Source organism: Cibotium barometz, chromosome 36 (assembly GCF_041138505.1).
Source record: "Cibotium barometz isolate CiBa-2024 chromosome 36, ASM4113850v1, whole genome shotgun sequence".
Taxonomy (NCBI): domain Eukaryota; kingdom Viridiplantae; phylum Streptophyta; class Polypodiopsida; order Cyatheales; family Cibotiaceae; genus Cibotium; species Cibotium barometz.
Window position 1 is genome coordinate 10,700,942 of NC_141081.1, and position 144,179 is coordinate 10,845,120.

At 43.0% G+C, this 144,179-nt stretch overlaps 3 protein-coding genes across 7 annotated transcripts; 1 reads left to right on the forward strand and 2 right to left on the reverse strand.

The window, feature by feature from the left end:
- Positions 1–18,856: 18,856 nt before the first annotated feature.
- LOC147617474 (two-component response regulator-like APRR5) lies at positions 18,857–23,839 on the reverse strand. Of its 2 annotated transcripts, XM_086775723.1 has the most exons (7): positions 22,905–23,838; positions 21,815–21,976; positions 21,571–21,704; positions 21,247–21,393; positions 20,705–21,156; positions 19,651–20,626; positions 18,857–19,556 (listed from the first exon to the last, which is right to left on the reverse strand). In XM_086775723.1, the coding sequence occupies exons 1-7, from the start codon at positions 23,593–23,595 to the stop codon at positions 19,467–19,469; spliced, it is 2,652 nt and encodes an 883-aa protein (XP_086631849.1). In that variant the 5' UTR covers positions 23,596–23,838; the 3' UTR covers positions 18,857–19,466. The 2 variants fall into 2 exon arrangements, with proteins under 2 accessions (XP_086631849.1, XP_086631848.1); XM_086775722.1 differs by having other exon boundaries at positions 18,857–20,626; positions 22,905–23,839.
- A 10,420-nt stretch (positions 23,840–34,259) lies between these two features.
- LOC147617475 (uncharacterized) lies at positions 34,260–34,868 on the forward strand. The gene has a single exon (XM_086775445.1). The coding sequence runs from the start codon at positions 34,260–34,262 to the stop codon at positions 34,866–34,868; it is 609 nt and encodes a 202-aa protein (XP_086631571.1).
- A 19,858-nt stretch (positions 34,869–54,726) lies between these two features.
- On the reverse strand, positions 54,727–110,308 carry LOC147617476 (pentatricopeptide repeat-containing protein At5g27110-like). 4 transcript variants are annotated; one of them, XM_086775729.1, is made up of 5 exons: positions 107,203–110,308; positions 107,001–107,045; positions 106,840–106,899; positions 106,594–106,718; positions 57,779–58,400 (listed from the first exon to the last, which is right to left on the reverse strand). In XM_086775729.1, exon 1 carries the CDS (start codon positions 110,247–110,249, stop codon positions 107,328–107,330), a length of 2,922 nt encoding a protein of 973 aa, XP_086631855.1. In that variant the 5' UTR covers positions 110,250–110,308; the 3' UTR covers positions 57,779–58,400; positions 106,594–106,718; positions 106,840–106,899; positions 107,001–107,045; positions 107,203–107,327. The 4 variants fall into 4 exon arrangements, with proteins under 4 accessions (XP_086631854.1, XP_086631855.1, XP_086631852.1 ...); XM_086775728.1 differs by lacking the exon at positions 57,779–58,400 and adding an exon at positions 54,727–54,948 and having other exon boundaries at positions 107,001–110,308; XM_086775726.1 differs by having other exon boundaries at positions 107,001–110,308.
- Positions 110,309–144,179: the final 33,871 nt, after the last annotated feature.

Genomic DNA, 144,179 nt, shown 5'->3' on the forward strand with positions numbered 1-144,179 from the left:
ATAACGATTCACATATCTTGGAGTGTTAAGTTGATTTGATAGATAATTTCAATCAGACCATATGCTCATCCATTAACGGTCATATCAAATATTTATTTATTTTGTTATAATTGGCGAGGCCAATTAAATCCTAGCAAAAATCAACTTTACTTCAGTACACATGGGATTTTAAAATCCCACAAAATGTAATAATTGATATTTTATTTATGCTCATTCAATAATGATCACCCCAAATATTTGTTGTCTTGTAATGATTTTCAGAACAATTAAATCATATCTTCGGTGAAGATAGAAAATCTCAATGTTAGGGCACATTGTTGGCCCACGAAGCAAAAAATCAAAACACCATCAAAACAAGTGCTTGGCTAAAAAAAGGTTATCCAAAAATAGTTAAGCATGCTTTACGGCGAGGGCATCCAACTCCATAGTTTGAATCAACACTTCAAGTGGTGTTCTTGCCTTTTAGTATTGTGTTTTTGGGGCAAACTTGCATCAATATTTTGCACCCTTCCTTCTCTTCATCAATCAAGACACGAAACATAATTTGATAACATAATGTTCACACAATAAAGGTTTCAAAACTATTAAATTTTACATGGTTTCAAATATAGCGAACTTAAAATATGTCGTATTTTCATCTAGTTTGTCTTTTCTCTAAAAATCTCATTTGCCTTTGCCCTATCTTCTTCAACAGGGGGCTGGCTTGCAACTACGAGATTGCCATTGTCATTGCATGAAGCAACCTAGATCCCTATCTCCAATGACGTCGCGAGTGCCATCGCCAATCAAGTGAGTGATGCATCCCCAAGAGCATTGTTCTTTCTTGAATTCCCAAGAGTGATGCATCCCCAAGGTGTCGGGTAAGGATTGTATGCCATCGAGAATATGTGCTTTTAAGTTTTCTTACCGGGTTAGGACTATATGCCACCAAGAAGTGGAAGAGCACTTAAGCTAAAGATATTAGATTGTGGGCAGCAACATGCATTTGCTGAAGTCAAGAACATGTCAAGAATCCGATAAAATTTGGAAGCAGCCGATGTCAATGCGGGCTGCTTCCCATTTTTTTTGGCCATGGATTTTGCCATAACTCGTGAATAGCACAATGATACCATGGATTTTGCCATAACTCGTGTGAATAGTACAATGATACCATGGGTATGAAGATTTGCTTGATCACCTATGAATAGTATATGATACCATGGGTATAAAAATCCGCTTGATCACTTGTGAATAGTATAATGATATGGGTCATGGCCATGAGCTTGGCCATTGTCGGTGTCTAGTCAGGACCTAACACCTATGTGGTTCCAGACCACCTAGTTGGCTCCGGAGGAGACACGATTAATGCAGGTATGCCTAATGCAATAAACCAACACGAGAATGTTGAGCTACCGTCTGCCTAAGCACGGGGAGATTGAGCATGAATGTAGGTAGGTTAGTTCCTATGGCTATCCAGATTCCAGAAAAACTTATCACATCCAGATAGGAATGACTTAACATAAGATTTAACACAACATAGATAGAGATGGATAGATAGAAAGCAACAATGAGATAGGGTCATATCCATTCTTGAATATCACAATAGAATGCCTTAGAACTCTACCCCCATGAACTGCTCTCTCTACTCTCCTATGCCCCTATTCTATCCTATTCCTCTCCTCAAAGCTTGAGTAGACTCAACATGTACCACCCTATCCAGATAGTAATGCTCCCACTTCTATAGTCTCAGCCAGGTAGACTACATCCACACTCACTCATCTATTCCCTTATCCGACTAGTCCCCCTTTTTCCATTACAACCATCAGTACTACTCATTCATCAAGAAACTATTTACAAGTTTGTTACAAAACAAGAAGACCCGGTTTGTTGCACAACGGTCAATCCAACAGCAATTTAGGTGGCGGCCAACGCTTGGCGATCACAGTGGATGTTGCACTAGCAGGCAAAGCCCACAATTGTGGTTCAAAAAAAAAATTGTTCCTGACTTGCAACTTGGTTTGGATCCTCTCGTCTGGATTCCTTAGGGCCTATTCTAGCCGCCTTCTTCTAGTAACCCCTTGTTGCAATGCCCCCTGAGATGAACTTGATAGGGTGATTAGGGGCATACCGTGGCTTGTAAGATCTCTTTTTGCTGCTTACCCAAGCATGCCCAATGCCAATCATTTCATCAGCCTTTCGAAATTGCACTTTGATGGGCCGTGTGTTCGGATGCCTTGCCCTTGCCCTGTGCATTACTTCCACTGCCCCATTCCTGCGCCGCGCGAAGGCATGGGGATCTCTCTGCTTGGGGGTGATAAGGTCTTCCTCAAACACTGTCTGTTCTGGTTCCTTGGGCCTTCTCTTCCCACCCGGACTCCATTTCCACCCATAAGGTGGTGTTCTTGTAGGTTCAAGCTTTGGCGTCTCCCTTTGCCTGTCTACTGTGCTGCTGGTTGACTTTGTTAGTGAGGGGCTTTAGCAGGGTTGCTCTTTGAATGAGCTGTTGCCTCCTCACCTAGGTCTGAGTCATAAGAGACCGCTGCTTTTGCACTCTATTTTGGATTCAGGGGAGGGGCTTTTTCCTTGTCTTGATGCACCTGCTCTTGAGAGCTGCTTTGTCCATGCCTGTTGGTCTTTGGCCCTTCCAACTGGTTCATGAATTTTAAAATCTCCTCCCAGTTGGAAGGCCTCAAGGCGCCTGCCTGCTGGGCTATTTAGATTAAGGTCTACACAGAATTTAGGGCAGTGCCCTTCCAGACACCCATACTCTGTTGGTCTTTGGCCCTTCCAACTGGTTCATGAATTTTAAAATCTCCTCCCAGTTGGAAGGCCTCAAGGCGCCTGCCTGCTGGGCTGTTTAGATTAAGGTCTACACAGAATTTAGGGCAGTGCCCTTCCAGACACCCATACTCTGTTGTCCTAGCTCCTCCTGGACCCTTTTCTACAACTCTTCCATAGCTCCCCTTTCCCTTTTGGCCTAGCCCTAGAAATCTTCTATCATTTTGTCCTTGGCCTTGATTTCCTCAGATGCACTCTCTTGGTAGCATCCATGTGCTCCTGCCTCTTCCTTGTCTCTTCTGCATGCATCCTCCTCATGGTCCTCCTCATGGTATCGAGTTGTTCTTGTCTCTTCTGGAGTCAGCATTTGGGTTGTCGTCAAGGTGATGTTCAGCTCGTTGATGGTGGTCACTTTTCCTCCTTTTCCTCTTGTATTCTTGGTAAGGGTTGTGACTTCTACCTCCTTCTTGAGGGTTTTTATGGTTAACCCATCCTACCTCTATTGCTCTTTAACCTCCTCCACTAGAGCTTCTAGTTCTTCAATCTGTGCCTTAAGTGCAGCTTCGTGATTCTCCTGCTCCTCCAGCTTCTTTGTTGTAGCCCATGCATGCTCCTCTATCACATTGTTGGGGATTAGGTCCATTGATGACCCTTTGTATATTACAAGCTCCTTCCCCTTCCTGTCTGTCTACGTGCAGCCCATGACATAAGCTTATCCACAACATATTCTCTTCATAATCTTATCCACAACACATTCTCTTCTCTACCAATCACACAACCTCTTTATAAGCTTATCCACAAAATATTCTCCCATCTATCGGTGCGGCTACCTTCTTTCTGTCTTCTTTCAGGAGTGTGAATCTATGCTTCCAGACCTTTGCCTCATTTTTTAGGTGCTCAATCTCCTTTGGCAGCTACGTTTCTTTGCTCGCACTTCCCCCATTGGCCCCGGACTCCTTGCCTTCTCAGCTTGGTGCTGCTACTTCTAAGGCTCTGGTTGGTTTTGGGCCTATTAACTATGTTGGGTTTGATTGTCTAGAGCCTCCTTCTGGATTGGTGTCCTGTGATGAGTGGTAAGGGATCATATGTCTACAGGATGGTGCCGGGGCTTACATTACTGCTGCTGACAACTTCTCTAAATAACCCCCCCACACCTCCTTTAGATCTTTGATGGCCTGTTGCTCCATATTTTCAGCTTCAATCTTGTATACCTTTGAAAATTCATCATCCAGGATAGCTTACTTGGCTTTCGCCTTGGCCAGATCAACTTTTCAAAAGCTCTTTTTGAATAAGCTTGATCACGTCCTCTTCTAAACCACACAAGCATCTGAAATGAGATGGATTAGGCTTCTTTCCCCCAAGTTTGCCATTCTCGACATCTTCTATAATCTTCAGCCAAATATAGAAGATGACGTCGGGGCATGTAACTATGTGTGTATGCTTCTGTGCAAAGTAGGCACCCATTGATGATTCGGCACTCGAAGAGAAATTCCGTCATCACAAAAAAACAAACAGCAGATAAACCCCAAGGCCATTCCAATTGTGGTACATCAAAAAATCTATCAAATAAGATTAAAAAACATAAGATACAATGATGTACATCCCAATTTACATGAGAAGGGTGTCCCTTTGGGACTTCAATTGTTGTTGGTCTTGAAGGCTTTTTATAATGCTCGTACTAGCTTCTCAAGTGCTTTAATATGTCACTATAGGGCTACTTTGTGAATAATTCTTGTGCCTCTAGATTTGCCATCTTGGAGATGGCAAATTGTCACTGTTGGAGGTGCATTCACAACAATCCGAGCCTTTCAATACCTATAAACATCTTTCAATTAGAGTAAGCTCGGATCAAGATTATCCTTTGATACAATTGCCTTTGCAGCATATGCTAGCCATCTATGATCCAATATGCATATTTTTTAACATCCTCTGCCCTTAGATCTTCCTTGGCTAGTGGCTCGTGTATCCCTTCAGAAATCAGCTTAACAGGCATTAGGTACGCACATGAACAAGGATTGTTTGCCTTTCTAGCAAACCATCCACAAATTTCCTCTGCTTTGATAATGTCCATGGGACAACATATAGTGTGGTGGCTGGGTGCTACCAAACAATTCTCCACGGGGATTTCGTACTCTCAATATATAGACCCAGAGGAAAATATTGTGCATACTTCTCCATCCCTCGTAAAGGGGAATCCTTCGCCTTTTTTCCTTTCTTAACTAGATCTTTTGGGTTAGAAATGGTTAGATTGGAGCCCCAGTCATTAAAGTTGTGGCCACCTCTTGTACCTTTGATTTTTTTGATCTTTTTGATGATGAGACATTAGCCCGAAAAACCGCATCTTTCTTTGTTATTTCCTTTTATAGTATCATAGTAAAAGCATTGAATAGCATTTCACAAGTAATGTCGGAGACATTCTCTATAGTCAGGTTCCACCCTCTCGAGAACATAGAGTCCTCTTGATCAACCCTCATATGATCCCTCCTATATGCAATGAGAGAGAGTTGGTACGTGAGATCCCCACGGGTCTCAACATCAATGCATTTGATTTCTTGATGCAAATCTACCACATAAACATTGATTGCCTTGACCTGTCCCCTACCCTCAAAAGACTCCTTGCTGTCTTCCGTCTGAATGAAGATATGGATCCGATGTAGCTTTTTGCCTTGAGGTCATAGAGATCAAGGTACCAATCCTTTGAGTCTTCGCTGGCCATGCCAATGCTTGAGGGAAATGAAAGCTTCCTTTTGCTTGACATCTTTTCCTCTGCAAAAGTGATTTTTGTAAGACAATTTAAAAATAGTTCTAACATATTTACAAAAATAAATAAAGCAACAACACACAAGAGCTAAAAAAGATAACTTCATGCATATCACCATAAGGAATGGTCCTAGGTAAATAATAGCATGCCCCAAGGGCATTCTTGAATGCTGCTATGGGACCCTTATTAATTTAAAATTACATGAAAAGAATGGCCATAGAGATATTCTTGGAAGCCTTGGGGTCAATTGTGCATGAAAAGAATGGTTCTTACACCTATTGGGCCATTCTTGGATGCCCCATGGCCATTCCAAAATGACCTTGAGGCTTTTTGTCATTCAAGAATGGGCCATTCTTCCACCTATTGTGCATGAAAAGAATGGCCCTATGGCCATTCTTGGATGCCCCATGGTCATTCCAAAATGACCTTGAGGTCTTGGGGTCATGCAAGAATGGCCCTTGGGCCATTCTTCCAGTTGTGCATGAAAAGAATGGCCCTAGGGCCATTCTTGGATGCCCAATGTCCTTCCCACAATGACCTTGAGGCCTTGGGGTCATGTAAGAATGGCCCTTGGGTCATTCTTCCACCTGTTGTACATGAAAAGAATGGCCCAAGGGCCATTCTTGGAATCTCCATGGCCATTCCAAAATGACCTTGAGGCCAAAGGGTCATACAAGAATGGTCATTACACATGTTGCGCATGGCAAGAATGGTCCTAGGGCATTCTTGGATGCCCCACGGCCATTCCAAAATGACCTCGAGGCCTTGGGATCATGCAAGCATGGTCCTTACTGCATGAAAAGAATGGCCCTAGGGCCATTCTTAGATGCCCCATGGCCATCCCAAAATGACCTTGAGGCCTTGGAGTCATGTAAGGATGGCCCTTCTTCCATTCTTCCACCTGTTGTGCATGAAAAAATGGCCCTAGGGCCATTCTTGGATGCCCCATGGCTATTCCAAAATGACCTTGAGGACTTGGGGTCATGGAAGAATGGTCCGTACACATGTTATGCATGATAAGAATGGTCCTAGGGCCATTCTTCGATGCTCCAAGGACATTCCAAAATGACCTTGAGGCCTTGGGGTCATGCAAGAGTGGCCCTTGGGTCATGCAAGAATGTTCCTTACACATGTGCATGGCAAGAATGGTCCTAGGGCCATTCTTGGATGCTCCATGGCCATTCCAAAATAACCTTGAGGCTTTAGGGTCATGGATGGTCCTTACACCTGTTGTGCATGAAAAGAATGGCCATAGGGCCATTCTTGGATGCCCCATGGCCATCCCAAAATGACCTTGAGGCCTTGGGGTCATGCAAGAATGGCCCTTGGGCCATTTTTTCACCTGTTGTGCATGAAAAGAATGGCCATAGGGTCATTTTTGGATGCACAATTTCCATCCCAAAATGACCTTGAGGCCTTGGGGTCATGTAAGAATGGCCCTTAGGGCATTCTAGCACCTCTTGTACATGGAAAGAATGGCCCAAGGCCATTCTTGGAAGCCCCAAGGCTATGGGGCAATAGGTGTAAGTACCATTCCTGCATGACCTTGAGGCCCAAGGGTCATACAAGAATGGTCCTTACACATGTTGTGCATGGCAAGAATGGTCCTATGGCCATTCTTGAATTCCCCAGGCCATTCAAAAATGACCTTGAGGCCTTGGGGTCATACAAGAATGGTACTTACACCCGTTGTGCATGAAAAGAATGGCCATAGGGCCATTCTTGGATGTCCCATGACCATCCCAAAATGACCTTGAGGCCTTGGAGTCATGCAAGAATGCCCCTTGGACCATTCTTCCACCTATTGTGCATGAAATGGTGGATATTTGAGGCCTTGGGGTCATGCAAGAATGACCTTGAGACCTTGGGGTCATGCAAGAATGGCCTTGGGGCCATTCTTCCTCATGTTGTGCGTGAAAAAGAATGGCCCCATGGCCATTCTTGGATGCCTCCATGGCCATCCCAAAATGACCTTTAGGCCTTGGGGTCATGCAAGAATGGTCCTAGGGCCATTCTTCCACCTATTGTGCATGAAAATAATGGCCATTTGGCCATTCCATGATGTCCCCATGGCCACTATTTCATTCTCTGTGATGCATTTCAAAGTAAAATAGTGGATATTTAAGGCCTTGGGGGCAAGAATGGTCCTTACACCTGTTGTGCATGAAAAGAATGGCCCTTGGGCCATTCTTGGATGCCCCAATGGCCATTCCAAAATGACCTTAAGGCCTTGGGGTCATGCAAGAATGGCCCTAGAGCCATTCTTCCACTTGTTCTGGATGAAAAGAATGTTGAAATATGCAAGTGAATGGGTGTGTGCAGGAACAAGCCCTTCGCAAGAGAATATAAAAGGGATATGTAATTGAGTGGGTAGCAGTGAAAAGGTGAGAGGAATCTACTTATGAGAGAATCAAGGGTATCATGAGTGAATATAGGGGTGTGGAAAGATTCTAGGAAAAGGTGCCCCCCCAAATGTAGGGGAGGTGGCACAAATCAAGGAGAAATCAGTGGGATTAGATTCTTGGCATCTTGTGGATGTACAACCTATAAATTAAGGCATTGGCCTAATGAGAATTTGTTGGTTTTTGAGTATCCATGCCTACATTATCCTATTAGATTAATTGCTTAATAATCTCGTCTAATCATCATCTAATAACTTGCTAATTATGTTGATTCTTGCATTTGATCCAGCATAGCTCATCACATTACTGCAAATTTAACATGGTATCAGAGCCAAGCTTAGGATTCATCCAATTTTTGAGCCTAATTATCTTGCTAATCATCCTACTAATCAAAATTCTGAATTAAATCCCTTTTTCAACTAACCTCTACACCCCCAATTGGTGGAGGATCTCCCTCTCACTCTATCATCAACATTAGCCCTAATTCTCTTAGCCATAGCTAGCCACATGCCCCACGATTTAGCTCAGTGCATCAAATCGTAAAAACGCCGCCAGGAGTAGTCGGGAATCGCCGATTTGCAAGCGCCCTTTTTTGGAGGAAAAACCTAGATCTACACTCCCACACAAGGTGAATCAAGCTAATTCCTCTTAGCCTCAAGGGTTTTCAAGGGTGCTCTACATGTTGGTGATCTCATATTTGAGGAATTCTTCAAGGAGAAGTGGCATCAAGCTTTGCATCAAATCTGCACGTTTTGGTAAAACAGAGATTAAGCATTCAATGTTTGGTCAAATATTTTATTTCTTAGCTTGATCCTCTACTAGACTAACTTCTATTGATGCTGAGTATCCATGCCTACATTATCCTATTAGATTAAATGCTCACTAATCTCATCTTAAATATCATCTAATCACTTGCTAATTATGTTGATTCTTACATTTGATCTATCATAGCTCATCACATTGCTGCAAATTAAACAAAGAATGGTCCTATGGTCATTCTTGGATGCCACCATGGCCATCTCGAAATGACCTTGAGGCCTTGCGGGTCATGTAAGAATGGCCCTAGGGCCATTCTTCCACATGTTGTGCATGAAACGAATGGCCCTATGGTCATTCTTGGATGCCCCCATATCCATCCTCCAAAAACAACCTTGAGGCCTTGGGGTCATGCAAGAATGGCCCTAGGGCCATTCTTCCACCTGTTGTGCATGAAAAGAGGCCATCCTTGGATGCCCCATGGCCATTCCAGACCTTGAGGCCTTGGGGTCATGCAAGAATGGCCTTTGGGGTCATTCTTCCACCTGTTGTGCATGAAAATTCTTGGATGCCCCATGGCCATCCCAACAATGACCTTGAGGCCTTAGGGTCATGCAAGAATGGTCATAGGGCGATTCTTACTCATGTTGTGCATAAAAAGAATGGCCCTAGGGCCGGTCTTGCAAGAATGTCCCTAGGACCATTCTTGGATGCACCCATGGCCCCTTGGGGTCATGCAAGAATGGTCCTTGGGCCATTCTTGGATGCCCCCATGGCCACTATTTCATGCACTGTGATGCATTTTAAAGTAAAATGGTGGATATTTTAGGCCTTGGGGTCATGTAAGAATGGTCCTCACACCTGTTGTGCATGAAAAGAATGGCCCTAGGGACATTCTTGGATGCCCCATGGCCATCCTAAAAATGATCTTAAGGCCTTGGGGTTATGCGCACAAATGACCCTTACACATGCTTTGGGATGCATTTCAAAGTAAAACAGTGGATATTTGAGTCCTTAGGATCATGCAAGAATTGCCCTTACAACTGTTGTGCATGAAAAGAATAGCCCTTGGGTCATTCTTGGATGCCTCAATGGCCATTCCAAAACGACCTTGAAGCCTTGGGGTCATGCAAGAATGGCTGCCATTCTTCCGCTTGTTGTGGATGAAAAGAATGGCCCTATGGCCATTCTGGGATGCCCCCATGGCCATCCCAAAATGACTTTGAGGCCTTGGGGTCATGCAAGAATGGCCCTAGGGCCATTCTTCCACGTGGTATGCATGAAATGAATGGCCCTTGGGCTATTCTTGGATGCCCCCATATCCATCCCAAAATGACCTTGAGGCCTTGGAGTCATGAAAGAATGGCCCTAGGACCACTTTTCCACCAATTGCGCATGTAACCCATGGCCATCCCAAAATGACCTTGAGGCCTTGGGGTCATGCAAGAATGGCCCTAGGGCCGTTCTTCCACATGTAGAATGGCCCTATAGCCATTCTTGGATGCCCCCATATCCATCCCAAAATGACCTTGAGGCCTTGGGGTCATGCAAGAATGGTCCTAGGGCCATTCTTCCACCTGTTGTGCATGAAAAGAGACCATCCTTGGATGCCCCATGGCCAATCCAAAATGACCTTGAGCCCTTGGGGTCATTCTTCCACCTGCTGTGCATGAAAAGAATGGCCCCAGGGACATTATTGGATGCCTTATGGTCATCCCAAAAATGAGCTTAAGGCCTTGGAGTCATGTAAGAATGGCCATTCTTCCTCATGTTATACATGAACAGAATGGCCCTAGGAGCATTCTTGGATTCCCCCACGGCCACTATTTCATGCACTGTGATGCATTTTAAAGTAAAACGTTGGATATTTTAGGCCTTGGGGTCATGTAGGAATGGTCCTTACACCTGTTGTACATGAAAAGAATGGCCCTAGGGCCATTTTATGATGCCCCATGGCCATCCCAAAAATGACCTTGAGGCCTTGGGGTCATGCACGAATGTCGCACGGCCATTCTTCCTCTACTTGTGCATGAAAAAGAATGGCCCTAGGGCCATTCTTGGATGCCCCTAGGGCCATTCTTGGATGCCCCCATGGCTAACCTTGACCTTGAGGCCTTGGGGTCATGCAAGAATGGAACTAGGGCCATTCTTCCACTTGTTGTGCATAAAAATAATGTCCATTTGGCCATTCTTGGATGTCCCCATGGCCACTATTTCACGCTCTCTCGGATGCATTTCAAAGCAAAACAGTGGATATTTGAGGCCTTGGAGTTATGCAAGAATGGCCCTTACACCTGTTGTGCATGAAAAGAAAGGCCCTTGGGCCATTCTTGCATGCCCCAATGGCCATTCCAAAATGACCTTGAGGCCTTGGGGTCATGCAAGAATGGCCCTAGGGCCATTCTTCCACATGTTGTGGTGGATGAAAAGAACGGCCCTATATGGCCATTCTTGGATGCCCCCATGGCCATCCCAAAATGACTTTGAGGCCTTGGGGTATTGCAAGAATGGCCCTAGGACCATTCTTCCACATGGTGTGTATGAAAAGAATGGCCCTATGGCCATTCTTGGATGCCCCCATATCCATCCAAAACAACCTTGAGGCCTTGGGGTCATGCAAACATGGCCCTAGGGCCATTCTTCCACCTGTTGTGCATGAAAAGAGATCATCCTTCGATGCTCCATGGCCATTCCAAAATGACCTTGAGACCTTGGGGTCATGCAAGAATGGCCCTAGGGCCATTCTTCCACTTGTTGTGCATAAAAATAATGGCCATTTGGCCATTCTTGGATGTCCCCATGGTGGCCACTATTTTTTCAGGCTCTCGGATGCATTTCAAAGCAAAACAGTGGATATTTAAAGCCTTGGGGTCATGCAAGCATGGCCCTTACACCTGTTGTGCATGAAAAAAAAGGCCCTTAGGCCATTCTTAGATGCCCCAATGGCCATTCCAAAATGACCTTGAGGCCTTGGGGTCATGCAAGAAGGCCCTAGGGCCATTCTTCCACCTGTTGTTGTGGATGCAAAGAATGAATCTATGGCCATTCTTGGATGCCCCCATGGCCATCCCAAAATGACTTTGAGGCCTTGGGTTATTGCAAAGGATGGCCCTATGGCCAATCTTGGATGCCCCCATATCCATCCCAAAATGACCTTGAGGCCTTGGGGTCATGCAAGCATGGCCCATTCTTCCACATAGTGTGTATGAAACGAATGGCCCTATGGCCATTCTTGGATGCCTTCATATCCATCCCAAAATGACCTTGAGGCCTTGGGGTCATGCAAGCATGGCCATAGGGCCATGTTTTCACTTGTTGTGCATGAAAAGAGGCCATCCTTGGATGCTCCATGGCCATTCCAAAATGACCTTGAGGCCTTGGGGTCATATAAGAATGGCCTTTGGGGTCATTCTTCCACCTGTTGTGTATGAAAAGAATGGCCTATTGTGCATGAACAGAATGGCCCTAGGGCCATTCCTGGATGACCCATTGTGCATGAAAAGAATGGCCCTAGGGCCATTCCTGGATGACCCATGGCCATCCCAAAATGACCTTGAGGCCTTGGGATCATGCAAGAATGGCTCTTAGGCCATTCTTCCACCAGTTGTGTATGAAAAGAATGGCCCTAGGGCCATTCTTGGATGCCCCATAACCATTCCAAAATGACCTTGAGGCCTTTGGGTCATGGAATAATGGCCTTGCATGAAAAGAATGGCCCTATGGCCATTCTTGGATGCCCCCATATCCATCCCAAAATGACCTTGAGGCCTTGGGGTCATGCAAGAATGGCCCTAGGGCAATTCTTCCACCTGTTGTGCATGAAAATAGTGGCCATTTGGCCATTCTTGGATATCCCCATGGCCACTATTTCATTCTCTGTGTGATGCATTTCAAAGTAAAATAGTGGATATTTGAGGCCTTGGGGTCATGCCAGGGCCATTCTTCCACACGTTGTTCATGGAAAAGAATAGCCCTAGGGCCATTCTTGGATGCACCCATGGCCCCTTGGGGTCATGCTAGAATGGCTCTTGGGCCATTCTTCGATGCCCCCATGGCCTTTATTTCATGCATTGTGATGCATTTTAAAGTAAAACGGTGGATATTTGAGGCCTTGGGGTCATGTAGGAATGTTCCTTACACCTATTGTGCATGAAAAGAATGGCCCTAGGGCCATTCCTGGATGACCCATGGCCATCCCAAAATGACCTTGAGGCCTTGGGATCATACAAGAATGGCTCTTAGGCCATTCTTCCACTTGTTCTGGATGAAAAGAATGGCCCTATAGCCATTCTTGGATGCCACCATGGCCATCTCGAAATGACCTTGAGGCCTTGGGGTCATGCATGAATGGCCCTAGGACTATTCTTCCACATGGTGTGATTGAAAAGAATGGCCCTATGGCCATTCTTGGATGCCTCCATATCCATCCCAAAATGACCTTGAGGCCTTGGGGTCATGCAAGCATGGCCCTAGGGCCATTCTTCCACCTCTTGTGCATGAAAAGAGGCCATCCTTGGATGCTTTATGGCCATTCCAAACTTGAGGCCTTCGGGTCATGCAAGAATGGCCTTTGGGGTTATTTTTCCACCTATTGTGCATGAAAAGAATGGCCCTCGGGCCATTCTTGGATGCCCTATGGCCATCCCAAAAATGACCTTGAGGCCTTGGGGTCATGCAAGAATGGCCCTAGGGCCATTCTTCCTCATGTTGTGCATGAAAAAGAATGGCCTTAGGACCATTCTTGGATGTACCCATGGCCTTGGAGTCATGCAAGAATGGCCCTTGGGCCATGCTTGGATGCCCCCATGGCCACTATTTCATGCATTGTGATGGATTTTAAAGTAAAGCGGTGGATATATGAGGCCTTCGAGTCATGCAAGAATGGTCCTTACACCTGTCATGCATGAAAAGAATGGCCTTAGAGACATACTTGGATGCCCCATGGCCATCCCAAAAATGACCTTGAGGCCTTGGAGTCATGCAAGAATGGCCCCAGGGCCATTCTTTCTCATGTTGTGCATGGAAAAGAATGGCCCTAGGGCCATTCTTGGATGCACCCATGGCTCCTTGGGGTCATGCCAAAATGGCCCTTGGGACATTCTTGGATGCCCCCATGGTTACTATTTCATGCACTGTGATGCAATTTAAAGTAAAACGGTGGATATTTGAGGCCTTGGGGTCATGTAGGAATGTTCCTTACACTTGTTGTGCATGAAACGAATGGCCCTAGGTCCAACCCTATATGATCCATGGCAATCCCAAAATGACTTGAGGCCTTAGGGTCATGCAAGAATGGCCCTTAGGCCATTCTTCCACCTGTTGTACATGAGAAGAATGGCCCTAGGGCCATTCTTGGATGCCTCATGACCATTCCAAAATGACCTTGAGGCCTTTGGGTCATAGAATAATGGCCTTGCATGAAAAGAATGGCCCTATGGCCATTCTTGGATGCCCCCATATCCATCCCAAAATGACCTTGAGGCCTTGGGGTCATGCAAGAATGGCGCTAGGACCATTCTTCCGCTTGTTGTGTGCATGAAAATAATGGCCATTTGGCCATTCTTGGATGTCCCCAGGGCCATTATTTCATTCTCTGTGATGCATTTCAAAGTAAAATTGTGGATACTTGAGGCCTTGGGGTCATGCAAGAATGGCCCTTACACCTATTGTGCATGAAAAGAATGGCCCTTGGGCCATTCCAAAATGACCTTAAGGCCTTGGGGTCATATAAAAGTGGCCCTAGGGCCATTTTTTCACCTGTTCTAGATGAAAAGAATGGCCCTATGCTCATTCTTGGATGCCCCCATGGCCATCTCGAAATGACCTTGAGGCCTTGGGGTTATGCAAGAATGGCCCTAGGACCATTCTTCCACATGGTGTGTATGAAAAGAATGGCCCTATGGTCATTCTCGTATGACCCCATATCGATACCAAAACAACCTTGAGGCCTTGGGGTCATGCAAGCATGGCCTTAGGGCCATTCTTCCATCTCTTGTGCATGAAAAGAGGCCATTCTTGGATGCTCCATGGCTATTCCAAAATGACCTTGAGGCCTTGGGGTCATGCTGGCCTTTGGGGTCATTCTTCCACCTATTGTGCATGAAAAGAATGGCCCTAGGGCCATTCTTGGATGGCCCATGGCCATCCCAAAAATGACCTTGAGGCCTTGGGGTTATGCAAGAATGGCCCTAGGGCCATTCTTCCTCACCATGTGCATGAAAAAGAATGGCCTCAGGACCATTCTTGGATGCACCCATGGCCCCTTGGAGTCATGCAAGAATGGCCCTTGGGCCATGCTTAGATGCCCCCATGGCCACTATTTCATGCATTGTGATGCATTTTAAAGTAAAATGGTGGATATATAAGGCCTTGGGGTCATGTAGGAATGGTCCTTACACCTATCGTGCGGCATGAAAAGAATGGCCCTAGGGCCATTCTTGGATGTCCCATAGCCATCCCAAAAATGACCTTGAGGCCTTGGGGTCATGCAAGAATGGCCCCAAGGCCATTCTTCCACATGTTGTGCATGGAAAAGAATGGCCCTAGGGCCATTCTTTGATGCACCCATGGTCCCTTGGTGTCATGCCATAATGGCCCTTGGACCCTTCTTGGATGCCCCCATGGCCACTATTTCATGCATTGTGATGCATTTTAAAGTAAAACAGTGGATATTTGAGGCCTTGGGGTCATGTAGGAATGCTCCTTACACCTATTGTGTATAAAAAGAATGGTCCTAGGGCCATTCCTGGATGATCCATGGCCATCCCAAAATGACCTTGAGGCCTTGGGGTCATGCAAGAATGGCCCTTTGTTGTGCATGAGAAGAATGGCCTTAGGGCCATTCTTGGATGCGCTATGACCATTCCAAAATGACCTTGAGGCCTTTGGGTCATGGAATAATGGCCTTGCATGAAAAGAATGGCCCTATGGCCATTCTTGGATGCCCCCATATCCATCCCAAAATGACCTTGAGGCCTTGGGGTCATACAAAAGAATGTCTCTCGGGCCATTCTTTCACCTGTTTTGCATGAAAAGAGGCCATCCTTGGATGCTCCATGGCCATTCCGAAATGACCTTGAGGCCTTGGGGTCATTCTTCTACCTATTGTGCATGAAAAGAATGGCCCTAGGACCATTCTTGGATGCCCCATGGCTATCCCAAAAATGACCTTGAGGCCTTGGGGTCATGTGCCCTAGGGCCATTCTTCCTCATGTTGTGCATGAAAAAGATTGGCTTACGACCATGCTTGGATGCACCCATGGCCCCTTGGAGTCATGCAAGAATGGCTCTTGGGCCATTCTTGGATGCCCCCATGGTGACTATTTCATGCACTTTGATGCATTTTAAAGTAAAGCGATGGATATATGAGGCCTTGGGGTCATGTAGGAATGGTCCTTATACATGTTGTGCATGAAAAGAATGGCCCTAGGGCCATTCTTCAATGCCCCATGGCCATCCCAAAAATGACCTTAAGGCCTTGGGGTCATGCAAGAATGGCCTTTAGGCCATTCTTTCACCTATGGTGCATGAGAAGAATGGCCCTAGGGCCATTCTTGGATGCGCCATGGCCATTCCTAAATGACCTTGAGGCCTTTGGGTCATGGAATAATGACCTTGCATGAAAAGAATGGTCCTAGGGCCATTCTTGGATGCCCTATGGCCATTCCAAAATGACCTTAACGCCTTGGGGTCATGCAAGAATGGCCTTTGGGCCATTCTTCCACCTATTGTGTATTAAAAGAGTGAAACTCGCAGAAGAGCCACTGGATATAGAAAAACGACCTCGGGCTGAAGATACACGAAGTCCCAGCAAAAGGAGACATTTGGAGGATGAGGAGGTGATACCAGAAACATCCTTCCTCCATAATTTGGATTATGAAAGATTCTTTCACAAACTGTGGAGGGACTGGACGAGCTCTTGAATTTGCCACAAGCTAGACTAGAAGGGGCCGCAACAACAAGTGCTTCCCTTTGGGAGCAAGAACGTGTATGGCTGTGCCATCTCCTCACAATCCACATGCTTCATGATCGCAATGCCACACTATAGAAACAGGTTCAAGAGGCTACCAACCAAGTACAGACATTGCAAGAGCACCTCACATCAGCAGAAGCAACCCATAAGGATGTTATCCTAAAGAGATTAAAGGCGACCAAGGAGCAAGAAGCCAGATACCAAGTGCTAGAAAATAACAATCTGGTTCTAAGCCAAACAATTGTGCAAAAGATTAAAGAGAATACAGATTTGAAAGCGCAGCTGGAGCAAGCCAAAGAGCAACTTCAAAAGGGAGTCACACATAATCAGGAGCAAGCGGCTAACCATGCTCAACAGCTCTACAGGAGCTCAAGCACACCTCCCTAGCCAAGGAAGAAGAGCTACAAGGCCAACTCCATACACTATCCTTAACTTTGAAGGAAGCAGAACACAAAGTGAGCCAACTACGACAAGAAAGAGAGCAAATAAACAAAGCAAATGCTGAGAAGATTAGAGCACTCAATGAGACCATCAGCACCAATCAATGTGATATGCAAAGAATGATGGTTACAAACCAAGAAGCTATGGTGCAAGTCACACAGGAGCTACAAGAAAGTTAAACATTGGCTGGCAAAAAGACTTCAAAGGATTACAGAGAATGAGGGAAGGGAGGCTACCACTAGACGAGCATAAGAAGAAGCAATAAGACGCTTTGAAGAGCTGAATGTTTCCATGATGGCAAGAGAAATAGCAATTTCAAACATTCTCACCACCAAGGACTCATGCATCCAAGAGTTGGAACGCCAGTTGGCCATCCAAGAACGCAGTCAACGACAAGAACCCACAGACGAGATGCAACTACTCCTTGAGCAAGCCTCGAAGATAGGTCAGTTTGCCAGTAAATCCTCGGGCCCTTCCTCAAACTCTAACTCTCTTTTTGTCTACACTAACCCTCTCCTTACTTCAATATGATATAAATCTGCATGAGGACCTAAGCCTAGGCGAACTAACACTCATTAAACAAAACACAGAACGTGATTCTGATCCCACCATCATCATGGGAATTTTTCGGGGAGACTTAGTACTAACTAGTCCTAAAGATATTTACTTTTATCCCTTGCACCCCGTTGTGCTCAACCTTTGTAGTTGGTGTTGGGTGCTACACAACTCCGAAATCCTAGGCAATTGTGTCGATAAATTAGACCTATTTGTTTCAGATGATATTCCTGACACACCGGCCAAGTACGAGGTTGTAGCCCAAAGTTATCAATGGATCATAAGCCATGGGTGGCTAGAGATATATAATACTCACCAGCACTTAAATCTATGTGAGTCCTCTTTATATCATCCTTTTGGCATTTTAAAACTATATCATAATATCTACAAACATCTAGAAGCCATGTTAACCAACGTCCTTTATACTTTTGATAAAACACATTGAGTATCCCAACAATATTTCGGAGGATGCAATTGATCTACAAGACTTCATGAAGCTCCACAAACCCAACCACCCACCCCCAAGTTCAAGACATGGTCAAGAAGAAACATCCAGTTCATCACTTAATCCTACTTACCCCGTATATTATAATGTCACAAGTAAATTACTGAATCCATATCCAAATGCTTCACCTACTGACAAATCTCAAGCGAACTGTATTTTTTCTACTCTTCCTTCTCAACCCTTAGAATTTCCCACTAACACTCTCGCCCCTGAGGAGTTACCCACGGCCAACTCAGGAGGTACGCCACACTCTGCCACAAGACACAATTGAACCATTTACTAATGATTCTATACTTGAGTCCTTGTCTACTACAAAGTACGAAGGTTTCATAAGAGCCGGGAATCCGCTACTCAAACCAAAACTAATGTTCAAGGTGTTAATGCAAATAATCAAAAATCTTGTCTCAAACCGTAAATGCAACTTCTTGATGTGGATGTGCTAACCTGCGTGTCACGTCCTCAATTCATTGCTTGCAATCATCCATACTTAGGTGAGAATAGCACACAAGAATTCAGTATAACAGAGGCAAGAGAAGAGAGGAAGAGCTCACAAGTATTCTATAGTAAGGAAATGAATGTACTACTTAATGTCAAATTTGACCTATATACAGATGACTAGCTTTCACACTAGTCTAGACAAAACTTAAATATAATCAATCGGCACTAGTTCCAATCTTAAGCAACAATGTACATGAGGTTTATCACTTCCCCATAAGCTTGCCGTTTTATAAAGTCCAGCTTTGTCTTGTAAGAATTGGGCTTTTATACATGTGGGTAAGGTGACAAAGCCCCTTATGGTGGAACAAGCAAGGCCACTTTCGTTGACTGAACAAAGTGGCTAATGATCACACCAAATGGCAACTAAAGCAATGAGGCGGGGAGTGTAGTGGGGGAGCACCCAAGGCATCCTGCCCATAGTGTATGTGACATGTACGGAGCCATGCCAATTGCCATACTATCTTCCATTGTTCCGTGGTGGTGTGGGAAAATCCTCTAAGAAAGAAAGGATCAATGTAAATGTTACTGCTGACAACCCCCTCAACCTTCAAGATACCACCCAACACACACAGCTCAACTAACAAAATTAAGGCTCCTCAGAGTCCTAACATCCACGTTTATATGGGAACAAAGCAAGAGAAATCCAACCCACAATGACACGCTGATATCTCCAGTCATGGTAGCAAGACTGCTTGTCAACAAGAAGCAGAGTACAAACTCAACATCAAAAGCGTTTGTCACTGTACATGGTTTGATGGGTGCAAAGTTTTGGTGAGTACATCCTAAGGCCATAACTTTGCCTTGCCTTTGTCTCAACAACTAGTTCTGTGTAACAGCAGCTCGTCTCACAAACTGGCCTCTTACCCTGGGACGCTGTTCTGCCAGCTTCTTTCGGCTTTGGTAGCGGACCTGCAAAACAACCAACCAATACAAAACCAGAGAAATGCCGCAATAGAAAGCACATATACTCAAAACTCTCCTTGTGACGAGCAAACAAGCTAACCTTCTTCTCAAAGCAGCGCTCCTTTCTCTTTTGACGGAACTTGATCAAAGCAGCTTCCCTCCTTACAGAATGGTTCTCATCTGGCCCCAACAACGTTCTATTGCTTCTCAACGCATCTACTGCACACCAAGTACCACCCTCAGCGACTGCAGCACTGGTGCATAGATTGCCACTCCGAACAAGGCTGTTACCATGATTATCACTGCTTGCATTGTTGCTAGCCGTGGCACTTTCATTAAAACTTCCAGACCCATTGAGATTCATTGCACAGCCATTTCCAGCAGCTTGGACATGGTTGCACTCTGTAGTGATGATCATGTTAGACGACTTGCATGTAGGAGTGCTGGATTTTACGTCCACGACTGCTTGTTCTTTCTCACATGGTGCATGCTGAATACGGTAGTCGTGATGATGCTGGAATTGAAGGTGATGGTTGTGGTAAGGAGACTGGTGGTGTACTGGGAGACACATGTCAAAGGGGAGGTCCTGACTTCGTGAATCAATTACTAGCCCACAAAATGCTTCTCTCTCTACAACAGGACATTGTATAGGTTGTTGGGCAGCAGCTGGGTGAGAAGAATGGAACATAGGATCTATGTCGCCATAACTAGGGAACACTGCATCATAAACTAAAGGAGAATATTGAAGAGGCACAGGTAAATGGCAAAATCCAGAAGGGGAAAATTCCCTGGGCAACACAGGGCTCACAGAGAGATCCAAGCCACTACGAACTGGAAGATGTGAACCACAATGCTGGCTTTTGCTAGGGCGACCAGTGGATGTATTAAATAATGAAGTGGAGTTATCATTTGTGACCCTTGAAGAACAACCTTTTACTTCAGGTGTGGCAAGCTGTGTGTGAGTTCTGCCGTTACTTTGAATAAAGGTTGTGTTTTGATCATTTAGATAACCTGCTGGTGTGTGAGACACATCTATTTGAGCCAGTCTGCTTGAAGAGTTGGCACAATTTGGATACCTGCATGATGTACAACTGAGTCTTTCTGCAAAGCTCAGTTTGGAAAACACCAGTATAAACATCAGCACCATCACATACCTGGAGAAGGCAGAAGAAATAGATTGCTTGAGAACTTTGTTGTCTTCAAACTTCATCCCACCTTTGTCTTGTGTTCTCTTCAGAGATAAATCTAGAAAATTCAAATAGCTTTCCTTGCAAGGAACATTGGACGGAGATGGTTGAGCCTTGACACTCATGCGGACAGTGTTATCATGATCTGTTATTTTACTTCTGCCTTCACAAGGAGAAGTGCCAATAAGATCAACAGCTTTTGTTCCAGACCAACCAGCTTCTACCTCTTCTTGGGCCTCATTATCCTCATACTCTCCCCTATCCTCATCTCTTCCTTCAGGCCCCATTTCTGCATGTGTATGCTCTGCTGAAGCTGGTGTATAAATTTTATTTACCTGGTTTACATCTCTTGCCCCTATCTTTTGAGACAGCCCATTAGTGGCTTTCATCACTGTAATGGCTGGCCTAGTCCGCGAGCCCTGAAGGTAAGCCCGTCTCAATTCAGTACAACGCCCATATTTCACGAGAGACATCTCTCAAGGAAGCACATTGAAATTACAAGGACTTACCTGTGTTCCACTTCCATTGTCACTTTCATTCCCTGCATTGACATAACCAGTTTCAATGTCACACTCCTCTACATTGCTGCCGATGCTGCCCAGACGCTGAGGTGCTTTCAAAAACTGGCTCTCTTCCCCACCACCACTGCCACACAACTGAAAGATAACAAAAACAAACACATCTATTGAATGCCTGAAACCAGAGTGAAGTGGCTCATCCTTATTGTAAAAACAAAGAGGGGGCATAAAAGTGCACAGAGGGCCCTTCAGCATGCTTTCATTTCAGTCGAGCATATGGATGATAGAAATTTTTTTAGGATAAAGATATATTACACTGTGATTTCTCCTCCAAACATGCTGCCATATGTTCTTCAGCTCATTCTTTCGGACAGGCTTGACAAGAAAATCAACAGCACCATTGGACAAGCACTTGAATACAACCGCCATTGAGTCATGTGAAGACATCACTATTGCACGTGGTCCCCAAAAAGCAGAGAGATTAACAAAAAAGTAGTTAGTTGCGGACCTTAACATTAGGAATGATTCTTTTAGAAGTTCAAATGATATCATTACTTACTAACGACAGGCACATGCTTGGAAGGGGCTTGGGCAATTATCTTGCACATCAAAGTAATCCCAGAAAGGCAAGGCATAAAAACTTCCGTTAGCACAAGATCGATCTTGCTGGTAGGACCACACAGAAAGTCCCATGCTTCTTCACAATTTGCTACAGAGATCACTGGGACAAACACAAAACATGACAGAATGATCAGACGCCATACATCATCTCATAAACTCAAAACAAACCCCTGCTACTCTTATCAAAGCTCTGTTACAATCTTTGAGTCCTACAGGGTCCTCAACGGCACTTGCAAGGGCTTGCAATTATGCTACTCTTTACGCATCCTCGGCTGTCTGTGTGATCCACGCTTCTCCAGTTAACCAAGGTTTAGGCAAAGAGTAACACCATCTTGACAACACCCTGTCACATAAATTGTACCCCAGCCATGCTTCAGTTCTAAACTGTTCCCCCAATGCTGCTTTAAGGCTTTTATCCTCTAAGATCCTGATTCTTAAGTAAACGTTTCAATACAGAAACAGCGTAACTTAACTAGAGTTTCAAATATCCCTTACGCATCAAGGCTTTTGTGTTTGCATACTAAGCTGACAGTAATTCTAAAAGTCCATCTAGAATGCACTCAGGGGGAAGAGTATACGTTCTGCAGGGATTTTCTGCCTGAGCTGGTGCAACAATGAGGCGGCAGGAAACTTCAGCAACCAATCCACACTCACAGGAATCCTCAAGTTCTTTGCTCCAATAACCAGCACACAGGAAAAATGTAGCCTCAAAGGCTATGTAACAGCAACGTAATTGTTGGTTTTCTCGGAAAGGCCATAACAGAGGTAGGGAATGGCAAGCAGCCTTGTGTTCCTAGATGCGGAATGGGTGAGGGTGGTCCATTCTGAGCAGGAATGCAGGGCTGCCAATGGCTCTTTGTGGAGGTCAACAGAAAGAGTGTTTATCCATGCCACAAAAGTTTTCCTTGTGCAGATAATGAGGGTTTCTGCAAGTAACAGAATGACTAGTACTACTTTTCTAGAGTATTTCAAGAGCCACAAACAAGTAACCAAGTAACATAAACCAACAAATTGGAGAGGAAGACGACCTTCATAACCACATTTACGAAGCAGAGCACTCACGACTTTCCGACTGGAGCCATCGCCCTCGACCAGCAGAATCCTCAGTTTGCAGCGCGGAAGAAATCGGTCCCACCGAGCCATGCGCTTGTGCTTCCACGGCAGAGCTTCTGCTTCTACTACGCTGGCCAGGACCGTTCCCCCCATACCTGCCCCATACTGCTGCTCGAACACCCCATCGGAGGTTTTCTCATCTTGGCCTCCGATCCTCTCTTGGTCACCACGATTCAGAGTTTGCCGTACAGCATCGCCACCCCCGTCAACTACACGGGTTTCTCTTCCTATGGTGAAAGAAGCGATTGCGTTTCTACAGATATTTACCCCATTTGCATCGCCATGGCCTTTTTCGATAATGCCCGAATGAGAAACGCTAGGGTTTCGACGTTCCAAGCACTGCCGAACCCCAACACCTGCAGCGTGATTTCTCCCTTCTATGCCGCCTACACTTCGGACAGAATCGCTAGGAACTCCCTGTCCCAGACTCTCAAAACCTGCAGCATGCTCCCAGCGTTCTCTCCGTTTCCGTGTAATCGCAGAGTTTCTAGGGTTTTCCCGTTCCTTTCTCGGCAAAAACTCTGGACCTGCTTTTTGCGAGCTGGTCCCCTGCGCTTCACTTGCTCTGCAGGCGTCTTGCTTTTGTCGAGGCATCCCGTCGTGCATTTGAGTACGATCCGTTTCGACGACAGCACTCGGGCAGGAAACACAGGATTTCGGCTTGGGTAAGCAGGTTAACCATCGGAAATGAGGCCGGAGAGGGAGCTTCGACGAGGCGTGCGAGAGATGAAGAAGTGGGGGAAAGGTGAATGAAAGTGAGGCGACAACGGAGAAGCTGATGGAGTAGAAGCAGCCATGGCTTTCCGAAGCAAACAAGCAGATAGATAGAGAGAGAGAGAGAGAGAGAGAGAGAGAGAGGGGGGGGGGGGAGAAGAAAAAAGTGAAACAGACGAGAGGAGAGAAAAAGATCTCGCGCCCTGTCAGCCGATATCTATCTATCTATTATCTATTATCTATCTATCTATTATCTATTAACCATGAACAAGTTTCTTGCGAAGTGGCACAAGGAGAGAGGAGAAAAACCAAATCCCTGGATTTCAACCGCTCCACGTGGCTTCAGGAGAGAATTTGAAATTTTGAGGTGTGGAGGTCACACCTGCTTCATTGGCTTCAGTGCCCCAGACTCTAGAGTACGCTTGCTCCATCGACTTCAGTGCAGTCGATGCCTACAGCTCCAATATGCTTGCTCCAGAGTCAAACTGTAGAGTTCTATCGCTTCATCACCTGCACGCGCGGTTGAGCACATGACCTGCATGCGAGAGAAATGGTAGAACTTTCAACTACCTTTGTTTTAAATTAAATATTCTTTGACAGTTCTATCTCTCCACCGTCTGTCCCCGCGGCATTTGTACGTCGCTACCAGGATGTGCCTGCAATCGCATACGTCCATTTCTCTTCTACGACGACGGGCAAAGTCGCCAGCAACGTGATTTCATGTAATGAAAAGGGACCGGCAGACACACTTTGTCGCTTTGGAACTTGAGAAAATGTGTCGAGCTCAACGAGTACGTCATGGTACCTTCCGGCTACAATTTCAGCCTATCAGAGTTTGCATGTGGGGTCGCCAGCCAGATTTGATCTTCATTTGGAGCAGGGCGACGAGAGATGGAAAGCAATGCGGCAACGCTGGAACTCGCACCTTACTTGAGTCCACGAAAAAAAATGATATCACCGGCCAAGCCTACAAATTTTTCACTAGGGCGAAAACTCAATGTTTAGTTTTTTAGGGTGGCTTTTAAGCTCGGGGCTGTATGTTTAGTTTTTTAGGGTGGCTTTTAAGCTTGGGGCTGTACGTTTAGTTTTTCAGGGTGGCTTTTAAGCTCGGAGATGTGCGTTTCCTTGGTATAAATAGCAGTCTCACGAGAAAGCTAGGCCTACTTGGGGCTAGTTATACCCATGGTCGGTGTGTGAATAGTGGTAGCAGAAGCAGCAGTACCAGAATTATTATGTGTAGCGAGAGAGAAACCCAGCCAGTTTGTATTATTATGATGGGGGACGGTGGGGTGTTCAAAGAGGTGTAGTACTTTCTTCTCACTACTACCCACTCTCTCACAGCTCTCTCTAAGCTGCTGCTGTTGTTGGGGCAAGTGAAGGGATTCTTTGGATTTCCATGAAACATGTGAATGTATGAAGAAGGGTATGAACTAAAATAAGAACCTAGGAAATATTATAATGACACTAACCAAACCAACTATCTAATAGCATTCTTGAATACATGTTGTTGACTTGGCTTATCACTCTCTAATATATGTACAGGGTTGGAGAGAGCCTAGAGACACAACCATGGATAAAGAGTAGAAAGTAGATGGGCAAGGGGACAACCGCAAGTCATGCTGCCTCCACATGGACAATGCAAGGCTTCTGAATTATAAATTAAGGCAATAAAAATAGTATGGTTGTAGGTAGAGAGAGAGAAGGGAAAGAGAGAGAGAGAAAGAGGGGGTAGGAGAGAGAGAAAGAGAGAGAGAGAGAGAGTAAATTAGTTTTTTTAATGTTTTTTGTTTTATTTTAAATGGAAAAATGAAAGAGAGAGAGAGAGAGAGAGGGATGCTAAAATATATTAATTTTTTTAGAAATCTAAAATAAAGCTAATATTAAAAATATAAATTATATTTAAATCTATACAAGATAAATGCATGAGAGGTGGCATGCATAACACGAAATGCAAAGGATTATATTTTACTATGTTAAGAAAAATAAGGGTTTTTTTAAGGTTAATAAAAATAATGGTTTTATAAGGTTAAGAAACGACAACAATGAGCATAGAATCTCATAAAAATGTATACTTTGTTGCTTAAGGTACATATTGCAGGATTTTGGTGAGCTTACTTTTTTCCGCGTAGGGTTTTATTTTACTATTGGACTCTCCTTGCCGCGCTGGATTTTATTTTAGTAGTGGACTCTCCTTGCCGCGCTGGATTTTATTTTAGTAGTGGACTCTCCTTGCTTGCTTCAAAGGTAGGCTACAAAAACTTTATTGTTATTTTTATTTCTCCTTATATCTTTCTTTCTCCCTGTTATTCTTGCATACATTTTGGAATTCAAAAATGTGGGGGAGGAGATAAGTAGAATTGATTGGCTACTTTGTTGTTTAAGGTACATATTACAGGATTTTGGTGAGCTTACTTGCCGCGCAGGATTTTATTTTACTATTGGACTCTCCTTGCCGCGCTGGATTTTATTTTAGTATTGGACTCTCCTTGCTTGCTGCAAAGGTAGGCTACGAAAACTTTGCTTCATTGTTATTTTTATTTCTCCTTATATCTTTCTTTCTCCTTGTTATTCGTGCATACATTTTGAAATTAAAAAATATGGGGGAAGAGATAAGTAGAATTGATTGGCTATTTAGATGCAATTTTTTTATTTTAAATAAGAATAGACAGATATGAAAGTATTCATAGGAAGTAGAATTTAAAAGATAGTAAAGAAAGTGGGAGTCTTGAAAGTGGGAATGGTTTAATATACAGCTGCCAAGGTTGCTTTAAAAATAAGAATAGACAGATATGAAAGTATTCATAGGAAGTAGAATTTAAAAGATAGTAAAGAAAGTGGGAGTCTTGAAAGTGGGAATGGTTTAATATAAAGCCACCAAGGTTGCTTTAAAAACTAGCTCAAATTAGCGATGGTAGGACTATGAAGGGTGGTTTAATATGTAGCCAGGATTAGATGGTTTAATATGTAGCCAGGATTAGATGGCCTACCTCATTAGATGATTCCTACGGTGGTATAGCTTTTCACCAACATCTTAGATTAATGCCAAGACTGATAATGAATTTTCCAACAACATGAATTAATGATAATTTAAGATCCTATATATACACATATAGAAAGAAAATAAGCTGTCATGTGATGCTTTAGAAGATTGTTGGATGAATAAAGGATCCACTAACTAAGTTAGAGATGAGAGAATCCAAGACTCACTATAACATCTGGAAGACCAACATGCATCAATATTATTGATAATTTATGAAGTAATGGATTCATGTTTCTACGAGATTATCTCTCTCTCTCTCTCTCTCTCTCTCTCTCTCTCTCTCTCTCTCTCTCTCTCTCTCAGAGAGAGAGCTCTATTAAATTTATATTTGTGGACTGTTTTATTTACTCTTATGTGTATTATAATATTATATATATATTTACACTCTCACCAAGTTAGAGGTGAGAAAATCCAAGACTCACTACAACATCTCCAATATTATTAATAATTTAGTGAGTAATGAATTCATCTCCTAATGTCTTTCTAATTTACTTAGTAATTAATTCATGTTTTTATGAGATTTTCTCTCTCCCTCTCTCTCTGGGGGGGAGAGAGCTCTATTAAATTTGTGTTTGTGTGACTATTTTAAAAGAAATGTTTTTTAAAAGGTTAATAAAAATAAAGTTTACTATGTTTTTTTAAAAAGAAATTTACTATAAAGTTTTTGTAAGGTTAATAAAAATAATGGTTTTATAAGGTTAAGAAATGACAACAATGAGCATAGAATCTCACAAAAATGTATACTTTGTTGCTTAAGGTACATATTACAGGCTTTTGGTGAGCTTACTTGCCGCGCACGATTTTATTTTAGTATTGGACTCTCCCTGCTTGCTTCAGAGGTAGGCTACGAAAACTTTGCTTGTATACATTTTGGAATTCAAAAATGTGGAGGAGGAGATAAGTAGAATTGATTGGCTATTTAGATGCAATTTTTGTATTTTAAATAAGAATAGACAGATTAATAGGAAGTGTTAATAGGAAGTAGAATTTAAAAGATAGTAAAGAAATAATGCATTCACATGCTATTGGCTCGACACACATAAAACTAAACCCAAATTTGTGTTGGTTAGGCTTTGAGATGGCCAACATGCACCAAGATTATTAAGTAATGAATCCATCTCCCATTGTCTTTCTAATTTGCTTAGTAATTAATTCGCTCTCCCTCTCTCTCTCAGAGAGAGAGTGCTCTATTAAATTTGTGTTTGTGATTTTTTTAAAAGAAATATTTTTTGTTTTATATTTATACATTGATTATCTCTCTCTCCCTCTTGAGAGAGATATATGTATACATATATTCCATCTATTAACTGAAGGTTCCAAGTGTTTCTTATATATTAATTAAAATTTAAAAAATGTTTCATTAATATTTCTTGATGTACAGTATGGATAGCGAGGAAGTTATTGTTGTGAGGTGTTCCATGGATATTGAGGATAGAAGCCATCATGCCGAGTATCTAAAACCTCAACAATATGAGGCAAGGGTAGATAATGAGAAGGCCCAACGAATAATGCATTCTTTTAAGCAATTCCAAAGGAAACTAAAAACCTCTACTAGGTGGGTGCGACGTAATGATGGTAAGAAGACTCGAAATGGAAAGAAGATAATAAACTTAGCATCAGAGAAGATACTCCATTTGGTCAATGACACAAACTCTCATGTGTTAAATGTGGAGAGCTTGATTACTGATCTTGGTCAGTGTGTAAGCAATCGTGAAAGTGGGGAAAGCAGCTCAACTTGAGAATCAGTTTCTGCCATTTTAAATGCCAATCACGAGATCAAGGATATTGTCAGAGCTATCTACCTCCGCGTATGTGGTGCTTCTAGAGAAGCACACCTTTGTGATGTTGGCTGTCGAAAGACAATTGATGTTATAAAAGAGCAACAAGATAACTTAAGTGCTCATATTGATAGGCTTGGAATGGAAGTAGCAAGTCTTAAAGTAACATTGAATAGGTTTAGTGCTTTACTTACAAAAATGAGTCGTAGATTACAAACATCTAGAATGTAATTATTCATCTGGTTTGCCGATTGGGAGTTGATCTTATGATCCATTTGTAATGCTTATGACATTATTAGTATTTTGTAACTTTGGGCTCTAAGTACTAGAATGATAATGATGGTCCTTTTTGTCTCTCAGATACTATGTGGAGAGAGAGAGAGAGAGAGAGAGAGATAGGGAGAGAGATAGGGAGAGAGAGAGAGATTTATATATGTGGATATAATCTCTTAGTATTTATCTAGAGATTATAGATAATTTCTCTTTTATATGTAAGTTTAAAGGATTAGGTGTTGAAATATACAAGTGAATAGGGTGTGTGCGGGAACAAGCCCTTGGCTAGAGGCTATAAAAGAGAATCTGTAAATGTGAGAGAACTTGTGAAAAGGTGAGAAGAATCTACTGGGAGAGAATAAAGGGTAGCATGAGAAGATTTAGGAAGTGTGGAGATATTCTGGGAGAGGTGGAGTGAATCAAGCAAAAGAGGTGGAGTGAATTAAGGAGAAATCAGTGGGATTAGATGCTTGGATGTAAACTCTATAAATTGAGGCATTGGCCTAATGAGAATTTGCTGGTTTTTGATTATCCATGCCTACATTAAGCTATTAGTTAATTGCTCACTAATCACGTCTTAATTATCATCTAATCTCTTTATTAATGATGTTGATTCTAGCATTTGATCCACCATAGCTCATCACATTGTTGTAATTTTAACATGGTATCAGAGCCTAGCCTAGAATCCATCAAGTTTATGAGCCCATTATCTAGTTAATTAGGATTAGTAGATAATTAGAAAATAATCAATTTTTTTAGTTATTTTCAAGAAGCCTTCTGTACCCCCAGCCAGTGGAGGGGCTTGATCTCCCTCCAAGAGCCACATTAGCTCAAGCCTCTCTAGCTATACATAGCTACTTCAGTAGTGCTCAAGCCAAGCTAATCAGAAGTGCAAACCGCCAAGAAACGCAGCAGTTCCACGCTGATTTGCAGGCGTCGTTTTTTGGAGAAAATATAAGAGTTCTACTTCATCAAATAAAATTGATCTAATTCCTCTTGGCTCCAGGGGTTTTCAAGCATGCTCTAGAAGCTGGTGAAGTCAGAATTTGATTTGATCAAGTCTACAGTGAGATCCAAGCTCTTTATCAAATCTGCTGGTGACTTTGGTAAAACAGAGATTAAGCATTCAATGTTTGGTCAAATCTTGTGTTTCTTGGCTTAATCCTCTACTAGACTAATTGCTATTGATGGCCTTAAAAGGATTTGAGCTCATTTGAACTAGACTAATTGCTATTGATGGCCTTAAAAGGATTAGCAAATTAATCCTCTAAGGCCTCAGAACTAGGCTCCCCGCATACTCTATTTTCTATACATAAAACAGAGGATTAATTTGCTAATCAATGATTAATTAGTACATATCACTATATTTGGTGCAATTGAGGGTTCAAATTAACCATTAGGTATGTGATACAGATCCCTATAACTTCAGATTGCAATTCGGAGATGGTTTGATACTCCAACCATTCCGTACAAATTGGTTACCCCCTTGATTAAATTATGCTGATAAATTTGTGGTAATCATCATTTTGCATTTAACCCTTGGTTAATGCCTGCAAATCACACTCAAATTCAAGATTATTCATAGCCAGAGTTGCATTTGGGAATGTGCATAAGAATGAATGCTATATGCATTATGTATTGGGCACATTACATCAGTGTAAAAATGGGATCAGACAGACACTGCCCTTGTCCAGAATAAGGCAAGAGGTAAGACCTCCTGCATAGATTTGGGTTTGCATTGCATAATGATACAAGATAAACATCAAAAGCCCAAAAGAACTGTCAACAAAACATTTAAACATGTTGCTCACATGGAGCAAGAACTGACGGACAAGCTCATGGCCCCAGCCATAAAAGAAGAAGAACATCTCTTTCCAAGAGGAGGATCCACACCGAGAAGAAGATCTAGAGGAAGCATTGAAGGAAGACATGGACACGTGAAGAGGCTTAAGCTGCCACAACAAGAAGACTGAAAGAAGAGGAAGACACGGACGCGTGAAGAGAAGCTGCCCCCACGACAAGAAGACTGAAGACAAGAGAAGATGTGAGGCTCCAAAGAGTGAGGAGCCATGTGAAAATCTGAGAGAGAGAGAGAGAGAGAGAGAGAGAGAGAGAGAGAGAGAGAGAGAGAGAGAGAGAGAGAGAGAGAGAGAGAAAGACCCCACAACCCAATGTAACCTGCCCCAACAAAGTAAAACCACCTCTGAGCCACCGCCGATGATGTAGGCCACGTGGTAGATGCATGTGTGAGCACTTTATTCAAGGTCGCGGGCACTTGTAGTAGCCTTGGACACATAGAGAGAGAGAGTGTGTCAAGGACTATGAGTTTAGGGACTTGAGGCACTGGTCGCGGACTATCAAGTAAGAGGGAAACTTGGTATAGGGTCCAAGTGTGCTAAGATTGTTCACTTGAGGGGAGGTGTGCTAGGCACTAGTCGCAGACTATCAAGTAAGAGGGAAACTTGGTATAGGGTCTAGGTGTGCTAGGAGTATTCACTTGAGGGGAGGTGTTGAAATATACAAGTGAATAGGGTGTGTGCGAGAACAAGCCCTTGGCTAGAGGCTGTAAAAGAGAATCTGTAAATGTGAGAGAACTTGTGAAAGGTGAGAAGAATCTACTGGGAGAGAATAAAGGGTAGCATGAGAAGATTTAGGAAGTGTGGAGATATTCTGGGAGAGGTGGAGTGAATCAAGCAAAAGAGGTGGAGTGAATCAAGGAGAAATCAGTGGGATTAGATGCTTGGATGTAAACTCTATAAATTGAGGCATTGGCTTAATGAGAATTTGCTAGTTTTTTATTATCCATGCCTACATTAAGCTATTAGTTAATTACTCACTAATCACATCTTAATTAGTTAATTGCTCACTAATCACATCTTCATTAGTTAATTACTCACTAATCACATCTTAATTAGTTAATTACTCACTAATCACATCTTAATTAGTTAATTGCTACTAATCACATCTTCATTAGTTAATTGCTCACTAATCATATCTTAATTAGTTAATTGCTCACTAATCACATCTTAATTAGTTAATTGCTACTAATCATATCTTAATTAGTTAATTGCTCACTAATTACATCTTAATTATCATCTAATCTCTTTATTAATGATGTTGATTCTAGCATTTGATCCACCATAGCTCATCACATTGCTGTAATTTCAACATTAGGAACCATATATTTTGATAAATGGAAAAATGTGAAATGAAGTTAAGAGGGTGGAAAGAGCTCTCAAACTGTTCTACTTTGTGGATCAATGTAGGTACTTTAGCTTTTCATAGGTTTGGCATTTTGTTCATTCATTTTTGGACTTTGTGATTTTTAACTACGAATAGTTCGTTATAGTTTGATAAGAGCGTAAGGATTTTTATGCTCATGAAAACATGAAACTTGGCAAAGATCAAATAGGTTTATGACATATAGTTACCTACATACGAGCACAATCTTCACATTTTTTAAATTCTGAGTGTTGAAATCATTTGTGAGGGAAATGGCCCATGGTATCTATCCAGGTATGTCCCTGGAGAGTCACTAGAAAGTATCGATGTTTCCTTGCCAGGAATAAAGTCATCGCTAAAGCAAGTGGCTTGCATCCTCAAAGAGTTGCAGTTGATTATGGCTACACATTTGTAGATCATGGTAGACAAAATTCCTATGCTAATGTAGATGTTGAAAACCTTCCACGGTATGTTTTTGATCAAAGTAAGGGAGGTATATTGTCAATTCTCCATGACCTTCCTCCTTTACAAGGGATACGTCCTTCAATGTGGTATCTATTGTATTCGAGTGCTTTGTTACATCTTTTGGGTGCAATGACTTACGAGTGTGTCTTCTGTGGTGCTTATATATGGAAGTGTCTTCTGTGATGCTTATATATGGAAGTGTGAAAGAAAAGAGAGAAGCAATGGACAAGATATTGGGAAGTTTTGTTGTAGACGTGGACGCATTTCTCTTCCTCCATTTCCTCCACCTCATGAGCCCTTGAGTTCTCTTTTGAATGGACAAGATAAAATCAGTAAAAAATTTCGTACCATTATCGTGCCTACAACAATGTTTTGGCTTTTGCATCTTTGGGTGCAAAATTTGATCAATCTTTTGTTGCCAATAGTGGTGTTTATACTTTTAAGGTGCATGGCACTGTGTATCACTAGATTGGATCCTTGCTCCCTGATGAGACATGCAATCGTAGACCTCAATTTGCTCAGTTGTACGTATATGACACCGAGCATGAGTTGCCGAATTGTTCGGGCATAATGAGTTCCTTAGATTCTGGGATACTTGAATCACTTCAACGTATGATGTACGCTTTCAATCCCTTTGCGCAGGCTTTAGAATGTGTAAGTCGAATGTTCAATGAGAACCTGGGTGTGGAATTAAAAATGACAATATGTGAGACCAAGATAACGTCAAGGCAATACTCAACTCCATCAGCAATGGAGGTTGCAGGAATTATGATTGGCCAAGTTGATGATCATAATGTTGGTCATCGTGATATTTTGCTATGTACTAAACAAGGGGGTTGTCAAAGAATATCGAATTTGCATAGATCTTATATGCCGCTATTGTATGTGCTCTTATTTCCCACGGGATATGATGGATGGCATCTCAGAGTTCCTTATGCTGATGTGTCAGAGGATATTCCTGAAAGATCATTGATAAATAGCCAATGTATTACTCAAAGAGAATATTATGCCTATGTATTACAAGTTCACCACCATGACACAAATGCTTGCTTATTACATGGTGGATGACTACTTCAACAGTATATTGTTGATGCATATTGTAGTGTGGAAGAATCTCGATTACACTGGCTTCAAAAAAATCAAAAGAATCTTCGTAGTGAAGTCTACTCTGGCTTGGCTGACATGGTGTATGGTGATGCAATATGATAATATTGTAGGCAGAACTGTGGGCCGTAGAATAGTGTCACCTTCAAGTTTCACTGGAGGTCCGCAACAAATGTACCAGCTTTATCAGGACGCTACAAAAGGTAAGCCAGATCTATTTATTACCTTCACGTGTAATCCGAACTGGCAAGAGGTAACTGATTCTTTACTCCCTGGGACAAACTGCAAATGATCGTCCCGATTTGACATGTAGAGTGTTGTATCATAAGCACAGAGATATGATGAAACAAATCATTCAAGGTGAGCTGTTTGGTAAAGTGATTGGCTATGTCTCAGTTTATTGAGTTTCAAAAGAGAGGCTTGCCTCATTCTCACACGTTACTTATATTACGTTGCTTATATTGGATGACCCTCACAAACCGCAAACAATCCTTCAATATGATAGGTTAGTTTGTGCTGAATTGCCTGATAAGGAAGTGTTTCCAGCTTTGCATCATGTCATCTCTCAATGCAATATCCATGGGCCATGTGGACCATTCAACCCAAAGGCTATTTGTATGCAAGAAGGACGGTGTATAAGAAAGTATCCACGTGGGTTTACACAAGAGACTACTATGGATAGTAGTGGTTACCCTGTGTACATGCGACGAGATGATGGTAATACTGTGACTGTGAAGAAAAATAAAGTTGATAATAGATGGGTTGTGCCGCCTTACAATCCATATTTGTCAATTACTTACAATGCTCACATTAATGTGGAAATATGTTCAACCATATCGGCTGTCAAGTATAGTTACAAGTACATATACAAAGGGCATGATAGAGCAACAATAAGATTTGCAAATGTGCATAATAATGGTGTTGATGCAACTAACCAAGTTATTGATGAAATTGAAACTTACTTGGTTGCACGTTATATCTCTGCCTCTGAGGCATGTTGGAGACTATATGAATTTGATTTGCATGATGAGAAGCCAGATGAACAAAGATTACAGGTACATGTGGATGGTGGTCAAACCATTATATTTAGAGATAGTGATAATATTGCTGATATTATGAACACAGAGAACTCAAGGAAGACAACTTTGACAGAGTGGTTTACATGCAATGCAAAATATCTAGAAGCTAATGATACATTATATTGTGACTTCCCATTGCAATGGAACCAAAGATGTGGACTAAGAGGAAAAACGGGAACACAATTGGCCAAATGTATTTTGTAGCCCCATGTGCTGGTGAACGATTTTATCTTCGACTACTACTACTAACAATTTGTAAAGGGTGCAAGTCCTTTCAAGATTTGCACACATTCAATGGTACTGTTTATCCTACATTTAAAGCTGCTTGCATTGGTAGGGGTATAGTGGAAGATGATTCAGAATGGATTTCATGCTTAGAGGATGCTTCTTCTATAAAAAATGTCGTACAGTTGAGATGCCTTTTTGTCATACTATTACTTTTTTGTGAGCCTTCCAACCCTAGATTACTATGGGAGAGATTTCGTGAGCACATGATAGAAGATTTTGTTTATTCTCTGACTAGAATCATGGGTGAATCATATGCCGACATTGAATTCATGGCTGAATAAGGGTAAATGTTTGGCTGATTTTGAAGGAATGCCTCAGCTTAATGAAAGAGAGCTTCAGGATTTGGGTGGTAACAGACTCCTTTTAGAGGAAAAGGCTTTTGATTCAATTGAACAGACCATCATTTCACACTCCATGGAGTCCTCTTTGACAATTAGTCAATGATATGCCTATGACATTGTGGTACAAGCCGTTATGAATGATGAATGTGGAATTTTCTTCTTGGATGGTCCTGGTGGGTCAGGAAAAACATATTTATATAATTGCTTGCTTGCTCGCATATACGAGCTCAAGGATTTGTTGCCCTTGCCACAGCATCCTTAGGAATAGCTTCCCTTTTGCTACAAATGGACGTACTGCACACAGTAGATTTAAGATACCCCTAGATCTAAACAACACTTCGACGTGCAAAATTCCTGTCCATGGTGATCTTGCTCAACTTTTGAGAGAGTGTAAGCTCATCATTTGGGATGAGGCTCCTATGTGTCACCGTTATGCTTTTGAGGCTTTAGACAGGACTTTACAAGATGTTTTATTTATAGATAAACCATTTGGTGGGAAGGTTGTTCTTTTGGGGGGTGACTTTAGATAGATTCTGCCAGTTATTGTGAAGGGAAGACGTGAGGATATTATAGATGCTACAGTGTGTAGATCTTACCTATGGCAATTTATCAAGGTCTTGAAGTTGGTTGGCAATATGTGAATCACAACAGATCATTCAAGTGAATTTAAGCAATGGGTGATGGATATTGGCAACGGGTTGCATTGTAATGAGGGTAATCCAGTAGAGATACTACCGGCTTACATGGTCATGGAAAGATCTAACTTAATGGACTTGGTGCATTGGGTTTATTTTGATCTGGGTAATACTATGTCATATGGATCATACTTTAGCAATCGTGCTATTCTTGCTCCTAGGAATAGTGAAGTTGATGTGCCTTGAATGCAATGCCAGGTGAACTCAAGGAGTATTTCAGTGCAGATTCAGTTCTTGATACAGAGCAAAGCTCATTCCTTTACTCCACTAAGTTTCTTAATTCTTATTTGGTTAAATGGTTATTCGAATGATATAATGGCACAGCATCGCCCGGGTCCCCCACTTGTTTTCTTGAAGCATGACTCCGTGTGGTAGACGTAATAGATTTCATATCTCCATGCCAGCAGATATTTTCTTGGATTTTTACCTACTCTCGATAAAAAAAAAGTATTTTTCCAAAAAGTGGAAAACCTTTATCTAAAAATTGTGAAATTATTTATAAAAGAAAATCTTATAATATGAAGGTTTCTGTTCTATAACTTCTCAAATTCTCAAGGTATTTGTATCTTCGAGCTTTAAACTTGAAGGTATTTTTCAAAATATGCACGTGCAAACTACACTAAACTCGGGTTTTTTTCAAACACTGAGATTCTGTACATCCAAGTAACCATGGAAGCTAGGCAAGGATCGAACACACAACACACCGTTACACACACACACACCCCCAATCGAACCACTATGCCAACTTCCGTTGGTTAGTACCCCGTTAAATATTCTCATTATAGAAGTGTTCGAAAAAATGGAAAAAAATGTTGCCTTATCAGGTTGAAAAAGTAATTTGTAAGAAATTTGCAGGTTTCCTTCAAAAAATGAGCAATTTTAAAACTACAATTTAATGGTAGTTTTCCATTTTTGAAGTTTACCTGGGTTTTCTTCAAACACTGCATAGAACTCTCGTTTTGCAAGATATGTACAACTCACTTAATCTACTTGCGTATTCACAACGCGAACATTAATTCATACCCCTAAGCTTTTCTAAGCTTATCTTCTCTCATCTCACCCTCTCTTGCACATCTATTGGCAACTTCTTCATGTCAAAAACCCATCTTGTTCGCACTTCCTTCATGCCAAAACCCCTTCCTTTGGTCCTTTTCAGACTGCACAAAGAACTTGAAGTTAGAGAACGAACATTAAACCATTCCCTTTTTGAAGGAGTCTGCAACACAATTGCTTCAAGCACAGCCCAAGCTCCACCCTTCAAAGGAGTCTAGCATGAAAGTTAGTCGGCAGAGAGGTCATCTCCTCTTGAGCCTACCGTCCTCCATGGAGAGAGAGAGAGAGAGAGAGAGAGAGAGAGAGAGAGAGAGAGAGAGAGAGAGAGAGAGAGAGAGAGAGAGAGAGAGAGAGAAATGAAATGTTATATTAACGTCTTCAAAAGGCCATAATGACCTATGAGACCAAAAAGTTACATCATGGTGGATCTGATACAATGTCTGGATTAAAAACCAGAAAATGAAAAATAAAGATGATACTACTGGCACCTAGAAAATGAAACTAGAACTGGAAGGTAAACAGAAACCCTTATAGGCTGTGAATATAGTGAGGGGGGGTATGCTATGGAGGAGGGGAGTGGAGTACAGTGAGGGGATACAATATCATGTGGGACGGGGGGGTACACTATGGAGGTGCCTCCATCTCATAATATGTGCCGCATCGGACGCTGGCGGATCTCCTCAATATCCTCTGTGGTCAGCACCCTGACTGGGTGTCCCGCATGTTTCGCAAGAGAGAGAGAGAGAGAGAGAGAGAGAGAGAGAGAGAGAGAGAGAGAGAGAGAGAGAGAGAGAGAGAGAGAGAGAGAGAGAGAAATGAAATGAAATGATATATTAACGTCTTCAAAAGGCCAAAATGACCTATGAGACCAAAAAGGTTACAACAATTGGTGGATCTGATACAATGTCTGTGTAAGAAAAGCTAAAAACAACTAACTGAAACTGAAATAACTATGAGGAAAATTATGGTACTAGGAGCTCCTAATGGATAATGGATAACCTCTGGGAGAGGGAAACTCCAGCAACAAAGGTAAGCATCATACACATCACCCAAAGATGTCTCTCATCGGTCGATGACGGATATCCTCAATGTCCTCCATGGTGAGTACTCTGACTGGACATCTCCCATGCCGTGCTAGTATGGTCCTGATCCTCTGTTGTAGTCTCCGTCGGTGTCGAGATGGGCCTCTCATCTTGGGGCGCCTGGACTGCCCCAGCTCTATAGCCCGATCAATCAGTGTACCTCTAGTGCGGCTATACTCTGGGGCTAGCTGCAATGCCTGCTGGCCGGACTGCTCAATCTCTGGTCGAAAGAAGTCTGTAATCTGCCTTTGTAGGTGTCTCTCCCTCTCTGATCCCCTCCCTCTCAAGAGACCCTCTCTATGTCTACGAAGCTCTAGCAAGTATAATCCGAGGCATCTCTGATCCTGGTATCTCATGACTCTAGAAAGTGGTCCGAAACCCTCTCTAAACAGGCAGTGAAAACGGCCTCGTATCTCATAATATACTAGACAGTGACATATGTAATGTAACTCTGTCTCTGGCTCCATCTGGCATAGCTGACAAATCTTGGCCTCAGCTGCGGTACTCCTCTGAATCTGCCAGTCTCAATCTCTAGCTGGTGTGAGGATGTGCGCATCTGACCAATAGCACACCGTACCCCATGAGAAAGATGAGTATCCATGTAGCTGGGTCTAATCACAAACCCATCCTGCGTCAGAGCTGGAGAAGATGATCTCTATAGAAAGCCATCTTCATACCAATAGCACACCGTACCCCATGAGAAAGATGAGTATCCATGTAGCTGGGTCTAATCACAAACCCATCCTGCGTCAGCTGGAGAAGATGATCTCTATAGAAAGCCATCTTCATACCAAGCTCCTGTGTTGGCTGTATCCATGTCGTCCTAGTGTCCAGCTGAATCAAGTCGTGCCTGATAAGTCTGGTAATCTCTGCCCGTGTGAGAGAGAGGGAGGGTGCATCCACAGGGAGTACTGAAATGGAGGTAGCCTTTCCATACTAAAGCCATTTAACTGGAACCAAGTTGTCATCTGTGCATACCAACATGATCCGTCTCCCTGTGATGCCAACTGTCATGAAGACTCCAGGGCTAAGCGAGCATATCTGTCTCTAGGGAGAGCCCAAGTGCTATGTATAAAGGAGACTGATCGAGTGAGTGCCTCTACTACCAATGGGGGGGCAGCCATCTCTGCACGGATAATATCATGTGGTACGGAGGCCTTGGCCCTAATCATCCGAGAAATCATAGAAACCAAGGGCCTCTCCATATGTCTCCATCCATCAGTGCTACCAGCTTGGCTGTGGTGATCCAATGAGGGTCCCCATATCTCCACTCCATACAGCATGGCTGAAGTGACCAAAGTGTCAAAGAGCCAGAGCTTTGTTTGAGGTTCCTGAAACTGAACCTGCGAACACATCCTCTCTAGTCTCCCCAATGTTGCATAAGCTCTGGTCAATCTGGTCTCCGCTGCTGCTCTCCTCAAGGAAAATAGTGGGCCACTGAAAACCACATCAAGGTAAGTATATGCAACTATATACTCCACTGTCATATGAAAAGGTGGGTACCGACCTCCTAACCCACTGTGCTGTGGTGTTAAACACCATCACCTTGGTTTTACCAAGGTTAACAGACAATCCACTATCCTGTGCAAATGTGTGCAATGCATCCAAATGACGTTGCATCCCCTCTGGAGAATCTGAGATCAGCACAATATCATCACATACAATAACAGAGGAATCCATGTCCCTGCTAGCTATGCTCCTCTGTCACCCTCTCGCTCTCTACATAGTCTGAAACCTCATCCACGTACATCCCAAAATAAGGTGGGAGAAAGGGGGCAGCCCTGTTTCACCCCAATAGTGGAGTGAACCATCTCAGATATACCCTGAGTAGTACGTACCTGCCCCACAACTGTCCTGTATAAAGCCATGATTCCCCAAATTAGCTCTGTGGTGGGCACTCCCATCTCCTGTAGTCTGCGCATCATCGGTACTGTGTCAAAAGCTTTGCGGAAATTCACAAAGCAACAATAAATCCTCCTGCCATATAATCTGCCCTCCTCAATAATAGCTCTGAGTGTCAAGATATGGTCAAGAGTGGAGAAACCTCTCATGAACCCTGCCTGCCCTGATGCACGTATGCCCTCTCTCTCTGCCCATCTACTCAACTGCTGCTCAAGAATAGATGCATATAATCTAGCCAATGTGACCAATCATGGTGGTACGATAATTCCCAGGAAGCATGGGATCCCCTGACTTGAAGATAGGCACAATCGTGGACATATTCCAAGTCTTAGGAAAACCCTCACACATGGCTCAGTTAAACATCATAGCAATAAGCAATGCAAGCATATCTCTGGCATGAATAAAGTGCTCTGCTACTAAACCATCATGATCATATGCTCTCCCAGTCCTCATCCTGTCAATAGCTTTCCTTACCATCTCAGCAGTAAAGAAAGCACATGTCTTTGGCCGATGGGTCTGGCAGGGGCGGCTGTCCTGCTCTGCTATGTACAGGGATGCTGCATACTCACCCCAAATCTCTGTGGAGATAATGGCTGGTGATGGTGAATGCTCATGGAATAGTCTCCATGCCTCGCCTGAGTCCTGACTCATAAATAACTGATACAAATCCCTCTCTAACTGAGCAAGATAAGCCCTCTTCTTCCGTCGCACTAGGTGCTGGAAGGTAATCCGTGACTGTCTGTGAGTGGTAACACCCATGAGCACCTCTCTCTGTAATCTGATCCATCTCTTTGCACTCCTCATCATACCAACTGTTCTGGGGCATGTTCCCAGATCGTCTCCGTGTAGGCTGCTCTATGGGGATATGCCTCTAATGCTGCAGCAGCATGAAGCGTATCTATCAATATTTGAGTGAGCTCATCTAATGGCCATCGCGGCTCCTCGGCACATAAGCGTCTGTATATCTCATCCGTGTACACGGTGTCAATCTCCCTTGTAAAGGTATAACGAGTGTGTGTGGAGACCTGTCCCAATGGAGCGGTGCTGAACTGAAATGTGAGAGTGAAGGACAAGATAGCATGATCCACTGCTATTCCAACCGGCCTAGTGCCTACCATAAAATCTTGAAAAGAGGGAATGAGACTGGGCTGAGCCATAACATAGTCCACTGTACTAGCACCATGCCTATGTGGAAAGCAAGTGAAACCGCCCGATGTCGGGAATCTCTGTAGGCCATTCAGGATGGCCAATCCATGTGCAGTCCCCATGTCTATCAAATACCGCCCATACACTGTATGTTCCTCATCCTGTGAGAGTCTAGATAGGCCCATATCCCTAACATCAAGCTCCCTCAACATCTCCTCTGAGGTATCATAAAATACTGTCTGGTTATGGGTGGTCCTGGCATTGAAGGATTTCTATGCATAGAAAGATGCATAATGGAATTTTTTTTATTATAAAAGTGTTATTCTTATTAAATTTGATTTTTATGCATAGAAAGATGCATAAAAGAATTTTTTTATTATAAAAGTGTTATTCTTATTAAAATTGATTTCTATGCATAGAAAGATGCATAATGGAATTTTTTTATTATAAAAGTGTTATTCTTATTAAATTCGATTTCAATGCATAGAAAGATGCATAAAGGAAATTTTTTTATTATAAAAGTGTTATTCTTATTAAAATTGATTTCTATGCATAGAAAGATGCATAATGGAATTTTTTTAATTATAAAAGTGTTATTCTTATTAAATTTGATTTCTATGCATAGAAAGATGCATAAAGGAATTTTTTTATTACAAAATTGTTATTCTTATTAAATTTGATTTTTATGCATAGAAAGATGCATAAAGGAATTTTTTTAATGATAAAAGCGTTATTCTTATAAAAATGATTTTTATGCATAAATAGATGCATAAAGAAATTCTTTTTATTTTAAAAGTGTTATTCCTATTAAATTTGATTTTATGCATAAATAGATGCATAAAAGGATTTTTTTTATAAAAGTGTTATTCCCATTGAAGTTGATTTTTATGCATAAATAGATGCATAAAGAATTTTTATCAAAATTAGAATTCTCTTAAATTCCATGTTTAAATTCTATGAGTATTTGATAAATGAATAATTAAATACTCTAAGAGAGAAATTTCTATCGTTTTATATTCACATGGATTGTAAAAAGAAAATTCAAGAAATCTATCGAGATCGAAATATTCAGATAAATGATTAATCTATTCATCATTGGAATTTGTAACTAATTTAGAAATGAGTTAAGTGAATATTCAAAGAAAGAAATTCAGTAAAATAGTAACTAAATTATCAAACCTTTTCAAGAAAGATAGTTCAGGAAAAATCTTATCCGACTCGAACCTTGAATCAGACTATGACCAAGTCCAAACTCTTTCATCAGTTTCGAGGAAAGAAGGTGTGACCGGTTTAGAAAAATACACTCAAAACTCCCGCCAAATCTGAAACTAAGTTTGAGACCCTTCGAATTGATCTGTGGATCAAGGTTATAGAATTCGAGGAATTTTGGTATGAAATTCAGAATTCCGATCAAGAAGTTTTGGGGATACTGATTCAAGAAATACTCCTTGTATTCAAAAGAAAATCAAAATGAAAACTTGCATAGAAACCCTGTTTTCTTAGAGGACTGTCTTACGCCAGAATGCTAGAGGGAGCATTTTGTATATGTTTTTGTAAGGGAAGTTCAGCTCTGTAACAATCAGCTGGCGGGGAGTGTTCAAAGGATGGCCCATGCGGCAAAGCCTGCCGAGGTCTTGACTAGCCTCGGTATGGTTGAAAAATGGTACGCTTCCGATACGATGGGCAAGGGCCGACGAAGCGGTCCCTGAGTGAATAGATGTGATGAGATGTGATGTGAATCAGATAGATGTGAATGAATGGATGAGATGTGATGTGAATCACATAGGTGTGAATGAATGGATGAGATGTGATGTGAATAGATGTGATGAGATGTGAATAGATGTGATGAGATGTGATGTGAATAGATGTGATGAGATATCACGGGAATCAAGATGTAAATGAATGATATGGGATGTGAATGGATGTGAATGTGTATGTGAAGAATGGATGTGAAGAATGGATATGGATGTGTATGTGAAGAATGGATGTGGATGTGTATGTGATGAAAATGGATGTGAATGTGTATGTGAAGAATGGATATGAATATGTATGTGAATGTGTATGTGAAGAATGGATATGGATGTGTATGTGAAGAATGGATGTGAATGTGTATGTGAAGAATGAATGTGGATGTGTATGTGATGAAAATGGATGTGTATGTGAAGAATGGATGTGAATGTGTATGTGAAGAATGGATGTGAATGTGTATGTGAAGATGTCAGAAGTATACATTCAAATTTGATGATATCCGAATCTCAAAACTATCTTACAAAATACACATGCACCATGTAGCTTATCTAACAAATCATCAACACAAGAAATAGGACACCTGTTTTTAATAGTTATCTTATTCAAAGCTCTATAATCAATGTACATGGTGGTAGGTTTTGTTCTTTTTCTAAACTAAGATATTGAGGCACCAAAAGAAGAACTACTAGGTCGTATACGTCTTTTGTCTAAAAACTCTAAGTCCCTGACTGCGCGAGTAGTCTTCTCTAATGCTTTTAATCGACATCACCAAAGTAAACAAGCTAGTAGTATCGCCCACCATAGATAGTAATCAACTCTTGTTTGGTTTCGTCTTGTTGCCGTTATGTATCGTCAATAGTTTCAAGCTTTGAAGTTTCAACCCTTTGTTATTACATTTTCTGTTTAACTTAAAAAATTATATTTATATGATGCTAGTATTTTAGTTAAAGCGTCCATAGAAGCTCTTTTGTGGAGTAATCTCTTGCTTATGAGAGTAGTTAACTTGAGCAATGCCATGCATTAGTCTACTAATATTGTTAACATAATCAATAATTTTACTACATCATCAAAGGAAGCCTAACCTTGTTATGATCATGGCAGAGGGGGTTAGAAAGAGTGAAAGAGAGAGAGAGAGAGAGAGAGAGAGAGAGAGAGAGAGAGAGAGTGTCAGAGAGAGAGAGAGAGAGAGAGAGAGAGAGAGAGAGAGAGTCTAAGTGTGTGTGTGTGTGTGTCAGAGAGAGAGAGAGAGAGAGAGAGAGAGAGAGAGTCTAAGTGTGTTAAAGAGAGTGTTGTGAAAGATTGATATGAACCCAATGAATTAATTAAATACCATGCATAAAAGAGAGTTAGAGAGATAGAAAGAGAGAGAGTGTTTGTGTGTGTGTGAGAGTGAAAGAGAGTTAGAGAGAGAGAGAGAGAGAGAGAGAGAGAGAGAGAGAGAGTGTGTGTGTGTGTGTCAGAGAGAGAGAGAGAGAGAGAGTCTAAGTGTGTTAAAGAGAGTGTTGTGAAAGATTGATATGAATCCAATGAATTGATTAAATACCATGCATAAAATAGAATAAACAATTCCTCAAGACACAAGATTGGATCCAATTTTTCCCCCACATTTGCTTGAAATAACTTGTGGGACTCAAAAATGTATGGATTGACTCGCATACGCATAAAGTAAGCTAAAATATCTTGGATTTAGAAAGGCGTCTCAATCTAAATCCATCTAAGAGAATTCATAAATAATGGGATGGAAATATAAATATTCCATGAATTAACTCCTCATAACATGCTCCAAGGGTGACAAGCAACTATCCTCAGTTGTTGTCACAAAACTACAAATAAACATCATGAGCTGTTTTTACTCCAATTAGCTACTCTAGAGATAGTGTAGGACCTTAAGAAATCTAGAATGGTACTATTAGTTGCTTCAGTTTGGCCATTATTTTTAGGATAAAAAGGAGATGTGAAATCAATTTTAGATCTAAGATTTTAAAAAATCAATCCAAAAAATTGCTGATCTTGGGTCATGATCAAGTAAAATAACTTTAGATAGACCATGGTGTGGAGCTTGTGTAACCAAGCTACCTTACATGCTGTACTCTGCCTCTGTACTCCACAAGGAAACTGTGGGCTACTCCATGTCACAACAGCACTCCCCAATGAAAACATAAATCCACTACTAAATCGTCTGCATAGACTTCATTCTTTGCACATTAACATTCCCAATTCTCTTATGCCAAATGTCTGTATCTGCAACAACTCCTGAACCATTTGCAAACATTGCAGCACTCACTTCAGGCATATTTACATTTAATGTAAACATTCTTCCCACTCTGTTGCCTTTTGCAACCAACCTGCACTTATCTTTGAAGTCTTCTACATAATAGCCATCAGGGTTAAACCAAACCTGTAAACCCTACTCAATCATCTAGCCAATAGAAACCAAATTCTTTGTAATGTTTGGAGCATGAAGTACATCTACAAGGTACTTCACTTTACCATCCTGCATAGACAATGGCACATCTCCAACATGGGCAATCGGATGAGTAGTGTCATCTCATGTTTCAACAAAACCTAGTCTTTCAAGCACATGCCTAGGCTTACCACAATACAAATAGCCTCATGTATCATTATGCTGCCTTTGCCAATTACCACGACCTCGTTGACTCCCCCTGCCTCTAAACTGGCCTCTTCCACTTGTATGTTGTTGTTGTGAATCCTGAGACTATTGCTGCTACTGATCATAATTCTACCTCGTCCTCTACCTACACTTGTGTAGAAGGCCTGCTGCGCTGAACTGTTTCTGTTTGTGAAGACTATTGATCTTCACCCAAGTTCTTCTCTTCAATGATCAGCATTGACACAAAATCTGTAAAGTTGGGAATGTTCTCCCGAGTCTAAATAGACATCTTGAATGCCTTGTATTGTGGCCCAAGACCACGCAGATACACTTCCACCTTATCATCATCATCAACAAAAACACCAACTGATGCAAGGGATTCCACAATGCCCATTATCTTCAAAGCATAATCATTCACAGACATATTCTTATTTTCCACAGTATGAAGCTCATTCTTCAAACTAAATTTTGCATGCCTTGATATTGGTTTCATACAGCTTCACCAAGGTGTCCCATGCCTCCTTAGGTGACTTGGCATCCTATATATTCCCAATCATAGTGTCTTGTATGCTGATAGAAAGCCAATACATGACTTTCCTTGCTCCTTGATTCCAATCCTTGAATTCTTTTATATCTGCAGCAGTTGGATCAATCTCCGGTGAAGATTTGAATGGAGGAAAATTCAAATGGAGAAGAGTGGCTATTGAATTAGGAAAACTTGCCCAATGAAAATCCACCATAACTTCATGAAAACGCACTAGAATGGAACTTAAGCGTGTTTAATTGCGCTGAATAAAAAGAACTTTGCATAATACTAAGTTCACTTTCAAAGATATATTCGAGTTCTTTTAAAAAATGCTCCTATTTCCAATCAACACCTTCTAATTCATGTCAGAAATATCCTCATACTTGTTTTCTTACTTTATAGAGTATTAGCTTTTCACATTTATGATTTTTCACTCGTAGTGGTTGAGGTTACGTAAAATTTAAGAACATTAGAATAAAATAAGCATTGAATCTCTTTAGAAAATATGAAAAAAGACGAATTTAGATTCGAAAAGAAGAGAGAGAAACCCAATCTAATAATATTATTTTGCACTTTTTTGGGATTCGAGGAGGAGAGAGAAAGCCCTTAAAGGGCCCATTTGGAGCCCAAAATTTTCCTAATCCCTAGAAGGCTCAACCTAGATATTATGGATTGTGCTACTATATGAAGACATAAAGCAAACTTGAACACAAGTATTGGGATTATTGTAATGCAAGACAATCAACGTGTGGTGGTAGAGATGGCCATTCGAAGAAATCCACTTGGAATTCGTGTGAAATGTCTTGGGTGGAGGACAGCAGGTCGGAAGTGCAATGAGCCACTTGTCGATTCAAGGAAGGGATGTGTGTCCCCTAGTTTCTTTTGCAAACAAGGAGTATTATGATGGCATGCACACAAAATCATAGGTGATGTGGTTTTGTAATGTGGACTGTACACACATAAAGTTTAAAAAAACATGTTTCTAGTGCCAACCATCCCACAAAGTTGGCCTATTTTGAGAGACACTAATCTCACACAAGAAGAGGTGATGTAACTATTTGGCCTTGCCAACTCTTTTCACATGATGGAACACATGCCCGTACACATGGACAGGTTAATGAAAGCATAGAAACAGGGATCGTGAAGTTGGCTGAGGAAAAAAACACCAATTTTGGACAAAAAGCAAGAAAAAGCAAAAAGTCAAACTAAGTTGACCGAGCCAAGGGCACCATTGGAAAGAGGAGGCTAAGCCGGATCAAAAAGCTAAAAGCCACTTTTCCAAAAAGTAGCTCCAGGGCTTAAAAGGAAGGCCCTGAAGCTAAAAAAGCAATAAATCAAGAACTTTGGCAACGATGAGTAATATTTTATTGTTATTAATATATAAAAGCAAAGTAAAAAGCTTGGCTAGAGCTTTTCTGGGAAAAGCGGGGGTCTCCCCAAGTATAAAAAGGTACCTTGGGCTTCTCTTTTGGCATCAAGTGGGTGGAGAGCAAGGAGATCATCATCAACACCCTTATTGTCATCCTCATCCTCGTCATCCTCTCCATCCATCAGAGCCCAAGGTTGCTCCTCCACGTCGCCCTGTTTTACTCTACAATCCCCAATTTTGCCCTGTCGCCCGCCACCCTCAGCGTTGGCGCATTGTCCCGTGTATTCTTTACCTTTTCGATAAGAGATTCAATTCTAGGTTCACAAATCCGTCATCCAGGTTCAGGATTCCATCGCCAACTTGGAGTTTGCTTTCTTGAGGATTTCCTATAGATTGGATATTGAGTTTACCTGGACGTGGACTTGGATTTCGATATTGGACATTGTACTAGCCCGATGAGAGATTCTTGTGGGTCATCCCCGTAGTGTGCTCGGTATCGGAGATCTTGTGTCTCAACATCGACTTCAACCCAAATTTCTTTATCGATATATTTGTTTGATAATGTATTCATTGATTGTATTGGTCCTGGCTTAGAAAAGCCCGTGAATCATTCCTGAATAAATTCCCGAAATGGGGTGGGGCCCGTTCCCCGCTCAGTGTGGTGTAGTGTGAAAAGTTCCCTAATCTCTTCCCCTCTCTCTATATCTTTATCTCTTAGATACGTAGTTGAGTATGTCACGGCACGCCCTGCTGGGCTTACAGTGGTATCAAAGCAAGGATTTCTCTTGAGGAAATCTTTCTTGGGGTGGAAAAATCATGGCAAGAGTAGAGGGATACTAAGGGCCTAATAAAGGAAACAATTATGAGGCCAATCCAGGACTTCAAGATGGGAACAAAGACCGACAATCTATTTCTCATGAGACAGCAACCATGACACTGACAAAGTATGAAGATTTTCAGCAGTTTAGACAGTTTCTCCAAGATGAAGAATTCTTAGCTTGGAGAGCCAAGAAGGAACAAGCCCAAAGAAGGGATCGGATGTTTGAAGACATCATCAAGGACCAAGCCACCGAATCCGAAGAAGTAGAAGCTGCCAAAGCTTATCTCCGGGCCAAAGGAGTCACTATTACAGAAGGATCGAGAGCTACCCATTCCGCTTCTCGTCGTGGAGGAAATAGGGAGTGCCCACTCTCTCGGATGCAACTTCATCGAGCCAAGTAAGGGAAAAGAGGGTAAAGGAGTCTTCTACAACCGGCAAAGTGGACTTCAAGTCGGGAGAGAGAAGAGCGTAAAGTTTGATGTCTTTTATGGAAAGCGGGACACCCAAAAGGCCTTATCCTTCATGAAACAATTTGATGCCTCTTTTGGAGGCAAGGAATCTCCGAAAATTCCAAGCTTCATATGGTTCATATGCATTTGAAGGTCACCTTGAATTGGTGGCTAAAGGTGGTACAAGATGAGACAATCGAGCCAAAGTCGTGGACCACTCTCAAGACCATGTTCAACAAGAAGTTTCTACTGCAAACTTTGAAGTAGATGTGCAGAAGGAATGGGATGAGGCAAAGCATAAAGTTGGTTAGAATGTGGCATCATACCAAGTAACAACTTTTTAGCAACTTTTAAACAGTTTCTTTGAAGTTTACTTCTTATACTCCTATTCCACCACTAATGGAAATGCGTAAGTTTGTGAATGGATTGCAACGTAAGCTTATGCAAGTAGTATACATGGCTGCTCCAAAGTCTTTGGAGGAATCTCAAGACAAGAAAAAGGCTTGTACATGCCTTGGATGGACGGCAAGACAAAGAATGGCAATCGGGATCCACCTCAAAGGAAGAAGTTTAAAGACCAATCCCCTTCAAGAACAGAGTCTCAAGAGAAGAAGGATGGGGACAAACCTTCACTCTTTCGAAGAAGATTGTCCCTCAAGCAATGTGAGGAATACGCCAAAGGAGGGAAGTGTTTCCAATGTGGAAACAAGGGATATATGGCTGCAAATTGTCCTAACAAGCCAAAGCTAGAAGCCAGATAGATCGGAAGATCATCAAATTGACATCCTGCCAAGAAGTTTATCAAGAGGAGATTGCATTCGAGCTGTCTTGTACCATGAGGGCCATGTTGTGGCCTGTGAAAGTCTTAGATTAAGATTTCAAGGATTGTATTGGAACAAATTGTATAATGGAAATTTTGTGACTTTTCTTGTCATCCAAGAAGATTCTTTTATGAAGTAAACACGTTTATGTGTAGCAAAGGACTTGAAGCCAAAAGTGACTACAACTCAAGCTAAGGAGAAGCTACTACTATTGGCCTAGCAAAAATAACATTAAGTTTTATGTTCAAGAATGTTTGGAGGTCAAGTTTGATCAACAAAAGCTACCATGATTATTGTACCCAAACCATTGAATATAGGAGAGTATTGCTATGGAATTTATCTTTGGATTGCCAAAGCTAGGGAATGATGGTATATGCACCTCTTCTGGATACCAAGAAGATCAACAGTGTATGTTGTCGGTTGGACCTTTCAGATGATTGGAGGATATATAATACCTTCCATGACAGTTTATGGAAACCATGTATAGGAGGGTTACCCCCAAAGCAGCGTGTTTTGAAGGATCCACGAGGGGTGCAAGAGCCGAAACAAATTCTTCTTCATTTTGTGAGAAAAAGAGGTATGACATTGGTCAAAAATTTCATCTTGGAATTCAAGAATTATTCGCTATTATCTAGATATACTTAAGAGTTTATAATACCTTCCATGACAGTTTATGGAAACCATGTACAGGGTTACTCCCAAAGCAGCATGTTTTGAAGGATCCACGAGGGGTGGAAGAGCCGAATAAATTCTTCTTCATTTTGTGAGAAAAAGAGGAAAGACATTGGTCAAAAATTTCATCTTGGAATTCAAGAGTTATTCGCTATTAGATGCGAAATGGATACCAGAAAAGTACTGCAATCCAGATATACTTAAGAGTTTATAAGGAAGTGGTTGGTTCAGATATATTTTAAGTAAAGTATATAGACGTCTTACGATCAAAACAAATTCAAGAGGGAGGGGTTGTACCTCTAGCCCTCTTCATTATATATATATATATATTGGATTGGAATTGATCATTATTCTGCTTATATAATGATTACTTGGGCATGCTCTAGTTTGGGTGTGGCAATGATGCCCGATAGCCCAAGGAGCAAGATTTGTATATGGGAGGCAACAATGCCAAATGACCCATTGGTGGACGGCGACGAATGCCACATATTTGGGTGGTCATTGCTATACCAGATGGCCCAAATGACTGTATTAGATTTCATAGTTGGGCGGTCATTGTGCGATCAGATGGCCCATATGGCTGTATTGGATCTCATAGTCGGGTGATCAATGCGACCAGATGGCCCATATGACTATTGATGAACTCTTGGGTGATCCTAGTGACCAAATGGCCTAAGCGATAGTTTGAGCGATTTTCCTCAAGAGCTAGATAGCTCAGCACGGTTCTCAATGAAACCAGACAGGACAATCCATGAACACGAGGATCATTACTTGTGCATTGCATACTGATGTATGTTTAAATTTCTTTGACTTTGTGTGCTATTTTTTATGTATGGACAATGCTTGGATTTATGGCATGTCATAGTCCACCAGGCTCCAGACTACTTGGCCAGTATCTGGAATACCCAGTAGACACGAATGATGCATACTTGTTTGTTGACTAGCTTCTGTCTAGTTTTTGCAGGAGATAGTATGCATTTATTTTCTTTATTAGAAACATGTGATAGGCCATGAAGACGTACCACCAAGAAGAAAGACATTGGTCAAAGATAAGGCATAGAGATGTTTTGAGATGAGCAGATGACATCACAGATATGGGGAAAGACCATATGCAAAAGCTCGCCCAACAAGGCTAATACTAGGAAATATTTGAAACATATGGATATACTTGATGCACTTGGAACAGATGGATATACATGGAACATATAGATGTGCTTGGAACACTTACAGTCTGCAATTAAGGACAACTCCAATATAAGAGGAAGGAAATGTAACTATTTGGCCCTCCTAGCTCTATTTCACATAATGGAACACATGCTCGGACACATGGACAGGTTGATGAAAGCATGGGAACAGGGATCATGAAGTTGGCTCAAGAAAAGGCACCAGTTTTGGACCAAAATCAAGAAAAAACAAAAAGTCAAACTAAGTTGACCGCGAGCCAAAGGCACCATTGGAAAGAGGAGACTGAGCTGGTTTAAAAAGTTAGAAGCCGCTTTTTCAAAAAGCAGCTCCAGGGCCAAAAGGCAAGGCCCTAAAGCTAGAAAAGCAATAAATCAAGAACTTTGGCAAAAGAAGAGGAATATTTTATAATTATAAAAATATAAAAGCAAAAAGACAAAAGCAAGGCAAAAAGCTTGGCTAGAGATTTTCTAGCAAAAAGCGAGGCTCTCCCCAAGTATAAAAAGGTACCTTGAGCCTCTCTTTTGGCATCAAGTGGGGGGAGAGCAAGGAGATCATCATCAACAACCTTATCATCATCCTTATCCTCATCATCCTTCAAAGCCAAGGGCTCTTCCTCCATCAACAACCTTATCATCATAAGCCAAAGCCTAGGGCTACTCCTTCATCGATGCCACTGTACACCCCCCTATTTTACTCTACGCCACCCAACTCCGCCGCCCACCTCTCTGCTGCTACCACCGCCGCCAGTGTCGCCCTGAGCCACCAATGTTGCCCCGTGTATCCTTGAGCTTTTCGGCAAGGTATTCGATTCTAGGTTCACAAATCTGCAATCTAGGTTGAGGATTCCATCTCCAACTTGGATTTGCTTTCTTGAGGATTTCCTACAGATTGGGTATTGAGTTTACTTGGACGTGGATTTGGATCTGGATATTGGATCTGGTACTAGCCCGGTGAGAGATTCTTGTGGGTCATCCACGTGGTATCGGAGATCTTGTGCCTCGACATCGACTTCAACCCAGATTTCTTCATCAACATGTTTGTTTGATATTGTATTGGTCTTGACTTGGAAAAGCCCATGGATTGTTTGATATTGTATTCATTGATTGTATTGGTCTTGACTTGGAAAAGCCCATGGATTGTTCCTCAATAAATTCATGAAAGGCGATGGGGCCTATTCCCCGCTCAATGTGGTGTACTGTGAAAAGTTACCTAATCTCTTCTCTCTCTCCCCCTCTCTCTATATCTTTATCTCTTGGATACATGGTTCAGTCTGTCTCGGCACGTCCCATTGGGCTTACATGTGAATAATTTGAATTTGCTTGGGTTAAAGTTGGAGACCATCCCACCCCCCACTATGGATATTTCAAGTGTAGCAACTAGTTCAATGGTGGCGGGTACCACATAAGTTCAGTTGCCAAAGCAAAATGTTCCGCGTACCCGTTTATAGGTCAAAGGTGTCCAAGGCAACACAACAAAGAATCAAGCCTACAATGGAGATGGATACAAGTGTCAAAATGGAGAAGCTAATAAATAAAGGCGTGCATGAAAGTTCACACTAAAACTATATGCTTTGGTGCAGAAAGTGGTGGTCAGTATGAGATTTAGATTTGTGGGGGACCAACATGTTCATGTGTAGATTTTGAAAATAGGGTACTTAAAAACCAGCCATATCTTGCATGTAAACATTTATACTTTGTATTCTTTAGGATTTTGGATTGGATGAGCAAGTGCATATGTACATTCACCAACCTATATTGAGACAGTGTGAATTATCTTCTACATTGATAGAGCCTGGGTCCTGTCCTCAAGCTTCTTTGACAACAACCTTTTTGTAACTCCTATATGGCTTCCAGTTATGGTCTTATACAGAGAGCCTTTTTTCCTTCTTGCAAAAATGCTTCAAGTTAGGCTTCTTATACAGAAAGCCCTTTTTGTAACTTTCATAGACATGAATGCACCCTTTTTTATTCAAGTTAGGCTTCCTATACAAAAAGCCCTTTTGGTAACTTCCATAGATTCAAATGCATCCTTCTCAATATAAATTAGGTTTCTTGTACTAAAATCTATTTCGTAATTTCAATCCTTAATTTAAGATGGTCTTAGGAATAAAGTCAATGGTACAGCTACATACTCGTGTATATTTAGAAGTGTGTGGTGTAGAAGCTCGTGTATATTAAAAAGGTATGGTATAGAAGCTTGTGAATATGAGAAAGTTTGCGTTCTAAAAGCTCACCCTTTTTATTGTCGTAGTGTAGAGGCTCACCTATGGTCAAGAGTGCTCGCCTCAATAAGCTCGCCAAGAAACTTCCCCCCTTGCGAAGTACCCCTTGATGCCCATTATGGAGCTGAGGGAAGAAATGGATTCCATAATGAGGGAAGAAATGGATGTATGTGCTCATGTTCAAACCCATAGCAACAAAAGATTCATGTTGGGTCCCAATTACTTTTTATTTAAATCCTTGTGCATGAAAGTGCGGGGAAACCAAATATACGCATGTACCTTCAATGTGATAGTAGTTGACAAGAGCTTATGGTTTGTTTGTGTAGGAAAATTTACTTCAAGATATTGTGGAGATTTGGGACATCTAGGAAATAATTGTTTGTGTAAGAGCACACATCAAAAGTAAGACCTGTACAGCTGGCTTTTTATTGGTGAAATTGATGCTAACTACTAGCAGTACTATCACTACTAGCACTACTATAAATGCCAACTATAAAAACCATTGCTACCTTTAGTGCTAAGTAGATTTGCCATTGCTACTTTTAATGCTAACTAGCACTATAAGTATTACTTTAATTGTCAACTAGCAATACTATTAGCACTTTTAGTGGTTACTAGCAATACTATCACTACTAGTACTACTTTCAATGCTAGTAGCAATACTCACAATACTATTGATGCTTATTAGCAATATTAGTACTAATTTCAGTGCTAATTAGCAGTACCATTACTACTTTTAGTGGTAACTAGATTTACTAATAGTAGTATCAGCATTACTAGCACCACTTACTCTTCTGTTAATTAGCAATAATAGTACTTCTTACTAGCACTACTAGCAATACTAGCACTACTAGCATTGCTTTACTAGAACTTCTTAATATCACTACTAGACCTTCTCAATATCATTGCTAGTAGTGCTTTACTAGCACTACTAGCATTAAGTCAATCATATATATTATTTTATGATTCATTTCTTTAGTTTGATACCATTGCAGGCTGAACTCTTCCAACACTTCAAGACTTTTTTTTTCCAAACCTTAATATTCAACTTTGAGCATTTGAGTCTCTGAAACCATATTTTGTTCAAAACTAAAGGAAAGGTACACCTGTCATTGTATTGTACACATGCAGATGTTCTTTCTCAAGGATTCACTCAATCAAATGTGCCTGCACAGTTTTGACCTCCATGAAGCATTGTGCAAATGCAGCTATCAGATATTTACAAGTATAGATGCAATGTACAGGTGCACATCTTTCTAGCATACATACAAGAGTGTTCTTGCACTTTCGGAATCAATCATATGCCTAAAATTGTTGAAGAGACCTACCACAATTTGAAATGTATTATGGGTACCTGTGATTCGTGTGGTTCAAAGATCTTGGTAGCATGTCCACATGAGCTTAATGACAACACAAAAAGGATCTCTGCAAAACTATTTGAAGATGTGGAGGCAAGCAGTAACAAAAATGGCAACAAAAAAAAGGACCTAACATTCAAGGAGATGCAATGCAGTGAGCTACTTCAGTTGTTGAAGACTTACCTTCAAAAATGCATCGTGCACAACTCTGTCTGTAGATGGCAAGTTGAACAATTCAAAAAGTGCATTCTGAGATTTCCTTAGGATGTGGTGGTACCAATGGTAGACTTCGTTGAAAATTATTCGTTCAAGGAGAAAAATGAGATTCAATCCATGTACTGGTATTCTATCCAAGTCACAATATTTGTCCACGTCACATATTGTCATATGGAAAGCGAGGATTCACTTCTTCATTTTAGATGATAAAATAAATGTGACTCTTTGTACAGCATTGTTTCATGTTGCACCACCAGTGCTTGAGAGATGAAGGCTTCACCCTCAAGAAGCATTGGGTTTGGTCAGATGGGGCTACCTCTCAGATCAAGGCCAGGTGACCCTTCTATTTTATTGCAAGACATGGGATCACACTTGCAGATGACATGGAACTGCTTTGGTTCTACCCATGGCAAAAGTGAGCACGATGGAGTTGGGACAATTGTGAAGAGAGCTTTGGCACATGAGCAGCTAAAGGTTAACGAAGCTACATTACAATGTGCAACAAATGTGGTAGCTTTTCTTAGCGCTAACATTTCTCATGGAGCTCTTGCTTGCTACCCATCCAAGCATAGGGAGATTTCCCATGTCTTCTCGGAGATCAAGGAAGAAGATGTGGATGGGGAGAGAAAATGGGACTGTGAAGCTATCCCCAAGTCTAAGTTGTGTTCATGGGCATTCAACACATGACAACCTTGCACTAGCATCGAGACAACTATAATGCTATTGTAATGCATGTGTGCAAGGGTTGTGGAGAAGATGCATCAATAAAACACATGTGCCAAGTTGGGACTATCACATTTTGGTTCCTATAGATGATGTAAGTAGTGATGAAGAGGGCATAGAAGAGCCCGCATCATCATGATACACTATTTGATGCACTTTGCATAGGAGATAATTTTGCAGTCAATGCCGAGGAAAACAATGTTGAAGGTGCAGACTTCTATCTAATCAAATGCACAACCACCAAAGAGCATTGTGCTATAGCACAAAGGGATGGTTGGAGCAACACTATTGCAATGGGGTCATATGTTATTAAGGGATTTTACTTTGAAAAGGTAGATGATTACTACTACAAACTGCTAGATAGTAAGCTTGTGGTGATATTGTATTCCTATCTTGTCCGATGTATTTAGTTTCTTATGGAGCCTATTTCAGGGATGAGGAAAATGTTTATGATTTCTCCCGACTATCTACAATAGCATGCCATGGATTTGTAGTATGTATGGTTATTGGTTTTCATTTTCTTTAATACATTGGTGCATTCTCAAATGTGATTTTTTAAATGATGTGTAAAGCAACTACAAAGCTAGCACTATTACTAGCAATGCTAGTGAAGAAACCATATGAGTATTAGCAGCAAAGCTAGCTCTACTTGTAAGGAGAAGACAACATAAGAGTATTAGCAACAAAGCTGACACTACTACTAGGAGTACTAGCAACAAAGCTAGCTCTCCTAGTAGTAGTGCTAGTGGAGAAGACATTGCTACTAGCAGTAAAGCTAACACTGCTAATAGAAGTATTAGGAGCAAAGCTAGCTCTTACTCTATTAGTAGCAGCTAGTGGAGAAGACAACATAGGAGTATTAGTACCAAAGCTAGCTCTGATTGTAGGAGTGCTAGTGGAGAAGACATTGCTACTAGCAGCAAAGCTAACACTACTAGGAGTATTAGCATCAAAGCTAGAGTCTGCTAGTAGTACTGCTAATTACGTAATTTGGTACTTTTTTAAACTTTCAAGCCATCACATGTCTCGTACAAACATTGGCATAATGTCCTATGAGAAGACACTATGTTTCAGTCCTAGGAGAAGACACTATGTTTCAGTCCTAGTCCATGTCATTATTGTGCACGTGACAATGCTATACATTGTAAGGATGGTCACCTAGCTTAATGAGGAGAATCTATGAAGCAAATGTCTTCCACACATCGCTGATAGCAATGCTAGCTCTACAAGTAGAAATGCTAGTAGAGTAGCACAAGCTTACAACTAAGCACTTAGTTCCAAGACATGATTTTACAATCGGTTCCTTTTTCTATTACCTAAAGCAAGATTTAAGACACTTATTATTTCAATTGAAAAAATAGTAAGACTGAATATCATGAAGATGTAAATTGCATTGTTGACACTACATTCAGAGTATATAAAACGTGTATAAAGATGCACATAATCTCCATACAAAATGAACAAGTCAAAGCCTTTTAAGCTAATGCTCCTATTTAGACTATTTAGCTTGACGAGTGTCTTCTTCAGACTGGCTAGCTTCTTAAGCCTGGCAAGCGTCTTCTTCAACCTTCTTAGCAGCTTCTTCAGCCCCTCAATGTCTTCATCTGCATCCCTCTTACCTTTGTCTTATGTCTACCCTCTTAGCCTCAATCTCCATAATGCTACATTCCATTACCTCTATGGATTCATTATCCCTGCAAGTCTCAAACTAATGAAGACTCATGTACTAAAGTTGAACTGGATATTGAAGCCAAAACCATAACTAGAGCATTAAAGTGCCAAGGTAGAATGACTCTAGTTCTATATGTGTTTGATCGTCAGTGATCAAGATTGTGCTCGGTGGATTCAACCACACCTTGTATAGTGAGTCATCTAATATCAAATAGTTGATTTCTTTCATCCCCTCATACCACTACCAAATATTGGGGAGGTTTTAGAAAAAAATAGATTTCCCATGTACAAAATAGGGCACCTCCATGTATGACTCTTGGCCAAAGACACCTGAAAGCCTATCATATTAATCTAGAAAGCAACACTGCAATATTCTATATACCTTTTTCAATCGAGAAGTGCTCCCTATAATTATACACATCGAACCATTCCAAGCAAAATTCAAAAAAATGGTGTGCATCCCTACGAATAAGAACACTACGCCCTTATTGCGACCGTTCGTCCCTCTTCATTTGGTTTGCATATTGGCATACGCTAATTATGTCAACAATCCGAACAAGCATACCATTTAGATCCAAAAAAATGGCCCTCCTTTACTCATGTGTCATTGGCAGTATATGTCTTGGTAGAAGGGAGGTAACATTAGCAATTTGCCATGATAATTACTACAATGTTTGAGGAGGGATGTACTATTTGTAGCCTTAACTCTCTTCAACTTGATGAGGTACTTATCAAACCTCCTCATTATTCTTCTCTCAAAACGGAGGTGAAGATTCGGCATCCACCACTTTGATCTATTTCTTGGTGGGATCCTCCATCTGACATAAGATGAGATCATCTGTATAACAGCAATCACACCCAAGGATTTATGATGCAACGGAAGTGGATGAAAAGAGCTTGCAAACATATATAGCACAACATATGGTACAAACAACAGTAGCACATTCTTGTGAAAACCAAAAAACCATTTTCATTTCATTATGTTCTCAAAAGGGAAACCCCTTCTCTAGCATTACAATGGATAGCCTCACAAGACTACCAAAATGATTTCACATTCACTCATTCCATCACTTGAAGATTTTTCACTGCTCGTGCTTGCATTCACGCTTAGGTGGTGACATACTTTGCATAACAAGGTTAATTGCATGTTCAACTTCCTTTCCAAGCTTGGTAGCTTCAGAGCCTTTGTCCGTTGCAGCTCTCTTTGGTGTAGCATCCATAACCACCTACTCATAGGGGGGATCTTCTCAAGGCCGTAAACACCTCAAGTTCGCTTGAGCCACCTACTCATAGGGGGGATCTTCTCAACAGCCTCCACAAGGACTTTACACTTATCAAATCTAATTTCTCATTCCCGCTTCTCAACATTTCTAGGTTCTACTTCTCTGTCCAAGTTTTTTAATGAAAACCCAATTAAGGTTATAAAACATAATTATTTCAATTGCACGATTAGTGTTATCACATTCCTACAAGCATTAATGATGATTTAATTCCCGCTTGGTCTTCCGGCCTGAAGGTGTTATTACTTGTGATGGCAAGGTGGTCACAATACCAACACGGGCCTGCAGAAATTTGCACTTGGAACCTTCCCTCCCCGAATCACAATGGCTATGCAAAAACAAACATTTTTATGTTGTGTTTCTCTTCATGTGAGCCTAGTTGGCCAGCCCACAAACCCACCCTAAGCAAAAATGATCTTACTAATGCTTTGAGAGGGCATTTTCAGCTGCTCGATGGTTTCGATCTTGACATGGACTTTCAAAATGTTGTGTACCAATCTTTTAATAAGATTTTCCTTCACACTATGGGCACCCAAACCTCGGCAGCCAGAAATGGACTGCCCATGCTCTTTCAGCCTTGTCCAGCTGGTGCCTACCATGCGAATTCGTCCCTGCCAACCTGCAATCTGTCCTGTTTGGTCCTGGACTCATCCACTGTGTCGAATGCCCGGCTCTTGGCCTGAAAAGTTATCCATACACTCGTACAATGAAGAAATCACATCTGCAATCTGACTGACTGTCCTAACCTGATGCAACTTGCAACTCATCCCTGGACAAGGGCTCACAATATGCTCAGTGCTCCTGCAAAAGGTAATTGACTATGCAGCATGGCCACCTGGGACCCTAGAGTAGCAGAAGCACATGATGTCCCCTCCTATTTAACTTGATGACGGAATCTGCATTGCTTCTAGAAAAGCAGTCAAACAATGCTAGTCCTTGCTGTAAATTTTCTTGTCCCGTCTTGATGGATCTGCTGCTTTGGGATCAAAAAAAATTATCTTCATCCGAATGAACTATAGCCTGGCTTTACTATTGTTACATACCTAATGCTAATCCTTGGGATTAGTGCCCTAATTTGGCAAGGTTAGGGGAGCCCTGGGATTAGGAGAAAGCAGGCTAATATGGGCGGCTAAGGTTATCCATGTGTACTAGCCATTTATAACAGGATGGTTATTTATAGCATCAGTGGGCACTATACAAGTGAAACATGGGTTATTATTGTCATAACTCTTGGAAATATTGTTCATCCCCAGATGGACTCCCTGCATGCTTGTATCTAGCCCATTTATAAGGCCTTGCACTGCATATTTTTACTGCTATTTTTGCACCGTTTTTTGGAGCTCTTTTTAGCATTTTTTGGCATTTTATGGACTTTTGTCCTAGTTGGCCTATAGGACCCAGCCGACCAGCTCTAGAGGACCTATATAATAGGTGCCTCAGTCCACTTAATGTTTATCTCCCTTTTCAGCCCTGATTTGTACATATCAGCACTCACAGGCTCCCTCATGCTGTACCTTCATCCTAATTCAGGTTCTTGATCATCTGTAGTCTACTGTCTACATATATATGCTCTCACATGGTATCAGAGCCTAGAACTACTGTAGCACTTGTATTTTTCTTCATGAACCTGTTGATTACAGATTTCAACAAATAAAGACCTGCGTTTTCAGATCTGGGAGCTGCGTTTTCATCTGCGAGCTGTGATTTCATCAGAGAACTGCGTTTTTCTCAAAGGTGCTGTGTTTTCTTCAATCAGGCTGCGTTTTTCTTCACTGAGCTGTGTTTTCAGCTTCTATGGTGCCGTTAAACCTTGGAGATCCGTTTCTTTTCTCCTCTTCTGTTTTTTCCCACCCTCCCACACCGTGTTCCTTCTTCTTTATCCTCATACTAACTGTGCTCAGTTTTAGGGGAGGTCTAACTACTTCTAGCCTCCTATTTGAAGAGGAGGATTTTGCATTTGGAGGATATGACTTCTAGAGATCAATATAAGCTCTGGGGCTCTTCTTTCAGCCCTAAACACCACTTAGAACATGCTGATGCAAAAAACGCAGACAGAAGGGAGAGTAGAGAGAGAGAGAGAGCTGGAAATTCAGTCTATTCATATGGTACAAAAAGGTACCCTACATCAACAGCCATGGGCTGCCTTTCATAAAAGGTGGAATACACCAAAACAGTCCTACTCTAAGGACCCACTCCCTAGTGGAGTGAATGATTAACACAATGAGCACATGTGCCTTTTATAAGCTCTTAAACCCCTTGGAGTGCTGGCCGACTGCTGGTCGGCCAGCCAACTGGTCATAAATCCATGAATATGAATGCGCCTGCAACCGCCTTCCTTCTGGTACAACCGACAGCACTTTGGTTCAGCCGCCGACAGACCCCTTTCATGCAGCCGACAGCATCCAAGTCCAACCCTTGCCAATCTGCACCTCATGCTCAAAACTTCCTGGTTCTAATCTGTTTTTCTCGTTGCCCCTTCACGATTAGCTCCAGATAATGTTCATGGCAATACTTGCACATGACATCCCCCTCTGCTAAACTTGATGATGGGATTCCAGCCTGTTCTTGGATGACTGTCATCATCCCATTTTTTTCTCGAAGTCCCTCTGTCATCAATCCATCTCTAGCAACCCTTTTCTCTGAAAACCCGGCCTGGTCTCCAAAACCACTCTGGCTCTGAATAAGAGCTATGCATCTGTTCCATCCAGTCCCCAATCCGTTCCTGCCCTGACTCTGAACACTGTCTTGGTCTTCATTCCTGAGAAATGAGTCTGGCACTCTCACATCACCCCTTGGAGGATAATCCTCCCTTGGGACCGTTGCCCGGAAACCTATCTGGCTCACAGAACTGCCATCCCCTCTGGCTTTGTGGAACACCCCCAACAAACCTCTGGGAGCTCTTCCCGATCTTGTGTAACGTGTTCCTTGCCTTGGGCTTCGTACCCATGCACTTTCATGTACCTTGGACCTATACACCATCATATGGGACTGAATCAGTGTTTAGCTTTGTTGAGCCTGATGCTCTGATACCAATGTAACACGCGGAAGCTCTGGGGGTCTTCTTTCAGCCCTAAACACCACTTAGAACATGCTGATGCAAAAAACGCAGACAGAAGGGAGAGTAGAGTGAGAGAGAGAGCTGGAGATTCAGTATATTCATATGGTACAAAAAGGTACCCTACATCTACAGCGATAGGCTACCTTTCATAAAAGGTGGAATACACCAAAACAGTCCTACTAAGGACCCACTCCCTAGTGGAGTGAATGATTAACACAATGAGCACATGTGCCTTTTATAGGCTCTTAAACCCCTTGGAGTGCTGGCCGACTGCCAGTCAGCTGGCCGACTGGTCATAAATCCATGAATATGGATGCGCCTGCAACCACCTACCTTCTGGTACAACCGACAGCACTTTGGTTCAGCCGACAGACCCCTTTCATGCAACCGACAGCATCCAAGTCCTTCTCCAAGTCCAACCCTTGCCAATCTGCACCTCATGCTCTAAACTTCCTGGTTCTAATCTGTTTTTCTGGTTGCCCCTTCAGGATTAGCTCCAAATAATGTTCATGGCAATACTTGCAGATGATAGACTGTGCAGCGACGGAAGAAAGCAGGAGTTCGCTAGAAGCTGGGCGCTGGGAACTGAGCCTCCAGAGGGCTGCAGCCCAGCTTTGATACCACTTGTTGGGGGACTCTCACACTCACACACAGCAATGCTTCCTGCAGATTAGGGTTAGATGCAAGGAGAAGAAGCTCACATAGAAGAGAGAGAGAGCTAGACACAAAATGTGTGGTGGTCACAAAATGCAAGTCAACCCTTGCATGTGAGTCACATCCATATAATATAGAAGTACAAAAGTTATATGGATAGAGTGTCCTTTCACACTTGATATCCGAGGGAAAAAATCACATGGGAAAAAGTGCCCTTGGTTAAGCGATGTTCACACGTAGCACTACCATAAGTGAGCATATGCCTACAATGGTATCATCAATCTGGGATCTGAGTTTTCTTGTTGCCCCATATTCTGCCCTGTCTACAGCCCTTCTCCTCTGCGTTTTCTTTTTCAGATCTGCAGCTGTCACCAGGAGGTGAAACTTTTTGCAGTTGTTTTCCTTATTTACATTTCTTTATAAATATATATATTTTTCTTTTCTTTCTCTTTGGTTGCTGTTGCTTTCCCCCGGTATCTCTTGGAAGGGCTTGGGCCATTGCAATGTCAGAATGGGTCAGCCAGTGGGACTTTGGACCAGTGGTTGGCTAAGCCTGAGAACTACACTGAAAGATGAAGGACAGTGTCCAGGACATGGGCACTGAAAGATGAAGGACAGTGTCCAGGACATGGCCACTGAATGAGGGTATAGGCCAGTTTACACTAGTAAGTGGCCGCCACCGACATGTGAATGTATCTTGAATTCTAAGCAAATTCTGAAGTGACCATAGTGGTCAAAGATGGTCAGGATACCAAAAGGAATGCAGATGACATCATCCCTAAAATCTAGGAAACTGCTATTTTTAGCAGTGTCGGAATTGAAAAGTGTTCGCGTCAGTTTGTGCGGAATGTCAAGGGGACCAAAAGCTGACAAAGGACTGTTGTGAGAATTGGAACCAATCAGGAGATTTTTAGCCTGGAAGATTGCATGTGGAAAAGGCTTAAAAATGTACCAAGTGTCAAATTTATGGCATTTTTCCACATTAAGAAGAGGGAGGCGTGGGAATTTGGAAAGGAGGAGGCTCATTTGCAGCATTAAGGTGGATTGTTGCAGGAAAACCAGCTATGGTGGTGCACTCCCTTGCCCTACAACTCATGAATTGAGGGTTGAGCTTGCTCCCCACAGCCTCTCTCTCTCTTTCTCTCTCTTGCAGACTATGGAAATGCTTTCATCAGATAAAATCAGGTACAATTGTGTGAATTTCATGCTTTTATGCAAAGGCTAGTTGCCTCCTTGAACAGGAACCGGTGTAGTTAGTTCCTACACCAAAGCAGGGACGGAAGAGGGTAATAACCTCTTCAATACAATGCTGTTTCAGCACTGTTTAGGTGCTGTTTTTGGGCTGTTATGTTGCCCGGTTGATGCCAAAATGCAGTAGGACTTTGCTAAAGTCCTCCAGGACAATACAAAGGTTATTTTGGGTTGAAAACAGAGCTGAAAACAGGTCTGTGCAGAAAATTACAGCAAGCTGAATTGTGATGTTTTGGACTCCATTGGGTAGTCTAATGCCTATGGAAGTGAGCCTGTCAGTTGGGACTCATTCTGAGATGTTATGGAACAGTTTTAGTGCAGTTATGCTGGCAAATTTCTCCCAGAATTTGTAAAATTCAGCTGATGCAAGTAGAGTGCTTTGTTGCACTTGTGCTTTGTAATTTCCAACCTTTTAACAATAAAGAAATACCGCAAGGGGCGCCGGACTTCGGGGCCAATGTGTTGTTGAGCGAGGGAGTGAGGATTCTGTGATTGTGTGTCTGAGTAAGTCCAGGTTATTTGTGAATGAATTACCGCTTTATGTGTCCATAGACCGGTTTTATGGTTCCGTTGCCGGGACAGGGTCGTCTTTTCTGCAAGAGCCCGGACACGGATTGGATTGGGTGAACAAGAGACACACATAGTCAGGTACAACTGATTACAGGTGAGAAAGAGTACGGTCTCTTTCTTTGGATACAGGTTCCCTTAAACTTTCAGTTGACAGTATGACAGACAAAGGGAAAGACAAGCTCCCTGCCGAAGAGAGTTCCTCTTCTACCCGCAGACAGCATATAGAGGTGACAGGTGCCCAGGTGTCAGCCTCTGCTCGGATGGAGCCAGTAGTACAGCCAGCCTTGTTAGAGGAAGAACAAGAACAAGAGGATTTATTTCATGCGCAGCTCCTGAGCATGGTTGGTACCTTTGAACAGTTGGTGAAGAATCCTAGGATGAAGAGGTATTTGCAGTCAAGGACAGGGGATTCCCAGGCTGAATCATCTCAGCATGCAGTTGAGAGGGCACAGGAACAAATGCCAAGGATGCCACAGCATGTAGAGCAGATACCAGCAGTGGCAGTTGATCCAGTGCATCATGTTACACAGGCACAGGTACATGCATTTAATGGCCAGGAAAGTAATGTGCAAAGGGTCATGCCGACCATTCCTCCATTCCTTGCTTCCCAGCCTGGCTATTTTGGTGGTGGGTCTGTTTTCCAGGCCATGGCTAGCCGCCCACAGTTTTGCCAGGATTGATGTCAAGAGGGTCACCAGGAATGATGCCTATGGAAGCTGTGAACCCTCTTTATGCCAATATAGGTGTGCAGCCTGGATTTCAAACTTATTTTAGTCCAGCTTTGGGGCCCGCAGCACCTCTCAGTGTGGCTGAATTTTCTCAACCTAGTGGACAAAGAGCAGTAAGGACTGATGCAGAAAAGATGCAAAAGGATTACAAAGAAGGAGGTCAAGCAGTAAAGTTTGAGACTTTCAGTGGGATGCAAGACAAATTGAAAGCGCTGACTTTCATTCAACAATTTGATGCAGCATACACTGGGGGTAACTTTACAGAGTCTTCTAAGGTGCGGAAGGTTGCTACTTTCTTGAAAGGTAATGCATTGCAGTGGTGGACTTCACTGTTGATGCAAGGACAAGCACCTGCTACATGGGTTCAGTTTAAGCAACAGTTCTCTTTTGCCTGGCTTACAAATACTTTTGAAGTGGATGTTATGACAGCATGGCACAAACTTGATGCAGCCAACTGTGTAAATTTGGAAGAGTATAATAAGAAGTTTTGGGATGCACTCTTGCCAGTAACTTCCTACAGAACAGTGCCATTGTAAGAGCAAATAGAGAAGTATTGCACCATCAGATTAGAATTAGACCCGAGGATGTGCACAAGACCGCATTTCGCACTACATTTGGTCTCTATGAATTCTTAGTCATGCCTTTTGGATTGACAAATGCTCCTGCCACATTTAACAGAATGATGGACAGAATTTTCCGTCCTTACAGAAGCTTTGTGGGCACATTCTTTGATGACATGATAGTCTATTCAAAGAGTGAAGAGGAGCACAGAGACCATCTGACAGCAGTCTTTAATGAGCTGAAACACAACAGATTGCTCATTAATGGCAAGAAGAGTGAATTCTTTCTGGAAGAAATTCACTTCCTTGGGCACATTGTATCAAAGGATGGTGTCACAATGGATCCTGCTAAGATTGAAGCAATCGTTTCATGGCCAGATTTACAGACTGTGCATGATGTTCGCAGTTTTCTTGGCCTATGCTCTTACTACCGCAGATTTGTAAGGCATTTTGCAGAGATTGCTTCACCGTTACATGTGCTTGAAAAGAAGGCCATTAAATGGCAATGGACAGATAAAGAGAAATCAGCATTTAGATGCCTGAAACAGAAAATGACTACAGATCCTGTGTTGACATTGCCAGATTTGTCTAAATCATTTGTTGTGCAGTGTGATGCATGTGGGAACAGCATTGGTGCTGTCTTGATGCAGAATGGCCGAGTCGTGGCATATGAGAGTAGAATACTCTCTGACATTGAGAAGAACTATCAGATTTATGAGAAAGAGCTGCTAGCTGTGATCCATGCACTTACCAGTTGGAAACACTATTTGCTTGGTGCTGATTTTGTTGTGCAAACGGACCATCAGACGCTCAGATACTTTCTCACACAGGCAAAGTTGTCAGAGAAACACATGCGCTGGGCAAATTTTCTGTCAATGTTCCATTTTCAGATAGTGCATGTGGAAGGCAAGAAGAATGTGGTTGCAGATGCATTGTCTCGCAAACCACAAGTGTCAGCTGTTTCTATTTCTTATCACCAGGAATTGGATGATATGAAAGAGTAGTATGCCAGTGATGAAGATTTTTCCAGAATCTATGAGCAGCTAATGAATAATCAACATCATGATCACTATGTTCTGAAAGACGGCTTTCTCATGATGCATGGAAAGCTATGTGTGACTAAGCAGTTAAGGCCGAAAGTAATGCTAGAAAGTCATGCTCCACCGTATGCTGGACATCGAGGTATTGATGCTACAGTGAAAGCGGTTGAGACTTTCTTTTATTGGCCAGCTTTGAGACGTGATCTTGATGCTTATGTCAGATCTTGCCTAGTATGCCAGAAGGTCAAGTTTGATGACAGAAGGCACCTGGGTTATTGCAACCACTGCCTATTCCAGAGAGACCATGGGAAAGTATTGCCATGGACTTTATTTTTGATCTTCCAAGGACAACGACAGGGAATGATGGAATCTGGACTATAATATGTAGATTCAGTAAGCAGGCACACTTCATTCCTGTTAGAAAGAAGATTAAACCAGAACACATGGTCAAGATTTTCATGCAGAATATCTTTAAATACCATGGTATGCCACAGTCTATTGTCAGTGACAGAGACCCAAGGATGACTAGCTTGTTTTGGAAAGCATTGTTTGAGAATATGGGCACGACCTTGAAATTCTCATCTTCTTTTCATCCTCAAACTGATGGGCAGTCTGAAGAGGCTAACTCTACTGTCTTGGATCTGCTGAAATGTTATGTGTCAGAACATAAGGCAGCTTGGGAGCATTATTTGCCATTAGTAGAGTATGCTTACAACAATACAGTGCATTCCTCTACTGGCAAGGCGCCTTTTGAAATTGTTGAAGGTGGCAAGAAAGTACCTCCCATTCTGCAGACAAAGGATAAGATATTTGAAGTAGATCGGTATGTTGAGGGATGGCAAGAAGCGTATAAGAAGGTCAAATATGCCTTGGAAAAGTCACAAGCTAAGCAGAAAAGAGCTGCTCACATGCATCGTCGAGAGCTCTTGTTTAAAGAGAATGACTGGGTCTTATTGCGCTTTGAAAAGGCACGACTGAGAAAAAGAAAGGGTAAGGAACGTCTGTTTCCTAAGCTGAGTATGCGATATTATGGTCCTTTCCAAGTCTCAGAGAAGATAAGTGATGTAGCATACAGGCTGAAATTGCCAGAAACCTGGAAGATACATAATGCATTTCATGTGAGCCTTTTGAGGCCTTTTATTGGCAATGTGCCAGAAGATATGGTGCCAGAGGAACAGCCTGAAGTGGAGGAATTAGATGAAATTCTAGTTCCTGAGCAGATTCTGGCCCATAAAGACAGAAAAGTGAAAGGACAAGTTGCAAGAAGATACTTGGTGAAATTCAGAAATTATTCACCAATGGATGCTAAATGGATGGATGAGGTTGAACTGGCTGATTCACCTCAGTTAATGCAACTTTACAAGGAAGCCTTCCTGTTAGAATCTGCAATGGTTTAATATGCTTTTTGAAGCTGAATTCTGAATGACCTGTACATTTGTATTATATGTTTGGCAATGTACAGTTTTGACATTTGTTGTCAATGACTTAATCAATGAATGAACTTTCAGTGCTTTGAAGTTGTATCTGTTACGCTTCAAATGAATGAATTACATGTTGTGACACTAATAGTACAAGATATATGCTATCGCCCTGTGTTGCATCCGGAAACATGTATTTGAAAGGCTTGAACCTGCGACGATGGCACAAATGGTAGTGGGGAATTCCTATCATCGCCCCGTGTCATCCGTTGGCAGGAGATACATGCGATGACACTAATCACCTTGGGAATCTTGTGATCGTCCTGTGTCATCCGTTTGCATGTGGACTTGCAATCGAGGTCGCTTGCTTCTTTCAAGAGGGGGGTATGTCACCAGGAGGTGAAACTTTTTGCAGTTGTTTTCCTTATTTACATTTCTTTATAAATATATATATTTTTCTTTTCTTTCTCTTTGGTTGCTGTTGCTTTCCCCCGGTATCTCTTGGAAGAGCTTGGGCCATTGCAATGTCAGAATGGGTCAGCCAGTGGGACTTTGGACCAGTGGTTGGCTAAGCCTGAGAACTACGGACTTTGGACCAGTGGTTGGCTAAGGACAGTGTCCAGGACATGGGCACTGAAAGATGAAGGACAGTGTCCAGGACATGGGCACTGAAAGATGAAGGACAGTGTCCAAGACATGGCCACTGAATGAGGGTATAGGCCAGTTTACACTAGTAAGTGGCCGCCACCGACATGTGAATGTATCTTGAATTCTAAGCAAATTCTGAAGTGACCATAGTGGTCAGAGATGGTCAAGAGACCAGAAGGAATGCAGATGACATCATCCCTAAAATCTAGGGAACTGCTATTTTTGGCAGTGTCGGAATTGAAAAGTGTTCGCGTCAGTTTGTGCGGAATGTCAAGGGGACCAAAAGCTGACAAAGGACTGTTGTGAGAATGTGAACCAATCAGGAGATTTTTAGCCTGGAAGATTGCATGTGGAAAAGGCTTAAAAATGTGCCAAGTGTCAAATTTATGGCATTTTTCCACATTAAGAAGAGGGAGGCGTGGGAATTTGGAAAGGAGGAGGCTCATTTGCAGCATTAAGGTGGATTGTTGCAGGAAAACCAGCTATGGTGGTGCACCCCCTTGCCCTACAACTCATGAATTGAGGGTTGAGCTTGCTCCCCACAGCCTCTCTCTCTCTTTCTCTCTCTTGCAGACTATGGAAATGCTTTCATCAGATAAAATCACGTACAATTTTGTGAATTTCATGCTTTTATGCAAAGGCTAGTTGCCTCCTTGAACAGGAACCGGTGTAGTTAGTTCCTACACCAAAGCAGGGACGGAAGAGGGTAATAACCTCTTCAATACAATGCTGTTTCAGCACTGTTTAGGTGCTGTTTTTGGGCTGTTATGTTACCCGGTTGATGCCAAAATGCAGTAGGACTTTGCTAAAGTCCTCCAGGACAATACAAGGGTTATTTTGGGTTGAAAACAGAGCTGAAAACAGGTCTGTGCAGAAAATTACAGCAAGCTGAATTGTGATGTTTTGGACTCCATTGGGTAGTCTAATGCCTATGGAAGTGAGCCTGTCAGTTGGGACTCATTCTGAGATGTTATGGAACAGTTTTAGTGCAGTTATGCTGGCAAATTTCTCCCAGAATTTGTAAAATTCAGCTGATGCAAGTAGAGTGCTTTGTTGCACTTGTGCTTTGTAATTTCCAACCTTTTAACAATAAAGAAATACCGCAAGGGGCGCCGGACTTCGGGGCCAATGTGTTGTTGAGCGAGGGAGTGAGGATTCTGTGATTGTGTGTCTGAGTAAGTCCAGGTTATTTGTGAATGAATTACCGCTTTATGTGTCCATAGACCGGTTTTAGCAGCCCTTTGGCTGCTGCGTTTTCTGGACAGTAACTGCTGGTAGCTCTACCTTCACTTGGGCTTCATCATTTTCAGCCAAAAGTACCTTCTCTTCAGTGTTTTTTCTCATATGAGGTGTGGGAGCTGGTCGGCCTGTATTTTCAGGTTTGCAGCCTCTTTGTTGGCTGTGTTTTCTGCTCCAATCGACACATATCACTTGCGGAGGGGGTCTTGTGTGGATTGTGGCTTTGGTGACAGCTTAGTACTTGAGGACACTGGATTTGCTGATTTGAGTCAGCATTTTTGCTGATTCTTGAGCATCTATACCTGTGTTTTCTTCCTGGCCTACACAATACCCGGTTTCTTCCTGTTCCTTGCCTGCACAATACCCGGTTTCTTCCTGTACTTGAGGACACTGGATTTGCTGATTTGAGTCAGCATTTTTGCTGATTCTTGAGCATCTATACCTGTGTTTTCTTCCTGGCCTACACAATACCCGGTTTCTTCCTGTTCCTTGCCTTCAATTGGCGGTGGAGTGCAGTTTTTTGCTGGACAGCAGTGTTCTTTGACTATGTTTTGCTTCCCAAAGGAGTTTTCTACACTCAGAGGGGGCCCATCGACTGCTACTTCACTTGAGGATCAGTTTCGGGAGCTATTATGTACCTGTGGAGACTTTCTTCTGCGACTAGAGTTTGCAAATTTTGGAGGAGAGTAGTTCTTTCTTGACAAGAGTAGTGATCTTTTCAGAGATCCTGAGCAGAGTTTATTTTGTCCAAGCCTATGTTCTTTGCAGTGTTTGCAGAGACAGAAGGGTGTTTTGCCTATGAGGTGTGATCCTTTCACAAGGATCACTTATTTGTTGCTGATTCTTGGGATTTGATTCTATTTATGGAAGAGTCTTCTGCTATCAGTGATGCTTTTGAGGACTTTGTTACCACCACTGCAATTTATATTCCTTCCTCATTGTGAGGAGTCTACCTCTACCTCTCTTTGTGATGCTTCTAAGGATGTCCCTCTCCCTGCTAGTTTTGCATTTGGTTTGATGTGGCGTGCACGGTTGTTTTGGAGGACGGACTTTCAGACCTAGTGGAATGCTTTGGATTTGTGATTGCTAGCCGTGCCTAGGGCACAATGGTACTTCCAAAGTTTTTTGGATTTGGATCAGAATCAGGTTGGGCTTGTACCAATCCGACAACGTCATTTTTCAGAGGGGGATGTGGAGTCCTTTCATCTAGTGATGCCCACCTTAGTGGAGTGTGCTTGTGTATAGCATTGGCCTACTCATGGTACGGAGTTTGAGCAGATGGACCCCATCTTTTCTACAGAGTCTTTACATATTGCGATGCTGACCTTTCCAATTTGAGCAGATGGACTCAGAGGGTTCCAGTGAGGAGCAGCCTGCTTCTCCTAGCATTGATTATCTACAAGATCTAATCTTGGTTGGTTATGAGGTTTTTCAGACCTTCTCCAGGTTGGAAACACGACATTCGACTTCCGAGAGTGTTTTTACACTTGGGAGTGGAACCATTATCTAGAGTAGCATGAAGCACCCTACATAGTTGTTTTCTTCCAGAGGGGCGGTGTACCTGGCGGCTTGTTCTGATGCTTTTGTAGCTGAGTTGCTGAGGAGATTGTTTGTGGCACTTTCCTGGTACCTGTTTGCTGCACTCTTTCATCTTTGATCAAGGACGGTGTCTCTAGCTTCTTGGAGTTCACTCGGCATCCGATACTGAGAGGGGATGACATCATCATCCCCTTGCTACTGGTTTCTATTTGGTGTCCTATTTGTGCCTCTAGGGCTGACCATGTTAGCATGAGGGGCTGGTCGCCCACCTTTTCCCCCATTTTATGGAGTTGTGGGCATTTAGGTCCAGTCGTGTAGTGCTCATCGGCTGCCCCTTTTTAGGCATATATATAGCCGGGCCTTCCCCCCCTCACACACTGTATTCGCCTCTTGCATGCCTTGTGCCTCTGCATTTTGGCTTGCTGCATGCAGTCCCTCACATACGAGGTGATCTTCCACCTCCTGCTCGGGACTTGTATCAGCATGTGCATCTTGTTTGGTTGATATTGAGAGCAAGTATCCACCTACGTTTTTCTCCCTCTCTCTCTCACTCTCTCTCCTACATTTCCACTTTCCAATCTTCCGCTGTGCATTCCTTCAAATGTCACGTGCACGCCCATGCCATGGCTTAACCTTAAGCATGAACAGCATAATCCCTGACGAATCGAGCAACTACGAGTCACGACAGCATATAGGTGTCATCATCAGCATCATCTTCATCATTAGCATCAGCATCACAGTTGCATAGAAACGCGTTTCATACAGGTTTGAAACGTACGAAACGTTTCGTCCTGTATGAAACGCGTTTCATACATCATGCATATTTTAAAAACCTTAAAAAACGTTTCCTTTCGTGAATCGTACGGCGCAGTTCATTCACGCTTCCCAGTGGCGGCCGCCTGTGAGTTGGCCGATTTGTGTGCCATCCTTCAATTCCTTCCATCGCTTGTGTCGGCCCGCCTGCTCCTTGGTGTCCTTGGGCCTTGTGTGTTGGGGTAAAGGCGTTATGCCCACCCTTATAGTGTGTACAAGCCCATAAGTTATAGTACATAGTACACTTAGTACTTTTAATATACTAAGTGCACTATGTGTACTAGTGCAATATACATGTGTGATAGGGGAGTCACACACTTATGCCTCATGAGTTGACTTATCCCCACAACTCTCTCTCTCTCTCTCTCTCTCTCCCTTGTTCTTCTCTGTGTATGTCTCCCATGAATACTCTAACCTAACCCTAATTTCTTCTCTCCCATCAACTGGTATCAGAGCTGTGGTCACCAGGTTCTCCTCCCTCTTCTGCTCTGCTGGTCGCCTGCTCTTGGGCCCTGCTGATTCCTGGTCGCCCTGCTCCTTACGAGCAGCGATGAGCATCAGGAAGAGCAACTGCATCAACTGGTCGTAAGCGTGGAAGGTCGCAGGCTGGGCGTGAACGAAGGCAGCAAAGCGAGCGAAGATTCGTAGCGTAAGGCGCTAGGCGAATACGTCAGTCGGGCGTTAAGCGAAGGCGCAGCTGGAGGCGAGCTTGTAAGCGTGTGTGTAAAAACATCAGGCGGGTGTGTATACGCAGGCGGAGAAGGCTGCGTACCACAACCGGCGCCACACACAACAGCCGCAGAACTGCAGAACCCTTCCAGGGGGCCCTTTCGCTCGCTGGGGAACTGGCGGCTGACGCCTTCCAATCCATCTCACAGACAGCCACTAGCAATCGGGCTATGGCAGGATTAGCGAAGGGAAGCTCGGGCTGTCTACAGTGAGAGCACCGGATGTTTCAGAAAGACGAAGGCAGCCGATGCTGAATGGACCCTTGTGATGCCGTCCTCGTCTACAGATCACCCCTCACAAGCAGAAGAGAGCAATAGGCAGCGATAGCTTTCTGCAGCAGCATCAGCATCAGCATCAGCATCAACCCCTCTTTTCCTGCAACAGCCTGCAAATTGAGAAAAATCAGAAATTACAAGGTATTTTCCTCAAATTTTTTTTGGTATTTGCAATTGAGCAAGTACAATCAACAATTGAGCACGTACATGTGTCGAATTGCTCAATTTTTGAGCAAAATTGGCAAAATTGGGTGACATTGGTCACAATCAGGATAAATTTGCAAGAAATTGGTCAAATCAGGATCAATTTGCAGGAAATTGGATGTCGAAATTTGGGGCTTTTGATGTAATTGTACAATTAAGCACTCATACATGCTGTATGATGTGAAAAATCGCACATTTGGGCAAAATTGCAGCAAATTGCAGTGCAAATCAAGGGGCTTTTGTGCCGATTTGGTTGATTTGCATGCAGGCGATCGCATTTGATGCTGTGGATAATGTGCTGATGCCTTACAAGCACTCAATGTGCCTGTAAATCAAGGGGCTTTCATTATTTGGATGTATATGTGGCCAGGGGAAAGCATCGTGAACACTTTGGATGCCTTCATGTGCGTCAATGTACCATGTATGATCAGAAATTGATCTTAAATCAAGGGGTTTTTCAAGTTTTTATGCTTGTTGAGCTTGGCAAAGCAGCAGGCAAGACATTTATGCCTTGAATCCTCAAAAATCAGCTTGCAGTCAAGGGGCTTTTGCCCAATTTCTGTTCGGGATTGTTGTATGCAGTGTACAGGACTGTAAAAGTCTGATTTTCACTCATTTGGACAGCCAGAAGAGCATTTATTGCTACTGTACCTGCTGGTACAGATTTGGCACAGCTTTGTGCATGTTTTGGCATGGCTGTACACTGTTTTGAGTGACCAAAAGGTTCAATTTCAGCTGCTGTACTTGCCGGGACAGGTTTGGTACATCATTGGTGAGCACTTGGTATTGCTGTACAGTACTTTGGAAGGGCAAAAGAGCACATTTAAGGTGCTGTCCAAAATCTGCAGCAACCAGATTTTGGTGTTTTCATCACATAAAGTGGGAGAAAAGTTGCATTCTTGCTTCCGCAGTGGGAGATAAACCTTGGGAGAATAACTGTGAGCACTTTGTGTGCTTTTGGTGCAGTGTTTGCACATTTTGCAGGGAGTCAGGCATTGACAGGTTGCATATTGCTATGGCAACCACAGGTGAGAGCTCTTCATTGCTTCACATCAAGAAGCTTGAAGGCTCGCATAATTATGATATTTGGCAAACCCAGTGCTACAATGTGTTGCTCCAGAAAAAGCAGCACAAGCCTATCAAAGAAAGGGGTGTAATGCCCGCTTCTCTTACTGCTGAAGAGTGGGAAGATATGGATGAGCTGGCAAGATCTACTATCATGTTGTCTGTGTCAGACTCATTACTTTTCAGCATTCGTGAAGAGAAGACAGCTTGGGGAATGTGGCAGAGATTGCAGGACTTGTATGCCCAACAAAGTGCCTCAAGCAAAGTGTATTGGTTGAAGAAACTCATAGGCCTTCAGATGAAGGAAGGGGCTTCTATGACAGCCCATCTAAATGAGTTTAATGGTATTGTCAACCAGGTCATTAATCAAAAGTTGGCAATGGACGATGAGTGCAAAGCCACTTTTCTGTTATGCACTTTGCCAGAGAGTTGGGACACATTCAGGACAGCCACTAGCAATTCGCATGCTATGCTGTCATATGCAGATGTTGAGGGTGCTCTTCTTCAAGAAGAGATGAACAGGAAAAACAACTCTGTTGGAAAGTCCAATGCAATGAATGCACGTGGGAGATCCCAGCAAAGGGGTAAAAGCCAAGAACGGGGAAGGAGCAAGTCTCGCTCCAAAAAGGATTTGGAATGCCATTATTGTGGCAAGAAAGGACACATTAAAAAGCAATGCTACAAATGGAAAAATGATCAAAAAGAAAAGGGAAAAGGCAAAGACAAAGAGAAGGATGAAGCCAAAGATGTAGAGCCAAAGGGCAAAAGTGGAGTCAAGATTGAAGAAATCAATGTGTCACATGCAGGTGGCAGTGAGGATGAGGTCCTCTTTACGTCTTCACTTGATGCCCATTCACTTCTTACAGGTGGTCATGGTATGCACTCATGGATCATTGATTCAGGTGCCTCCTTTCATGTCACAGGTTGCAGAGACTTGTTTGTCAGGTATACTGCTGGCAATGAAGGAGTTGTTTATTTGGGTGATAACCATGCATGCAACATTCTTGGCAGAGGTGATGTGAGGCTTGTATTTTCAGATGGCTCACAACTTATGCTCCATGATGTCAGGCATGTGCCTGAGATCAAAAAGAATCTGCTTTCTACTGGACAGCTTGATGATGCTGATTATGTTACGACATTTGGTAGTGGAAAGTGGAAAATTAGTAAGGGCTCACTGGTTGTTGCCAGAGGCTCTAAGGTGGACACTCTTTACTTTATGCATGCAGGTGTTTGTCACCATGCTAATGTAAATGCAACCGAGCTGCCGGAAATTTCTATGTGGCATAGCCGGTTGGGACACATGAGTGTCAAGGGAATGGAGCAATTGTCTCGTTTGGGTTACTTGCCTTCTCTAAAGTTTTCAAGTTTTCAGTTTTGTGAGCATTGTATATATGGTAGGCAACTACAGTGCCCCCACAAGAAAGCTCTTGGACAGAAAGATGCTCAGTTAGAGCTTGTGCATACAGATGTATGTGAGATGCCTCAGCTTTCTTTGGGAGGGGCAAAATATTTTGTGTCTTTTATTGATGATGCCACACGCAAGGTGTGGGTTTATCCTCTTCGTTTGAAGAGTGATACATTCTCAGTGTTTCAGAAGTTTGTTGCTCTTGTTGAGAATCAAACTGGCAAAACACTGAAGGCTTTGCGTTCCGACAATGGTGGAGAGTATATGTCCAAACAGTTTCAGGACTTTTGTGATGCTAAAGGCATCAAGAGGGAGCTCTCTACTCCTTATGATCCTCCACAAAACGGGACAGCAGAGAGGATGAACAGGACCATTCAGGAGAAGGTCCGTTCTATGTTGTCACATGCTGCATTACCTCATGGTTTTTGGGCTGAAGCTGTTATGACAGCCGTTCACCTTATAAACAGGTCACCTAACACGAGGCTTGGTGGGAAAGTGCCAGAAGAAGTATGGACAGGGAAGCCTCCGTCATACAAGCACTTGAGAGTGTTTGGTTGCGTTGCGTACGTGCACATACGCAGGGAAATGCGCACCAAACTTGATCCTAAGTCTCACAAATGCATATTCCTAGGATATGGTGACAGAGGTGAAATGGGGTATAGACTTTGGGATCCCATGAATAGAAAGATCATACGCAGCAATGATGTCATTTTTGATGAAACATGCATGTATAAGGAGCCTGCAAGGCAACAGGAGCCTGGCAGAGTCATCTTTGATGATGATGGACATCATGGACAACAACAAAGGGCTGTAAATCAGCCATTACAACAGGAAAACCAGCCCTTAAATGGTGCTGAAAATGGTCCAAATGGACAGCCAGAGATGGCAGAAGATATCCCTATGGATATACCACAGTTAGAGGATATACCGGGCATGATTTTTCAGCCTTATGGCATGGAACAGGAGCCACCAATGGGTGATATGCAGGCTGGACAGCAACCTGCAAATGATGGTCATTGGGTACGGAGGTCCACTAGACCCTCCAGAGCCCCTGACAGGTTTGTTCCAGGGGTTGACTACTTGATGCTCACTGACTGTGGGGAGCCCTCGTGTTACAAGGAGGCTTTACAGAGGGCAGACAAAGCTCTATGGGAGCGTGCCATGAAGTCAGAGATGGATTCTCTGCATAAAAATGGAACATGGAAGTTGGTGCCTTTGCCTGCAGGCAAGAAGGTTTTGCCATGCAAGTGGGTTTACGGGCTCAAAGTTTCACCTGATGCAAAGCCAAGATACAAAGCCAGGTTAGTGGCTAAGGGCTTCAAGCAGGAATATGGTGTGGACTTTGAGGAGATCTTCTCTCCAGTGGTCAAAATGACCACACTTAGAGCTGTGTTGGCTTTGGTTGCGCATGATGATCTGGACTTGATTCAGATGGATGTGAAGACTGCTTTTCTTCACGGTGATCTCCATGAGGAGATATATATGCAGCAGCCAGAGGGTTATGCAGTAAGTGGAAAGGAGAAGCTTGTATGCAAGCTGAAAAAGAGTCTTTATGGGCTCAAACAGGCACCAAGAGAATGGTATCATAAATTTGATACATTCATGAAATCTCAGAAATTCAGGAGAAGTGACATAGATCACTGCTTATACACCAAGAAAGCTTTGGATGGCAGTCTATTGATTCTCATTTTGTATGTTGATGATATGTTGATTGCCGGGAAATCTCGTAAAGAGATGGATGCCTTGAAGAAGAGGCTGCATGAAACCTTTGATATGAAGGATTTGGGTGATGCAAATCACATCTTGGGTATGCGGATACTTCGGGACAGAAATCAGCATGTGTTGTATTTGTCTCAGAAGGAATACATTGGCAAAGTCTTGCAGAGGTTCAATATGGACGGGGGGAAGAAGACTAGTACTCCTTTGCCTCCATATGTGAAACTCAGTGCTATGGACAGCCCACAGTCAGATAGAGACAAGGCTGATATGGCCAAGATTCCGTATGCTTCAGCATGTGGCAGTCTCATGTATGCCATGGTTGCTACTAGGCCGGACATTGCATTTGCAGTGGGAGTGGTTTCTAGATACATGGCCAACCCTGGCAAGAAGCATTGGGAAGCAGTGAAAGGTGTCATGAGATACCTGAAGGGCACACAGGATTTGTGCATTTGCTTTGGCAAACAGGATGCATTAGTGCATGGTTACACGGATTCGGATTATGCCGGTCATCCAGATAACCGGAAGTCTACTACCGGTTATGTGTTTACATTCACAGGAGGTGCTGTGTCATGGATATCCAGGATGCAGAAGTGCACAGCCTTATCTACTACAGAGGCCGAGTATATTGCAGCCACAGAGGCTTGCAAGGAGGCATTATGGCTATCTCGGTTAGTGGTTGATTTGGGCTATACAGGGGATATTCCATTGTTGCATTGTGATAGTCAGAGTGCCATCCAGTTGGCAAAGAACCCTGTCTTTCATGCAAAGACGAAGCATGTGGATGTGAAGTATCACTTCATCAGAGAGGTGATAGAGAACAAGCAAATTCAGCTTGTTAAGATTCACACGGATGACAACCCGGCTGATCTGTTGACAAAGAGTTTGCCTCCGGAGCGGTTTGCTCATTGCAGACACTTGATGGGCATTGGATGAGGCCAGTTTCAGCCTTGATTTGGCCTTGTATATTATCATGTACATGCTGATTTTTTCTTTTCCTTTACTTAAGGGCACTTTGCCTTTAAGTGGGAGGTTGTTGGGATAAAGGCGTTATGCCCACCCTTATAGTGTGTACAAGCCCATAAGTTATAGTACATAGTACACTTAGTACTTTTAATGTACTAAGTGCACTATGTGTACTAGTGCAATATACATGTGTGATAGGGGAGTCACACACTTATGCCTCATGAGTTGACTTATCCCCACAACTCTCTCTCTCTCTCTCTCCCTTGTTCTTCTCTGTGTATGTCTCCCATGAATACTCTAACCTAACCCTAATTTCTTCTCTCCCATCATTGTGGAGGTCTTCCAAAGGGGTAATGTCATGTTTTGCTTTAAGTTGGTTTTCTCTGCACAACTCACAAAGCAGTACACTTTTTTCTCTTCCATCAATATTTATGGCATATCTTCCACGGTCCACCCTTGCTCTATTGAGATTAGTTTATGTTCTGTGTCGCACTTGCAGGGCCAAAAATCTGCATTTATCCCCGCCTTGTAGGATGCCTCGAACAGGTGATTCTCTTTGGAACAATGTCACCTTCGAGTCTAGATATGGTGGCTCGGGCTCCGGAAAGTGGAAATGCAACTTTTGTGCTGATAAGCACCATGGCAGTGTCACCAGGCTGAAGACACATTTGTCACAAACAAAGGGTTTCGGCATTGGGCCATGTAAGCATGTGCCACAAGAAATCTATGATAGCCTCAAGGCTTGGAAGGCCATGCAGCTAGGTATCCCCCTTGAGGATATCCCCAATCTGGGAGAGCCTGAAGCACGTCAAAGTGTCTCCAAGAGGACTCGCAGTATCAGAGAGGAAGATACCAGTGGTGAGGTTGCAGGTGGTGTTGCAGGTGGTTCTAGCTCGGCACCTCGAGCCAAAAGAACTAGTCTTCCAGTGTTCAAGAAAGGACATGTACAGGCAGGGATGCAAAAGGCTGCCATGAAAGAGGCAACGAGGGAGTTGATGAAGTTGTTTATTCAATGTGGATTATCCTTCCACATTGTCAGGACTCCTCGATGGAAGAAGGCAATGAGAGCTATCTCCCGCATTGGGTGTGAGTGGGATGGCCCCTCCTACAAGACATTGCGCACTACTGAGCTTCGCAAGGAGCAACTGGCTGTGGAGATGGAGATGGAGCCTCTCAAGGCCACTTGGGCAAAGTATGGTTGTACTTTGCTTTGTGATGGATGGACAGATGTGCGGAAGAGAAATGTGTACAACATTCTTGTGTCCTCCTGCAAAGGCACAATGTTCATTCGTGCCATAGATGCATCGGTGCCAGGGATAGTGGTTACAGGGGAGTTCATTATGTCCCACATGCGCCAGGCAATCAATGAAATTGGGCCTGATAACATTGTGCAGGTGATCTCAGTGTATTTAGGCAGTACCTATTTTATGGTATTTTTTCCTCGTAGAGTGAGTCGTGAGCAAGTCGGCCTATTCCAGAGGCAGTCAACCAGGTCACATCCTCACTATATAAGGCTAGTCCTCATATTCACTTTCCCATCCATTCCTTTGCACAAGTTCAACATATCTTGCTAGCTAATTGCCATTGTAAAGCCTATTGCTAATATAAAAGGTGATCTTGTCCACAAGCTCTCTCTACTCTCTCTTGTTCAATTTATGCTTCCGCTTGTGTATTCTCCAACAATTTGCACCTACAACCATGTATACTACCATTCGGATTGTTTAACCCTTGGCTGCTCATTTTGGATGGCCTGTTTTTCAGATGGATGTTAAATCTGCCTTTCTGAACGGAGATTTAGAAGAGAAGGTATATGTTGAGCAACCTCCAGGATTTGAGATTTAGGGACACATAGACCATGTTTATTTATTGTGGAAGGCTCTATATGATCACAAACAGGCACCCCGTGCTTAGTATCAGAAGATTGATGCCTTCTTAATCTCACTTGGCTTTTTTTTTTTCGAGAAAAGATCCTTCTTAAAAACGCCCGTAGGCCTACAAAAGATCCTCTCCTGCTCGTAAGAAAACAGAGCAGAGAACAAAGCAAGGCAGCCAGGGAGACTCTCCCTAGGTGCTGAAAAGTACAAGAATCAGTACAAAGAACTGAGGGGCTATATCATACAATAGGAGGGGGGAAAAGCCAAACAGGTGGCCTGTAGTGCCAACGGGGGGACCCCGCGTGTAGGGTATAGAAGGGGCCGCTGCGCCAAGTGGTGTGAAAGGCCTGGCGCCGCAAGATCGCCTCATCCGTCGCCCCGGATGCGGTCATACTGTCCTCACAGGGTGTGAATCAACTCCTGCCAAATCCCCCGAACAGTCTCTGCTGGTGGCTCCAGTCTCCCCTCAAAGGCCCTGAAACACCGAGCCCTCCAGGTGAACCAGATGGTGAGGCTGCTGAGGAGCTTCCATCGTAAATCCCTCTCCTGTGTCCAGCAGACGGACGAGAAATCCGGTGAAGGGACAAGGCGAGGCTGGCCCCTAATGAATCTAATAGCCTGGCTGTCCTGCTCCGTCTCATAGCCCATAGCAGGCCCTGGCGAAGTCGACCAAGCAGCGGCACCCCACGTATACATACCCTCTGGAGAGAGGGGGGCCAGAATGCGCAACATCCGCAGCCAAATCTACTGCGCCTGAGGGCAGTCCCATAGGCAATGTCTCTGTGTCTCCATAGGGTGGCCGCATCGGACGCAGGCCGCCGGAAGACCGCTGTAGACAAGCCAGTTGCCAACTGCAGCGCCCTTGTGGGCGACCAGCCACTGGAAAGTCGAGATCCTGCGTGCCTGTCGACTAGCCCAGAGCCTGGTCCAAAAATCCTCCAGGAACTCCTGTGAGAGTCCCTGTAACCGCCAGTGCCCCGATGCAGCTGGAGAGACCATCCTCCTCGCCGTCAAAATATGTCGCCCCAACCGAACAGTATACTGGAAAAAGGTGATCTCTGTGACCTCAAGGGATGCACAAGGATCATGCCACTCGTACTCGCCAGGGTCCCACTGGAGCCGGGCCAAGGGGCGTGCTGCATATGCCCATATGCGCCAATCAGAGTCCACATCTGCAGGGTCTGGGTCAATATGCCACTTCCAAGAAGCGGCGGCCACTACCCGTATCCTTTGAAAGATGCACTCTGCAACCAAAGGCGACTCCACCTCCACTCTCTGAAGTCTGCCCTCATCCTGGATCTCATAGTAGAGGCTAATCTCACTTGGCTTTGAGAGAGCTTATCCAGATTCAAACCTTTGTCTTTCTCTCGGATGGTGATATTTGTATCATTGTGCTATATGTGGTGTCACCGATAGAGGACACCACATATAGCACAATGATCTACTTTGCAGTTGGTGTCACCGATAGGGGACTCGGAACAAACAGATAGACCAACACTTCAAATACCAGACAAAGCATGGAAACACAACGGAAGAACCATAAACAATGTAAAAACACCCATTGAGCCGGAACGGCCGGCCCCTCGTAGGAACTTCTTTATTTAGAGAGAAGCTTTTACAATAAACCAAGGTGCGGGTGCATACAGCACCGGATTTTCCACAAAGCATCAGCAAATCTCTTGCCCAGATATCTATCTGGTGCCAAGATTAAAAAACAGCACCAAAAGCCATCCGAAAACTGTCTCAAAACAGTCCCATGAATCAGCTCATAAACAGTCCATGAAACAGCCCGGTACGGAGCCAAAAACAGCCCCAAAACAGAGCCTCAAATCAGCCCGGAAGAGCTCTCAAAAACTGTCCCAAAAACATTCCAAAACAGCCCCAAATCTGTCCCAAAAACAGCCCACAAACCGGCCCTGGTGGTTTCACATGTGTGAGCTGGTACAGCCTCTGTACGGCTGTACGGACAGCCTTCTAACGACGGCTACAATACGGTGGCTGTAATCTCTGACCGGCCAATGAAGAGAGAAGAGAGAAAGTATTCTAAAGCACTGTACGGCCTGCGCAAGGGAGAGAAAGAGAGCTGTACCCTGTACAGCCAGCGCAAGAGGGTGAAGGAGAGAGAGAGAAAGTCGATCAGCTGCTTTTCCCCATGTACACACGAGCATCCTCTCAAAAACAGCCCTCCTTTCTTTTTAATAGAGTCGACCAGGTATAATTGAAGTGCTTTCCTCTTTTTGCCCTGAATAGCTGAGCTTGCCCAAAAATATCAACTTTTTAGCTTTTCTTGGCTTGTACTCCAAGTTTTAGCCCAAAAATGTCAACTTTATGCTTTTTCCCAGGCTTGTAGCCCAAGTTTACTCTAGGCGCCTCTTTCTGTCCACATATACATGCCCAAAAAGTAATAAGTCCAGCCCGTCTTTGATGATGTGTGAACACACCAACTTATAAGTCACTTTATTGATAATCCCATGGTGCTCATGCTGCATAGCCATCCTTCAGGCCAAGCTTTGCCAGCAAATGCTCCGACTTTCTTGTGTGGAAAATCCCCGTTCACACCTTGGTTCCGCTCAATGTATAAAACACTCGTCAAGACTAGTGAAGGGACCAAATGGTGACAATTGGTCACTCATGTTCAGTCTCAGCTTTCACAGCAGTTTGAGATGACTGATCTTGGATTACTTCATTACTTTCTCGGTCTTGAAGTATGGCAACGCGATGATTGCATTTTTATTTCTCAGGAGAAGTATGTGCGAAAATTGCTTTCTCTTTATGGTTTGACAAATTGTACTCCGCTCTCTTGTCCCATGGATCCTAGTTCCAAGATTTCCAAGGAAGATTATTCTCCTTTGTCTAATTCTACGGAGTACCGGCAGTTGGTTGGTTCATTGCTCTACCTTAACATCACTCGTTCGGACATCTCTTATGCCTTGAGTATTCTTAGCCAGTTCTCCTCTGTGGCTCGACGGTCTCACTAGCAAGCTGCTTTGCGGGTTCTTTGGTATCTTCATGGCACATCAAGTTATGGTATCACTTATAACAGTGGTTTTGATTTAGTGGGATTCACGGATGCTAACTGGGCTGGTTGTGTTGATTCTCGGTGATCTACTTTTGGATTTTGTTTTCTGCTTGGATCTGGAATGGTTTCTTGGACGTCTCAGAAACAGAGGACTATTGCTACATCAACTACTGAGGCTGAGTATAAGTCCTACCTTCTCTCCACGACTGAGGCTCTGTGGATTCATCAAACATTTATGTTGTGCATAGGATTCTCCTGTCACAATTTTCTCGAAATCCCAAAGTGCTATGGTATAGAACCCAGTGATTCGTGGTCGATCCAAACATATCAAAGTGCATTATCATTTTGTTGGAGACTGGATCAAACTTGGTCTTCTTTGCTTGGTGTATTGTTCTACCAAGGACAACCTTGCATACCTCTTTACCAAACCACTCCCTCGTGCCTCTTTGGAGGTCTTACTTCAACGTGCCAGCATTAGTCCGCCCATCTAGCGCTGAAGAGGAGGTGTTGGAAATACTATTCATCCCTGGATGGACTCCGTGCATGCTTGTATCTGGCCCATATATAAGGCCCTGCACTGCATATTTTCACTGCTATTTTTGCGCCATTTTTTGGAGCCCTTATTAGCATTTTTTGGCATTTTATGGACTTTTGTCCTGATTAGCCTGTAGGACCTGGCCGACCAGCTCTAGAGGACCTAAATAATAGGTGCCTCAGTCCACTTCATGATTATCTCCCTTTCCAGCCCTGATTTGTGCATACCAGCACTCACGGGCCTCCCTCGTGCTGTACCTTCATCCTTATTCAAGTTCTTGATCATCTGCAGTCTACTATCGACACATACATGATGTTTTATTCTCTGTTTTCAGATTTACAGCAGTAGCACATAAATCTCACAATAACCTCACTATTGGTCAGAGTTTGACCAAGACTCCAGCCACACATGTGACAGAGCATAGATCGGCATGCCGAAGACCTCTAATGTTGCTCCTTTGTGACAGTCAAACGTATCACATGGCAGCTAGCTCGTTACCATAGGTGCCCACGATCTCAATGGTGCTGCCTCACTAAATGGGCTTTCTCATGCCTTTCTAGTCATAGATCGTGCTGCCCATACACTGATGAGTTCATATTGTTGTCTCATTAGGTGTAATCTAACCTTTGTCTGGTGTGTAAAGCCAGGATCCCATACATAGTATTGCCAAAACATGGCTTAGGCCTTTCAAACACATCTTGTGCAATCTAACCTTCGTCTAGTGTGTATTGTTGCTCAAACATGGTTTATTTTCATAAAGGGGGCCTTTCGAACATGAGTTGGCATCTTGAGGGCCTTTCAAACATGAGCTGGAAGATGCCTAGCCCAACTGAGATGGAGGCATCAACTCCTAAGAGATGTTGGTTATTTTACATTTACACCCCCCCAACACCTCCAAAGACTTGCTCTTTTTTAACCACGTAAAACACAACCTTTCACAGGACGCCTTTCACAGGACGATATTTGATGTCGTGGACTATTTATTACCAACAACGCACCACAAGAACGACCAGGACGAGGGATAATCATGTAAGAGGATAAAACATCCGGTGTATACTGAAAGAAAGTGAAGAAAATATAAAACAAAGATGTAGGCCCAGGTACAAGACCTGTAAATGCTGGAAACTGATGTTTATTGCTGAAATCTGAGAACGAGGGAAGCCCGTAGGTGCTGTACAATGATGAGAAGCAGTAGCAGCTGCTAATGACCTCAATTGAATGCTGAAAATGAGATGAATTGAAAGAAAGGGAGCCAGCCCTTATACTCCCTCACCTCAGGGTGCTAGTCGGCTAGCTATAGCAGGCCGACAGCATGGCAGGAGCATAAAATGCTACATAAATTGCCTAAAAATACCCAAAAAAAATGGTAGAAAAATGCCGAATAACCTCTACTAAGATATGCCAATGCAGGACCTCATAAATGGCCAATACAAGCATGAAAAAGATGATGTAGACCCTCTGGAGATGATATAATCCAACGCCTCCTCTTCAGCGCCAGAGGGGCGGTCCAATACCAGCACGCTGAAGTAACACCTCCATAGTAGCTCTCAGAAGTGGTTTAGTGAAGAGATCAGCCACATTGTCCTCGGTAGAACAGTAGGCCAGACAAAGAAGGCCCAACTCGATCCAGTCGCGTACAAAATGATAATGCACTTCAATATGCTTGGATCGTCCCCATATCACAGGATTCTGTGCTAGAGCAATAGCACTCTAAGAATCCAAGAAAATAGTAACCAGGGAAGTGTCGGCACAACACAAATGCTCCAGAATCTGATGAATCCAAAGTGCCTCAGTAGAGGAGAGAAGGTAGGATTTATACTCAGCCTCGGTGGAAGAAGCAAAAACAGTCCTCTGCTTTTGAGAATTCCAAGAAACCAATCCAGAACCAAGCATGAAGCAATATCCAAATGTAGACCTCCGAGTATCAATACAGCCTGCCCAATCAGAATCTGTGAAGCCAACCAAATCAGCACCACAAGAGTAGGTGATGCCATAATCTAAAGTACCTCGAAGATAACGAAGAATCCTCAAAGCTGCCTGCCAATGAGACCTTCGAGCCCGCGGCTGATGAGAACTGGCTGAGGACACTGATAGCATACGAGATGTCTGGACAGGTTGTCACCTGCATCCCGCACTTGGATGTGTTGGGGTAAAGGCATTATGCCCACCCTTATAGTGTGTACAAGCCCATAAGTTATAGTACATAGTACACTTAGTACTTTTAATGTACTAAGTGCACTATGTGTACTAGTGCAATATACATGTGTGATAGGGGAGTCACACACTCATTCCCATGAGTTGACTTATCCCCACAACTCTCTCTCTCTCTCTCCCTTGTTCTCTCTGTGTATGTCTCCCACACATGAATAACTGGATGGCACTCTGACTGTCACAATGCAAGGGAGCATAACAGCTCGACTCTCCAGCAGTTGCTTTGCTGCGTGTGTTGAACTAGTCGCAGGCAGCCAGCAGCTCGACTCTCCAGCAGCTGCTTTGCTGCGTGTGTTGAACTAGTCGCAGGCAGCCAGAAGCTTGCGAGAGAACGGAGGTGGAGAACGGGTGCAACTGGGAAGGGCGAATCCAAGGGGCATCGGCGTGGTACCTGGATTCGACGTTGGGAAGCGTGTAGCGCTACACGGCGCTGGCTACTAGGCGAAGTCGGAGGCCAGCGCGCACAACTCCCGGCGCCCGTCAACTGGCCGCGTAGCGAACAAATAGGCGATACAGGCGAACGGCTAGTTGTGTTGTCGTGGGAGAGTTGGCGTCTCCTCGTTGGCGACTGTCCCGGCTAGTTGGCTACCAGCGCTAGGCAGACGCCTGGCCACAAGGCGTGTAGCCCACACTAGGCGAGGGCTTCTTCCCGACTCGGTTGGGCAGCGCCAACAGCTTGAGAGCTACGCAAGGAAAGCTACGCACCACTGCCAGCCTGCATCACGCCTGAAGAGCCCCCCTTTTTGCATCAGAAATCTGAAGCAGCCTCCACACCTGCATCCGTACCTGCACGGTGACAAAGAAGCATCATCTCTCCCCTTTCCTGCAACAGAAATCAGAAATCAGAGGTATTTTGCTCCAATTTTTGAAATTTACATGTCCAATTATCAATTGAGCAGGTACAATCATCAATTGAACAGAAACAGGTCAAAATTGCTCAGATTTTGAGCAAAATTGGCAAAATTGGGTGACATTGGTCACAATCAGGATCAATTTGCAGGAAATTGGATGTCGAAATTTGGGGCTTTTGATGTAATTGTGCAATTAAGCACTCATACATGCTGTATGATGTGAGAAATCGCACATTTGGGCAAAATTGCAGCAAATTGCAGTGCAAATCAAGGGGCTTTTGTGCCGATTGTATTGATTTGCAAAATTTGCAGCAAATTGCAGTGCAAATCAAGGGGCTTTTGTGCCAATTCGATTGATTTGCATGCAGGCAATCGCATTTGATGTTGTGGATAATGTGTTGATGCCTTACAAGCACTCAATGTGCCTGTAAATCAAGGGGCTTTCATGTATTGGATGTATACGTGGCCAGGGGGAAGCACTGTGAAGACTTTGGATGCCTTCATGTGCGTCAATGTACCATGTATGATCAGAAATTGATCTTAAATCAAGGGGCTTTTCAAGTTCGTATGCTTGTTGAGCTTGGCAAAGCAGCAGGCAAGACATTTATGCCTTGAATCCTCAAAAATCAGCTTGCAGTCAAGGGGCTTTTGCCCAATTTCTGTTCGGGACTGTTGTATGCAGTGTACGGGACTGTCAAAGTCTGATTTTCACTCATTTGGACAGCCAGGAGAGCATGTATTGCTATTGTACCTGCTGGTACAGATTTGCAACAGCTTTGTGCAAGTTTTGGCATGGCTGTACACTGATTTGAGTGAGGAAAAGGTTCAATTTCAGCTGCTGTACTTGTCGGTACAGGTTTGGTACATCATTGGTGAGCACTTGGTACTGTTGTACAGTACTTTGGAAGGGCAACAGAGCACATTTAAGGTGCTGTCCTAAATCTGCAGCAACCAGATTTTGGTGATTTCATCACATAAAGTGGGAGAAAAGTTGCATTTGTGCTTCCGCAGTGGGAGATAAAGCTTGGGAGAACAACTGTGAGCACTTTGTGTGCTTTTGGTGCAGTGTTTGCACATTTTGCAGGGAGTCAGGCATTGACAGGTTGCATATTGCTATGGCAACCACAGGTGAGAGCTCTTCATTGCTTCACATCAAGAAGCTTGAAGGCTCACATAATTATGATATTTGGCAAACCCAGTGCTATAATGTGTTGCTCCAGAAGAAGCAGCACAAGCCTATCAAAGAAAGGGGTGTAATGCCCGCTTCTCTTACTGCTGAAGAGTGGGAAGATATGGATGAGCTGGCAAGATCTACTATCATGTTGTCTGTGTCAGACTCTTTACTTTTCAGCATTCGTGAAGAGAAGACAGCTTGGGGAATGTGGCAGAGATTGCAGGACTTGTATGCCCAGCAAAGTGCCTCAAGCAGAGTGTATTGGTTGAAGAAACTCATAGGTCTTCAGATGAAGTAAGGGGCGTCTATGACAGCCCATCTAAATGAGTTTAATGGTATTGTCAGCCAAGTTATAAATCAAAAGTTGGCAATGGACGATGAGTTCAAAGCCACTTTTCTCTTATGCACTATGCCAGAGAGTTGGGACACATTCAGGATAGCCACTAGCAATTCGCATGCTATGCTGTCATATGCAGATGTTGAGGGTGCTCTTCTTCAAGAAGAGATGAACAGGAAAAACAACTCTGTTGGAAAGTCCAATGCAATGAATGCACGTGGGAGATCCCAACAAAGGGGAAAAAGCCAAGAACGGGGAAGGAGCAAGCCTCGCTCCAAAAAGGATTTGGAATGCCATTATTGTGGCAAGAAGGGACACATTAGAAAGCAATGCTACAAATGGAAAAATGATCAAAAGGAAAAGGGAAAAGGCAAAGACAAAGAGAAAGATGAAGCCAAAGATGTAAAGCCAAAGGGCAAAAGTGGAGTCAAGATTGAAGAAATCAATGTGTCACATGCAGGTGGCAGTGAGGATGAGGTCCTATTTACGTCTTCACTTGATGCCCATTCACTTCTTACAGGTGGTCATGGTATGCACTCATGGATCATTGATTCAGGTGCCTCCTTTCATGTCACAGGTTGCAGAGACTTGTTTGTCAGGTATACTGCTGGCAATGAAGGAGTGGTTTATTTGGGTGATAACCATGCATGCAAGATTCTTGGCAGAGATGATGTGAGGCTTGTGTTTTCAGATGGCTCACAGCTTATGCTCCATGATGTCAGGCATGTGCCTGAGATCAAGAAGAACCTGCTTTCTACTGGACAGCTTGATGATGCTGATTATGTTACCACATTTGGTCGTGGAAAGTGAAAAATTAGTAAGGGCTCACTGGTTGTTGCCAGAGGCTCTAAGGTGGACACTCTTTACTTCATGCATTCTGGTGTTTGTCACCATGCTAATGTAAATGCAACCGAACTGCCGAAAATTTCTATGTGGCATAGCCGGTTGGGACACATGAGTGTCAAAGGAATGGAGCAATTGTCTCGTTTGGGTTACTTGCCTTCTCTAAAGTTTTCAAGTTTTCAGTTTTGTGAGCATTGTATATATGGCAGGCAACTCCAGTGCCCCCACAAGAAAGCTCTTGGACAGAAAGATACTCAGTTAGAGCTTGTGCATACAGATGTATGTGAGATGCCTCAGCTTTCTTTGGGAGGGGCAAAATATTTTGGGTCTTTTATAGATGATGCCACACGCAAGGTGTGGGTTTATCCTCTTCGTTTGAAGAGTGATACATTCTCAGTGTTTCAGAAGTTTGTTGCTCTTGTTGAGAATCAAACTGGCAAAACTCTGAAGGCTTTGCGTTCCGACAATGGTGGAGAGTATATGTCCAAACAGTTTCAGGACTTTTGTGATGCTAAAGGCATCAAGAGGGAGCTCTCTACTCCTTATGATCCTCCACAAAACGGGACAGCAGAGAGGATGAACAGGACCATTCAGGAGAAGGTCCGTTCTATGTTGTCACATGCTGCATTACCTCATGGTTTTTGGGCTGAAGCTGTTATGACAGCCGTTCACCTTATAAACAGGTCACCTAACACGAGGCTTGGTGGGAAAGTGCCAGAAGAAGTATGGACAGGAAAGCCTCCGTCATACAAGCACTTGAGAGTGTTTGGTTGCGTTGTGTACGTGCACATACGCAGGGAAATGCGCACCAAACTTGATCCTAAGTCTCACAAATGCATATTCCTAGGATATGGTGACAGAGGTGAAATGGGGTATAGACTTTGGGATCCCGTGAATAGAAAGATTATACGCAACAATGATGTCATTTTTTATGAAACATGCATGTATAAGGAGCCTGCAAGGCAACAGGAGCCTAGCAGAGTCATCTTTGATGATGATAGACATCATGGACAACAACCAAGGGCTGTAAATCAGCCATTACAGCAGCAAAACCAGCCCTTAAATGGTGCTGAAAATGGTCCAAATGGACAGCCAGACATGGCAGAAGATATCCCTATGGATATACCACAGTTAGAGGAGATACCGAGCATGATTTTTCAGCCTTATGGCATGGAACAGGAGCCACCAATAGGTGATATGCAGGCTGGACAGCAACCTGCAAATGATGGTCATTGGGTACGGAGGTCCACTAGACCCTCCCGAGCCCCTGACAGGTTTGTTCCAGGGTTTGACTACTTGATGCTCACTGACTGTGGGGAGCCCTCATGTTATAAGGAGGCTTTACAGAGGGCAGACAAAGCTCTATGGGAGCGTGCCATGAAGTCAGAGATGGATTCTCTGCACAAAAATGGAACATGGAAGTTGGTGCATTTGCCTACAGGCAAGAAGGTTTTGCCATGCAAGTGGGTATACAGGCTCAAAGTTGCACCAGATGCAAAGCCAAGATACAAAGCCAGGTTAGTGGCTAAGGGCTTCAAGCAGGAATATGGTGTGGACTTTGAGGAGATCTTCTCTCCAGTGGTCAAAATGACCACACTTAGAGCTGTGTTAGCTTTGGTTGCGCATGATGATCTGGACTTGATTCAGATGGATGTGAAGACTGCTTTTCTTCACGGTGATCTCCATGAGGAGATATATATGCAACAGCCAGAGGGTTATGCAGTGAGTGGAAAGGAGAAGCTTGTATGCAAGCTGAAAAAGAGTCTTTATGGGCTCAAACAGGCACCAAGGGAATGGTATCATAAATTTGATACATTCATGAAATCTCAGAGATTCAGGAGAAGTGACATAGATCACTGCTTGTACACCAAGAAAGCTTTGGATGGCAGTCTATTGATCCTCATCTTGTATGTTGATGATATGTTGATTGCCGGGAAATCTCGTAAAGAGATGGATGCCTTGAAGAAGAGGCTGCATGAAACCTTTGATATGAAGGATTTGGGTGATGCAAATCACATTTTGGGTATGCGGATACTTCGGGACAGAAATCAGCATGTGTTGTATTTTTAATGAGACACCAGATGGAGACACAAGAGAGGCTAGCTCGCTTTCATTCAGACTCAGGGTACATGTTCATGCCATTCATAGCCTCAGAATCGGCGATGTATGATATCTTATATCCCTCTTATGGCACTGGATGGAGTTAGACATAGATCTGCATAGCATGCTTGTACTACCCCTTCAGCATATAGAGATGCATCTTGCCTTAGCACTCCATCCACATCCCCACCCCCCTTATATTGTTTGTATATGGGCTCCACCGATCCATGATGATTCACAGTTGTATCCAGACACATGCACACTTTTTCTTTTGTTTCTTTTCTTCCGATGACCGGAAGAACACAGTCGTATTATTTTTTGTCTCATAGGCCGACTTTGGCCTCTCGTAGACGTTAATATATCTTTCTTTTTTCTTTCTTTCTTTCTCTCTCTCTCTCTATTTTCTGCACATCTTCATTCAGTTTTGTGCGTTAATTCCGTCGCGAAAAGTGTGCTTGTTTCTAAGCATTGAAGTTACCGATCTGCCCCGAAGCTTCCGCATGTTACAGTGGTATCAAAGCCTACTTCAAGTGCAAAGATTCAGCAAAGAAACCAGAATTTTTTCTCGCTCGTGTGGTTGGTTTTCAGACGCCGGTGGACTACCCCTTTCGGAGTGACTCCTGTCCCTCGAAGGACGGTTGGTTTTCAGCCTCCGGACGTCTCCCACACACACAGTGGATGGTCAGATTGCGCTCCGGAAAGGAAGTGCGTTTTCCTGCTATGGCGAGCTTCGACAACCAGAGAGACCAAGAACCTTGGGACCAGAGTGCGGACCAGAGAGCACCGGGCAGCCCAGCTAGGGCACCAGGCTTGAGTGTTACAGATATGTTTCAGCAGATGATGCGAGCAATCACAGACCAGACAACCAAGTTGCAAGAGCAGAAGGCGCAGATTTTGGCTCTAGAAGAGCGTACTTGTTCTCCAGCGTCGCGTTTTCCATCTCCTCCTCCCTCTCCTTCCATATCCCAGATTTCAGATCCTCGACACACAAGGACCCTCTCGCAGGGTCACGACCACAACCGAGCTCTTTGCTTGAGTTGCAGATGCGTGCATTGGAGATCCGACAACATCAAGATGAAGCCATGCGACGCGTGGAACACGAGCGTTACCTAGCAGCTTTGGACGCCAGATTGACACCGGCAGCGCCCTCGAATCATTTTCCCAAGAAAATGAACTTCAGTAAGTATAATGGTAAACTCAACCCCACAACTCTCTATTCATGGTTGCATCAGTTTGAAGCTTACTTAGCCGCAGTTAGAAAAACAGATACTGACAGAGTGATCTCAGCTAGTTGGTACTTGGAAGGTGAGGCCATTCCTTGGTGGACTCAGTGGGCTCATGCCCACACCAGATGTCACCGTTTGGCCACCCAATTGGTCCACCCGTGCTTTCTTATCATGTATGTACATTGGACTGGTGTCCATGGCAGTTGTTTATGCCGGGGATTGATGCCACTCATGTGATACTATAGACTTGGCTTTCCATTGGGACTTGTGCCTTCGTGTACATGGCCGGAAATGCTTGGTGGATTGGTGTTCCATTGGGTCTGGTACCTCGTGTACTTGCCTGAAGCACGTCTATTTTGGTATAGTCTCATGAACGGGGATTATCCATACCAATGCTGCATTGCATAGCATCTTTATGTGCTTGCTTGCAATTGAAATTGCATGTTGTTTTCATGCTTGCTTGACCAATGTGTAGTTCCGGGTAAGGAGACACCCGCCCGTGAACCGTGCGTGTGAAACTGTCTGCTGACATGGTTGTGTGGCATGTGAATAGGTGGTAAGTATTACCCAATCTAGGCTCAAATAGCCCTTAGGACTTAGCCAATATTTATTAGTGAGTGCGTTCCCACTTCATTAAAGTTTGGGCACCCAAAAGTCACTTATAAATTATGACCGCTTCCAAGTTCACACTCACTGAAGTCCCGAGGCAGACAAGACTCAATGTCCAGGACCTGATCCTCCCCTTTTATTCATAAATGGGCATCTCCCCATGTCCCTTCACCTGATTAGACCCCAATTCACTTATTAAGAGAAAATTCGTGTTTTCTCTTCATGAAGATTTTTGGAGACTGAAAACTCTGTTTTTCCACCATTTCTCTCCATTTCCAAGCTCTCCATAGCCATACCCAACTTGCTAGGGTGTTTTCCAAGCTTCCAAGAGTGTTTCCAAGTGCTAATCACTCTCCTACTCACTCCCAATGACTAAAATTCAGCAAAACAGCTCTCATTTTTGCTGTAATTTCTGGTCTTTTTGCTGAAAACCCTAATCTCAAGTTGAACCATAGGGGAAGCTTTCCCAAGGTTCCCTTCATCCGCTTGAAGACTTTTGTCGCGAAGAAAGGCAACAAATCAAAGATCTCAACACTCCAAGGACTTCCATCGCGGAGACTTCCGCTGTCATCGACTCTACTTGCTATTGGTAAGCTTTTATGCTTAAATATGGGAGCAAGTAGCAGGAGGGAGGAATCGGATTACAAGATCACATACCCTGTGTAGTGTTCTCTTGTCCTGACTCCTACGTGCTCTCTTGGCAGATTGTTGCTACCATGTGTTGGTGGAACAATAGAGAGCAGATGGTAGGAAACATGGGCACTTGAGAGGGTAGTGTGGGTTGCAAGTCTACATCGACAACCACTTGTTTGCAATACTGTATTCATATGCATTGGTATGGAAATCTGGTTAGAAATGCCCATGACACTATGTACTTGATTCTCCCAAGATCAATATACTTTATTTAAGGGAGGGGTCGGCCGTTCCGGCTCATCAGCAATTTACTTCTTGTATTTGAACAAGTGTCCATCAAAACTTAGTGTATTTAAGTGTATTGATTAGCATTGTGTTCAACCAAGTAAGAGCATAATCCAAGAAAACTACGGATCTCATGCACCGAACTCAATTTGGGCCAATTCCGAATTGCATCAATCTTTGCAGGATCCATCCGCACCCCATCTTTGGACACACTATGCCCAAGATAATGTATCTCTGACAAGAAGAACTCACTCTTCTTTGCATTTATGAAGAGTTTATGCTTATGGAGCTCTTCAAAAACAATAGCCAAATGAGCTTTATGCTCTTCTTCGGTCTTCGAGAAGACTAGGATGTCATCAAAGAAGACACCTGTAAATTTCCTGTACCCACGGAATATGTGATCCATCATTCTATTGAATGTAGCCAGGGCATTTGTAAGACCAAAAGGCATAACAAGATACTCATGAAGCCCAAATGCTGTCCTGAAAGCAGTTTTGTGTACATCTTCAGACACTACACACACTTGATGACTTGAGATCAATTCGGCTAAAGCATGCCGATCCATACAACTTGTCAAGGATGTCGTCTATGCGTGGAATCGGAAACCGATTCTTGATGGTAAGCTTATTCAAAGCTTCATAATCCACACATATACGAAAGGATCCATCCTTCTTTTGAACCAAGAGGACGGGTGAACAATATGGGGAAGAGCTTGACTGAACAAAACCCTTCTCAAGAAGCTCATTCACTTGCTTCACAACTTGCCAAAAATAGGCATGACCTGCACTTCTCTACCAACAAAGGCAGCCCCTGCTTCAATTTGAGGACCCATGTCCTCCACTTCAATACCCAAAGCAGCTGCCATCTGTGTGAATATGAAATTTTCAGATGCACAATCATCAAACATGAACAAAGCGGGCTGATCTTTGAGCTGTCCCCAAGCTTTACATACAACCCTATCTTTGCTATCATGTGAAGTGTTGCTCTGCACATCCAGAACCATATGCACATTAGGCTTTGATGCATTTGCATTATCACGCTTCTTCTTGTTTGGGCATGCCTTTGCAATATGCTCGGTGCTACCACAAGTAAAGCATTTCCCCTCACTCATATATTGCTTTTTCTGTTCCGGAGTGAGACCATAGTCTCTCAGTTTGAAGAAGGGACGCTTCTTGGTAGTGTTATTTTGAGCCTTTGGACCATTTTTATCTTGGTTTTGGTCCTTTTTAGGTGGCTGTCCATCATTTTGCAGGTTTTGGACAGCCCTCTCTTTGCCTTGAAATGAGGGTTTAGCCTTATTGGATCGACTCAATTTGAGTTCCAACTGCTCGGTGGCGATGGCGGTGGCGGTGGCGGTGGCGGCTGCGATTAATTGGTGTAAGGTATGACCAGGATACATTTGTAGTCCCGCTTTGTACACAGGTTGCAATCCCGATTGAAACCTTCTCTTTCTTTCCGCCTCGGTGACATGCATAAATGGAGACACCTCCAAAAGCACTTTCCAAAACTTTTGTACATATGCATTTACCGATTCCCCCTCATTTTGGTTTACCCAATCCCACTTCATTGTTATCTCATTCAATGCATTGGGAGGCAAGAATTGAGCATAGAATCTCTCCTTGAACTCTTCCCTGATCTAACAGGATTCGGTGAGAGCTTCTCCGTGAGCCACCAATGGACAACAGTGCCTTTCAGATATTAACTAAAAAACTCATTTTTAGATTGTTCACCTACTACTGAGATTCTTTTTTTAAAGAGTGGGTTGATGTATAAACATATTATGGTTCGTATGTTACCAAAAAATATGCAAATATACAAAATGTAGGTGCTTATATGCATAATATGATCTACCTGCCCCAACCCTAATTTAAAAATATGAACATGCTTACATGCCCAATCATGGATTTTTGAGTGAAATCCTCATCACTGAAAGCAATATCAAACTGGGCAATAAAAGCAAGTGCCTTTGATGCATCATATTCCCCATGATATGTGTCAAACTTCACAGATTTGTCTCCGGCTTTAAAGTCACGAGACTTTGATGCATGTGTGTGCATCTCAACATGTTTTCCCCCATGTTTGTCCATTGGGACAGCCCCTGTGAGAGTGACTGGCATCATTTTTGGACCAAAAGGTGATGCATAAGGCATAGATACATGTGCCCTGTAAGCATGAGGCATGGCTGGCCCCTCAACATGCATTGATACATTTTCAGCCATAACTTCTCCCTCACGAGCACACTCAAAAGGCATGAGTGGCATGAGAGATACGCGGAATACCTGCACCAACAGAAAGTTGCAGCCCATGATACATGTGTTGTGCATGCACATTTTCAGCCGGCAATGGCATTTGACATACATTTTGACCACTTCCATAAACATTGTATCCTTCACGGGCTACATAAGGTATTCCTGCATGGCGTGAAGTCACTTATTGTTCCTCTCCCATAGCATGGAGATTCATCCTCTTTAGACATAAGTTCTTGTCCGGGCACTTGTGGGGATTCCAAGACATGTGGGATGGTTGCCTTTTCTGCATAGGCATCCTCGGTACAACCCAAGTATGCACATGCTGCATCCCTCGGTTACATGTGCAACTCTTGAGCAATCATTGCCATTGCATGATCCATATAAGATTCAGCTTTCTTGGCCTTCAAATGGTCATGTACCAATGGATCCTCACAGCGGTAGAGATTCAATTCTTCTTGTTGTGCATGGAGAAGAGCCTGCATACGAGTAAGTTCAGCCCTCAAGACTATGGACTCTTCTTCCTTCATCTTCTCTTTGCCACGGAACGGCTGTCCCACATATTCATGTTTCATATTGTGCACCACATGAGTTTGCTCATCCTGTAAAGCATTGAAGGCATGCATTTCATTATCCCTGCCTCTTGTATTAGCATCTCCAACATTCATTATATGGTTGTCCATAATGTTCTAAGTGTAGAGATAGCTAGTGTTCACGGTGATTGTCTCTCACGATAGAAGTGAAAGAGAACCGTATGCTCTGATACCAATGTAACTTGGTTGAACACAATGCTAATCAATACACTTAAATACACTAAGATTTGATGGACACTTGTTCAAATACAAGAAGTAAATTGCTGAATTGACAAGAGACACACAATGAGCCGGAACGGCAGACCCCTCCCTCAAATAAAGTATATTGATCTTGGGAGAATCAAGTACATAGTGTCATGGGCATTTCTGACCAGATTTCCATACCAATGCATATGAATACAGTATTGCAAACAAGTGGTTGTCGATGTAGACTTCCAACCCACACTACCCTCTCAAGTTCCCATGTTTCCTACCATCTGCTCTCTATTGTTCCACCAACACATGGTAGCAACAATCTGCCAAGAGAGCACGTAGGAGTCAGGACAAGAGAACACTACACAGGGTATGTGATCTTGTAATCCGATTCCTCCCTCCTGCTACTTGCTCCCATATTTAAGCATAAAAGCTTACCAATAGCAAGTAGAGTCAATGACAGCGGAAGTCTTCGCGATGGAAGTCCTTGGAGTGTTGAGATCTTTGATTTGTCCCCTTTCTTCGCGACAAAAGTCTTCAAGAGGATGAAGGGAACCTTGGGAAAGCTTCCCCTATGGTTCAACTTGAGAGAGGAAGGCTGAAATTAGGGTTTTCAGCAAAAAGACCAGAAATTACAGCAAAAATGAGAGCTGTTTTGCTGAATTTCAGTCATTGGGAGCGAGTAGGAGAGTGATTAGCACTTGGAAACACTCTTGGAAGCTTGGAAAACACCCTAGCAAGTTGGGTATGGCTATGGAGAGCTTGGAAATGGAGAGAAATGGTGGAAAAATAGAGTTTTCAGCCTCCAAAAATCTTCATGAAGTGAAAACACGAATTTTCTCTTAATAAGTAAGTGAATTGGGGTCCAATCAGGTAAAGGGACATGGGGATATGCTCATTTATGAGTAAAAGGGGAGGATCAGGTCCTGGACATTGAGTCTTGTCCACCTCAAGACTTCAGTGAGTGTGAACTTGGAAGCGGTCATAATTTATAAGTGACTTTTGGGTGCCAAAACTTTAATGAAGTGGGAACGCACTCACTTATAATTATTGGCTAAGTCCTAAGGGCTATTTGAGCCTAGATTGGGTAATACTTACCACCTATTCACATGCCACCCAACCATGTCAGCAGACAGTTTCACACGCACGGTTCACAGGCGGGCGTCCCCTTACCCGGAACTACACATTGGTCAAGCAAGCATGAAAACAGCATGCAATTTCAATCGCAAGCAAACACATAAAGATGTTATGCAATGCAGCATTGGTATGGACAATCCCCATTCATGAGACTATACCAAAATAGATGTGCTCCAGGCAAGTACACGAGGTACCAGACCCAATGGAACACCAATCCACCAAGCATTTCCGAGCATGTACACGGAGGCACAAGTCCCAACGGAAAGCCAAGTCTACAGTAGCACATGAGTGGCATCAATCCCCGGCATAAACAACTGCCATGGACACCAGTCCAATGTACATACATGATAAGAAAGCACGGATGGACCAATTGGGTGGCCAAATGGTGACACCAGATTAGGTATGGCAGCTTATGTGTGGGACAAGTTTGTCCGCGACCTTAAGCAGCGGTTTCTACCGCCCCACTACCTTGAGCGACTCGAAGACGAGTTCAGAGGAGCGCGTCAGAACGCACAACCAGTCCTTCAGTTTGCCAATAGAATTTCGACTTTATGTTTGCAATTAGGCTTATCTCATTCGGACAAGAAAGGGCAATTTTTGTATGGCCTTGACACACAAATCCAGTGGGAGATACGTATGTTTAGGCGAGCCACCTTCAAAGACGCACTCTCACTTGCGCAGTGCAGAAATGAAGCATAATGGTGGCAAGCCCAAGACTTCCCAGCCGGCTACTCCCAAGGCTACCGCCTTGGGGGGAAAAGGCCAGAACCAAACGGGGTCTTCCTCAGGACAGAGCACGAAAGCCTCTGGCTCCAAGAACTCGAACAATGCGTCTAAGCTTACTCCAGACCAGAAAGCGAAGGCAGGCAAGACAGGTAGCAAGTTGAGTGCTGAGGAGCTTTCTCAGTACAAGGAGGAGGGTAGATGTTTCTTTTGTCATACAAAAGGACATACTTCTCGGGAGTGTCCTAAGAAGCCTCCAAAGCCCGCCGCTGTTGCCTCCACAGCTTTCGTGGTGAGCCCAGCTCCCACACAGACCCCAGTGGCTGCTCCTAGTTCTTCAAATCCCGATGCTTCAGTTGGAGCAATTATTAGCTGGGAACTCGAAGATAAGCAGAGGATGCCCATGACTAGGAGTATGAGCGCAATGAATTGCTCAAGTCCTTTGGCTACATAGGTGGCCAGAGAGTCGTTGTCTTGTTTGGCAGCGGCAACACGGAGGATGTGGTCACGGAACAGGCCGCTAGGCGTGCCCATTTCCTCCTGACTTTGGTGGACAAACAGGTTGAGGGTTTTAGCACAGGCATGACAATGAGCGTCAAGTATGAAGCTCTAGGTGCTAAGTTAGTTATTCAAGGCATAGAATTTGTGCGTGATTTTATGGTTGCCCCTCTTGTAGGAGCAGACATAATTTTGGGTATTCAGTGGTTTCACAAGTTCCTTCCGGATGTCAAGTAGGACAAGCACACGTTCCAGATCAATCGGAATGTGTCAAATGCCCCAGTGACCATTAAGTGTGAGCCAGGAATTCCGAACTTTCCGCTCATAAGCCACTTGCAGGCTAAGCGAGAAGTTAGGAAAGGTGCACATTGTGCGATGATATACATCCAAACAGCCCAGACGGTAGCCAGTGCTTCTGAGAAGTACTCGGCTCTCCATGAAAAGTTTCAGAAGCTTTTTCTTCGGGACAGTCTCCCTCCCCAGCTTCCCCCGTCCCGACCGGAGGACCACAAGATTGACCTCCTCCCAGGCTCGGAACCCCCGCGCAAGTTTGCGTATAGCCTTTTCAAGGCAATGGAATCGGAGTTGGACCGCCAACTCCAAGAATTGTTGCAATCTGGCTTCATTCGCCCCAGTGTATCGCCATTTGCAGCACCGATCTTATTTGTCAAGAAGAAAGATGGATCTTCCCCTTTGTGTGTCAATTATCGTGCACTCAATAAGCTGACTATCAAGAGTAGATTCTCAATGCCTCGAATAGATTATATTCTCAAGAGGCTGAATGGAGTAAAGGTGTTCTCGAAACTTGATTTAAAAAGTGGGTACCACCAGGTGAGGATTGTGGAGGGGGACATCCCCAAGATAGCCTTCCGTACGGAACGGGCCCACCATGAATTTGTGGTCATGCCATTTGGCTTGACGAACGCCCCAGCTACATTTAACGGCATGATGATGCGTGTTTTCCGGGATTTGATTGGAAAGTGTGTGTTCATATTTCTGGACGACATACTGGTATTTTCACCTACGGTTGAGCAGCATGACATTGATGTGGAGAAAGTCCTTAAGTTGCTGGAAAGCAATGAGCTCTACGTCAATGAAAAGAAGTCGGAATTTTATCTATTCCAGGTGCATTACTTGGGATACATAATTAGTGCCGAAGGCATTCGACTTAATCCGGCTAAAGTGGCCGAGATTGTCAATTGGAAAATACCTCAAACAGCCTATGACATCAAATCCTTTGTGGATATATGCCAGGCATACTCCACCCACATAGACAAGTTTTCTGACCTCTCGGTAGTTCTCACCAATCTGCTAAAGGGAGTGAAGACAAGAAGGCAACGGATTCGAATGACTCCACGAGCGCTGGAGGCATTCAAGAACCTCAAGGTGGCTTTATCAGAAGCGCCTTGTTTAGCACTTGCCTCGTGGGAGGAGCCATTTCAGGTGATCATCGATGCGAGTAACATCACAATTGGCAGTGTGTTGCAACAGAATAGTCATCCAGTAGCTTACATGTCTCGTAAGTTACTGCCCGCAATAAAAATTACTCAGTCTACGATCGTGAACTCCTAGCAGTTATACAGGCCTTGAAACATTGGAAACATTTTCTGTATGGCCGGGACTTTGAGGTTCGCACTACCATCAGGCATTACGTTGGATTCGGACAATGCTAAGTGCAAAGTTAGTGACCGACAACACCGCTGGAGCCAGATATTCCACCAATTCGGTGGTATGATTGAGTACCTTTCAGGAAGGCCAATCCAGTGGTGGCCGATGCTTTGAGCAGGAAGAGACAAGTGACTTCAATTCAGACCACTAGACTCGACCTTGTTGGTACAGGACTAGATGACATGAAGCACATGTATGCGGATTCCGAGGAATTCGGTACACAGTGAGAACAGGCATTGGATGCCACAGGACCATGCCACTTTCTGATACACGATGGTTGGCTTTTCCACAAAGGCCGACTGTGTGTCATGAAGTCGTTCAAGGCAGCTCTTCTCCATGATGCCCATGACGCCATTACTGGTGGTCATAGAGGCATGAATTCGACTCTGGAGAAATTCTAAGCCATACCGCTTCGTGGGTCCCTCGGTCCGGAAACTTCGTGAGGAACTGTCTTTGCCTTTGGCTTGAGCCATGCTTGAAACGGTGCAAAAGGATTTGTTTTGGAACCATAACTTCTGCTTTATCAATAATATTTGGTTCCGCCTCGTCTTTAACTTTTGAAGGGATCGGACCTGCATATGGCTTTAACCAACTGACATGAAATACATCGTGTATAGTCCAACTCGGAGGTAGCTTTAACTGCATAGACACCTCATTAATCTTCTTCTGGATGGAAAAAGGTCCGAAGCTTCAGAAAGACAACTTTGGGCATCGCTTGTCCACACCTGTTTCAACCTTTGCTTCATAATCCGAAGATAAACCCAATCCCCTTCCGAAAACTTCATATCCCTTCGGTCTTTATTGGCCTGTCGAGTATAGGCCTCTTGTACTTTAGCCAACCTGTCTTTAACTGACTCTAAAATCTCCTAGTAAGACTCCGTCACTTTGTTCGCTTCAGGTATTGAAGACGAGGTCCTGGTTAAAAACGACTGGAAAGGTCTTCCAAATGCTGCCTCATATGGAGTCCTGCCAATAGCTGAAGAAAAAGAATCATTCAAAACAGCTTGAACTAAAGGCAAATCAGATTTCCACTTACCTTGCTGATCGTGGACATAACACTTCAGCACATCAAAGACCAACTAGTTGTATATCTCTGTCTAGCCGTCCGTCTGTGGGTGGAATGCATTGGAAAAATTCAATTTAGTACGAAAATTATCAAACAATGCCCTCCAAAAATGACTGGTAAACTTGGCATCTCGGTTTGACACTATGGTCCTAGGAATCCCGCCAATCGGGTATCAATGCCGAATGAACAACTGGGCAACATCCTCGGCTATCACATTGGCCCTGCAAGGAATAAGCATAACAAATTTGCTAAATCTATCAACAATAGTTAAGCACTGTGTATTACGCTTACTCGGATTGGCAGGCAGATTCATGACAAAGTCCATTGAAATATCTTGGAAAGGACCCTCAGGAATTGGCAAGGGTTGTAATAACCCTATCTTCTTTCCACGAGGAGCTTTCACCTTTTGACAAATATCACAGCATTGTACATATGTAAACACATCTCGCCTCATCTTGGGCCAATAATATTGCCGTTCAGTAAGTCCTCTTCTTAGGCTGTGCACAGCAAGAAGAAAGGGAGGGAGGGTGGGAAACTGAAAGGAGAGGAAGAAGATCTCTCCAAGATGTAGTTCCATGTCCTCAGCACCTAGAAGAGGGCTTCAGCAATCAGAAAAATCAGCAATCTTTGCTGAAAATTCAGAAATACAATAGTCCCAAGTGTTAGATGAAGAAAACGCAGCACTCTTGAGGAAGCCTCGGCTCCCGGAAGAAAACGCAGCACCTTCTACGCTGAAATCTGCAGAAAACGCAGCAAACTGTCGAAGCCTCTGCTCCAAAACAGAAAACGCAACTTTCTTCTGCTCACGGGTCAGCGTTTTTCTCTGATACCATGGAAGAAAGTGAAGCAAATATAAAACACAGATGTAGGCCCAGGTACAAGACCTGTAAATGCTAGAAACTAATGTTTATTGCTGAAATCTGAGCACGAGGGAAGCACGTAGGTGTTGTACAATGATGAGAAGCAGTAGCAGCTGCTAATGACCTCAATTGAATGCTGAAAAATGAGATGAATTGAGGGAAAGGGAGCCAGCCCTTATATACTCCCTCAGGATGCTGGTCGGCCAGCTGTTGCAAGCCAACAGCATGGCAATAGCATAAAATGGTACATAGAATGCCTAAAACTACCAAAAAATGGAAAAAAATGTTGAATAACCTCTGTTAAGATATGCCAATGCAGGGCCTCATAAATGGCCAATACAAGCATGAAAAAGATGATATAGACCCTCTGGAGATGATATAATCCAACATATACAAGAGAGCACTCACAAGAAGTAGGGTCTTTCACAGCACAAAACTTAAAGCTCAAATTGCACAATAACAAAGATAGATAAGAATATTGTATTATTGAAGTGATACAATAGATGGCTAAGCCCCATATACCCGTGTGCTTCTGTGAAGGGAGCTTCGATGACTAATCTAAAACTACTAAAGCGGAGGTTGTACGCTAGTAGAAGCTAGTGAATAAACTCACATTGATGGACTGATGAACTGTGTGGAGAAAAGGGATGGCCTTGTATTTATATGGGCCTATATACGCGGGGTGGCCATGACATGACCGCCGTAATTCCGCGGTCATGGTTGGTGCCACCATCCACGGCGTAGACTCGGCCCATAAAGATGAACTAGAAACTACTACGCAGCTATCCCGATTCCCACCACACGACCATCCTTGGGTCCCACAGTGTCAAGACAAGGTGTCCAAGAGTTAAGTCTACCTACTCCATGTATGGATAGTTATGAGATAACGGTCTAGTGTAGCATGTAGCCTATTTGACATTGTGTCAAATCTAATCCAAGCCGTCTCTAAACCATCTGACCTCCTAGGCCACCTTTTCATTACAAGAGAGGACTCACAAGAAGTAGGATCTTTCCCAACACAAAATTTTAAATTCAAATTACACATTAACAAAGATAGAGAAGAATATTGTATTATTGAAGTAATACAATAGATGGCAAAGCCCCACACCCGTATGCTCCTATGAAGGGAGCTTCGATGACTGATCTAAAATTACTTAGGTGGAGGTTGTATGCTAGTAGAAGCTAGGAAATACACTCACATTGATGACTAATGAACTCTGTGGAGAAAAGGGATGGCTTTGTATCTATATGGGCCTATATACGCAGGGGGCCAGAAATTGCTACACAGCTATCCCACCTCACACGACCATCCTTGGACCCCGTAGTGTCAAGACAAGGTGTCCAAGAGTTAAGTCTATCTACTCCATGTGTGGATAGTTATGAGATAACAGTCTAGTGTAGCATGTAGCCTATTTGGCAGTGTATCAAATCTAATCCAAGTCGCCTCTAAACCATCTGACCTCCTAGGCCACCTTTCTGTGTGAATACGAGGATGCCACACCCAAGCTGATCAACCATGGCTACTTCTTACAATGGGAGCCGCACAAACATGAGCTAGCTGATGCCTGGGCAATACAATATGAGAGCGGAGCATTGATATCCAACACCCTCCCTCAATGTCCACCCGAAGGTGAACGACCTCTATGATCCGATGCTGAGTAAATGAAGATGTCGTTCCATCTGGTCCCTGCTAAGAGCCTTTGAGAAGATGTCTACACAATTCTCTATCCTCAAGGACAGTAGAACATCTCGACCTCCCTAAGCATCCTGAGCTCATGCACAAAGTTATAATGAATCTCAATGTGTTTTGGGCAAACGGGAAACAGACGATCCCAAGCAATGGCCATGCACCTCTGATTGTCACATTTTAGCGTTGTAGTTTGCTTGTGCACCACTCCCATATCATGTAGAATCCTCTTCAGCCACAATGCCTCACACGATGCAAAGCATGCAGTTTTGTACTCGGTCTCTATCAATGAGAGTGCAGTAGTGGGTTGTTTCTTATTGATCCAAGAAATACATCCAAAACCAAGAGAAAAATAATACCATGTTACTAGTGCCCACCCACCCAATCTAATTCACAAAAGCCATTGAGGGTCTTGCCTGCAGCATAGGTGATGCCATACTCCCGGGTACCTTGGATGTATCACACCCACATACTTGATTCTCCTAGGGCTTGTTGGAGAATCTACCCAAAACACCAACAACAAAACTAATGTCTGGTCTAAGAATTAGACAAGAAGATAAGACTACCAACCAGTTTCCGGTATAGCCAAATGTTTTGAGTATCTTTTTGCTGAGAGATAAAAATGTTATCTGGCTTCTGCCAGACCTCAATCTCCAAACAGTAATGCATAAGCCCAAGATCTATCATCTCAAACTCTGCTCTAAGCATCTGTAATGTTTGTGAGATCTTTATAGGGTGATCCCCTATCAAGATGAGGTCATCCACATAGAGAACAATGACCATATACTTTCCTTGCTCACGAAGGCATACAAATTTGCATCTGAAGGGCTGCATAAGAGACCAATACTCACAAAGTAACCATCAATCCTCTGAAGAACTCCACCCATAAAGATGAACTATGCTACACAAATAGCCACCTCCCACGGCCATCCACACTCATCTTCAGCCCTGTTCGAGTCCCGCAATCTCAAGATAGGGTGTCCAAGAGTAAAGTCTACCTCCTCCATGTGTGGACCATTCTGAGATAACAGTCCAATGTAGCATGTAGCCTATTTGGCAATCAGTCAAATCTCATCCAAGCCGTCTCTAAACCATATGGCTTCCTAGACCACCTTCCTGTGTGAATACAGGGATGCCAAGCACCCAGGCTGCTCAACCATGCCTACTCCTCATAATGGGGGCCGTACAAACATGAGCTAGTCAGGCCTGGGCAAAACAATATGAGGGTTGAGCATTGATATCCAACAAATCACCCCCTTGGTTTGCAACGAGAGCAACCTTGGGAGCAAGGCAGGAGGAGAGCAGCTTCAAGCTCGTACATTCATGCATTTAGGCATTGTATTTGCATCCCTTTCATTGTAGGCAACTATCTTTCCAAAATAGTTATTCTATATAATAATAATCTTCCCTTGCACATGTCAAAAGTTAGCATGCAAGCATCTCTGCACAAAACCTGCATGCTGTTGACAGAAACCATAAAGAAGTATTGGAAGTGTATGGCAATACCTAAGTGTGCCTTATTAAGAGGTGACAAGACCACCGCTTTCTCCTCTTTGAACATACATTCCTTGCTTTCCATCCCCATCTTTCAATAACATCACAGATACAAAGCAAAGCATTTGATTGAGCCCCTGCATATAAAGAATTTTTGGATGCTATGTTAGCACTACAGAAATCCAAAGAATAGAAAGAAAAAAGATGTATATTCGGTTGTACCCTCATGCAAAAAATAGTTGTTAGCGTAGTCCTAACCTTCACATGTGAGACCCTTTCATCAGACTGCAAACTCCACTTCAAAACGTTCCCAATAGCCTATACGAAAACAAATCCAATTTATATGCAACATGATTAACAACTTTTTCCATCAAGCTTGACAAATATTTAAATAACAGAGTGATAGAACTAGGGTGCACCTTGTTGTCCTCATTTGCAAGAAGGCGTGCTGCAGAAAGCTTTGACTGCAACAGAACAGGTAGCTTTACACAGTAACTACAGCTGTCGTACCCAAGACATTTTTACTAATATGAAGTTCAAGTTACTTCCCATGCAGGACCAGTAGAGTGTAATCTACTGATAGGAAATTCAAGTTACTTCCCAAGACTTCAGAAGAATTACCTTTGAACTCTCAACTTAAGCTCAGGCTCTAAGCTATAGCATCTGCACTGAAGCAAGAATAGATGCAAGTTCTATGTTTGCAGCCTTCAAGCAGAGGCATGCCCTATTTGTTCCGTTTGGGAGCTTCAAGTCAGCAAATGAGCATACGTCTCTTCCTCTTGGGCATGTGGAAATTCATCTTCACAAAATCCCAGAAGCTGGCCCTTAGCTTCGGCTACATCAAGACCTGGCTGCCATGGAAGATCCCCATGGTTCATATAGTGTATAATAATTGCTGCATCATCTCCACTCCCAGCAGCAGAATATATATTTGATAGCATCACATATGGTGCAGCACTTGTTGGATCCACTCGAAACATCTTTTTTGCATAATGTTCTCCCCGCTCTACATCCCCTTTGTACCTGCATGCTCCAAGAACCGCCATTAATAACTCACCTGTAGGTTGCAATGGCGTGCTGTTTAGCAAGGTCTCTGCTTCATCCAGGCACCCTGCTCTTCCAAAGAGGTCAACCATGCATACATAATGCTCTATAGAGGGAGGAATACCGTACTCCCTGACCATAGCAGTGAAGAAGTGCTGGCCTTCATCAATCAGGCCAGCATGGCTACATGCAGAAAGAATACTGACAAAGGTCAACTCATCTGTATTGATTCCATCCTGCTGCATTTGGTTGAACAGTTTAATCACCTCTTGACATTGGCCATGCTGTGCACAGACTGCAATCATCACCATCCATGAAACTACCCCTTTATCAGGCAGTCTGTCAAACATCCTCCTTGCATCATCCAGGTTTCCACACTTGCCATACAGGTTGATAAGAGCAGTTCCTATAACAGAATCAAACTCAAATCCACACTCCAAATACGAATGAAACACATGCTCACCCTTAGCCAGTGCCGCACAAGAGGTACATGCATCCAAAATGCAAAGGAAGGTGGCCTTATCTGGTCTTATAGCTTCCCTGTGCATAGAGTCATAAAGTACTAAAGCTTCATGTCCCTGCCCATGGTGTGCATAAACTGCCATCATTGAGGTCCATGAAACCACATTACGCCCAGACATTTTGCTGAAGACCATCTGCGCGTGCTGTAGGCTACCGCACTTCCCATACATAATGATTAGAGCATTCCCCACAGCAACATCTAGCTCAAAACTGCTATTCACAATGCATGAATGCACTTGTTTGCCTCTCAGAAAGGCTGCCTGCTTACTACAAGTATCAAAAATGCCAACATAAGTGACCTCATTTGGAATCACACCATTCTGATGCATGTGGTTAAAAATTTTGACAGCTTCCTCCACCTGCCCGTGGTAGGAACAAATTGTAATCATGGCAGTCCATGAAACTACGTTTTGCTCAGGCATTTTGTTAAACAAGTCCCATGAATACTGCAAGCTACCACACTTCCCATACATGTTAATGAGAGACGTCCCGACATCCACATCGTCAATGAGTCCTAATTCCAAGATACAGGTATGCAACTGCATACCATCAGCTAGGGCTCCATAGCTAGCACATGCATCCAGAATGCAAACAAATGTGACCTTGTTTGGCTTGACTCCTTCCTGCTGCATTCTCTTGAAAAGTTGAATGGCCTCTGGTCCTTGCTCTTGCTTAGTGTAAGCTGCGATCATAGCAGTCCATGTAACTATGTCTTGCTCTGGCATTTTGTTGAAAACTTCAACGGCATCCTTCAAGCTGCCACACTTGCCATACATGTTAATAACAGTATTTCCAATCAGTATGTCAGGATCCATGTTGCTGTTTATGATATAGGAATGCAACAGCATACCTTGCATGGGCAAATCATGGTTTGCACATGCCTCGAGAACGGTGACAAAAGTCACCTTATCAGGATTGATCCCTGCTTGCTGCATCTGGAAAAAAAGTTGGACAGCCTCTTTGCCCTTCCCATGGGCAACATACCCTGATATCATGGCGGTCCAGGAAACCACATTGTGATTGGTCATTATCTGAAAGGTCTTCTGTGCATCCTCTAGTGCTCTGGATTTCCCATACATGTTAAGCAAAGCATTGTTGACCACCACCTCTAAGTCAAATTTATTCTCTACGATGCATGCGTGCACCAATCTACCTTTATCTAAGGTAGTCTCGCCACTACATGCGTCGAGAATGCGAATGAAAGTGACCTTGTTTGGCTTTACTCCTTTCTGCTGCATTTGATTGAACAAATGAAGAGCCTCTTTCCCTAGACCATACTGACTGCAGACAGTTATCATCACATTCCACGTAACCACATCCCGCTTGGGCATTCGTTCAAACATCTTCCTTGCATCATCTGGACTGGCACACTTGCCATACATACTGACAAGGGCAGTCCCCACATGAACGTCCGCCTCAAACCCACTCTCGTCGATGTAAGCATGAATCCGTCTGCCATCCTGTAAACCCACTCGGCTACCAAAAGCAGAGAGAACATAAACGAATGTAAATTCATCAGGTGTCACTCCTTCATGTTGCATCTTTTCAAATAGTCTGATAGCCACTTTGCTGTCCTCTTTTCGAACATGTGCTTGGATGATGACATTCCATGATGACACATTCCTCTCATCCAAGGAGGCGAACAAAGCTATTGCCTCTTTCAAAGCCCCACATGTGCAGTACATTTGCACAAGGAGGTCCCCAAGTATGGTACCACCGTGGCTAATGATAAGATGGTGGTGGACAAGTTTACCTTCTTTCAAGGCCATTGCATTGGTACACTGATGCAGAAGGGAAGCAAGGGTTGCAGGGTTTATCTCTGTGTATCGATCCATATGGTGGATAAAATCCCTCCACGACCTCTGGTAAAACTGCTTTAAAGACTTGTCATCAGCATCATCAAGCTTATTCTGGTTTACAGACTTGACTTTGAGGTCATGAGACCTTATCAAAACCTGGAGTTGGGATGGGGAGCCATCTAGAGATATTTTTTTCACAGCATCTGAGAAGCATTCCTGCTGCTTCTCAGACGCTAGCAATGTTAGGTTATTTGAATTGCCGTGAAGGGATTCCTTACGTACCTGTTTAGCAAGCACCCTCATACATACGTAGTCCACCCTCCCTTGACGAGAGTTCAACAATTTATTTTTGTAAATTCAAAAGAAAATTCGTAGCGGTGAAATTTTTTTTATTAAACGACAAAAACATACATATATATGGCATCAAAATGTTTTTTTTTCATTTCCATTCAAGATTTTGAAGAATAAGAGTGTTTGTCTAAGGTTTCATTTTAGTATGGCTTGAAAGAGTCAATGAAATGATGACTCCCATGTCTTTTCTATTTGCATGCATTCACCCATACCCTTTCTATTTAAGGTCTCACAATTCTCTATAAAAGGCCATAAACGGCTTATTTGACGAGTAAAGGGAGGGAGAGAGAGAAGCTGGAGAGAGCGGGGGTGACTGAGGGAACTCATGCCACATCAGTGGCATTTAATTAATGTAGTACAAAAAATTTGTCTGAATATACAGTACAAAAAATTCCCAAAAAAATCTTATGAAAAGAGATTTGTATTAACTCAATATATTTATAATGCCATTGTTGTCAATAATGGGGCATGTCCCAATATCAAGCAAAAGTGTGCATGTTGTAGTTTTGGAAGCTCATCCCCATAGCCCTTTCGCTCGATCCTAGAGACAAATACACCATCACGTGGCAGGAGGAAGGGAAGCGTGATCTTCTGACGTGGCAGGTATGTTCCAACTAGTGCCACACCGATTACAATTGGCATGCATAACAAGGCCCAAAATAGATGAGGTTTAAATGCCAAAATAGGGCAAGAGCAAATGCCTTGTAGTAGTTTGTACAAGAGGGATGGGTTTCTTTAAAAAACAATTCATGACTTACATTTTGGTATGCAAGTTTGTAAGAAAGAGATCTAGTAAGAGAATAGAAGTCATTGATTGGAGTCCTCACAACTAGACTCAATGGTTGGAGTCCACACAGGTTGCTCTTTAGTGTCTAGATGTGAACACACTATCAAAATCCCTAATGATGGGAATCGATACCATCATAGCTACCACATCAACATACATGTGCAAGCGAGTGTCCACCATCAAAGGTAGAAGTGTAAACAAATCCATAAAAGATGGTCAATGCCTAATAATGGCCTAAATTGCACAAACACAGCAAGGATGCCAAGGACTGTGTAATGCCTCCTACAAATGCGTTGAGATATGTTTTATAGAAACCTTCATTTTGTAATTATTTCACACCTTGTCATTATTATAGGTATTTTTTAGACCTTATAACTTATGTATAAATTACATATTTTTTCTTTTTTTCCCTTGTTATTTATCATACACATCACGATGTTCCCCCTACATCTATGTATATATATGTACATTAAGTATTTTCATTTCTATTGTTGGGTGGTTTTATCTAGATTAATAAGTTTCAACCTATTAAGGGGAAATATTTGCATTCATGAATAAATAACTCTTGACAAACCAAGTGTACGCCAATAGGACTAACAAAATGAAGTCAAGAATGGGTGGGAGACATACCTTAGTTATTAGTATGCATTATTATGTAATGAGTGAATAAGTCAATATTTTCCAATATTATAATATTATTAGGAGGTGTATGCATATCTTGCTTAAGATGGATACAAGGGAGTGATGCATGCTCTTACAAGTGGAGACTATTATTCACCAAAATGAGCATGCTTCCTTGCACGAGAGAGAGAGAGAGAGAGAGAGAGAGAGAGAGAAGAGGAGATAAAGAAGACAATGCAAGGGTCGGTTTGGGAACTAGCATTTAGCCAACCCTCATGAGGGTTAACTCCTCAATGTGAGGCAGCTAGGGGCTCACTCCGCCACCACTTATGTCACCCAAGTGGACCTTTCCACAAGCTAGGTGTAGAGTGATCGTGGTGTGGGTGAGGGAGATGGAGAGGGAACATGAGGAGGGGTCGTTATAGAAGGCGAGGGAAAAAGGGATAAGGTGGTGGTTGAAGAGGTGGAAGGAGGGAAACTGGTGCCCGAGAGGATTTTGGTGTGGAGAGTGGGGGTTTCCAAGGAGTGGTGGTGGGCACCAGTGTGGGGAGGGTTGGGTGGGGGTTGAGAGCTAGGGCCGGATTGGGAGTGGGGATGTGGTGGGGGTGGACGTGATGAGGAGGAGAGTGGGAGGCAGGGGGGATTGTTTCCTGTGAGGCGGGTGGCTCATTGGTGTCATCCCCACCATCTTCGTTGTTGTCATCATCCTTGTTGGGGTCACAGGCTGGTCGTTTAGAGAAGAAGAAGTTTCTAGCCTCCCGGGCCTCGTCGATGGAGATGTCGTATGGGAAGGCAATGTGGGAGTCATCGAACTACAATGCCAGTTGTTGTAGCGACTTGCACTATGCGGTGAAGGTCCTCCTCTTCTTTGGCTTTGTGATGGGCTTCTGCCTCCGTGTAAGGATCCGCATGGTGGCGTTTGGATGGTGGAGAGGTTGGGGAGGGCTTGAGGTCCAAGATAGGAGGCAGAATGGAGGTGGTGCTCTATATGCGGATGGGGTACGGTAGTTCCTCTTAGCCCGTAGCATGATGGATTACTTTGGTGAGAAGGCATGACGCCACAAGCTTGCCCTAGGGGCTCAAACAAATGGCATGGAGCTCTTTATGGAGGTATTTAGCCCAATTGACTTGTACTCCCTGCTGGCAGATACGAGCAAGGGTTGAAAGGTTTTACCTATTAAACCTGTTCGACCCGTAGGTGGTAAGCAGATAGTGCATGGGTGGGCATCACGAGCTCCACGCAAGTAATGTTTTGCCATTTGACGTCATCTTGAGTGATAAGCCCTTGGAAAGCATCGCACACATAACACATAGCATGGTTGTACCTGATATAAGGTTGCTCGACTCATGGGAGGTGGAGTGCATCCTGAATGAGATTGTGGCTAAGATGTATTGTATTTATGTAGACCGCCCTCATTATCTAGCACTTGCCCCGTGGCTTGGTTGGCATCATAGGTTTCAAGGAAATATAAGCAATTAAGGAGGTCAGCTCGGGTCCCAGGGCTGCTCTGTGGGCAAGCTGTTGATCCCTATTTTCTATAGGCAAGTGACTATGGCAAGGTTTGAGATGGCCCGATAACAAGGCTCTGTGTAATAGAGCACCTTGTGGGTATTCTTCATGACGCTATGGATTATGTGACCATCCACCTGCTTTATGAGAGCCTCACCCATGTTGGAAAGTTGGGTGGGATGCTTCCCATACTCCTCAAACCAATGGCTGACATGCCTCCTTTTCTTCTATGGGGTATGAGCAATGACTTCATAGGATGAGTCAAAATGCTCGGGTTCAGCCATGAGAGCTGTGGGTGAGCAAGCAGGCAAGAAGCTATGAAGAAATGGGGGGGAAAAACATCAATAGTTTGGCTAGAGGGCAAGAAGTAAAGTGGGTGAAATGAATGGGGATGGGCCCTTTTATAGATTTTGAACGAAACATCTGTGGCTTCTGGAAAGGAATGGGTGTTCCTTTCTGGAGGATCGGTTGTGGCTTCAGAGAGGTACGACCGTAGCTTCGGGAATAATAACTATGGATGGATAAGCGAACGGCCGTGGCTTATAACCAGGGAACGGTCGTGGCTTGTTCTAAAGGGAATGGTCATAGCTCTTGCTGAGGAAACAGCCGTGGCTTTTTGTTGAGGAAACGACTGTGGCTTGTTCTAAAGGGAATGGTCATGGCTCTTGCTGAGGAAACAATCGTGGCTTTTTGTTGAGGAAACAAACGTGGCTTTTTGAAGTTGTGGACCTTGCATTGGCTTTTCTAGTGACCCTAACCTTGACCTATTTTGTGTAATAGTCAGGGGCCGCTATGATGTATCGTGCCAATTTTACAAGATCTCTCTCAACCCTCTAAAATGCCAATTTTGGGTCAGGCATGGATTAATCTTAGGACACATTGTCTCAGAACATGGAATCTCCATAGATGACAGCAAGGTGTAACTCATTCTTGAGCTACCACCCCCGACCAACTTTAAAGGAGACCACAAATGCGCTTCCAACCAAGTAGAGTTGACACAATGGTTGTCCTTGAAGACTTCAAGGAATTTCCGTAGATATTCCTTATAGGCTATGCACATTAGGCATTGGAAGGTGCTTGGGGCATTGGTCAGCCCAAATGGCATGACTTGATACGCATACATGTCCCATTCTGTGGTGGCAAAAGTCATTTTATGTTGATCCTTTGGGTCGGTCAATACTTGGTTATAACCAGAAAATCCGTCAAGGAAATTGTAGGCTTCCTTTCTTGTTGCGACCCACTCGAGCACATGTTCTGTGAAGGGCAATGGATCCACTGTCCTATATTGTGGCGGCATTGACCTTTTTGAGGTCATGCACACTCACACTTTACCATTCTTTTTGGGCACTATCATTATGGGTGAAACCCATTCTCTGTGCTCTATCTCGTAGATGAATCTGACATCTATGATTCGTTCGATTTCGTCCTAGACCATCATGGAGTATTTGGGGTTCATAGGGTAGGCTCTTTGCTTTACTGCTGATCTTTCTCACTCAACCATGGAAATGGTGTGTTTGACCACTTCGGGAGGAACACCCTTCATATCTGTATACTTCCATGCGAAATAATCTTGAAATTTTTGTGAGAAATAAGGTCTTTCTCTTCGTTTGTAGAGAGGTCTTCCCTTATGTAGATGGTTTTGGATCTTCCCCTAGACATGCCCGATTAATTTCCTTAACTTTGGCTGGACCATCATAAGATGTTCCTAGCTTCCCATTGTGGCTTCTTTGGGCCTTCTCGTATTGTACAAAATAGTCTCCAACCTTGTAGTCCCTAAAGTGTTTGGGGACTTTTTTAGTCTTCTCAGTTTTAGCGCTTTCTCCCTCCATTAGCTATTTAGCTTCTTTTTCAGCTAGGGCCAGTTTTTTGGTTCATGCTTTGCACATAGAGTGACAAACCTTTTGGGGTTCAGGCTGGGAATTGGCTGTTTCTTCTAGTTTTGTGGTTACAGTGTTAACTAGAATGGGGAACTCTTCGAGCTCCTTTTACCAAACTTGGCAGAAGTAGGAATGTGTGTTAACAGCTTCAACGTATCTCATTCTTCCAACTCTATTGGGAAGACGTATGCCTCTTTTCCTGGGAAGTCATTGGATTTATGTGTTTTGCAGGGGTGGTTTCCCCGTAATGGTCTTTCCTCTCTGATGCTCACAGGTTCATGGCTTGTAACATCAAGCATGCATGTGGCGTTGAGCATGTAGATGTGAGCATGTAGAGGGATGTGATTTCTTGCCCATCAGTTGGAAAATCTGGTATCGGTGTGTTTTGGAAGTATGTCCAATGTAGCAAAGATATGCATCCAGCTCTCAAAGTCTTCTGGTGCTAAGAGGGGTGCAGATTCCACACTATTCCGTTCCTCATCCAACGTTTTATGGCATGTTTGACACAAGTGGACCATCATGGATCTGGCCGTCATTTTACTGAATCCTCTATGAAGGGTCTTCCACTCACATAGGATGGATCTTCCAAGTGTATAGGTTGACCTTTAGCATTTGGTCTGTCTTTTGAATGTAGATATGATCCGTGTTCTAGTCATGGATCATTTTGGTTTCTCTCATGAAGTTATGGGTAGTGCTACGTTCAGTTCATCTCCTTCAAAGTACTACCCTAGTTTGTTTACTCGGACAATGGGAATGCCGGTGATTCCATTTGGTTTTATGAATCCGAGCTCATTAGTCTCATCAGAACTCCCTAGTTTTATTGGTTCTTCCATTCCTACTCCAAGCCATGCTTCCATCCAATCTTTCAAATCTTTCCATAAACTCGGATTGCCTTGAAGTAATGAGAATGTGGATTTGTGAAGAAAGGAAGGAAAGACTTGCAATGTCTCTTGGAATGGATGTGGGTTCCTGAGTTGGATTATCCCTCTTCGTGAGATTAGGCTTTTTCGGGTGTAGGGTATCAGGATATGAACATATCAGTTCTTCTTGGGTGACCGTCCCTTAGATTTTTTAGATACTCAGCAATAGGGACTAACGGGTGCGGGACTGCCGTGGCTTTTGGTTCTATCTTTTAAGGAAGTTTTTTTGGGAGTGCTTGGTTTTTTGAACCTCTGTCAAGCTCTTGGGTTTCCTCACTTGGTTGAAAGTTCGGCATGGGGGAACCTTCCGCAACATATACTGCTTGAGGTTCCTCCTCAAATTGAGCTTGACACTCGATAACCAACTCCTAAGCGGCCTTTTTCCTTCTCTTTGATGGGGTTTGGATATTTGGCTAACTTTCGAGGTAGCCGATTGGGATCTATTTGCCTGTTGTTTGAGGGGCTGACAGTAGCATATTCTCCTCATTAGATGAGGTAGGAAGATGCCACATTGGTGGTTGTCCCCTCGTTGAACCCGCTCTTTATGATGATGAGTGACCACATGGCTATCCCCTTTGCTGATCTTTGTGGCGATTTTTCTTTTGCTTGCTGAGCGAGTGCCTAGTTGTGCGTGCTTGTTCACGGACTTCTTTAGGGGATAAAATCCTTGCATGTTTCAGGGTTTCCTAATTTTACGTCATAGATGCTTTAGTGATAACGTGAGCTGTGACTCTCCTTCTACTTTGCATTCTGATGACCACATTTAGAGGCACTGTGTGAATGAAGCCATCTTGTACACTCAGTAAGTTAATGCTGGTGCTAGGTTTAGCTTCATTTCCCTTCCCAATTATACCCATTCTCAATGGACAATCCTTGTATATATGGTCTATCCCACATCTTATGAATGAAGGAGTTAAGGTAGAAGTACTCACATGACTACTAGCCATCCCTTTCTTGACCACATCCTGTGCATAAAGGAGTTAAGGTAGAAGTACTCACATTACTACTAGCCATCCCTTTCTTGACCAGACACTTAGCTATTCGATGAGGTCTCGCACAATGATAGCATTGCATAGGTGGTTGTTTAGCTATGTTATTCAAGTCTCGTCCCCACGGGGTTGGGGCTACTAGGTACACATGGTACATTTGTTTACCCTCCATCACATAGTGACTTACGAGGATGGATTGCCTGACTCAATGGGTTGAAGGGTGGTATTGCTAATGGCTTCTCCCTCCTTACCTTCTTCAAAGATCTCTATTAAGGTCAACTACTAGTGACAGTAGAGAGTGGGTCGGGGTCTTAAATGTGGACACTCTATACTAGCATGGTTCATTTGACAAATCGGGCACCATACTAGTTCTCTCTTAGGGTGAAGATGGGGGTTGCCCAACTTGATCACGGCCTTGGCCTATTCTCCAGTGTCGGGTCATTTGTTCCATTAGCGTAGCTGCTAACTGCTTCACTTGTTGTATTGAAGAGGGCTTTTTTCCCTTTCCTTCATATTTTATGCTAGTAGTTTTGAAGGAAGCTTCATAAGTGCCCTTGTATGATTTGTGAGATGAGAATGAGTTCCCTTGAAATTGTCCTCAAAATCCCTGGCACTTCTGTAGCACTACTCAAAGAGAGTGTGGGCTAGAGCATATAGGGAGTTGTGTAGGGCTACATCTTCAAGGTCCTCATTAATCGCCCGATCAATCTTTCTTTAGAGAACTTGTCTCTATCATTTATTAACGAGAATGGAGATATCTTACCCAGTTAACATAGTCTCGGATAGATTCTCCATTTTTCTATTTTACGTTGAGTAACTATTTGATTGGACTCCATCGAGTTCCTTGTCTTGAATATCCCGCTTTGAAATCCTCTTTCAAGGCATCAAAGGTAGCCTTATCTTCCACCTTTAGTGATCGAAACCGCTGTCATGCTTTATGAGGCCAAAGGCACTCACCTTAACTTGTTCGTCCACATGGCCAAATGCCTCACAAATCTGGTTAAACATTTATAGATGAGGTATGGGATCTTCAATCCTATCCAACTTAGTGATAAGTTTATAAATGTGGGCAGGTATATTCCTCTCATGTCTTGGCCCTTGCATCGGTTGAGCAGGTGGTGCAATTCTTAAAGCTACTACCTCCCTATCAATCCAGAACGGAGGAAGGGTTTATAACCATAGAAGAAGAGAGTAACCTGGCTAGCATGGCAGGTGAAGTAGAGGACCAACTCTACACACCAAAAAGGATATTGAGCAGATGATCAAAATAATCCTACATTCCTACAAGACATGGAACTCCTGATTCTACAAAGACGTACGGAGGCGACTAATGGGGAGTCACTCCAAGGTACTATGGCTGGACCATCCCATGGACCCGAAATACCTAGAAGAGTCAATATAGGTAGGGGACGAGGCCTAGGAAGGGGGGGAGCAATTCCCCAAAGGCCTAGGATAGATCCAACCATGGACCTTAATGTAGCCACAAGGGCCAGACCTGCTAAATATGGCGGCAGAGATGGGCCGAGGGATGGTTAGAGAACTAGGCACTACTCTAGAATCCCAACCTTCCCAGATGAAACCCCATATCATTTCAAAACTTTTCCAAAAGTTCTCTAGGGACGGGGATCCTATCCAACATGTAGAGATTTTTGACTCCAACATGTAGAGATTTTTGACTCCACATGTGAAACCTGCCGGACTAGTCAGTGATGTGACAATGATACATGCCTTCTCACTGACCTTGGAGGGAAAAGCTCATCAGTGGTTTTGAACCCTTAAGCTTGAGGATAAGGTTAACTTCATAAGGCTAAAGAATTTTTTTGTGCCTAGTTTTGCTCGGAGTGGTGATAGATGGAGCCTTGTGGCACAATTACATAATATTAAACAAAAGGAAGATGAGTCGATGAGAGACTATATTTCTTGTCTGAAGTACTTAAATTTGGGGTGCAAACTTCAGGAAAGGTTAATTGATGATCAGTTATTGCCTTGTTTCCAGAGGGGGGTTAGAGACCATAAAATGCATGATTACCCTGGTACTAGCCCGACCTTCTATTCTTGATGCATGCTGCAAACTGGCAATCAAATATGAAGATAATTTGTTGGAATTTCCACAACCAGAAGATGTTAATTCTGTTGGAATTGCCACAACCAGAAGATGTTAAAACATCTTCAGCAACAACTATGACTTTGCGTGTCTTGAGCCACTAAGAAATTGGAACCCGAAGTAAGCAAGTCGGAAACATGATGATGGATGAGCTCAGTAATGCCATATTAGAAAAATTGAAAGTCAAGGAGGGAAGAGAAACATTTGGGCATGGGCATAATCACCTTTACCCCCGCAGGGAATTGGTGTGGTGCTATATGTGCAGATTAAATCATACCACCACCGAGTGTCCATAGTTAAGAGCAAGGCCATTACTCTATTGTGCTCACTGTGTAAAATTAGGAAATCATGACACTTCAATGTGTAGATACCCACCAAGGTTTCAAAATGTTACACAGCTACCAGCACTTAGAGCTCCATTGGCTTTACCGGTGCCACATGTACAGATCACTGCTACTGCGGGGCATCCCAACTCTTCCTACTTACCTAGGGGGATGTTCCGGGTACAAGACGCTTCACCCTTGCTGCCACCAGTTCTACCACCACAACCACCATAGACTAAGATCAATCAAGTATTGATTGAGGAGCCGTCAGAAGATGTTGATATGGTGTGGGAAATAGAACTTAGCGGAGAGTACGAGGAAACGACTGAGATTACGCCGGAATACTACGTCCTATAGAATAACATGCCAGTACCTGTGTTTCAAACCACGGTACAATGGAAGGGCAAGGACATGAACTCAAATTTGAGAAGAGGACCGCTACAATGCTTTGGCTACGGCAGGGCCACATCGAGTAGTCGAGTGCCCAAACAAGAATATGAGTCATACGCATCAACCACAACAAGTGGTGGCTTTGCCCAATGACATGCTAGTGCTCACCTGTACTAAATGTGGAATTGATCATTTGATCAAGGATTGTCCATACCAAACAAGTGGCTCTGCTTCTTCTACTGCAAATCAGGCCACTATCCAGACCATTAGTGTACAATTTGGAAAGATCACATCGCTCAATGTCCTAATAAGAGCTCAAGCTCAACTAGGAGACAAGGGAAGAAATCAAGCGGATGCGACTGTTTCCAAAACTGGCCGCACGACAAGAGTGAAAAAAGTAGGTAAGGGTGACACACGGGTCACAATCCAAGATGGATCCGAAGAAGATATAATTGATATCGGATCCACCCAATCGAAGGAAGAGGGGTGTCAAGGGATCAATCATAGAGGATCAGACCAAGGAAAGCAAGGAGAGCAACCAACGACTCCTAAGGGGGTCGGTGAATATCTCAATGCCGACGAAGAAATAAGAAAGCTTGAAGATGCCAAGGCCTTAGTCGAAGAGTACCAACAGCTTCATGAAGCCAACCGAGATAGGGTATTGGATGTGCCAACCCCAATTCTAGAAGGAAGAGAAGAGGAGTCCCAAGCAAACACAATATCCAGAATGTTTGAATAAAATGGGTTAGATGAGTCCATCCATTCCTTCCCTACGGAAGAATACGAGACATCTACATGGGAAGAACCCTCTATCTCCAAAGAACCCAGAGATATAGGAAGTCTCGTGGCTGTGCTATCCACACCTGCCAAATGCCATTGGGGCAACTATTATGCAATTCACCAACCCTATGGACATACGTAAAGGAATGAGTAGAGGGTGGTGTAAAGCCAGCTCTGCTGATACTATAAATGAGACTCTGCCACCCCTGGCAGAAAGAACCTTGAAGCATACAAGGAAAACTTGAGTGGTTAAGATACCAGTTAACCAACTGGGATGCTAATATGAAAGTGACGACACAAATGCTACCATTCCGAGACATCATAATGGGTACTAGGCATTGGCTATCCTGGATGGTTAGCATCATTACAAAACATTGCTGGGAAAACTAGGGGAAACCCGAACTAAAAAAAGCAGATCTGATCGTTAAAATGGCTGATGGAACATCTTCAAGGCCCATTGGGCTTCTGGAAAATGTTAAATTCAGACTTTTTACGTTTTGCTATCATCATACATTCGTGGTCATGGACTTCTTGCACGCCAACCTGACACCTATGACATAATATTGGGGAGATCCTTCATGAGGGAATCCAAATTGGTGCATGATTGGGCCTTGGATCACGTGTATGTACGTAGGCATTCACAAATCTTAAATATTGATCTGAGAACATGGAAACACACCCCATGGAGGGGCAATTGTTTGGTAACAATTCAGTCACAATGGAACGAACCACTTCTATACAGATATGCCAACCCGTGGAGGGAGATTTCAAGGATGAAGAGGAAATGAAAATGTATGCGTCACTACCTCCTCCGGACTTCAGTGAAAACTGGATGCATGTGTTGGCTACCATTGATGTAATGCAGCCCAGGGCAACCCAAATTTAGAATCTGGAACTGTCCCTACAACCTCTATCTGCATGGTTAATTAGCAAATCATGGATGAGGAATCAGGAGGGTAGACATCAAGTATAGAAGGTGCTGTAGCATGAAGCCGTTCCAGTGATCAGCGCCTCAAACGATGGCCAGAAACAGAAATGATATATAGCCCGATGAAATGCCCTATTACAAAGAAAACCTATGGATGCCCAGTGGCTGAGATACCTTGAGGCCACTAAGGCACACGATGAGTTCTCAAAGGATTGGGGCAAGGAGTTGAGTAAAATATCATTGGAGGGAAGGCATAAGGAGAAAATTGTCTTTCAAGAACCAGATACACCCAATCTTACAAAGGCTAGATGCCGAAAATGCAATAAAGCCCTAGCAAAGGCAAAACATGAGGCAAAAAAGATCATGGCTAAAGCCAAAAGTGACAATGAGGACAAGCCTGACTTGCTTTCAGTACCCAACCATTTCAAGAAAGAGGGTGGTCTGACTGACAGCTACTAGGGTGAAAGAGGATGGGCTATCCGCATCATACGATGGCTCGGCAGAAGTCAAGGAGATGGATATTGTGGGACAAGGGGAAGAATCGCGGCTCGTATATCTAACATGTGTGGTGTGCTTCGGGTTAGGGTTTGAGAGTGGATAGTGCTAATCACTTGTTCCCTCTTGCTTCCTCTCTCTCTCTCTCTCTCTCTCTCTCTCTCTCTCTCTCTCTCTCTCTCTCTCTCTCTCTCTCTCGTGATTAGGCTAACCAACACGATTTTCTTCTGTAGAGATCCCACACGATCTTCGCGAGTGAGCTTGTAGCACTCGTAGGATTAGAGCAACCACCTCAGTGTGACGAGTGCTGGAGCACACCGACGGTGATGAGCGGCTACTATGGTAGAGCTCTTGAGCAGCCTTGCTCAAGCTCGGTGGATAAGCAACTTTCCATGACACGTTAGGGTAGAGTTCCCTTAACATATTTGGCGCCGCTACTGGTGGGGAGTGTCAATCCGCTACTTGTCTATGCTATCTTTGATTCGAATCCAATGGAGTCTCCATAGCCTAGTGCTAGGTAGGTTCTTTGGCATGCGGTTTTTTGATTTTTTGATGTATTTTGATGTTTTGCATAGCTTTTGTTGATGTTTTTGTTGTGATTCATGTATAGCTTTGTTTTTAGAGTAGGATTATCACTTGTTTGAGTGAAAAAACTTGAGAATTAGGTGATTAAAGAGCCTAATCAAGAGGATTTTTGCTTAAATCAAGACTCTAAGGTATTTTCTCATAATGAAAAGACACAATCCCCTTTGTGCTATTGACAGCTCTCCCTTTTGTGCTATTGACAGCTCTCCCTTTGTGTCTTGAGAGAGATTGAAGGAGAGAGCATTCTAGCATTGTGCCTCTTTCACGCTTGTGTGAGAGAGTGAGAGAGAAAGAGATTGATTGCCCTATATGCGAAGGTGTGAGCGACTCCATGGTGACAGTGTGGAGGTGGAGCTTGGAGTTTGGAGCTTAACGAGCGAGCTTGGAGGCCTCAAGGGACTTAAGATCGAAGCATTGGTAAGTACCCTACAATAGTTGTGATCTATTGCTCATCCATTAGGTGAATGTGTAGAGTTTCCTCTTGGAGGTGTGGTAGTCCATAACATTTTTGACGCCGTTGCCGGGGAAACACCTTTGTTTCTTCCATCCTCTTGGAGTTTCAGCTCCCATTGCATAGGATTCATTATTGCCCTTACATTCTGGTAGTGCATTATGTGTGTTTGTGGTGGAGTGGTTTTAAGATAAGGCTTCACTGTTTGTTCTTGTTAATTTTGATATTCGCATCATTAAATCACCAACGTGAATGAGCAGGTTGGTGTGTTATTTTCTTTCTTTTACAAAAATTCATAAAAATCAAAAACATAAGGGATCATTGACTGTGCCAAGAACTTGCATTTCATTCCTTAGGAGTGGCACAATCGATTTGGTAATTGGATAAGTATTACGCACCCAAAATCATAAAATTCGACGCGGGAAGTTCCACGTGAAAGTGCAGAAAAGTCGTTCACGCCGCCGTGAACCATTTCCTGTAGTTTCATGTCACGAATTGCTCATGAAATCAGTGCCGTAATTAATGCAAAAAATCATGGGATTGCCTTTCCAAAAATAGAAAACCTTATCCAGACATCTCTGACACCGCACAATCTGCTAAAATTTTTAGGAAAGCGTTCACGATGTGAAACATTCTGAAGCTGTTCATGGCATGAAACCCTTGCTGGTTCACGATGTGAACCCCTTGGAAATCGTTCACGGTGTGAAACTCTTACTGTTTCACGATGTGAAACATTCTCTGTAGATTCATGAGTTGGCCAAATCCAACGATTAGACAGACTAAGGTCACAAGGGTCGGCTAAGGAGAGAGCCCTATACCAAAAAGAGGGAATTTAACCCGAAAGGTAAAATTTTTGGAGCACGTGAAAGCGTAGGATAACGTTCACACCGTGAATCATTTCCTACAGTTTCACGACGTGAAACATTCTCTGTAGTTTCACGACTTCTGAAACAGAGTGATAGAATCAAAAGCAGAATCAAATTGGATTGACAAATAGCTTATCAAATCGTACATACATACACTTAAGATCCAAAAAACTCATCGGAGACTATCTTACGCCCAACGATAGTGCATCGAATCAACCAGGATCTTCCTACTAAAACAAAGAAGTGTGGGATCAGGACATTCCGCAAGCACACACCTAAGTGTTTTAAGAAACTTGACCACCGCTGAAAACTAGCAGCGAAGAGTCCATGGAAGAAGGGCTGAGGTAAACTGGGTTTGGGGAAGAGGAGAAACCACCCTCCCCAACCAAGTCTAGTGGTATCATTGGTATTGTCGAGGGATTTTTCAGTCTCCAAACCAGGCATGATGAAGTAGGCTGTCTCGAGGGTGATTAATCTAGTTCAAGAGGTAAAAGAATTTAGAAAATGTATTAATTGGGGTCCAAATTGATCATCTAAGTAGTTGAAATTAGTGTTTTTGAGTGTTTTGAAAGCATCTATATGCTTCAAAACATCAATTTCTTCATCAATTGGAGAAATTTGACTCTCTTTTGCTTGATTTTGTCTTAAAAGAAGAGACCAAAATTAAGAGTCTAATTAATCTCCTATTTTAGATTAATTTACATATTTGTTAATGCACATAGCTTAGCATTCCCTTGCTCTATCCAATGATGTGCTCAATTGTGTGAATTACTTAAAGATTAATAGTTAATTAGAGTCTTTGATTAGTGTAAAAGAGAGATTAGTGAAAGAATTAATCTTTGATTAAATCTTAATCAGTTTTTTATACAACTCATTAAGGCTAATGAGTAGATGCCCATGAGTTATCAAATTGTCCATTTTAGGGGTCATTTATGGGTGTAAGGGGGTGTCATCAAAAGGTTATCTTTTTTGATTCCCACTTACATTTTCGGGAAAATGCCCATATCTCCTTAATTGAAAATTCAAAAAATATCCCCCCCCCAAACAAAGAAATTCGAATTTCCTCCTAGACTCCAAAAAAAAAGGTTCACACGTGAACCATTTCCTGCACTCTCACGTCCAAAGGGTTCACGCCCCCCTCTCCCCCCCCCAAAAAAAAGAGAAAGAAAGAAAAAATTTAAAAATCGGTTCACGTCTTAAGTAGTTCACAATGTGAACCCTTAAGTGTTTCACGATGTAAAACAATCCCCGCATAAAAAGAAAAAAAATTAAATTTTATTTTTTCATGAAGTCCAATTCTCACGGCGTGAAACCCTAAGCATTTCACGGTGTGAAACACTATCTCACGGCGTGAAACAGTAAAAAAATAAATAAATTTAATTTTCCCGTGAAGTTTGGTTCACGGTGTGAAGCCCTAAGCATTTCACGGTGTATAATACTAAATATCTCATGGCGTGAAACAGTCCCAATAAAAAAAAGGATAAAAGCCATGAAGTCTGCTTCATGCCATGAACTACACCCTGCTAGTTCACGACGTGAAAGGTCTGTCGGTAAAGAAAAAAAACCCATGTTTGGAGGCTTGTATCTTCTAAACTGTGAATCCGATGAAGGCGCTCTAGTGCTCATCGGAAAGCCGACATCGAGCTCTTCAAATTTGGTCTCAGCTGTCCGAAGTCAAAATCAATCGTTTTGGCTTCCGACCAGCGGCCTCAAATTTTGACCTGAAAATCAAGGCGAAAAACAGCCCGAAAAGCACTAAAAATCGCAAAAAACAGCGTGAAAACGACTTCGAACCATATTCGAGCTACTTTTTGAGGGTCTAAAAGAGACAAAGTTGTAGTACTCCAAAAATACTACAACATTCTCATACAGAGTTACTCCAAATTCCTTTTGGAACACCCTCCATGGGAAACACGGAAAACATTTCTATTTTTTTTTCATTTTGAGACAGTGATGGAAAATAGGCTTTAGGACCTCCTTTTCCATCTGGGAAGTTACTAGCATGCACCTTTTCCAAAAAAATATCCCTAGTGTGTAAGCTATTTAGGGCAAATGGACACTTGTTTGACCCAACGAAAAGTACACCAAGCCTCTTCAGATTGTAATGGGCTGTGAGAAAATATAAAAAGCAAAAAAAAAAAAACTCGTGTGCTTGCTCATTAAGGAGAAATTGATAGCATCAAACATGGCAACGATAGAGGGACTACATGGGCCGACACCCTCACTGAACCCAATGGCTGACATCTTCGAGCCATTGAGATCTATGCCCCAACCGCAACTCCCAATACCATTTTCCATGCCAATAACAAGCGTGTCATCGGGTTTTACACCCCCTGTCACTTTAATCCTACCGGGCTTTGGTCCTTTACCTAGCCTTCCCACCAATCTTATAGGTACCAATACTTTCTAATCCCTAAATGCCCACACCTTAGACATGACTAGTCTAGGAAGGGGGGTTGCCCAAGGACTCAGTGAGTCTCTACCAACAAGAGCACTCATATACGGCCTCAGTGACATATAGAAATACGGCCATATAGATTTCCACAATTATGGGCAAATACAACGGAGCAACTGATCCTATTCAATTTATTCAAATGTTTGAACAGCGATGCAAGGCCTTTGGAAATTCCAACTGCTCTACCAAGGTACATGCGTTTAACCTATGCTTAGAGGGAAATGCTAGTTGATGGTTCATCACATTGATGCCGGCAATTAAGACCAACTTTAGAACCTTGAAGTCAGCCTTTATCCATGGCTTTTGCAGACAAGGTGATCGGTGGAGTGCAATGAAAGAACTCTATTCAATTGAACGTAAACCAAATGAAACCATTAGAGACTTTATCCTTCGGATAAAACTCTTAGACTCACGATGCGAGTCATGGGAAAAATTAAATGATTTTGAATTGAAGAGATGTTTCATGATGGGCTTAAAGAATAACAACTTACATAACTTGATCATTGTATCCAACCCAGAAACATTCGATTAATGTTATAAAGAAGTAGTACGTTTAGATGACAATGATCATGCTATGAGATGTTCCTCATTTAAACCAAGTGAAACAATGGCAAAAGAACGATCAATCTCGGAATTGTCATTCCCCAAATTCTATGCAGCCTTGCATAAAAGCCTCTGATAAAGCATCTACTCCTTCAAACCCATCCTCACACGAAGTTCGATGCCAAAACCTCGCAATCAACAACTATTCTTGAAGAAGTTCCCCCTGCACAACCATCTATCTCTAACAAGGAACTAAAAGGAAAAGCCCCGAAGCCTATGCCTCTTCATCGAAAAACCTTAGACAACCGCATGCTCGAAAGCCTTATCGTCGAATGCCACTTTGCAAGAGACTTGGACCTCATCATCAACAACGCCCATGAGTCTCAAACTTGAAACCTCAACGCCAACTAATGTGAAGGAGGGCTCACAACCTCCCACTTCAACAAAAAAGAAAAATCCACCAAGATAACAAAAATCAAGGTATCTTAATGGTATCAAAATGTGGGTGGAGAAGCAGTTACTTGTTGCTCAAGGCTACTACGAAGGTGCCAATCAAATTTGGGTGCCTCGACAGTCAAAGCCTCTTCCTCAAGGCTACTACGAAGGTGCCAATCAAATTTGGGTGCCTCGACAGTCAAAGCCTCTTCCTCAACGCAGCACTCAGAGGCCAAGGAAAAAGAAAAGTACTCCACACAACACCATCCACAAAAGCCTATGCGTGTTCCTTAAAGAACTCCACCAAGTCAACAAGTGTGGTTACTAAAAAGACTACTATAAGCACAAGGGTACTACCAAGGAAATACCAACGCTTGGATTCCCAAGCGCATTAAAAAGGCCCCTCAACCTATTCAAAGAAATAAACCTCAGCACCAAAGGCATCAGCCACCAATTTATAATGTACATTAAAGATGCGTGCCTGTACATGTGCTTCAACAACAAGGATACTATGATGGTAATCTCGTTATATGGTTGCCAAAATCGAACAATGTGAAGAAAGCCTCGTTATTGACTTTAACCCCAATAACTTTGCCTAAAGTTCGACAAGAATGGAGGCCCAAGTAACACCAAGTAAGTCACTCAAACACTCTTGTGCATTCAGCACCTACACAAGAGCTTATGTGTTCAAGCAACCCCAATGGTAACGAACCAGCAGTCTTACCTACCGCCTTGACAGCATTTGAGCCAAAAATTTAAGAATCAATTCCCATGTTTGTAAGGGAGACTTATGAGCGCATCAAAGACAAACTCGCAATGCTCTCTTCACCCCTCTGGATGTGAAGCGCAAGTGCAAAAGCTATGAGACAGACATAAGAACCTATTCTCTCAAAAAAGGAGAGTAGCCACAAGAACTTGTTGCTCTCAAGGTGGTAACAAAAAAGAAAAGAAAAGAGAGTCACGCATATGGCAACTCCCAAGGATCTTCAATAGCCATTATATCTTGTTAAGCTTATCGCTTACTATTCTTTTCGCTATGTTAATGTAGTAGCTACTCCATACTCATGCACTCGAGGACATTTACACCAAAGCCTCACCATCGACAACTTCTAGGTACATCTCTGGGTGAGGGGGGCCATGGTGGGTGAAAGCCTCGTCAAATGGTACAACCCATTGCGTGAAATTTTCCTTCAAATTAAAAACCTCTCCAAATGAAGCTACCATCTTCAAAAATCAGTGATCTCCAATCCTTAGTTAAAGATATCTATATTAGCCTTGCAAGTGGACATAATTCTTTCAATCCTCGCCAACCAATGGCTACTTCAATAAAGAGCAGTTCAATAAGAGTCTATATGACTTACTTCTTATACTTCATGTATATCTGCTTCATAAGAGTACTTAAATATACATAAAAACATAAAAAGCACATGGAATAAGCATGCAGGAACATGTCCTACTCAAAAACATTTGACTAGAATCCTGCCACACAAAGGGACATCGTGGACCAATGTGTGAGGTGGATAGTGGTTGTACATAGGTGCCTTGTGCTGGTTGAAATGTTCTAGGTAGGCTCTTTCCCTTTGATGAGACGAGAGGTCTCTCTCGCGAGAACTAATGGTCTGTCCATGCACTGGGTAGCCAATCCTCCTACTTCTAGGTCAGGGGTAGTGCATCCCATTTTGGGATGCTCTTTTCTTTCACTGGTGCTATCAAGGACTAGCACCATTTGACTCCACTTTGTGTTGACCAAAGGATCAGATCTCACAACTCATTGTGCGTTAGTAGATGGTTTAGCATCATCAAATAGAGGATTTTTTTTGCACCAATTTCTCTGAGCATAGGTGCATGAATCTGTTAACTGACACTGCAGGATCACACTCTGAACACATAATTTTTTGCTCTCTAGAGGCTTAGGTACGATCATTTGCTCATAGTGGAATGGATGTTCCTTAGTTAAGGTATGGCAGTACGTCTGTGAAGGATGTTCCTTAGTTAAGATATGGTCGTACGTCTGTGAAGATACGGGTGTGGCTTAGTGGGAGGTGCAATCGTATGTTAAAGTTGGTACGATCGCGAATTTGGAAGAGAGTGGGTGTACAGTGGTGGAGGTACAAGCATTCACTTGTTGGAAGGATACTCCGTGGATATGCTGAGGAATAGTCGTACGCTTGGAGAAGGTATAGTTGTTCACTTAAAGTTGGTACAGCTATGGATATGGAAGAGAGCGGGTGTATGCTAGTTTAGGTACGGGCATGGACTTCGGGCATGGACTTGGGGAAGGTACGGCCATTCACTTGTAATAAGGAAACGGACATACGTCTGTGTGAAGGTATGAGTGTACGCTTACGGTCATTGGCAAGTATCTTGAATGTGCCAAAACGACGTATCTTTTGATAGTTTCCCTCTGATATTCTCATGACACTCCCTTTATTCCGTTTTCAATGATTGGCATGAATATCTCTGGATATTCATGTCCATGAAAAACTAACATGGTTTTTCATGCCAAAAAGAATATGCTTAATTAACATGATGTCTACTAATTCCATGCTCTTAAAGCTAACTCATTCACCATTAGGCATTCTCAACGACTAACACTCATATTTTTTTGGCGTGAATATCTCTTAATATTCACGGTCATTAAAAACCATACTATTTTTTCACACTACGTAAAGTCTCCTCAAATGGATCAAGAGTGCTTAATCCTTACTTTTTGCATCCATTATTGAAGCATCTTAATAGCATTTTACCAACAATAACTACCACCCATTCACTATGAATATCTTTGGATATTCACAGTCATGAAAAATGAGGTTGTTTTTTCACACCTAATCAAACCCAATCCAAGTTTCTAGAAAGCTACACAACACTAACATATTTACTTTTAAAAGGGTATTCAAGCAACAAGGATCTGCTATACTGAATAGTGAGGCTAACGTAATTAATGTTTAATGTTACAAGTTGGCTTCCCTTGCTAAAGAGACTCTGAAGATTCTTATTATATATCTTTGGATCTAGAGGCCTCAGCATGCACCAATGCTACCCCTACCAACAACAAGGGAAAGAAGAAGGTGTCTTGGGCCCATAATCTCACTCATATTGGGCCGTATTTATGAGATGTGGTGGATACTATCATCAATAGGGAGGTGCCTACACAAAAGAGGAAAGTTATCTTTGTAATGATGGGGAAAAGAAAGAGAGAGGATTGCACTCATAATGGAGTACCACACATGCACTCAAGATGGAGTACCACATGCACTCAAGGGAGTACCACCATAGCCAAGAAGCATGAAGTACGATTTCGTTGATAAAAGTATGTTGGTAAAAGTATGTTCCCCTAGTTACAATATTCACTTATATGCTTGTCCACCATTTCACACTCATTAATGTTGGGCCTCCATACTTGCCCGGCCATACCTATGCCCATGGTCTCTCTTTGAGTCTAATTCCAAGCCCCCTTCATTACAAACCATACCTACCCAAAGGTTTCATCCTCGAAACCATGTATGGAGCAATGTATGGGCTGTTTGGAATCTTCTTAACTTCCCTCATGAATGTGAAAGTACATTTGTTGCATCTCCAAAAGTGCCTCACACAAAAGAACTCCACATAGAGCTGTCCACTTATTTGATGTACATATCGACTACTCTCTATGATATCCATAGGCCCATATAGTCTTTTTGATTGTTGATTTTGATGAGTGAGTGGTGAAGTACACCAATGACCATGGCTATCCATATAGTAAATTTACAACAATGACATCCTTCATATCATCATCCCATTCTATGCATATAGTTGTCCAAAGGCACCATATAGTTGTCCAAAGGCACCATACAGTTGTACTTATTCCATGAAGACTCAAGCATAAGGTAATAGGTGACCCACACCAAGTACCCATCAATAAGGTAATAGGTGACCCACACCAAGTACCCATCAATAAGGTTGACTTCCAAAGATTCCCGATTCAAAAGAAACCCCTTCCGCTTCCAATGGCAATGCATAGTATCCACTCGGGTCAAATGGCAATCCATCCGCTTCAAGTGGCAATGCATGTTGTCCACCCAGATCATATGGAAATGAATCCACATCAAACATCTTTCCATATATACCGAGATCAAATGGGTATGAAACATCATGGTTGGAAGTGTCATCACCAACCAATGATCCGCCATCAAAGTCCACCCATGAATCACTTCCATGAACCAAAGCATTATCATCATCATTACCCAAAGCATTTTCCTCATAAATGTCATCATAAGGATCACAATCAACCACATTATTGCTTTCATCATAAGGATCACAATCAACCACATTATTGCTTTCATCCACACCATCATTTTGTGAATCCACATCATATGTCACATCTTCATGGTCGGCAACCACAAATCCTTCATGTAATGCAACACCATGAAGATCTTCATAAGAGTTGTCTCCCTCATCAAGAAGAGTCTCATTGCATTCATCTTTATCCAGACAATTCTCCCTAAGAAAGGATCCATGCATTTGCTCTTCATCTTTCCCATCAACACTTGCATCTTCATGGCTGCCCACTGGTTCATTTTCAGCCATCCATACATGCATTGAAGCCACTTGACACAAATTGTTAGCATCTCCATCATCACTTGAAGTGTCCCCATATAGCAATGGCTTCCAATAAGAGATGTGGGCTGAAGTAAACTCCTAGTAGAAAATGCATGTATAGACGGGGTAGGCTTGTAGAAGAGCTCCACTAACAACATGATCTCATTAAGAGCAATGTCATTGTCAATATCCATGATGAATTGGACCACTTGCATGAACTCCTTGGCTAATTTTTGCACAAATCCACCTATGATCTCCTTCTCCTCAATGTTAGGCACAAAGAAGGAAAGGTACCAATATTCCTTGGCATACTTGCAATGAATCCACATGTAATAATGGCATGCATTTCTCCCTAAAGCTCCATTGCTCTGAGTAGCCACAAAGTTTTGTACCACTTTATAGGTTAAATTTTCCCAATCCCATTTGTACTCATGCATTACTTGCAACTGTTGGAGTAAAGGCATTATGCCCACCCTTATAGTGTGTACAAGCCCATAAGTTATAGTACATAGTACACTTAGTACTTTTAATGTACTAAGTGCACTATGTGTACTAGTGCAATATACATGTGTGATAGGGGAGTCACACACTCATCTTGATGAGTTGACTTATCCTCACAACTCTCTCTCTCTCTTATTTCTCTGTGTATGTCTCCCACATGAACTCTAACCCTAATTCTCTCTCCCATTCAACTGGTATTAGAGCTTAGGTAGCTATCTTGATCCTCACCCTTTGCCCTAGAGCTTGCAGTTTTCCGGTGCAGCACACTCTGCTCGCGTTCTTTGTGCATCTCTGCTGATGTACAAGCCTAAAGCCTGCGCGTTGCTGTACCTGCGTGACCTGAAGCTCTGCAGCAGCGCAAGGATGTGACTGCTATCAGCTGGCTTAAGCAGTGCTGCCCTCAGATCTCCCAGGTGGCGCAGGTGGAGAAGGAGGTGAAGGCAGGGGTGTCAGCACTGGGCAGCACACGTCCATACATTGGGCGGATAAGCGCATGTGACGCGAAGGCGAGCTAGAGCGACTGGTGGCGTTGAGGTGTTTGGTCGCTAATCGGCTGGCTACAAGGTGTGTAGCGCTACTAGGCGGAGGCAGCAATACGTGAGCATGGAACGAACACGTGTCCCCGTGAAGGTCGATGTGCTGAGCTACCCGTCTGCCTGCATACGCACATCTAGGTTGTCTTTCGTGCGCCTACCTCCAAGCGCCTGCATCTTAGGCGCCTACAGCAGCAGCAGCCACGCTGCCCAACCAGGCAGCGCAGAGGGCTGCCCAGTCAACCAGGCACAGCCAGCGTTTCATAGCAGCAGCAGCCAGCCATCCGTATACGCACAGCAATGAGCAGGCGCATCAGCATCAGACGTGTCCCCCCTTTCTCCTGCAACAACAAATAAATTCAGCCTGCAAATCTCAGAGAAATTCAAAAATTAAGAGGTATTTGCCTTCAATTTTGGGAATTTCTTATCAATTCAATCAATTGAGCAGGTACAGGTATCGAATTGCTCAATTTTTGAGCAAAATTGGCAAAATTGGGTGACATTGGTCACAATCAGAATCAATTTGCAGGAAATTGGATGTCGAAATTTGGGGCTTTTGATGTAATTGTGCAATTAAGCATTCATACATGCTGTATGATGTGAGAAATCGCACATTCGGGCAAAATTACAGCAAATTGCAGTGCAGATCAAAGGGCTTTTGTGCCGATTGGATTGATTTGCATGCAGGCAATCGCATTTGATGCTTTGGGCAATGTGTTGATGCCTGTCAAGCACTCAATGTGCCTGTAAATCAAGGGGCTTTTATGTACTGGATGTATATGTGGCCAGGGGGAAGCATCATGAAGACTCTGGATGCCTCCATGTGCGTCAATGTACCATGTATGATCAGAAATTGATCTTAAATCAAGGGGCTTTTCAAGATTTTATGCTTGTTAAGCTTGGCAAAGCAGCAGGCAAGACTTTTATGCCTTGAATCCTCAGAAATCAGCTTGCAGTCAAGGGGCTTTTGCCCAATTTCTGTTCGGGACTGTTGTATGCAGGGTTCGGGACTGTGAAAGCCTGATTTTCACTCATTTAGACAGCCAGGAGAGCATTTATTGCTACTGTACCTGCTGGTACAGATTTGGTACAGCTTTGTACAAGTTTTGGCATGGCTGCACATTGATTTGAGTGACTAAAAGGTTCAATTTCAGCTGCTCTACTTGCCCGTACAGGTTTGGTACATCATTGGTGAGTACTTAGTACTGCTGTACAGTACTTTGGAAGGGCAACAGAGCACATTTAAGGTGCTGTCCTAAATCTGCAGCAACCAGATTTTGGTGATTTCATCACATACAGTGGGAGTAGAGTTGCATTTGTGCTTCCGCAGTGGGAGATAAACTTTGGGAGAACAACTGTGAGCACTTTGTGTGCTTTTGGTGCAGTGTTTGCACATTTTGCAGGGAGTCAGGCATTGACAGGTTGCATATTGCTATGGCAACCACAGGTGAGAGCTCTTCATTGCTTCATATCAAGAAGCTTGAAGGCTCACATAACTATGATATTTGGCAAACCCAGTGCTATAATGTGTTGCTCCAGAAGAAGCAGCACAAGCCTATCAAAGAAAGGGGTGTAAAGCCCGCTTCTCTTACTGCTGAAGAGTGGGAAGATATGGATGAGCTGGCAAGATCTACTATCATGTTGTCTGTGTCAGACTCTTTACTTTTCAGCATTCGTGAAGAGAAGACAGCTTGGGGAATGTGGCAGAGATTGCAGGACTTGTATGCCCAGCAAAGTGCCTCAAGCAAAGTGTATTGGTTGAAGAAACTCATAGGTCTTCAGATGAAGGAAGGGGCGTCTATGGCAGCCCATCTAAATGAGTTTAATGGTATTGTCAACCAAGTTATAAATCAAAAGTTGGCAATGGACGATGAGTTCAAAGCCACTTTTCTCTTATGCACTTTGCCAGAGAGTTGGGACACATTCAGGACAGCCACTAGCAATTCGAATGCTATGCTGTCATATGCAGATGTTGAGGGTGCTCTTCTTCAAGAAGAGATGAACAGGAAAAACAACTCTGTTGGAAAGTCCAATGCAATGAATGCACGTGGGAGATCCCAGCAAAGGGGTAAAAGCCAAGAACGGGGAAGGAGCAAGTCTCGCTCCAAAAAGGATTTGGAATGCCATTATTGTGGCAAGAAGGGACACATCAAAAAGCAATGCTACAAATGGAAAAATGATCAAAAGGAAAAGGGAAAAGGCAAAGACAAAGACAAAGATGAAGCCAAAGATGTAAAGCCAAAGGGCAAAAGTGGAGTCAAGATTGAAGAAATCAATGTGTCACATGCAGGTGACAGTGAGGATGAGGTCCTATTTACGTCTTCACTTGATGCCCATTCACTTCTTACAGGAGATGGTCATGGTATGCACTCATGGATCATTGATTCAGGTGCCTCCTTTCATGTCACAGGTTGCAGAGACTTGTTTGTCAGGTATACTGCTGGCAATGAAGGAGTAGTTTATTTGGGTGATAACCATGCGTGCAAGATTCTTGGCAGAGGTGATGTGAGGCTTGTGTTTTCAGATGGCTCACAACTTATGCTCCATGATGTCAGGCATGTGCCTGAAGTCAAGAAGAACCTGCTTTCTACTGGACAGCTTGATGATGCTGAATATGTTATACCACATTTGGTCGTGGAAAGTGGAAAATTAGTAAGGGCTCACTGGTTGTTGCCAGAGGCCCTAAGGTGGACACTCTTTACTTCATGCATGCAGGTGTTTGTCACCATGCTAATGTAAATGCAACCGAGCTGTCGGAAATCTCTATGTGGCATAGCCGATTGGGACACATGAGAGAGCAATTATCTCGTTTGGGTTACTTTTCTTTAAAGTTTTCAAGTTTTCAGTTTTGTGAGCAGAGATGCCTCAGCTTTCTTTGGGAGGGGCAAAATACTTTGTGTCTTTTATTGATGATGCCACACGCAAGGTGTGGGTTTATCCTCTTCGTTTGAAGAGTGATACATTTTCAGTGTTTCAGAAGTTTGTTGCTCATGTTAAGAATCAAACTGGCAAAACACTGAAGGCTTTGCGTTTCGACAATGGTGGAGAGTATATGTCCAAACAGTTTCAGGACTTTTGTGATGCTAAAGGTATCAAGAGGGAGCTCTCTACTCCTTATGATCCTCCACAAAATGGGACAGCAGAGAGGATGAACAGGACCATTCAGGAGAAGGTCCGTTCTATGTTGTCACATGCTACGTTACCTCATGGTTTTTGGGCTGAAGCTGTTATGACAGCCGTTCATCTTATAAACATGTCACCTAACACGAGGCTTGGTGGGAAAGTGCCAGAAGAAGTATGGACAGGGAAGCCTTCGTCATACAAGCACTTGAGAGTGTTTGGTTGCGTTGCGTACGTGCACTTACGTAGGGAAATGCGCACCAAACTTGATCCTAAGTCTCACAAATGCATATTCCTAGGATATGGTGACAGAGGTGAAATGGGGTATAGACTTTGGGATCCCGTGAATAGAAAGATTATACGCAACAATGATGTCATTTTTGATGAAACATGCATGTATAAGGAGCCTGCAAGGCAACAAGAGCCTGGCAGAGTCATCTTTGATGATGATGGACATCATGGACAACAACCAAGGGTTGTAAATCAGCCATTACAGCAGCAAAACCAGCCCTTAAATGGTGCTAAAAATGGTTCAAATGGATAGTCAGAGATGGCAGAAGATATCCTTATGGATATACCACAGTTAGAGGAGATATCGGGCATGATTTTTCAACCATATGGCATGGAACAGGAGCCACCAATGGGTGATATGCAGGCTGGACAGCAACCTGCAAATGATGGTCATTGGGTACGGAGGTCCACAAGACCCTCCAGAGCCCCTGACAGGTTTGTTCCAGGGGTTGACTACTTGATGCTCAATCACTGACTGTGGGGAGCCCTCATGTTATAAGGAGGCTTTACAGAGGGCACAGACAAGTCTCTATGGGAGCGTGCTATGAAGTCAGAGATGGATTCTCTGCACAAAAATGGAACATGGAAGTTGGTGCATTTGCCTGCAGGCAAGAAGGTTTTGCCATGCAAGTGGGTTTACAGGCTCAACCAGATGCAAAGCCAAGATACAAAGCTAGGTTAGTGGCTAAGGGCTTCAAGCAGGAATATGGTGTGGACTTTGATGAGATCTTCTCTCCAGTGGTCAAAATGACCACACTTAGAGCTGTATTAGCTTTGGTTGCTCATGATGATCTGGACTTAATTCAGATGGATGTGAAGACTGCTTTTCTTCACGGTGATCTCCATGAGGAGATATATATGCAACAGCCAGAGGGTTATGCAGTGAATGGAAAGGAGAAGCTTGTATGCAAGCTGAAAAAGAGTCTTTATGGGCTCAAACAGGCACCAAGGGAATGGTATCATAAATTTGATACATTCATGAAATCCTAGAAATTCAGGAGAAGTGAGATAGATCACTGCTTATACACCAAGAAAGCTTTGGATGGCAGTCTATTGATACTCATCTTATATGTTGATGATATGTTGATTGCCGGGAAATCTCGTAAAGAGATGGATGCCTTGAAGCAGAGGCTGCATCAAACCTTTGATATGAAGGATTTGGGTGATGCAAATCACATTTTGGGTATGTGGATACTTCGGGACAGAAATCAGCATGTGTTGTATTTGTCTCAGAAGGAATACATTGGCAAAGTCTTGCAGAGGTTCAATATGGACGGGGGGAAGAAGATTAGTACTCCTTTGCCTCCATATGTGAAACTCAGTGCTATGGACAGCCCACAGTCAGATAGTGGCAGGGCTGATATGGCCAAGATTCCGTATGCTTCAGCTTGTGGCAGTCTCATGTATGCCATGGTTGCTACTAGGCCGGACATTGCATTTGCAGTGGGAGTGGTGTCTAGATACATGGCCAACCCTGGCAAGAAGCATTGGGAAGCAGTGAAAAGTGTCATGAGATACCTGAAGGGCACACAGGATATGTGCATATGCTTTGGCAAACAGGATGCATTAGTGCATGGTTACACGGATTCGGATTATGCCGGTCATCCAGATAACCGGAAGTCTACTACCGGTTATGTGTTTACATTCATAGGAGGTGCTGTGTCATGGATATCCAGGATGCAGAAGTGCACAGCCTTATCTACTACAGAGGCCGAGTATATTGCAGCCACAGAGGCTTGCAAGGAGGCATTATGGCTATCTCGGTTAGTGGTTGATTTGGGTTATACAGGGAATATTCCATTGTTGCATTGTGACAGTCAAAGTGCCATCCAGTTGGCAAAGAACCCTGTCTTTCATGCAAAGACGAAGCATGTGGATGTGAAGTATCACTTCATCAGAGAGGTGATAGAGAACAAGCAAATTCAGCTTGTAAAGATTCATACGGATGACAACCCGGCTGATCTGTTGACAAAGAGTTTGCCTCTGGAGCGGTTTGCTCATTGTTGCAGACACTTGGCATTGGTTGATGGGCATTGGATGAGGCCAGTTTCAGCCTTGATATGGCCTTGTATATTATCATGTATATGTTGATTTTTCTTTTCTTTCATTTAAGGACACTTTGCCTTTAAGTGGGAGGTTGTTGGGGTAAAGGCACTATGCCCACCCTTATAGTGTGTACAAGCCCATAAGTTATAGTACATAGTACACTTAGTACTTTTAATGTACTAAGTGCACTATGTGTACTAGTGCAATATACATGTGTGATAGGGGAGTCACACACTCATCTTGATGAGTTGACTTATCCCCACAACTCTCTCTCTCTCTTGTTTCTCTGTGTATGTCTCCCACATGAACTCTAACCCTAATTCTCTCTCCCATTCAGTAGCCACCATTGTCTAGATTTTCCCCCAAATTTGCATGTCACTTGCTTCACTTTGTCTCCCTCATTGCAAAAAATTACACAAAAGTAGGCATCCCAATTGCGAATCGAATCCTTGAGCTGAATACAAGTGACTCCTTCCCCATCAAAAGAGAGCAAAGCTTCTACAAATGATTCACCATGCTTGAACCATAAGCTTCCAATAGAAGTAGAAATCATACAATCCACAAATTCATCCTTTGTCAAGGACTTTGGTAACTTAGAATGTATGACCTCGTCATATAACTGTGCATACCTATCTTTGTTATCTTCATTGGAAATTATGGCTATTTCCTTTTGTTTTGACTCCATCAAATCTTGCCTATCCTTTTCTTCCTTTCCATAGGGTTTTGACAGTGGTGAATCAACATGAAGACAACACTTCTTTTAGGTTCTCTTGAAGTGTTGTCTTCATACCTTGAGTGTACCCATTGGAAGTTCCCACCTTAATTTCAACCTTTCCATGCCGATTAAGCCCACAAAAGATGATGATGGATTTGGAAATGATATTTGTGGTTGTGACCAGCCTCTTTTCATATCAAGGGAAGTGTCAATCTTTTCCACACACCTTTGCACTTCATTTATCCCATCACCAAGCTTCTTGAAGCCCTCATTCTTATAGCATTGGACATTCGCTCCGTGAGAACATTGCTTTGCTGCATATGCTCATTGTTTTTCCTTAAAAGCTCACCGTTTTGGAAGCAAATATCCCTTTGTGCATCCTTCATAGCTTCGGTGATAGTAACCTTTAGCATATCCAAAATAATGTGTTTCAAAGAAACTTGTGCACTTCCACTTGTATGCCCTGACATACGCTCATTCACCATGTGATCATTCATGTCATGTAAAGGCATTCCTTCTTATTCACGGTCACCCATGGTACCAAATGAGGGTTTTTGGTGCTATCGATGTCGAAATTGAAAGATCAAAGGCTTGCCACGTCCGTCTCGATATGAGAAGAACACTTCTATCACCCTGGATCACCACTTCGAACACCCCTATACCTCTCTATTTTGACTTTTAGCTAAAAGTCAACTATGAGAGTTGACCATCCATACGGTCACGGAATTGAAAACTATTTGGCTCATTGGGACGCTCTTGAATAGTTTTCTCAAGCTATGTAAACACCTTCAATTCAATCCGCACCATTTTTTGACTGAATTAGGATTTTCAGCCTGACAAAATTATCCACTTTGTACCCTGAGATGGTGTCCAAATCCACCACTTGATAGCTAGTTGGAACCACCTTAAGATACCCTTTTAAGACTTCCAATGGCCTCTGAGAGATCTTGAGCGATGAGTTGGGACTGAATTGCACTTCTTTGCTCATAATAGAGTGCAGAAAATCACAAAAAGTTTGCCATAGTTTCCTCACAATTTGGCCCAAATCTCAATCAAAATGTAAAAGCAATTGCCCAATATCCACTCATGTGATCTAATTCTCCAAATGATCAACATCAAAAGTGTATGCTTACTCTTGTGACCTTTATGCTTTGATTACTAGCAAACATCCATGGCATATCCAATCAAGTGACCAATGGCTTCCATTAAGGGCCCCATTCCCCACATGCAATACACAATGATGTCGATGTAGAAGTGTTGATGTAGACCGTGTCGATGAAGCACTTTTGCTTGCTGATCTCCCGGCCAAGCCTTCCCGCCCCTTTATCGAGTTCGGGCCTCAAGGCAATGCAACCGGAATCTTATTCTAGGAATTTATTGTGAAAAAGTAGAGAATTAATTCAATCATAAAAACCATTGCTTGTAAGATTCAACTAAATCAAATCAATTGGAATTTAAAACACTTAAACAAAATTAAAAATACTTAGCTCATAGACCATATTGGGTGCAATCTTCCCCCCTCTTGTGCGTGGCCTCTCCCCACACAAGAGTATTTCTTTATTAGCTTTCTTTTTTTACCAAAATTAGGCCATAGCCCCCAAAATATACAAGATGTGCTTTTTAGAGAGCACGGCACTCTTCTTTAACAAAAATAGAGTGTCAAATTGGGACTAGGGTAAAGCCATAGGCTTTAATAAATTCCACATAAATAAATGTATCTTTCCTAAAGTTCAAAATGGAAAAATCATTTGATAAGGTTACAAGCTACTATGCTTGCCAAAAATGAAATGTGATGAACCAAGACATTTCTTCCAAAGTAAACTCTTCAATTTCCATAGTCTTCATCACCTGAAAATATAAGCCCAATTAATTATTAAATTAATCCCACAAATATTAAACAAGCACAAATCATCACCAACTCATGACTACCAGGCGTAAGTACCCCAGGAATCACCCTGCCATACAAACCTAACTGAAATAATCATAGGTGGTCTCAAACATACGTCATATACCGCACGTATTAATATTTATAGTGGTGTCACCCATGATATTAACCTAGCCGGCATGACGCAAGAGTAATCTAGGCATCCCCAAATTACTCAAGAGGGGATAAATAATATTTTTCTAGAGGACTTAAAATATATTCTCATGACATCCCTCTTGCTTGAGTTTGCAATTGTCCTCAATTGCGGATTTGCTAGGTTTGAAAAGAATGAAGAATTTCAGGGTAAACTCAGAAAAATTTCTCAGGCATCCATTTAGCATCTTCTTGTGGATGATTCTTAAAAGTCAAAAGATACTTGAAGTATTGATTACCTGTTCTTGTTGTTGTTATCTCTTGGTCAATGATAGCATCAGGAACTAATACTTCTTTCTCTCCTTCAATAAGAGGTGGTTCCTCATATGTTGGGTGAGTAGGAAGTGTTCCTCGAAAAGGTTTCAAGAGATGGATATGAAAAGAATTGTGGATATTCCAATTAGATGGAAGCTCTAGTCTATAGGCCACATCATTAATCTTTTGAAGGATTTTAAATGGCCCATAATATCTAGGCGCTAGCTTCACTGCTGGCAGGGAATTTTTCCACACTCTTTAATCGACGTTTTTCAATTCTCAAAAGAACATAATCACCTTCTTGAAATGAAAAATCTTTGCGCTTCCTATTTGCTTGAGATGTATACTTCTCTTGAGCTCTTGCAATACAATCACGCACTTCAGATAGAATGCGATCAAAGTCTCTAACATATTGGTCGGCAGCTTCAATCTTATGAGAGAGTCTAGTAGCCGGAATAGGCAATGCTCTTCCATAGATAATCTCAAATGGTGCTCGACCAGTAGCAGTATGAGGAGTATTATTATAAGCAAATTGGAGTAGGTGTATGTACTTATCCCATGCACTAGGTTGCTGGGAAACATAGGCTCTAAGCATATCTAAGATAGTGCTATTTGTGACTTCGGTTTGTCCATTCGATTCTGGATGGAAAGCCGTGGAAAAATCTAACTTAGTGCCTAAGTTTGAGAAAAGAGCAACCCAAAAGTGACTACAAAATTTAGAATCTCTATTAGAAACTATCACTTTGGGTAGACCATGATGAACAAAAATTTGCTTAACAAATATGTTCGCGGCTTGCTGAGAAGTTAGTGTCTTTTTACATGGAATGAAATAGGCTTGCTTACTAAATCTGTCCACTATTGTCCAAATCATGTCATGGTGACTGGAAGTAGTAGGGAAGCCAGTAATGAAGTCCATAGACACTTGTTCCCATGGTCTATCAGGAATAGGTAGAGGCATAAGCAATTCTAAAGCTTTGCCTTTGTAGCTTTTAATTGTTCGGCAAATGTTACATTTAGCTACAAATTTAGCTACATCATTCTTCAAATGAGGCCAATAGAATTCTCGAGAAACTACTTGAAGTGTTGCGGAAACTCCTCTATGTCCCACAAATGGTGGTTGGTGCATCTCTTCCAAGACAAGCGGTCTGTAAGGTTGAGTAACACACAATCTCTTCTCAAAGAAAAGATAGCCATCATTATGAGAATAACTTCCGTGAGGTGTCCAATTGTTTTCACGCAATTTGATCCATATTTGAGAAAAATCTGAATCAACTTCGTAAGTTTCTTTCATAAGTACAAATGGTTCACTTTCAATAATGGAAATGTTGTTGATATTTGGTCTTCGACTCAAAGCATCGGCAACAACATTTTCTTTTCCAGGTTGATATTGAATCATAGGTTGGAAACTTTGAATGAAAGCTACCCATTTGATATGCCTATCTGAAATGAGAGGTTGCGTAAGCAAATGCCTAATGCTTTGTTGGTCTGTCTTGATAAGAAATTCAGAGCCCATTAGGTAATGCTTCCAGATTTTCAAAGCATGCACTACTGCTGCTAATTCCTTGTCATAAGTACTATAATTTTGCTCTGCAGGCTTAAGATTTCTACTTTGATAAGCAATAGGATGGTTGTCTTGCATAAGAACAGCTCCAAATCCTTTGCCACTAGCATCAGTCACTACTATAAAGAATGGTCTTTGAAAATCAGGTAGTGTTAGAACTGGTGCTTGTGTTAAAGCATTCTTGAGTGTTGCAAAAGATTTATCTTGCTTATCAGTCCAATTGAAATTTGTAGCTTTCTTAAGGAGTTTAGTCAAAGGATTGGCAATACAAGCAAAATTCTTGACAAACTTCCTATAATAACTACATAAGCCAAGAAAAGATCTAAGATCATGTATGTTTCTAGGCGTAGGCCAAGAAGCAATACACTCAATTTTCTTAGGATCTACACGAATCCCTTCAGCCAACACTATATGACCTAAGTATTCAATCTCTTCTTGAAAGAAAGAACTCTTTTCAGGATTGACATACAATTCATTTTCTCTCAAAAGGTTGAACACTTGTTCCAAGTGTTGTTCATGCTCTTGTCGATCCTTGCTAAAAACAAGAATGTCATCAAAGAACACTATAACAAAACTTTGAAACTTAAGGAATATGCGATTCATCATACGGCTGAAAGTAGCTGGAGCATTGGTCAAACCAAATGGCATAACCAAAAACTCATAATGACCAGTTTGGGTTCTAAAAGCTGTCTTGAAAATGTCAGATTGAGTCATACGAACTTGATGATACCCAGACTTTAGGTCAATCTTGCTAAAGACCTTTGATCCTCTAAGCTTATCAAGAAGATCATCTACCCTAGGAATAGGATATCTGTTCTTGACAGTAATCTTATTCAATGCACGATAGTCTACACACATTCGGTAAGTTCCGTTCTTCTTCTTAACAAGAAGTACTGGAGCTCCAAAAGGTGAACTACTAGGTCGAATAAGGCCTCTCTCTAGCAAGTCTTCTATTTGGCTTTGGATTTCTCTTTTCTCTAAATTGTTGACTCTATAGGGAGCTTTACAAGGCGGGGAATTTCCAGGCAATAAGTCAATACTATGATCCTCAGGCCTAGACTTAGGTAATCCTGGAGGCAGATCTTCCATGAAACAGTCACTAAATTTGGAGATAAAAAGATCAAACTTTGGTCTTTTGGATGTGTC

Excerpts from the sequence above, each read along its gene's own strand:
- LOC147617474 (XM_086775722.1), bottom strand. The coding sequence starts at position 23,595 with ATGCACGACGGGATGCCTCGACAAAAGCAAGACGCCTGCAGAGCAAGT. Across the intron at positions 21,394-21,570 it reads TTTGGAGGAGAAATCACAGT|TTGTGTGGCAGTGGTGGTGG; the intron begins GTAATATATCTT and ends GTTATCTTTCAG. Across the intron at positions 20,627-20,704 it reads ATTTCTTCTGCCTTCTCCAG|GTATCCAAATTGTGCCAACT; the intron begins GTATGTGATGGT and ends TACATCATGCAG.
- LOC147617475 (XM_086775445.1), top strand. The coding sequence starts at position 34,260 with ATGGATAGTAGTGGTTACCCTGTGTACATGCGACGAGATGATGGTAAT.
- LOC147617476 (XM_086775728.1), bottom strand. The coding sequence starts at position 110,249 with ATGAGGGTGCTTGCTAAACAGGTACGTAAGGAATCCCTTCACGGCAAT.